This window comes from Netta rufina (genome assembly GCF_964035555.1).
Source record: "Netta rufina genome assembly, chromosome: 4".
Taxonomy (NCBI): Eukaryota; Metazoa; Chordata; class Aves; order Anseriformes; family Anatidae; genus Netta; species Netta rufina.
This window is the reverse complement of record NC_140127.1, coordinates 28,017,885-28,162,063: the sequence shown is the minus strand read 5'-3', so window position 1 is coordinate 28,162,063 and position 144,179 is coordinate 28,017,885. Positions and strand designations below refer to the sequence as shown.

Below are 144,179 nucleotides of genomic sequence, written 5' to 3'. Positions count from 1 at the left end.
TTTCAGAACCTCTCAACAGTTTCCCCAAATCACCAGAATCCATATACTTGATCTTCTCCTAGTACATGGAATGGAGGATTGAAATAGGGCCAAACAACTCTTGTTTTTTTCATACCAGGCATTCCTTTCCCTGGCCTCCTCCTAAGATATTTAGCAATTATGCAAGTCTGTATGCAAGTCAGTATGCAACATTCTCCCTACCTATGGCAGAGAGCTTCAAATCTCACTGCATGCTGAGCTCCCTACCTTCTCCAGTGACACTGCCACACTTCATCCCTAGCTACTTTCCTGCTGTCTCCTGCCTCCCCTACTTGTCCTCTCCACCAACAGGGATCATGAAACAGTGGGAGTGACAGAAAGGTAAAATCTCAAGAATTACAATTTACTTAATCTTTCAAAATTAAATTCTCCCTCTCCTTCTAGACCAATTGTATAGGTGAAACTGTTACACTTCCCCTCCCTCCCCTCATTTGATATTAACCAGTAATTTAGAAAAAATAATCAGGTTGCATATTAATCCATGACCAAAACAATGCTAGATCCATTTGCTGGAAGGATAATGTAATGTTTTGTCACAACTTCATTTGTCATCCCAAGGTTGGATAAGTATTCAGCTTGTGCTAACACAAAAATGGTTTTCCCCAAACAAATCAATTCACTATGAAAACCACTGCCTAAATTATAACTGCTTTTTGGTAACGGTAGTCAATTCCAGGAATACATTTCTAGTGGCCTTGGTCAGAAATACACAAAGGCAAGATACCTTGAAGGCAGTGTCTCATGGCAAGCTGCATCCCAGTTCCCTCTTCTCACTGTGTTAGAAAGTGATCAGTTATGTCTGGGGAAGAAAAAGGCATCTCAGCCACTGGTACCCCTTTCACTCTGAACGTAAAGAAAAACATAATTCAGAAGTTAGAGTCCAGTTTGATCTTGCACAGGGAAATGTCTGTGGTATGTGCAGGACCTCACTGGGAGTCACTGCCTCTCATGGGAAGTGGCTCATAGATCTTTCTTCTTACTCAGGTTGTACTCACATATTCCACTTTTTTATTAGTAGTACTTCACACTCTTTACTGATACCCAGGCTTGCTCAAGCTGAATTACAAGAAATTGCTATTACTGTCACCAGTTACCTTCTTACAGTGAAATCACTTCCAGGAAAAAAAAAAAAAAAAAAAAAAAAAAAAAAAAGGAATGTTGCTGTCTTCTGTTCTCCTAGTATGGGCATGTGGATAAATTAAATGATACTTATGTCTTTCTGTAAGGAGATTCAAGATTTTTCTCTAAAAAAAAGATGATCGGAAGGAAAGAGAAGGAAAAAGCATGGTAAAATCCCTGATATGAAGTTATTTGACTGAAGATGAATGGTAGAGGAATGTTATAAAATCTCTCCGTATCTTAATCAACAGTTTAAATAATAAAACACTTCATTTTATTCTAGGAAGTCTTTTCAATGCAAAAAAAAAAAAAATGTTGCATGGTATTTTAAATGGCCTGGGGACTATAAACTGTCTCCTCCAATACACACATTATTGCTACAACAAGTTTATCTTTTTTTTTTTTTTCCCACTTCATTAATGTCCCAAGGGCTCAGTAAATGTTACTGGTATTGAAAACACCGTCAAACAGGTGAAATAAAATAAAAGGAGAAATTAATTTTTAAAATATCAAAATATAGAGTGTTTGCTGAAAAGATATCCTGCCTTGTTTTTACACATTGAACTATTTTTTAAGTATGTGTTCAGAGAAGTTGTATAACATATAATATAGTAAATAAAGCACTCACAAAACAGGTGAGTGACATTATAAAGGTCTACTATTTTAATAACTTACTACAATAAAGAAAGAACGTATATGAAATAATCGCTTTATTCTTTGTGTGTCTTTTTAAGAGAAAACAGACATTTGTGATTAGACATTTGTGATTTCATGAGTTGTGTACAAGTCATTCTGGAATGAATGAACCTGATGCGGATCCAGATTTTGGCACTTTTTATTTGAAAGTAACAGCAAATGGAGTTTCCTTGGTTTTTAATTAATTTAATTGTTTATTCAAAACATTGCTTTGAAGCTATTTAACTTGCAAAGCACTTATTTTGATTAAAAAAGAAACTGCTGTTCCTCACCCAGTTTTCTCATTCAAAATAACTCATGTGTTTATTGATATATATCTGGGGAAAAAACATTCAGCATTGACACAAACATAAAAGAGCACTTAAGAACTCAGAATTGTGTCTTAGAAGATCCAAGTCAAACACACACTTTCAGTTCTTGTCATGAATTACAGTCCAGGTTTCTACATACATTCTAAACTACAGTGAGTTTTCCAGTCCTTTGACTAATACAAGATATATGGGACCAACCTCCCAGCACAAAAAGTGTATTAAAAATGTCATACTTAGTAATTAAATTATGGAATAAAAAAATAAAAATAATAATAATTAAAAAAGTACATTCACAGCAAGTGAGAAATTCCTGTTTTCATTTTCAATTCCTGTGTTGTACCTTATATGCTCAGTGAGGAACAGCTTTATAAAGATTTATAAAGGGGAGAGTGCACCAGGATTGGATATTATCTAAGCATGGTACAGAGAGTAAAATGTTGCCCTGAAATCCCTCCTCCCCCCTAAAAAGAAGTGTGATAAAGTACTCTGTTCTTCATACTCCTGAAGTTGCTACAGCAAGCAGAAGCTGCTATTACGTAAAGATTAATTTCGATTTTGCCTTGTGGGCTCTTTCAACACAAAAACCAACTACAAATAACAGCAAAGAAATTTCCACACAAAGAGATCCTCTGAACTGATCATCATATACTTCAGATCTTTCTTAATTAAGAATTTGACTGCAAACATGTTTAAACTGAACTGTGGAGAAACTACTATGAAGTAAGAATATCTGCATGGGAGTTGTATTACTTTGAAAATGTTTAATAGCATATCAGTTTAACCTTTCTGTATGGGCAAAGACTGTCTTTCAGAGAAATGTTGGCAACTACTAAGGTACAGAGGTAAAATTGCTTCTTACATTATTGCCCAATTACAACAAAACGAATTTTAATGGTCTGCAGTTGTAAAAACCACTGGAGCATTGAAGGTATCATACAATCATCACCTAATTACTCACCTAACCAGTAAGAGACAGGAAGCAACCATGCACACACAGTAACGAGGAAGGCCTTTTACTAATGACATGTAGTTATACCAGATTAAAATTCTGTGCACTGTTCTAGTATTATCCACAATTCAGAGTTATTGTTCTACTCACATTTTAGGATGTTCTGTAAGAAGACAACACAGCATCTTTCACCCTGAATAGCTGTAAATCTCCTGCATGTAATTTCTGTTCTTCTTGAGTATTCTGCTTCCCTGCCAGTCCTGGTACTATTGCTTCTATGGTAAAGTTTTCCAGCTGTAGAGAGCACAAGTAAAGATCCTTGGATTAGATGAATCTTTCCTATAATGTAAATGTGGTTCTATCAAACTACGGAAAAAAAAAAATACTGTTAGTTAGAGGACAACTTAAACTTAATAGCCCATTCCTGCTCACAGCACAAGTTAGGGAAGAGGAACTGTAATTTCAGGAGTAACTTGCTGAGTCTGTCTAATGGCTATATCCTCAGGACTGAAGTTAATTCATTTTTTATTAAAAATTCCCAGAAGGGTAACACCAAAGGGGAAGTAATCCTTTCCAGTAAAGACACTACTGTACAGGTGAAGTAATTATTTTCTTATTTTGAGACTTAGTGGCTATTGCTTCTTAGTTCTACCCAAAGAACATCCTATTTTTGCACTGATTGGTATTTGTAGTTCCTGCTGACTGTTGTTCTCCTTGCAAAGCTTTAGCAGGTTATTCAGAGTAAGCAAAGCACCATTAGTTGAGAAAGTTAATTTTAAAAAGTAATGGAAAGCACCTTACCAAAATTTTGAATCTGTGCTATAAACTTGAGTGAAATAATAAAAAATAGGAAGAAGAAGAAGAATGTGTAAACAATTATTTTACATAAAACTGCATAAAGGACTAATCATGCCGGATTACCATTGCAGCAGTACAGGATTTGTATATAGTAAACTAGAGGTTCAAATCCATGTGAGATTATTATTTATTTATTTTTTTATTCTTAAAGTGAAGTGAATAGACTTCTATAGACTTCTGCTTCCTTTGGAATGGAAATATTTATATTTATCTTGCAACATATTCAGGTTTTGATTCTTAGTAGTGAGTTATTCTGTAATATTTCTGATTCTCAATAACATTATGCAAATTTTTACTAGCTGGTGATCCAGCCATCAGCTTCTAGACAAATTGAATACCTCTAACTTATTGTTCTTCTAAATATTATATCACACACACACATACATACATATATTTCAAATTATTTTACTGGAGGAGAGCAGCTCTTATCCATCATAATAAGAGAAGCTGTAGCATGACTGCTTCACAGTACAGATATTATTTGTTTTCTAATACTCCTGTAGACCTTTACAACAATGAAATATCCAACCTCATTCAAAGCTTACAAAATGTAAAATACTAACATTGGCAGTAAAATAAGATCTTTATTTAAAGATTTAAAGGTAATATCTTTTGCAGAGTATTGTCTTGCACCCGCCAGTTCTTAGTCAGCCATCTCTACCCATTTCCAAAACAGACTACTAGTCTTCTCTTTCATTTGAAAGTGGTTCAGAAGCCTAGCCTGCAAGCAGACATGTTATATGAATCAATGTGTGACCAAGTCTTAAGATTCATCTTTGTATTTTATGATCAATTAGCAAACAAGAAAAACAAACAGGAAGATCCTGTTTAGAAAAGCCTCACTTTGAAGGATTGACAAAAGCTACCTTGCTACAACCACTGCAACCAAATGACGCTTTCTAGGACTGGCAGAACAGAGCAGCACACAGTATTCATAGGGGATTCCTTTGATCCCAAGAGTATCATTTACCTGTGTTACGGGTCATTTAATTATTTGTCTTCTCAGTCAATATCCTTTGATGTAACAAATTCAGGATGTCAGTGCTCTGGTATATGGAGAAGCGATTAATTCCACCAACAGTATCTTCAAGGATGACACTGCAATACAACATAGAAGAAAGAAAAAGTCACAAAACAGAAAAAGGTTGGACATAAATAGTGTATTTTTCTAATTCAGCTAAGAAACAAACTCAGACACTAGTCTGAGTGTGTTATTGGGTATGGGAGGGTTAGCTATACAGTGTTCTTTGGCTTATGGCTTACATCTAAACCTTGTATTTACTGTGTAAGTACAAATGTAATTTGCAGATGAAAGTTCATGGAAGTACATATTTATATATTCTAAAGAAAGGTAATATTAAAAACATAAAAATTCACCTACATTTAAAAGGAAAGAATTAAGGATGTATTCTCGTTCATTTGCTAATAATCCTCATGAAGTACAGTGATATTGAAGTCATTCAACACCAAGTCCACACACACACTCACACACACCTATATTGACACTGTCATTGTCTCTAACCTTACACACTGCACTTTTTGACGTTGTAAAAGCAGACCAATTATAAAGTAAATATTATAAAGTAAATATTCTGTATAAATACATCATCTAAGATGCAAAATTAGCAATGGAAAATCAGTAAGTTTTAAACTGGTGATAAAACATATCTTTTTTTAAAATGAAATACTTAATTAAGAGAAGAAGTTTCCAAGGAACACCATGTATTCCTCATTTTTGAAGGATCAAAATCAGGAGTGAAAGTTCACTAAAACGTATGTTGTAGTTACTTAAAAGGGTCCACATTACAAGTCTCACCTACTTTTTATGGCACTATTGTGGAGAACATTTAAGGTATGTAATGTCTTTCATAAGGGCAAAATTAGTTATTAACAAAGTTCTTAAAACATGTCAGTATCAGATTTCGTTAGCTGTTTCAAATAATCCCTTAATAGACTATTTTTTGAAACCTCAAGCAATATTAGGATTTGATAGAAATATTAACTTCTGTACCATGACCTTTCCGGTTCTGCTTCCAAACCTGTGCTTTAGATTCTGTTACAACATGCCTTCCCATTCCAGGATAACACACACACTACCATGCAACTATGTTAATGAAGAAGAAAAATTCACTCCTGTTGGGTTTTGCTTATCGCTTTCTATAATGTACCTTGACTCTTTGCTACTTTCCAAATTTCTCTGAGGGTCATTCTTGACATGCCCTGAACTAGAAAGGAAAATGTCCTCCTGAAATACAGAGAACCAGGCTGAGAGTAAGACTTAAGACTAAGTTCTAACTCAAAAGACAAACTCAAGATGTACCTACAGTAGCAAGTACTGCAGTCCAACAGAATTCTTGTAGGGCAAAACAGTTGGTGTTGAGAACACAGCATCCACACAACTGGAGTGTTTCAGGAGTGTTTACAAAGGCTGGCTCTTACCAGTTCCTGTGTGTTGAATGCCCATTGACTTCATCATCTGTATTCAGTTCATAATCAGTCCAAAAAGAATCCACTTTACAATTTCTGATGCTGCCTCATGACATGAAGTAAACCACAAGAAATGGGAATGATTGGAATGTTTGCTTCAGAAGTGCACTCCTGATATAAAACTCAAGTTCAACAGCTGGACACTGTGATTTCATGAACGTATACTTAGGGTAGCTATGCAAATGGTTGAAGTTTAATACGCTTGTATGCTTTATTAAATTTAAGCCAAAATACTTGGCCCAAAAATTTGATGTTCTACTCTGTCTTGCATACTCTGACACTACAGAATCAAACTCAGATTAGGCCTGGAAGAAGTCACACTGAAAGACTAAAACTTTACTTGCATATTCCTTTTGGGCAAATATTGTGGATTTAGATTTTAAGACTACTCTCTGATGCAAATTTCCTAATTTTTTCAACTATCCATTGTCTTCTTCATGAGTTCTCTAATACAAAGTCATTTATTGGATTAAAAGGTATGATCACTTACTTCAACTGGGTGAAATATTTTTTTGTTTGTTTGTTTGTTTGTTTTGTTTTTGTTTTTTTTTTGTATAAAAGCATGCAAAACTGACATTTTTTTCTGGGTGAAAAGGTTTGTTGGTAAGAAATTGTCTTTATTTCTATCTGTGTTTGTTCATTTTTATAATAGGATGATGACTTTAGTAAAGGTCATACTGTTATAATATTGCACAAAAAAAAAAAAAAAAAAAAAAAAAAGTACAGAAAGTTTTTAGCTTTGTGTCAAAGAAATGTCCTTACCATCTTAATAATTTATCTTTCTTTTATGAGATGTACCATTTAACTATCCATTACAATGGAAAATATGGAAATAGCATAGACTGTTAACAATTTACACTTGCATAAAATAATAGCTGAAATTATAATTGATAAAAATGTAGTGCTTCAACCATTGGGCCTATGCCTCTGTGCTTTTTCTCAAGAAAAGGATTATTTGGAGTGAAATACTATGACTTGAGAACACTACAGAAGAGTAACTCAACTGCATACTGGCTGGTGATAGGGGTCTGAATAACTGCTCATGCAGACAGGACTACGCTGTGGAAGATTTTCATCTTGCCTGTCTCTAGATACCCTGGGAAGATGAGAAAATTAAGGACCTGTAGCACACAGTTCACCTGTGATCTCTGTTCATATCAGCACCAGTCAAGGCTTGATCTACAAGTTGATTTACCATATAGTCACTTAGAATGGTTGCTTTCATATGCACCTCCCTTATCTACCTGCTCTGGTCTGATAGATGGAGGAGGTCATGGCCCAGGGAGGAGATATTTGCACACTTTCCCTCACTCTTTTTCAATTTGTTCTTTTTTTTTTTTTTTTTCTTTTTCAATTTTAAAGAGAAACAGAATGGTGTTATTTATAGACCTGTTAAGACAGATTAGCAGAATTGAATGGCAATAATACAGATACAAATTTTATGATGTTATTTCCTCAGCTCTAAAAATAAAAAAGTGCAATGCTAACAACACAGCATTCTGGTGTCTGATTCCAAGGACTGTGAAGGTAAGGAAAATATATTTACAAAATTATTTTTGTATTTACAAAAAGGCTGTGATATGAATAGATGTTTTTGGGTACCCAATAATTCTTTTTTCTTTTTTTTTTTTTTAACTACTATTATTATTTTACTTTGTCAATTTATTAAGCCATGTAAGAACTCATAATAAACCACAAAGCAGGCAGGCTACCTCCCTCCTGTCTGCACCCTACAAAGTTTAACCACCACAGCTATAGTACATAGAAAGTATGGATGCAAGCTTTTTAAAGTTTTGAGAATGACTGTGAATGGTTTGACATGCAATAAACCTATTTTGTGACAGAATCTAAGAGAAAACATTATGTCTAATGTAGTATTATCTTTTTATGACATTATATATGAACCTAAGTTTGATTTTCTCCTCTGCATTTATTCAGCTGGGCCTTTTGTTGGGTTCCTGGGACTTGTAGAGAAGGCTACAGTGTGAATAGTAAATACCTAAGGTTTGCGTGCATGTGTTACAAGCAGCATAAAGGCTTTTATCACAAGTTTTGAACTCTCTTTTTTTCAGACACTATTTACACCCTATTAATCAACAAGAATGGAACTAGCAGTTCAAATACCACATATAAAAAGCAGAATAGCAAAAAAAAAAAAAAAAAAAAAAAAAAAAAAAACAGAAAGCTTTGTAATGCTCAGATGACAACAGAATCTCAGGCTTCAGTTTGAAACACCACTGGTGTATTCAGCATCAACTGACAGTTTAATTAAGCTTTTAGAAAACAGCCTAAAAGGTAGCACAAAAATGTAGTTCCACAGGGGATAGGATGGTGACTTTAGCAATTAACTTGTTCTGCAGTAGCTGGAAAGAGAAGAAAACATGAGAGTAGATATTATGAAGTAGGACAAAGCAACCATTTCTGTCATATTTTCTGCCTTATTATTGAAGACTAGGAGCAAAGTAAAAAGGCAATTTTCAAACCCAACATTCTGTGCTTGGTATTAAGACTACTACTGAAGAAAGATCTCAGATTGAATGATCGTGTTAATGTCAATGATAACACAAAAATCCGCAGAAACACCTTCTCAACTATGCCTGATTAATGTTTAAAACCTGAGCTAATAAATGTTCTGAATTGAAAGTCCATCTTCTGCAATGTGCAATCACTGCACACATGGTGGTGAACACTCCTATGAATTTATTGCACTTCTGAGGCTTCAGCAGGCATTTTATATTATTAGTCATAGTTCCTATGTCATTAGTTTTCCATTGTCTAAATGTAGATAATAAAAATACTATTCTTTTGGAGGAAAACATACTGACTCCCTACTCTGCATAGAGGAAGCAATCAACAAGGATGCATTGCATTTAACATTTAGTAATATTTCTAATATTTCTGGAGCTGATAGAGTGGGTTTTGCTGTTTTATGTATTTAGTAAAAATATTTATCTTACATTAGAATAACCCTAATGAATTTTTGGATAATTTTCTCAGCCTTTCATTACTACTCCATTTTTGTCATTGTATTTTATTAGAACACTGTAGTAAAAAGTATGGATTTTTTTTCCGTTCTTTTAAGTACTGTAAGCAAGCTTTATCAGTTTAGTTTAAGTATATATCAGTTTATTATTAAGTATAGCTTGAATGATAGCATAGGTTAATACTATGTCTTCTTTCTAAAAATCCAGATTGATAGTGCAAGACAATGTAAAATAATGTATTTTTATATATGAAAAAGTCATGAGCCATACAGTTGTTATATCCTTCAATATTGTGTTTATTAAGATGTCTCAAACTGTTATAAATTACATCTGTTTTATTTATGGTTTTCAACAAAATTTGCTAATATTTAAGTAGCTACCATTCAGTCAGCAGTTGTTTCATTTAAGCTTATTTTTGAGTTTGAGTACTTTTTGGTGAAGATTTAAAGGCAAAAAGTCAGGGACTGACCTAACTTCAGAACAAAACCATCAAAAGTTAGCTCCTCCTCAGCATTCTTCAAACTTCCCTCCACAATAATTATAACACTGCTCATCGTTGAATGATAGCACATGACCTTGAAGAATGAACACTGAAATAAATTGAAATATCTGCATAGCTAAATGCCAACACTGGCACAAACTCTGATATTTGTTTCTAATTCTCTTTTCAAGACCCTGAAGCTGAGCTACTGGAGATAGTATAAGAGTAGTATATAGTAGATCATATAAGCTACCATCAGCGTAGCCAATGGGGCCTCGGCATTTGCAAACTGAGTTATGGCAAACAGTAAGAAAACAAGTGTGTGATTAGAGAAATAGACTCTGGAAGGAGGATGAGAGCTGGAGACACAACATGAGGCAAAAAAAAAAAAAGAAGTATAAAACAGAAATATAAAAATAATTTGATCTTGAGGTCTCTTCCAACCTAGAAATTCTGTGATTCTGTGAATTATGGGTAGAGGGATTAGGAAAGGAAGAAAAGGATACAAAGTTTAGAAGATAATAAAGAGAAAGGAAATACAGCAAGGACACAGAAGGATTTTTACTTGTCTATCCTTTTTATCAGTCACTAATCACTAACTTGTACTAAGGAACCTATTACAATGGATTTCTTTTAATTGGTTAGGACAAGAAGTACCCCTCTTCATTACATCACTTAAATGACACTTACATGCTTAAGCCTTCTTTTCCTTTCCAATTTGGCTCTTATGCTGTCTCCCCAGGTTCTTAGATTTTTTCTAAACTAAGTCTTCAATGAGAGCTTTTGTACTGCCACTTTTAGCTAAACAGTTGTTCATAAACACATGCAATAGGAAAATGTTATGCCTCTTTGGTTTGCTTTTCACTAGTCTCAGCCAGGCATAACAGTTTCTTGACAGTGGTGCCGTTATTACCAGCACCATCAGCACTGAAGAAAGCACAAGTAGCAAACAAAATAGCTTCCCTTTTTGTCATATGAACAAAATCCAAGCTCGGCAAGTTCAAGAACACAAGTTCAGCAACACTAAAAACATGGAAATTCTAGTGAGAAAAAAAAATACTACCAAAAAAAAAAAAAAAAAAAAAAAAGAGAAACTGAGAAAGATATGACTTTTTTTTTTTTTTTTTATTAAGAAGCTATTGATGAATATATTCTGCATGCTTAGGAAAGTCCCACTGCACTCATTCATAGCACAGCAAGCTTGGTGCTTGAAGGAGGTATGACATCCCTTTGTTCTCTAGTGCTCATCAAATTCTCTGCTCTTTTTTTTTTTTTTTCAGAAGATTAGGCTTCCTCCTGTTTTTGGCACAAATGTATCTGTAGGTGCTTTTAGTTATCTCATTTCATCAAAGGGTTAATTTTTTATGTCTTGCATTCACAGCCTCTCTTATCTTACTACGCTTTTCTTCTTCCTCCAAAATATCTCTCCTACATTTGGTAAGTGGGGGAGGACAGAAGAAGGGCAGTGGAAATTAAATGGCATTTCTCAACTAGTTCTCTGCAGATTCAGACCAAAAGTTCTCACACAGCAAAGCAGTTAAGCATGTGCTTGAACTGATCTCTCTTCAGCAGCCAGTCCTACCATGATGGCAACTGCATTGAAGTCTGAGAGCAATGATAGCTCCACTCGAGCTGGGCAGCTCCCAAGCTGTGATAACAGTGCTGCATCCTCATGACTGAAATCATGGTGATTTCTACCAGTCTTCGATTTTGAGTGGTTAACTTTTGGTGAAACGCTTTTGCCACTTCTTTTTGAAGAGTCCTTGTCTTTCATCTGCGACTGTCCTATTGCCTGAACTGGTGGCCATTAAAAAAATCCCAAACTTCAGTGAGTTGTGAAACAGAAATAAAATGCAATCACATTAAAAAGCCATAATATAACAGCAGTTTCCAGAAACTGGTATCATGTGGATTGCCTACAGTGAAAAAAAGGTCAGAGCCTGAGCAATTCAGCACTCCTGGCATGCTGAGGTATTTCTGAAGATGTATTCATTTTACTTTCAGGCAAGTTCTGACCTTCTCCTGGCTAAGGACAAAAGGTTGTTCTGAACTACCTCCAGTTCCAGCCATTCAGCTCAAACAGGCATTGATTTGTGATGTAATGAGATTTTAAGGTTTGCTTTTAAGACATCAAACCAACTTCTGAGTATGTTGAACTGTAACTCTTAATTTTGACAGACCAAGAATTTCAGGGCAAAATATTGTCTCCATATATATTCACAAAGCGCTAAACACACTCCTAGCTTCTGTGAATTATTAACAATATGATATGAAGGAATCTAAGAGGTCTCAAAATTGCAGTACTCCATAAAAAAATAAAAGAAAAAAAAAAAGTATGTAATGTTTTGCCTCAACCGTCTTTGTCGGCCTCAGTGATGAGAATGTAATAGCTTCCAACCAAGCAGTAACCGAAAAACAGGACAAAGAACAATGCTGCCCTTGATCCTGTAAGCTTATCCTGATGTGCATGGCCTTGAAGTTGAGCAGTTTCACAGATTAATGTGACTATGTTTATTTATAAATAACACTCCTCCACTGCTCACATTTGTTTTTAGTTGGCCAGGGACCTTGAAGCAACCGCCTGTGGTAAGCCAACCTTTACAACACCTTCTGTGGCCCGCTGTGCTCCTACTCCCCTCACCTGCCCTTCCCCAGAGCCAGTCGGTGGTTACCAGTTACCTCCAGCATAACCGGCTGCTGTGACAGCCTGCCGCTACAGCTAAGCCCTACCAAATTCCTTCGCCTTCCCAAAGGATCCTAAAGGATCCTAAACAGAACATAACAAAGCAGAACTGAGCAAAAACCACCAGGCCCGGCTCAAAATTAGACTAAAAATATTTCTTAATTAATTCTTGTCAGAGCTTTTCACCTTAGATTTTCCTCTTTTCAGAGGCTCTTGCTAGGCAGCAGAGACTTCCACCTCCCAAAGACAAGGCACCCAACGAATTCCAGTAGCAAGCCGACTTCAACCCTTTTGATTTATTTGATGGAGTATTCTTGAAGTCACCCTTTCTTAATAAAGCAGCTCTATCTTTTAGCTCCTGGAACTGAGGCGCTTCAGTGAATTCCAGCGTTCATCCAGCTCAGGTTTGACTTCCCTGCCCTGCAGCTCCTGAGGGAGCATGCTGGTGGCCTGCCAGCACCACTGAATGAAGCAAAGGGGTCTGCCCTGCTGCCACTGCGTCAGCAACATATGCTGCCTGACACTCTGGTTAGTATTATAACATGTAGTAGTGAGGGAGCAAAAAAAAAAAAAACAACCCACGGAAAGCTCCAGAGCAAAGATCCTCCTTAATATGCATTATTACAGGGTTCTGTGGTCCTCTCTGGCAAAAGAACTCAGCAGTGTAATGTGGGTGGTAAGACACACCTGGAAACTGAGCTTCATTTAAACTTGCAGAAAGTTGCATTTTTCCACAAACTAAATAAATAAATAAAATAAAAAATAAAACATAAAATAGAAAATAGAAAAAAGAACAAATAGCATTTAACTTCAGTGGGAACAGTTTTTACAGCACTAAATAAGCTGATAATAAAGATGATTAATACATAATGCAAGGAGATAGGAGTGTTGAAGACAGAGAAAAAATGTTATTTTCAGCAGAAATTGGACAGCTGGGGAAGGGCAAGAATGACAATAGGCTGAAGAGGAATGTTGGGCTTATTTATTATTTCACAACATTACTCAGGTCAGGACAGATTGAGTAGGTTGTACTGAAGCTTAGAGAGAAACTACACAGAGCTAGGAAAAGTTTAACAGGAACAAGAGAAGAGAGAGGGCACGTAGGAGAGCAAAGGTCTGAAGCAGTCCTGAATAGCATACTATCACACGGGCATACTTACACCTCACAGTGCTTATATATCAGAAACAGATAAGTTGTACCAATACTGATATTCACACATCAGTTTATTACCAAAACTTCTCACTTACTTGTTTAAAGCAAGTTCATGTCTGACTGCCCTTCTTGCTAAGGACTCAGTCGAATATTAACTCAGTAATTCTGACAGCTCCAAAACCAGGAAAATATTCTGGTCTTCACTGGTTACTGAAACACCTTCTGATTTAGATTCAAAATTACAGTATCGATATCTACAGTGTTTAACATGGATTTCCATTTTTGACAGTGCATTTGACGGAACAATACTTGTACCAGTTCTGTTTTGGGAGCTGTGCCAGGCAATGGTTGCCACTGTTTCAGACAACATATACAGGTAGAAAGTAGATCTTTATAGGACTAATGGAACAGCTGGAAGAATTAGTTGAGTTTTTGGTAACTCAAGCTTTTCTACAGAAATAGAAGATTTCAAAGCTAAAGGCAAGTTGAGAAGAATCACTCAAGAGTCTAGATGTGTATCAGTGCATATCTGAATGGAAATAGAGCTAGTATCTTTAACAGGAAGAAGTAGTAGAGGGGAGGGAAAAGAAGGGAAGAGAAGGAGAGGGAGGGAAAGTTGATAAGAAAGGTATTTCCTAAAGAAGGGACTCAGAAACAGGTAATTTATATGAATATGGGGAGTAAAGAGAGATTAGAATATTTCACTAAGCCAGGATCCTCACTGGGGCTTTTTGATGATGAGGGTACAGGCTACACAGACAGACTTGCAGGTTGTGGAGTCTTTCACCTTAGGGATGTTCAAAAGCCATCATGTGTCCACGTAGTGAAATGACTCAACAAAAATATAAAAGATAGACACACACCGGCCCTGCCCCTCATTCCTTCATGTTTTTTCACAAAACATCCCTGAGCAAACAGGTAGGATGAGACCTGCAGATTACTGCAGACAAGTTCTCCATCTGGCCCAGGAAGTGAGGTTAGACGTAACTTTTAGAATGTAAAGTGTTGTTGTACGGGTATGAAACTACAGAGCTTATTCCTCTACATCTGCATGTTAGCATGGAACAGTGCCACACTGCCATTTACCTACATATTTCATCCAGCCTGGGCTGTTCATAGGAAAAGATGCTAAAAAGGTGCTAAAAGATGCTAAAAAGCATCTAAAAAGCATCTTTTCCCTTATTGAGGAAAAAAGCAAATGCACAGAAGCAAATGCAAATGAATTGCACTGTATTTGTACATCTATCTGTTGTTGTTGTTCTGTCTATTATCACCCTCTCCAGATTCACCTCTTTCTACTGGCAGTAACTTTAGGATCCTGATATAATAAAACTTTCATACAATACTAACATAATTTAATGGAAAGCTGTTTTGTTGTTGTTGTTGTTGTTGTTGTTTTGTTGTTTTTTTTTTCTTTGTTGTTGTTTGTTTGTTTGTTTTGATTAAGGTTTTGGCAAAAAGCCTTGATGGTTATATAAATAGTTAAAACTTTTTTTTGCCTTTTCTGAACCTCACTAACAAATAAAAAGAGTTGACAATACCGAGCACTCTTCAGCAACACGACTTTCTGTTTATGCTTTGTATTTTTTATTACTGAATTGAAGAAACACCTAATAAGCTCCTGCTCAGTAATACCAGCCTACATAATGGGATTGTTCAAGTCCACCAACAATTTCTTAGGTTTGTGTCCTTTGCATTAGCAGACTAATGGACTTCGTTGTCAACCTGTGTCCTATGAATATTTGTCTTCTGTATACTAGAAATCCAATGAAGTTGGATTTATTCATCATTGAAATCAAATGAAGTTGGATTTTATTCAGCAATTTCTTCCAATGCACTAATAAATTTTCTGCTTTACAGGACAGCTGTGTGGGGCATATGAAAAGCTGAAATTAAAAACAAACAAACAAAAACTTATATTTCATTACAAAATAGAATATTAATAAATATTAAAATATAGTAATAATAATAATGATAAAGAATTTTGAGATTACAGTGATTTATTTATTTCTCTTTCAGCCCCTGAATGGTGACCACAGGAGTGTGGAATTCATTCTGGGGATATGGCCAAATTGTCCTGTTAATATGATGTACGTAGGTATAAATTCTGCACTACATATTGTGTATGTTCATCTAATGTTTCTGTCCCTCATTTTTCAGCATTCCCAACATCTTTTCATTTGCTTGCATGCTGCAAGGTGAAAAAAATGAGCTTCCTGTGTTACAGAAGACCACTACTAGACTCCAACTTCTTTTTATGTCCATGTATTCCAGAACCCGTGAACATGGCTTATACTAAAATGCCAGTTCTACTTACATTCTTCCCTTCAGGTAAATTACACACCATACGCTTAAACGAAGATGTTAAGAGGCATCTGAGCCACCATTTCAAGATGCCAATACACTCAAGAAGACATAACAGTATCATTCAACTCACAGCTCACTGAAGCTCTAGGGTGGCCCAAATTCCTTTTTTCTTTTCTGAGTTTGTCAAAAGCCACATTGCAGTTCACAGAGACTATCACTCCTCACTCAGAGCTACCAGAAATTGCCTTAGAACAAAAACAAAACAAACAAAAAAAAAAATGAACATCTCAGAGAATATTATATTACATGCAGGCCAGACACATAGACTGAGAGGTCTACAAGACAAGCCAGCATATGCTGGTGACAACAGACCTCAAAACTTTAACTTTTAATGTTAAATGTTCATGATTGATAGGAGTTTTCTGGTGTGTTGTTGTCTATGGGCTTGGGGTTTTTTGTTGTTGTTGTTGTTGCTGCACTTCATTTGTTGCATTCAAAACATTAAAACCTAGGAACACTAGTGGTTGTTTTTGTTTTTTAATATTAATTATTAATATTAATAATCTATGGTCACAAAGTTCCCTAACAGGGGAACATGGAAGCTATTTAACAACAACAAGTGGGCTACATCATAGAATCACAGAATATCCTCAGCTGGAAGGGACCCCCAGGCATCATGAAGTCCGTCTCCTGGCTCCCCACAGGACCACCCAAATACCAGGCCACATGTCTGAGAGCACTGTCCAAACAAGGATAGTAGTAAATTGAACAGAAACTGCCCTATATCATTATCCTGTTAGCATGGACTCTGTCACACTTCTGGCCTGTGCTATTATTCCCCAACAATATCCAGGCGTTTTATGGAAAGTGGCATGAGTCTGAGACTGCAGCCTCGGTGCAGCCATTCTGGTTTGGATGGTGAATTTGGCAGTGTGAGTGCAGGTTGTTCAGTGCCAAGTTGTTTCCGTGCCAGACAAACTATCCATATATAACTATACAGTTTAATACACGTCTAGCTATGGCAGACAATTTCTACTAACCTTATCACTCAGTTTGCACAGCAGGAGATGGAGTTAGGCACTATTCACTAAAAAGCATTCTCAAAGGAGAAGTTTTATCTAATCACATGTTGTGATGAGGTTATCCTCATCCAGTATGAAACCTGTGAGGTCTGGAAAACAATCTCTTTTATCATGCAGATAGCAGCAGCTATTGCATTGCATGGCTGAAAGGTTCTGCATATCGAGGTCTTTGCTTAGGGAGGGTCAGTGGAGATTGGAATTTATCAATATGAATTAAACAGACAAGCTGACCACTCATGACCTTCTCATGAAATAAACTTTTAGGAGCTGGCAGGTGTGAAGGTGACTTGACAAAGGCTTAACTTATGTGAGAGAAAAGTTCAAGAGGTATCTATCAGAAGACTCTTCAGCTTCCAAGGTGAAATATAAGCCTTTCTAAGACAAAAGTACTTCATTTCCCTTTTATATCTTTTATAAAAATACTGCTGTAGGGTAATACGGATCAGCTTTAGATTTTTCTGTTGTCATCTTACTCATTTCATATGAGCAAAACAACTGCTTCCCAGTCAAGATGAAAATTCTTCACGAACTGTCAAACAGACAATTGGTTTTTCACAAGAGCAGTAAGGCTCGTCCAACAACTTGCCAGCACAATTTGTTGCTCCAACCTGTAACCATAGCATAACCGGCTGAATTTAATCCTGTTTCCATACATAAATAAAATACTTGAGAATTTTCAAGCAAATAAAGCATGTTCTTTAAAGTCCCTTGGTCAAATAACAAAAGTATTAGCAACCACAGAAAAAATCCCAGCATTAGTGATATGTTATTTGCAATAAATTGTTCACTCACTTTTTTGCCACATGGATGCTTAGGATCTAAAGCCTCACTCAGAAGAACCTGTTATACTAATATGAACATTTAAGACTCTCGTTCTGAATCTACACAGCCTTTCAGGCAACACTGAAAGCTTTTACAATGCTTTTGATATCAAACACCTTGTCCATTGTATTTCCTCTCTGCACTGAGTGCCAACTTCATCATTTGTGGAAATTTTCAATTTCACACAACAGTGACTTCTTCTCATGCTCTAAGTTATGGTTAGAAATCAGAGTGTTTTATAAGAATAGAATACAAAAATCAAAATGAATTATAGTATTGGACAGCTTGATACTAAGGATTTTGAAAAACATAAAAACGTAGCTAACTCCCTTTGGTCCCCAGCATTACAAATATAAGAATTTGACAAGTAATTTGAGCTGTGCAGCTGCTTTATTAAAACAAATAATTTACCAGTAATGACCGTTGTGATGACTTTTTTACTCACAGGACCATTCAGGACACTCTTGCTACATGTTTAAAATCTGCCAGCTACAGATACTCTAACATGGCAGCTAAGAGCTACACCTAACCATATTCCGAATAGCGTAATAGAAATGAAGTATGTATGAAATAATTGTTTGTATTTGTTTTCAGGCCTTTTCTACATGAACATTTCTATCTAGGGCAGCCTGTATCTGACAGCTTCCTTTTTAAATATATAATGTATGGTGCATTTAAAATACAATTAGCAGAAAGGAAAAATTAAAAAAAAAATAAAAATAAAAAACAAAACTGTTTCATTTAACTCAGTTTTACTGCTGGTGCAGACCATAATTTTCAATAGTTGTTCCTAAAATCTACTTTTCAGACCACCTTTAAGGCAATGAGATGGAAGTCCTCACTAAATACAATTAGAGAAAATTATGAGGCTACCAACACATCTTTTAACTTAATGGAATTACTCCTATGTCAACACTTCTGGTGAATTTCACCTTTCATATTCACATGTAATAAGAAACAACAAATTATTGTGAAGTTTATATTCACTTGATACTTTGATTTGTTTGCATGCTGATTAATGCACCAAGAAAAAACTGTCACCAGCATTCTAGGCCTTCTAATACACCATTACTAGATGATATTTTACTTTCCTTTGCTCATCTTGCAACAAAGTGAATGACAATTTTTTTGATATTTTTCATCTTCTTAAAGTATTTCAGTCATTTTAGTTCTGTATAATGGACTTCAGACAGACATTAGGGCTGTTCTTCTTTCATTGGGTCACTGATAAGGATTCTTTGGACTCCTCAACCTTATATGAAAAGATTTGAAACTACTTGACTGGAGAAATATGGATTTTATATCTATCCCTATGATGTGAAGCTTCCACTCCTCTTTTGTACTGACCAACAGACTGATGTGAGTTGTATGGACTAGGAACAAAAGCATCCAGAACATTTTAGGCTCCAATCACATGAAATACAGAAGAGATGGAATTGTATGCATTCCGGTCTTAGTAACCTGAAGTCCAGACAATGGTAACGATGCTCTCACAATTTTTGTCCTATCAGACAGCCATGATCAAGTAAGATTCTTATGCTTAAAGGGTATCAAAACCAGCTAAAACTTAAAATATACAACCAAACACACAGAACTGCTCAGGAAACAGACACAAATTTACATCCTACTTGAAAAATAGTTCTGGAGAAAGCATTTTGTTTATTGGCATGGACAATGACTACAAGGCTGCTTTATACAGTCGTTTTTGCCATAATTTTGATTATCTCAGATACTTAGACATAACCTTACAAGAGTTGCTTAGAAAGTTGTTCAGCAGATACTGCTAAAATTTACCAACATCTAGCCCAAACTTTACCACTACATTTCATTTTGATTGATCATGTCTCTTTTTATCAAAATAGCTACCTTACAGTATAGAGAAACAGCAAAGTCAGTAGAAAATATTTCTCTGCTGATAAAGCTGCAGCCACATTAGAAGGGTAACAGTGTTCTTTACGATGACATTCGGGGGGAATGAATCTAAGTGACAGCAGCTGAGAAAAGGCTGAAGGATAGAACATGATCTCTGCAGCTAAAAGTAAGTTTGCCCTGCACTGTGGAGCACCACGCAGAAGTATCCAGCCCAGGTATGATCAAGCAAGCTCTTGAACTAAAAGCAGTGAGGTCATGTCTGCATGGCTGAGTGGTAAGGTTTATTCACTTGAAAGCAGAGCCAGTATAACCCAAGCTATACTGCTTTCAGGATATGAACCACGGAGTGATGCCCTATGCATCACAGGATGATGCAGGGTAAAAAGCTGAGCTGGCATTAGCTGTTCAGAAAGAGCTAGCAAAACAGACAACTCCTGAGGAGAATGAAGGAGGCAGGGGAGAAAGCCTTGTGGGGGGGGGTACCAAAACAAAACAGTAAAATGGAAGACATCAGACAGAGATAGTGATGGTAGATTAGGAAAAGCCCTTATCTATTTAACTGAGGATTCCGTGGTCTGGAAGCCAGGGAAGCTTGAATTCCCCTACCTCTTTTCCTGAGGGCATTTCTAGCTCAAGGTGCTTAAGTAGCTCCTGAAGAAGGACCAGCATGAAGGACAAGATGTCTGGGCAGTCAGTCCTGTGTGCGATGGCTGCAGCCACACATCCTGGTCCTTACAGCTGCCTCTGTGTGATCTCATTTACTTACAGATGAACAGTGCATCTTACGAGTTGCACTAGGAGCTGTACTGCAAGATTCAGCAGTAAAAGCCTATAAATAATATATATTTTTTTAAATATAAATATACTATATTTATATAAAATATATAAATAAAGGGGCTGCTTAATAAAAACAGGAATTGTGACCTTGTCAAGAGCTCTTGATCCAAATTATTTTTATCATAAAATAAAAATCTCTTCATCTGTCTTTGATAGGGCTTACATAATTGCTACACCACAGCAAATGTGCCCTGATAGTCATGAATGCAGGTGCTCTATTTTGTAATGCACCATTTTAAGGCATTGTAGTTACTTAACAGGACTAATGATACAGAAATCACTGTCTATGTTTTTGTTTACATTTGTTTTAGAAAATGCTAAACAAACTGTTGGTGCTTTGAGAGCTATAACTCATGCTATTTAAAACAAACTTTCACTGGCAAAACACAGAATCTAGTTTTGTAGTTTTGTTGCATTTTTCACCCAAAACACATTGAGAAGGTTGAAAATTGACAGGGAAAAAAAAAAAAAAAAAAAAAAAAAAAAACAGACAAGTAGTCACTGTCCTTTAAACCTCCTGATATTGTTTTATCATCTGTCTCCAGTTTCTTACACTTCCCATATAAAAAGATTAGGATTTAGGCAAGAATGATACCTTTTATTAGGCTGATATATATATATGGGAAAAACAGACAGCTTTATGGCATGTTTGAATCAGAAGCCAGACTGGGAATAATTTCCTTTAAACTTATATTAATCATGTCAATTAATTAGACAATCAGAGAATAAAAAAGTTGGAATAAGTATAAAAAAAGGTTATTGGTAACAGGAGATAGTTGAAGATTATTAGTTCTTGTGGGACAGAGACCAAAATCCAAAACCATTAGATGATCATAAAATGTATGGGGAAATTTTAATGTGCTATAAAACCAATATTTCTACTGCATTCCTAATACTGAACATTTTGATTTCTATTGTAGACCTGAAGTAGGGCTGATGTGCCTGAAAACTCATCTATTTTTCTCAAAGAATGGGTTAATATAATAAATAAATAAATAAATAAATAAATAAACACACGTATAATATATATAAAAATAAAGAGAGAAACTCTCCCTCTAAATGTTGTCTTAAGACCACCCCCAGCCACAATAAGGCTGTACTTACACAGTGGGTTTTAGGGTGGCTCCAGCTTTGGTTCCGTACAGTGCCTACAGCAAGAGGCACTGATCCACGGGCATTGTGGTGCCTGTACAGCTAATATAAATTGATTGCTTCTTTCCTGCTTCCTCCTGAGCTAGGATTAACTTCTGATGACTGCGTGACTAGATGGACCACTGCTATGTTAGTAAGCATGGTTGCTGTGACAACTGGTACCTCTCCTAAAGAGACAATTTCTGAGTTTGCATAGCCAAGGGCTAGCAAATGGGACAAAACCAAAGCCTAATGAAAAGCAAAGTACATGAAATTACATCAAGTAGTAGCCAATCAGCCTTAAGCTGCTATGAGAAAACATTAAATCATCTATTATTGTTATATAAAGGAGTAGTGCCAATTTACAGCAGGATGTAGATGAATTGTCAGCACAACTCCTGTGTATAAATGAGGACCACAGCAAATTAACACATTCTCCAGGTGTGAGAGCAATCAAAACTGAAACAGTATTGTAGCAAGCTTATTTTTTAAATGTGACTGAAAAAATGAAAACAAATACCTATTTTTAAATAAATATTCATGAAAGATTTATTGACAGATTGAACTTAAACACTTCCAACACTTCCTTGGCTATTTTTGTTATTGTTGTTGTTGATTTTTGTCTGTTTGTTTGATTCTAATAAAAGCCTTGCTTCTTTTACATGTTTTGTTGTTTGGTTTAATGTTTTTATTTTTTCCTAACCTTCAATTTACACAGTAATAGCAGACACTTTTTTTTTTTTTTTTCCAAATTTTGAGCTGGAGGTTGAGGGGATGTGCCAGGTAGCTCACCTCTGGCAGTTTGTGGATGATTCAACAAAGAATACTAGAAAGGTCTTTTACTATGTGTCTTGATGGTTAGGTGTTCAGAGGTCAATTTCTGCCAAACACTAACATTAAATCTATTTTTTTTTTACAAATAAGGTGACATGTATTGAATAGAAAAGAGTTGTCCTTGATTAACTGGGCTGCTCTCTTCCATATGCAATGCTGGGATCCCCCAGTTTGTCAGACAAAGTTAATTCTAGATGAATAAAGTTTTTTATCTAGAGCTAAAGCAAGTGGATGCCCCAGTTCTTCTAGTTCTTCCCCAAAATAGAGAACAAGTATATTTTGATTTGGATAAACTTTTTCTCCAATGAGGATGACCTAAATTGATCTGGGTAAAATCAAAATTTGAAAACTATATCCAATTTTGGGAAGAAAAAAAAATCAAAGTATTAGAAATTTAGGCTCCCCTTGATACAAAATCAAAAATAAACAAACAGAAATGTTTCCAAAAAGCTCTTAAATGTTTTTAGAAAATGTAACTGTCTATATATATATTTACCTTAAGGATAACTGTCTATAACTCCTCTGACATTTACAAACATAAACACTGCCAAGACCTTTCAAAGTTTACTGTTAAACACAATACAACTTTCTTTATAAGTTATGCTACCGAGCTTTTCCCCCTTATTTCTTTTCTCTGAAACACTGTCTTATTTTTAATTCAAGACAATACAGGTGTCAGCTTGCACTGACTTTGAAAGTGAAGATATTTGGTATGCATGTGATTAATCTATTAAATCTTTTTTACCAAAGGGTAGACAAGAGATTAGAGGAAGACAATATCATTGTTCTTCAGCATTAACAAACCCAATGCAAAAGGAACAGTCTTCATCTAGTTTGTAAGACACATAGTCCCATAAAGCCAAGATTTATAAGGCTGTATAAATTCTGTGTCCACGCCAGGGACACAAAAGCATTCTGTCAGCATTGGGGTGTGCATTTGATCGCTTAACAAAAAAGAAAGGAGCAAGAAATTTTCAAAAGATCTCTTTTCATCGCCTAGAAACATGCACAGGATAAACTGAAAGCAGAAGCAAATTCATTCTGTAACCCACATACATCCACGAGGTTAAGGCTACATAGGGCAAAAATCAAGAAGAAGAAAAAAAAAGAAGTCAAATGAGTAATTTTGCTGTGAGAATTTGTCGTGAACTGGATCTTAGCTGCCCAGTTAATGGGTAAACAGCTATGTCATCTTAGAGAAGTAAGATTCTTTTAAATTTAGAAGCATCAAATAAAACAGGCATTTATTGTTAAAAATCACAATTCTCCAAATGTTTCCAAATCTTCCTTCAAAGATGGGGATAGCTGTACAGCAATCAGTGAATAAAAGTTTATATGATCTATTTCATCATATGCATCATACAAATCAATATGATCATTTGATTTATTTCTGTTTCTGCTGGCCTTTATATATGAATCATAGCTACAAACTAAAAAATATCAAAATACACCTAATAACCCCCCAACCAAATTATTACGAGAATTTAGCCACATCTTGGTCCTTCAAAGCTGCAGTACATCACAGCTGTCAATATGGCATGTTGAACCTGGGAGAAATTAGTTATAAGAAATGGTAGCTGGGTGTTTTCTTTTAACCTATCTTGTTGGTAAGCAGTATTTTTAAGTCAAAGGAGATTTTAATTTTTTCTACTCTCCTGTGTCTTCACTGAAAGATGATTCCTAACAAAATCTATAAAAAAGAACCCTTCACTGAAGACAATTTTTCTTCACAAAAACAAACCAACAAAACACTCAAAAAAAATAAAAACAAACAGCACGTTTCCAAAGTCATTGCAGTTGAAGATGTTTAATTCTTGAACTGAGTTTTGTATGCCTAGTAGTATCACTACCATTCTGATAAAGCTGATAGCATTGCTAAACACTGTTCTGACATAACTGAAGGCAAGGTCCCTTCTGTGCGGGGATTGTATTTTCTGTAAGTGGAATCCTGAGCAAACTGGAAACCAGGCCACTTTTTTATCAGCCCCTGTGAGTTGAGATTAATCTTTTCTGTCTTCACACAAATAAAATATCCAACCATGTTTAAGAGTGCTAAACACAGGCTGGCTCCACCTGCTTCTTTCAGAGCTAATCGCTTTGTGAGATACTACAAGTGGAAGAACCTTAGGTGAGCCAAATGTAAAGAATGGCTGGTTGATAAGACTGCCTTTCAGGGGCAGCAAAGCAAAGTCAGGATTTCCTGTTTGATAACCAATGAGATAGTGAAACTCTGAATAAACCAACAGTATTTCAGCTAAGATTTAAGAAAATACTTTTCCTTTTCCAGGAAAATTAATACCAGTATTAATTAGGGGCATCTATCACTCACAAGGAGAGGGACCTCATAGGAATGTCCAAATAACTCACATTTTCATATTTATTTTTTTTTACAATTTGATCAACATTAAGTATTGGTCATCAATTTTTCAGAGTAAAATGCAAAGACTTTGAGATCTTCTTCCGTACTTACAATGAAATACATCAGAAGATATTTTCCCTATCTCACTGAAGAAAGTAATTATTTTCTTCTACACATTTCTACTTACCGTGCCACTTCAGTTAGTGGCTACTGCAATGCCATCAATCCATTGATCCAAATTATACCCAAACTACTAGAGACAATGCGAGGTGAATATAAACTATCCCCCCTGAATTATCAGGCTGGGGCGGGGGAATAAGTGACTTTTAATTAAACTTGCCATGGTAACAAATATGCCTATTGGCCTAACAGCATCACTTTCCTGGTTCTGTACGCATTACCTCAACCATAAGGATGTGATTGACGTGATGCATGCATTTATCTAGGTAAGGACAAAACACGAGGACATCAAATGTATTTATGAACTTCTCACGAGTGGCAATCAAACAGAATACACTTTTCACAGAGGAAATCAGTTGCTGTTGCTGATCCCTTAAACTAAAGAGCAGCAGCTTAGCATGCTGGATACAGATGTTTTCAACAGTCTTCCAGCTGGTCACACTAAAACTTTCTGAACACCTCCTTAGTTATTCCATGACACTTTGGCCCAGCAAAGTTTTCATTCCTTCACATAATTTTAAGCAAATGGAGTTGATTTTAAGCCTTAGTGGAGCTGATAGATCTGCTTATTGGCTAAAGATAGGCATACATTCAAGTGCACTGCTGCATCAGAGCCTACAAGCTGTGAAGAATGCTTAGTAGCTACAATACTCACTGAGACACACAGGAATTGTAAGCCCTCAAAACCTCTTGGTATGTTACAACCTCATTTTAAGTTCTTAATCAGTTGCCAAACATTTGCTTAGCTGTTAGCACACTGTTAGTTAATGTGTAACAAGTGTAACGAACACTGAAAATAATGTATTTCAACCAGCTAGCAGTAAGCAGCTAAATTCTGCTCACAATCTGTACAACCTGTAGGAAAATTCTACATAAAAGTGTAGTCACTTTTCTGCAAGTTTGACACTCTAAGTCACTGAAGCTTATTTTAGAATCTAATAAGCCTCAACCTTCTATTTGGGTTCCTCTTAGATTTTTTATGACAAGCCGAAGTGAAAGAAGTATTTCTGCAGTATAAACATGACTTTAACAAGTCAGTTATACCTGATGCATACTGAGGAAATTCTACAGTATTACCTTTGTTAATAAAGCCATAAAATGAGTTTCTGGCTGTTGGGATTAAAATAGGAAGTCCTAGTAAATGCACACTATTCTTTAAAAACTGTGACAAAGAATGGCATGTTTGGTTTGTGCCTTTGAAAGATGACTGCAGTTGATTTCTGTTTGCATTGTAAAACAGATTTGATACATCTAGTGTTGTGTTTAAAGTCATGAAAACCTGATGTTAGTCAGATAATTCATATAGAAACTCTATGAATTATCATATATGAATGGACATGGACTAATTATTCTGCTACATGCTGGTGATGGTCAATAGACAATTCAGAAGAATAAAAGCCGTGGCTGGTGATCTTCAAGTAGAATGTACTTACATTAACACGTGTATAAAGCCCTCATATAATTTATTTAACTCCCTAAATACACAGCATTTCATGTTGTTTAATCAGGATGAAGTTAGTGCCAATTCAATGATGGTCTTAAATCAGTTAGCTCAGGAAGGGCTTCTCTGTCACCATGGCAGCACAGCCCTAAGCACAGGTCATAAACGCATCAGAGGACTTGAGCAAATACGCAGGAGCATGGCTATTTCATCCTGACAGCTACAAAGCTGCGGTTACTTGAGCTCACACACCTGAACCTGGTATAGGTAAAGCACTGCAGTGATCACAGTCTTGTGAAGAGCACCACCGAAGCTCATTCTGTAAATCTGTTCTTAACTGTGGTCTCCAGTTGAAATAGAGCCTTCCAGTTGTCCAGGCTACAATCTACAGGCCGTTTTCTGTCTGCCAGAACAACCTGTGGAGCTTGTAACCTGTTCTCAGCTGCTCCCGATCTTCAGGCTACAGTATTCTTCCCACATGGTGTGAAAAGTGCACCTCCATGATGGGAAGTCAGTGGGCTCCTCCAGAAAGACTGCAGAACCAAGATGCTGCTGGCATAAAAACATTTAATCCAGCTGGCATTTCCCATCTTGACTGCTCCTGAGTGTGAAATCAGCTAGAAAAAGGCTGCAAGAAAGGCCTGGCCAGTGGTGGCCCACAACTCTGGCCACCTCCTCTCAAACAGTTGGGACACCAAGAGGCACTTGCCAGTGTCACAGACAGTGAAGCACAAACAAATAAAGCCCAGCGCCTCCAAGGCTCCATCTATGAAGTGCAGACTGGCAGCTCTCAACCTCTGCAGTATCAGAGTGCTGAGAGCTCCCCAGGCTGTCAGCGCTGGAAATCACTGAAATCTTCTGAAGATAAGGAACAAGTCTGTGAATGCAATCTCCATCTAGAATATGAGACAGAAGTGCAAACACTTGGGGTTCTTTCTTTCGTTACAAAAACTATAAAAGGGAAACAAATACTGCAAGTGATTGCAGCCATATTGAACCCAGGGTCAAAATTCTTCAAAAGATGGCTTTGTAAGGATGATGTTGTGTAATAGTACATTCAGTGAATCTTTGCCATGGCAGCCTTGTAGCAGTGCGACAACACAAGAGGGAACAGGGGAGAGGGAAAGTTACTAAGCCACTGTGAGGCAGCTGGAGAGGCACACAGTGCAGAAATGGCCTAACTACTGCTAGCTGCCTCTGCCACTTCCCTGCCCACTCAACTTCCTTGACAGAAACAAGCCTGGATTCCTGCATCCCATTAATCCTGTCTGTTGCAATGGCAGCTCCCTAGAGACTTCTGAAGACAGTTTAACCTAAAACTAAGTAAGGCAAGGGCTAAAGCAGCCCCAGGCAGCTGTGGCAGCCAGAACATTGTGCAGCAACCTTCACGCCCGCTGAACATGGAAGGGCTCTGAGCTAGCCAGAGGAGTCTTACTGCTTTCCCTATTTAATTTGCTCACTGCAGAAAGTAAAACTGTGCTTTACTACCTATCAGTTGTAATACGTGCTTGAGCTATGACGGTCATGTTGGTATTTTTCCTCCCAGCATGTATCATGATGGAAAACTGTTAAGCCAATTTATTATCTTAACTACAAAGGTGCAAATCACATTATATCCTGTAAGCCCACTGCTACCTATCCACTCCTTACCTTAGTGGTTCACTGAAGAAAAAATAAAAAGGCAAGAAGTACCTTAAATATGCATATATATGCAAAATAGCACCCAAATGTGAAGGCCAGCTTTCAAAGGTGCACTAAAAGTTAAACCTCAGTGGGACATACTTCTACAATTACTTTCCACTTTTTCAGTGTACAGCTCTTCTTCAAAGCACTTAAATAATACATAGCTATTTTCATGAGCATTTCCATCAAGTTTATTTTTTGTGAGAAACTGTGTATAAAAAAAAAAAAAAAAAAATACAACTGTCTTACACAACCTCTTACAATTGAGCAACACAACAGTATCAATCGGTCCACTAATCAAAGCTAAGAGAAATTAAAGATTCTTTAGACAAGCTTACATAGTAATGAAATTTGAGGAAATTGTTAATTACTCCTTGGCCCTGTATACATATATATATATTTGTATCAGCTTGAAGGAAAAAAGCTGAAATTGATCAACTAACATCTTTGCTAGGATATATTCATCCTGCTACATACTCTTACGACTCATTATATCCAATCTGAAATGTAATGCCAATGCTACTACCTAAACTATCAATCAAGTACTGAATATGCATATTACCATCACTGGTCCCCAAGTTAGGAAGAACTAGACACACAAGCACACAGAAGCAATTACCTCCTAAATGAAGAATTATTCAAAAAGAAGCAGATTCTGCAGATCTGATGCATTAGTATCTTCACCCCTGTATCCATACTAACATCACCTTTGTGTTTTTAAAGGATTCAAAGGGCACAGCAAGGAACAAGTTAGAAAGGGAAAGGACACCATCTCCTTTTGTAAAATAGGCTTTAGAGAATAACAGATATTATAAGAAAGAGTTTCTCATGGTCTCTGTTAACAGAGATTTTGATGGCTATTTTGTAGAAAATTGCAGGCTGAAAGTATTTACTAGACTCAAACGCAAATAAAAACATTGCCAAATTCAACTGAGTTTACTGAGTGCTGTGATGCAATGCACCTCATGAACTGCACTTCCTGACAGTAGCCTAAGTTATGCATATAACCTAACGTAACCTCTTTTCCACGAAGTACATGTTTTGTCTGAGGTTTGGTTTTGTTTGTGTTGTGTTTCTTTTTTTTTTTTTTTCCCCCTGCCGTTTTGTTTCCTGGATTCGTCTATTTCTGAGTGAACACAGAGTTGATTACAGAATTTTGGTGAGCCTGGAATCTCAAGATCTCCTTTGAGTGCTTAATGCAAGAATCCTTGTAGTGAACACTAAGATCAACTCAATTTACTTGCAGCTTTGTTCTGCACCTTTTATTCACATAAAGTATTATTATTATTTAATACATACCAATATTGCAGAAGTAAAAACTGTACAAATCATCATCACTTTTCAAAACTTGCAAAATAACCTCCAAAAATATTGCCAGACATTGTTGAAACATATCTGCTTCAACTTCTATGGGATATTCTTATATTGTACCCCGAACCTAATGCCAAGCATTACAAACATTTCTACTACATCATCCCTGCTAATTCAGTCTTAGGTCTTTCCATTGGTAGAGATAACACTCACCCATTAAAAAACTGACTGGACCTTATTTGGTAGAGCTATAGGTGTTGTACAGCCAGTAATCACTTTATGGGATTAGAAGGGGGTGACAGGTTACAATGCTCTGTCTTGTAGTAGGCTTTTTCCTTAAAATTTCCCACTTCCGTATCAGTGCAGGGGGAGAAATGGTAGGATTATTAGTGTGCAAGATCCATGGCAAGCACTGATCAAAGAGGTCATCTGGCTAGTGCAACAGTTTAAGTGCAACAGTTTAAGTACTGACAGCTTCTTTGGAGCAGTCTTTTCAGTTGGGCAGACTGTGTTACTACTGTACACTAAATGAATTATACAGTGTATGTAATTAAAAATAAATAAATGCTGGTATAGACAAGTTTCACAAGTAAGCATAAAACTTGTCCCTTGGAAAACCTGTTATTAGAAGTGTACAATACCTATAACAGCTAAAAAAAATACCTGAGGCTAATTACCACATAAGTGCTAGTATCCTAATTAAAACCAAGTACTGCAAAACACTGAAATAAATACAGCTATGTAATATGCAACTGGAAAATATTATCATTTCCTACAGAGCAGTCAAGGGACAAACAACATAGGAATTAAATATTTTCCTAAACAAAAGCTTTTGACTTTTTTGCCTTTGTTCTTTTCCATTTGTTGATGTTTTTTATTTGGATATAAGCTTGGAATTCCTGCTTCTCAGCTTGCACGAAGGTTGGAAAAGCAGAAAATCATACATACCTTCTCTGCCTTTGCACTTCTTAGCAGTTGTGTGAGCAAGAGGAAGGCTAACCTTTCTGACCACAGCAGATAAAGAAACAAATCAGACAGGAAAATTATAAAAAGACCACAGTCTAGCTGGTGCTGAAGGGCAAGACAGAGCTGCAATCTTTTTTCCAGGAGGCAAAGTTCAAAGGATTACACTAGAAAGGTCCAAACCCTCGTGGGAAAACTCATGCATAAAGTGCACATTTCCCCACGGCAGTGACTAGGGTTGCAGAGGGTTAATAGGAGATTAACAAAGACAACTATACAGAATAGTAAAACACCACAGCAGACCCCCTTATGAGAAGATGAGCTTTTTCTTCCTGCAGAGTAGCTTTATGTGACACCATATCCCTAATGATAAATTGCAGGCAACACGGAAAAATTCTACTGAAACTGCAAGGAAATTTACTATCCAAAGTCAGAAGTATAAATGTGCGAAGAGCTGGAGAGTCATTTGAAATTCTCTCTCAAGCAGTTACTCATCTAATCATCATAAAAATTCACGTTAAAGTATCTGGCTACTGGCTGCCCAGATTCAAAACAGAAGATCAATTATGAAGAAAACTATCTCCAGGAAATTAAATCTTTCTCTCTGAAAAACTTACTGAAATCTGTAGAAGTAAATGGATACATTTTGATAAAAATCATTATTTTCCTATCGCATGTGAACCTCTAAAACTTACGAGTTCGGGAAAAGAATATATCTACGTTTCTTTTCTGAAATTTTCATAGCAAATATAATCCCTAACGTGTATTAAATACTGTAATAAGCGCCTCTCCTTCCTAAATGCATATGTTAGAAGCTGTAGCAGAAAGGTAACCTTGTTCTGCTTATTTACATGATCAATTATGAGAGTTTTCATTATAACATGAAAAATAGCTTTTTAAAGACTTCCCCTGCTGAATCCTAGGGCATGAAGGGTCCAAATAAGTAAGGCAGTTACATATTTGAATGTAAAATGGCAAATAAAAATTAATTACAGAAACTTGTGCTGTACAAGCATTGCATTTTTTCTTGAATATCGTTAATTTAAGGCAACATAAATGTCTCCTTAAGTTAAAAAAAAAAAAAAAAAAGATCTGAAATTATGACTCATGCCAGAAAAGAACCTGACTGATCAGTTGCTGCTCAGGGCTGAAACAGAACATGTGGTCACTCTAGGTTGGATCAGAGGCACTGCTTCCTGAAAGTTTGCCTGTTCGCTTTCCTGTTAAATGTATATATATATATTTCTGAGATGAATCTTAGAATCAAATTTGTTTGCTAAGCCTGGAAAGCAACTAAAAAATAAATGTAACTTCAAGCTTATATATATACATGTTTTTTAAAGAAAAAAAAAAAAAAAAAAAAGGAAACCCACCAATACATCTCCATATGTAATTGATAAAAGCATCATTTGTCTGGGAGGGACTTCATGAGTATTCAGGTGCATGGCTGGTATTACTTTCATTGTATTAAATTAAATAGATCCTCGATACACAATAGAAGTGAGGATGACTGAAATCTACCAGAGGATGTTCTTCTTTTTTATTATTATTCTTTTAATTCTATTCTTTTAATTGTACTGAAGGAAAACCCAGAAGGTCATGGACAAAACAAATTTTCTTTCCAGTTTAAAATTAAAGAAAAGGTACATTCTAAATTATGCATCTCTGCAATTTATGTGGAAAACCTCTCTCAAAAAAGAGAAACTGGTTTAACCTAATCTGAGCCATCCCCCATTTCCTTTCCTTGAGCACATCTGTCTCCAGTGTCGGGTTACGGCCCCAACTGGTAAGCATTCCTTCTGCTTGATGAACAGCTCACACACCATCTCCTTCCGGAGCACTGGCATCCTTCAAGCAGGAAATGCAGCTGAGCACAAAAAGTCAGGGAAACTGTTTGTTGTTGTTGTTTCCCCCCCCCAAGAAAAAGCTTAAAATGCAAAAGAGAATGAATGAGTTTTAATTTTTGAGTGGGATTTAGTTTCCAAGCACAGGTTAAAATCATGACAGAAAGTGCATCATATTCCCATGAAATCATAATTCTCAAGCTGATGAGTTTTGTCTAGAAAAAGTAGTCTTCACAATTACAGTCAAGGAAGGAGGCAAACACTATGTGTGGCTTCTGATTCTACACCCTGGTCTGAAAAAAAAAAAAACACATACCAACTATCCTCTATATCAGTGGCTGGCACATAGACCCAATAAAACCATGAGATAATAAACCCAATGACATTACATTCATGGTGGAAAAAAAAAAAAAAAAAAAAAAAAAGCATTAGAAATACTTAAGCAACATTTCAAAATTTATCCCTTTGAGCATTTTTTTTTGCCAACTTTTTTTTTCCCCTCAAACAGCAAATCCTGTTATTTTTTTTCTTTTATTTGTTGCATAGCTCATATACTATCTCACAACATAATATAAAGGAACTAAGAAAACTCTAGAATTTAGCCTAATGACATTTGTCACTAGACTTAATAATTTGGATTACCAAGTAGTTCTGAAGTCGGTGTTCTATCCTGATCTTGTCTGTTAGTGGAATAATTCCTCAGGATCAGCAGGATAGATGAATCTGGGGAATACAAAGGTAGAAAATTTGATTAGAAACTCTGACATTAAATCTTATCTGACAGTTCTAAGTCAAAATAAATAAGTTTTCATTTTTATCATCAATCTGCTGAGCATTCTTCATGTCTTTGCGCAGCACTGCAAGCACAAAAGAGATTTACAATGATTGTTGTATTTTTATTGCATCTTTACGATAGAAAGATATGTTATTCCAAGCAGAAAAACTGAGATAGTGAGACTGAAACCAGCATTACCGTATATAACAATTAATTCCTGATAAGCTTTATTTAACATTTTATCCTGATAATACTCAAAAGCTGTTCTCAAAGATTAGCAAGACACCTTATCTTTCACTGGAGTATGTAGTTATGTGCCAGCCTTAAAAGGAAAGGTAGGATTCAAAAATGGAGTTCAACTACCAGTCCAATAGGGAATGCTCCCTTAGTCCTTACAAGGGAGTACCCAATTATCTTTTTCTCCTGTTATCATACATCTTTGCCTATCAATTTTCCAGCTCCTGCCCACTATTTCATCTTTCAATATAACTTTTGTCATATACACCATCTGTCTTCAAAAGAAGGCATCTTTCTGTAAAAAAGTATCTATGCTCCATCGCTTTCCATTTCCACCACAAAATTTGACTTCAAAACATAACATCACTAGCTCTCGCTTAAGTTATCACCAAATACATTTTTATATTTGACAAGATAACCTGATAATTAGATACTTTAACTTTTCTTTTATTTCTCCCAATCTTATTCTTAGAAATGGTGCATGATATCAAATGATTTTTTCCCCAAAATTAATAAATAGGCTGTAACTGTATGGAAAATGTCATGTAGAACAATGTATATACCCTGTGAAGTGATAAGACACTGAATATGAGTTACTGAAATGTGTCATACAGTCTTAACTAAAAGACAATGCCCGATGTCCTGCTTCTCATTAATATTTGATGTCCAGGAAAGGAAAAAATTTCATGTCCAAAATCTTGTTGTAACTTTTGAAATAATTTCTGTTAAGTACTGCCTGTGTTTTTCACTTTCTGGAAGCAATCTGACAGTTTGACTATTTTGATCCTACCAAAGTGCAGGGAGGGAATACAGTGCCATCTGGAAAAATAGCAGCAATATAGCTTATAAATCCTATATTTAATCCTATCCTGATTAAATCATCATCCTTTTCACGTGTTTCATTCAGATTACAGAAGAGAAGGGCAGCTTTTGGCTCAAAGAACTACCTGTTCCAATTCATGAAGCACTATATACAGACCTCCAGATTTCCTTTGTACTTTACATTGCCTTTCCTCTTAAGTCAATTAAACAAAACAAAACAAACAAAACCCATCAACAACAACACAGATACAGAAAACAACAACAACAAAAACACAGGGCAAAAAAAGGCTGAAATAATACATTACTACATATTGTCTGGTTGTCCTTTGCCTAATTTCAAGTTGTAGTATGCAATATTAAAGTAAGTACCTGAAGGAAACCAAAAGAACAACTAATTCTAAAGTGAGGCTATAATACATTTTAGAAATTGCTTCAGCGGGTAAGCATCCAAAAACCACTTCTAGCTTACATCAGAATTACAAGGAGCCTGTGATGCACATGCTATAGTGACTTGGACTTTATTATTCAAATAAATCTCTGTAAGCCTTTGCACAGAGTAGCTGCAGAATGAATACACCATAGTAAACTAAGGTTAAAAATAAATAAATAAATATTGCACATAAGTATCATATTTTATTCAAATCCTTGTAAATGCTGTCTCCTCAGAATGTCTGTAGACTTCGACAAATACAGGTGTAGAAGAGGCCTAGACAGCCTGAGGGACTGGCAATGGTCTATGCATTCTTTTTACCATTTTAACTATTTACAGAGTCCCTATCACTTTGAAGTCTTTATTACCTTTCACTTTAAGGTTATGAGTCTGAATCTAATATAGCTCAATGGTGATTGGAAGTCATCATCATTTACAGGGCCGTATGAAAGAGGTGGTCAGCATGTCCTAATTTGTGGTGATGTGTCCCTAACAGCAGCCCAGTGGAGTGAGGTTTAGGATATTGAGGATGCAACTCTGACTGTCACAAACTCGCTGGGTGACCCAAACACACTGCTTCTCCACTGTCTCAGTTCCCTCTCCATCGCCTTCGTATTTGAGACACAAACATACTTTAGGACAAATCTGTCACTGGCACCACAGGACTCTGACTTCAGCAAAGAAATCAAAGCATAAATATTAATTAGAAGTTTGGTATAAAAGCCAGAGATTGGACAGACAACATACCAACTTGGATGAACACTGGGCAACACGTGCTGTTTATGACAGACCAATGTGATCAATAAGAAAAGGATCTCCCTTGGTACTCTTTTGTCAGATACACCTTCCTCAGCAATCATTTTAAATACAATTTTAAATGATTACAGAAGTTCAAAATAACATCTAGTAACTATTTGCTCTATGCATTAAAGTTGCAAGTTGTCTTTTAGTCCATACTCACATACTTTACCTAGACACATCAAGCAACCCTGTAATGATGTAAAACTCTGGAAGAGGAGGTAGTAGAATTTGCTATCGAGTTAAACAGGCTTTTAAAGAAAATGGGAAAACCTGTAATGGGGACAAAATACTGGGGTACATGAATTAAAAAGTAGATATTTAATTCTTTAGAACTTTAAACCACTTCAGATGATACTTTTCTACTAACAACAGCAGTTCATATGTGCAGAAGCTTACTCTATCCTGTCTATTTCAGACCACGATCCTGGTCCCCTAAGGCACAAATTCTCATTTGTAACATCACTGGGTGGTGTACGCTCCCAAAAAACCTTCAGGTTGAAAAAAAAGAAACAAACTAAAAAAGAACGGGATCGGTCAATTTGTCCCTGATGCCTGTAATTCACCAGACTTCAAACCCGTCGCTTCTGTAATACTGTTTGTGAGGTTTTGTCCATCTCCTCACGTCCATCCCCTCAGGGTGCGTACCTGCACCGGCATCTTCTCACAGCACCTCTTGTCAGCGCAGGCTGTGAAAGTTGAAGTTAGCTGTCCTATCATCTCCTAAAAACATACCGCAAGGTGCAGGTGGGGTTCTGTACACCGTAAGTCCTACCTAAGCTTCCCCCAACGTCGCTTTGTTGTGCCTGTCACACGGCAGCAATCCCCCCCCCCCCTTTTACCCCACTCTGTGAAAAACAAAAAAAAACCACCGACCCCCCCAAGCTCACAAATTAATTCCAGAATATTCTGAGCCTTTAGAAACGCTTGCTGGCACAAAGGGCCCCCATTAGCCTTAACTGCGAGCAATTCCACCCAGAATAGGCGCCGCTTCGCAGCTACTTGAGGGCGGCGGGGCTCAGCCCGGCCCTGCCCAAGCCGGGGACGCCCGTCAGGGTCGGGGGGCCCCGGGGGCCGCTTCCTGCCCCCGCCGGGGCTTTCTGCATGTGGGGCCAGCATGGGCAATGCGAAGTTTAAACAGTTGCAAATGGGGGAGGGCAGAGCGGGTCTCGTTTTGCATATTTTTTTTTTTTTTTTTTTTTTCCGTGCCTGGGTTGAATTTAAAGGGGAGCGGGCGCATTGTTCGGGAGGCGCCTTGCCCCGAACGCATTGACGGGAGCTGCTGTTTACACGGGCTTTTCATCCCCGCATTGTTTGCTTATGGAAAATAAGGGGGAGTGACAGGGAAAAAAAAAAAAAAAAAAAAAAGGAAAAAAAGAAGAGGAGGGAGGCAAGGCAAGGCAGAGGGAGGCACCGGCCGTCCCGTGTGGCCATTAACCCGGCTGGTGAGCGGGCTGCCCCGCGCTATGTGAGACGGCCGGACCCAGGGCGCTGCTCTCCCTGCCCTCTGCTGCCCGGCACCCTTCGGTACCAGGGGCCGCGGGGATGAGGCTCCAGAAGCTGCTGTGCCTCGTCGTCCTGCTGCTGGCCAGCCTCCTGCCCGCCGCCGGCCAGAGGCCAGGTAAGCAGCCCCTCGGCGCGCCTTCTCGCTCCTCTTCCCCGCGGTCCCCCCACGTCCTTCTGCCGGCCGGCCGGGGAGGCAGGTGCCGCTAACCCGCTCCCGGAGCCCGGCACCCCGAAAGCAGCCGGGGCGATAAGGGGGCTGCGAGGGAGCGGGTCCCGGCCGGGGGGACGGGACGGGACGGGGCGCCCCTTTTGCAACTGGGGACTCCCTGACTCTCTCTGCCTCCTTCTCCCGCAGCCAACCTGGCCCTGCGCAGGAAGCTCCACCGGCACGGCTGCTCCCACCGGCGCTGCATGCCGCTGCACTCCCGGGTGCCCTTCCCCTGAGCCCCCCGGCCGAGCCCGGGCAAGGTAAGGCGTGTGTGGTCGCTAGCACGGCCAGGCGCAGGCACCGGCCCCCGCGCGGCACTTCTGTGGAAAAGCCGTGTGGGTTGCGGCCAGCGCTCGGCAGAGTAAGCGCGTTTGCTAATTGCACCTACGTTTCCAGACGCTTCAGGGCGCGTTTATACTAACCAAACCACAGGCTTGGTTTCGTCTGGTCCCCGGGCTCGAGGGATTTGTGCCGAAAATAGGGCTTTGGCGAGGCGCGGGGTACGTGCGCTTCGCCCAGAGCCGCTGGCGGGAGCCCAACCCTGCCAGGGACGTGGCCTCGCAAGCCCTGCGCCCAGCACCAAGCACAGGTCTGTGAGGTAAACTGAGGCAAAACAGCCCTCAGGGAGGCACAGGGCGAGCCGGAGGGAGGCGCAGGGCGAGCACTGGCGCCTGTGAGGTAAACTGAGGCGTAACGGCCCCCAGGGAGGCGCAGAGCCCTGGCTGGAGCAGGAGGCGGCTGGGCTTTCTAGCCAGTGAGTGCTGTCAGTAACATGAAGGTAGTGGCACTTACCCACTTCAAAGGGGACTGTAATTCTCGTCAGTGAAAGGCTTTGAGATCCTCGGTTGAAAGGCTATACAAGTGCAAAACATTAATGCTTTATAGCTGATGAGGGCATATACATTCAAATAGTAAGTGCCTGTAGAAGCACACAGGTAGCATATGCAAATAGGCAAGGCATCAAAAGGAAACCGAGGCGCTCTTGCAATTTAAGGATGAATAAAACATGCAGTCAATAGTTTTGCATCTTCTAAACTCCTTCTATATCAAAATAATGTAGCCCCAGGCTCGAGAGCATCATAAATGATGGCACAACCTGTGCTCTGTGGAGCCAAGATGTTTCGATTTACTAAGCAGTTAACAGTGAAAAGAAGACCAAAGTCAAACTTTTAACAATGCTAACACCAAGAATCTCTGTCAATGCAGAAACTGCCTTGCTTAAAGAGGCTGTAGCCCTCCCCAAACAACCATTCATAAAGATACCATTGCACTGTATAGTGTTGTCCTATAAACACATGGAAAGTACATATGGGATGTTAAACTGACAAATTTCAGAGACCCAGGAAAGTTTACCTTATCTTAGGTTTAATCTCACTCAGTCTTGCTGCAGACTCAATGGCAGAACTACAAGTAGAGAGGGATGTGCAAGGAGGATGCTTTACTACTGAATGCCCTCTCTCATCACTTGTTAATTTCAACAAGAGGCAGATTAAATGAGATTCCCTCATCAATTTAAATATAAATCTAAAAAGACGGATAATCAGATCAATTCACTTGGCATGCAGAAACTAAATGAGCTGAATGACAGGGACAGTGGAATTTAGGTTCAGGGATTTCTTGAATGACTTCTGAATGGCTTGCTTCAGTTTCTAAAAAGAGTAATTTAACCTCCCTTCTTGCAGTTCAACTGTCAGTAGTTTGGGGATTGTCTGCCTGGAGAACACTTACACTTTTTCTAATGTTCTCTGAAACGTTATATAATGCACTTTGTTTGAGACCGCATTAGTTGCATGATACATATGCATTTACACTGGAATTGTTTTCCCAAGAGAATATCAATCTAAAAGCTATTTTCATAGTTGTCTTCTTTTACGTAGGGAGCTGATTGCTTGTAACAAAAGTCAAAGATGAAGCAGAACAGTGTAGTTATTAATACATAATATACTTTGTAGGCATTTAGTTAAAGAGAATTCTGTTTTATAAAATTGTTTAGAAATCCCTAAAGCTTGACTGGGGAGTAGGGGGTGACAGGCACCTGAACTAACTCTGTTAACTCCAGTCAGCATTGTGGGTGCTCAGCTCCTTTATCTTAAGTAGGATTTACCATCTACGTTTACATTCCCTTCCAGTTTTAGTCCTAATTCAGCAAATATTTACATGCCTGGGTAACTCGACTCACTCAAGTAATCTTATTGATCTCAATGGAGTTGTACATATGGATAAAGCTATTTGCAGATGCAAACAGGATGGACCCTTAATCCTGAATTTCAACAGGTAGTTGGAAACTGGGATGAACGTAGCAGCCTCTCTTTATCACAACATTTGAAGTGATGAAGCCATTGAACTTGATTATTCATCATTTACATACAGAAAAATTAGGACAAACAGATGGAAAAAAATAAAATCTTTTGGCTTAAGTTTCCCAGTTAAGAGGAATTTCCTCAGATTTCAGCTATGTATTTCATAAATAATATATTGTATTTCGAATAAGATATTGGATTACTAAATCTCTCATAAATAGCTATTTCTTTCTCTTTCTTTTTTTTTTTTTCCCCAGTAATTTCATAATGGGCTTTTCAGTGTTTTGAAGGTGGAAGCTGCAACAACTAAACTGATTAGAGAAGTTAGTTGTAAGTACAACTCAACAACAGCTGACCTGATACAGCCACAACAATGCTGTTTTGAGGCAGTCCATCTGAAATGAACATTTTCAACAGTCCTGTAATGCCACATTCTGCAAGACCTGGAACAAAGACCCATGACTCACATCACAGAAGTGGGGGGAGGGAGAAATGGTGATGGGAAGATGTACATGGAATCTACCTGGTTGAAACATTTCATACAAATTCTTTGAATCTCATAATGATCGGTGGAAGTTAAAGACCAAATCAAACATCTGATACCTGAAATGGATTTCCCATGATGTTAAGAAGGCTTTGTCCAAGGGGGGTTCTTCATGGTCTGTGCTGTTAAGACTGAGAGAATTCGGACATGCTGTTGACTGTGCATGCAAGGCAATATTTAGTGTGATGTCAAGACTTAAGCAAAGAACTGTGAAAGTCCATTTTCAGTTAATAATTTCATATATTAATGATAAATATATATATGTTTTAACACCTACATTTTCATCTTTATGGATTTGTCGTAATAGTAATGTAGTATGTGCTACTGTAATAGTATCAAAGTCAGCACCATGCTTCTGGTCCTACCAGCTTCATGTATAGCAAGCGATACCCCAGTGAAGAGTTAGAAAGTGAAGATATAAGAAAGTAAAGGGGGTATTATCCCTCATTCTGTAGGTAGAGAATTGAGGCACACAGAGATAAGAGATTAGCCAGGGGTCATGCAAAACCTACTGCAAAACTGATAACTCAAATCTCCCATGTCAGGCCTTAAGGTCAAGCCCATCCTTCTGTCTAATGAGCTGTTACTGCAAAGCCTATCATTTGTTTTCTTAAACTGGTCCGTCAGACCAGAGAGCTAAAACAGATTTGAAAATTCAGTTAATGTAGATCTATATGCTTTGTAGTAGTTTTCCTAAAATACCCATGACAGTTTTATAAATAGAGCATAAAAATAGACCATTGAAAAGAAACCTTTGTCTGGTCAACCCCAGTGTTCTGTAGTACGTTATTCCTGTAATTAAAATGAATGGAACACTTGGAACATAACACTACAATGAATGAGAACTTAAAGCAGAAAAACAGGCTGTTCTTTTCAGTAAGGAAGGTCAAGAATACACTTAGCTTTTATTTTTCTTTTTGTTTTTAAAGATAAACTCGACAACTTTTAATATAATCAGAAATTGCAAACTACATATAAAGCAAAACAAAGTCATACCCAGATTTTTTTGTCTTTAAATGTCAAAAGTTTTGTAAATAGAGGGAATTGTTATAAAGATGAGTGAAAATGAGCAGTGTAATGATTTAAATTCAGTATTAGAGTTCTGTCTCATAAAACAATTTCTAATAAGTGAAAGTTCCAGCAATCTTGAAAATCAGGTAGCTGAAACTTTACGAGTGTCCACATGTAACTCTTCATCTCTAAGAATTTGAAACCATAATCAGATTCAAACGTGCAAAACATGACAGAGTTTCAAATTTCTCTTATATTTAAAAAAAAAAAGTTTATAATCACCCTCTTCTGGAGTTTTGGAAAATCAAAATTAGCTGTTTAACTTAGCATTCATTTGTATCCACGGCTATCTCTGGTTAGAAATAAAGGCAAAGATTATGGAAAAGCAAGAAATCTCGAAAGTAACTATTTAACAGTTATGTCTTAAAAATGAGTATATGGATATAGTGTGGCACTGGATTTTTTATATAAGCATAATCATTCAATTAACTTTGATGAAGTCATAAAAAAGTATCTATCTGAGGGTTATATATGCATGTACCTTTACAAATATAAAAATAAATAAAACAAGTAACAAAGTATCCTAAGAAGCTCGATGTCAGTCCCTACAAAATTATCTTAAATGCCTGTTCTTTTTAGACATCCTGATAACATTTTCTTTGAAACAGACATTGATGGTGATATTTGATAGATATGTTTATAAACCAGATAATTAATTGTATATTTTGTAAAAAAATATGCACTTCAAATAATGATGTATCATTTTAAATAAACTACAACATTCTTAAGATGTCAAAGGTGATGCTTTTAAAGAAAATTGAAAGTTTGTCTAGTTTCACTGTAAATTCATATGGGATCAGTGTGTAAAAACCTTTTCTTACTCAATTTCTGATAAACAGTACTTATTCGTGTAAGCATTTTTCTCACATTTTCTATCTTTCTAGAAGTACTGAATTCTGATAAAAGCCATATAAAAACAACTTAATTTAAAATAACTATTGTTTAATGTAATGACGTGACACAATACCATGAGATTACAGTAGAATCCAGACTGCATTGTCTCTATGTCTAAAATAAGCAAGATTTTTAATTAGTTCAAAGTGCTGGGTCTTGAAACCTCACTAATTAAAGTAAAGGACCTTATTTCAGGACAAAAAGAGAGTCCAGAATTAGTCTAAAGCGTAGCAGTGATTTCTTCCTTTACAGGTCAGAAACTACAAATAAATTTCCAAGTGCTACATGTCTTGCACAGTAGAATTAAGTGGCAAGTGGTGCTGCCACATTATTGTGTTGCACATTATTGTGTTGTCATTAACCTCGGTGGGAGCAGGGCTTCACAGGACCTCGTTTTCAGCTGAGTTGGATTTGCCCTTGACTTTGTTGAAATTTTTGCATTTGATTTGTGCAACATAAGCTTAATCTGGTAAAAACAGCTTTGCATAACAGGGTGATTAGATGTATAAACATGCAGTATGTAGACACGGTGCTACAACAGCTGAACTGATTGGATTCTCTGCGTGCATGTGTGGGTGTATGTTTAAAGGAAATTTGAGTGCAAACCACTGTTGAAAGTCAGAACTGAGGTTCACATGGATGTAATCTAACGATCAAAAGACCTGATCAGAAGTTATGTTTTGCCCTCAAACTCACAAAGCCAAATGCGAGTTTCTGAAACTTGGAACTAATTCCTTGTCTTGCAGTTACATGGGAAAAATTAGAATTTTATTTGAAACTCAATTTCATTAAATCTTTACATTATATTGGCTATTTTACCATGAAAAGTAAAATGATGTAACAGCAGGTCAACAGGAAATGGAGGTAAATGTAAGCCTGTTGTGAGAAACAGCAGATTAGTGTGTTCCCAAAGGATAATAAACAATTCACCTCTTCCCTTTCCAGAATGGAAAAAAGGAAATTATAGAAGAATAAAGACTGGAAATATTTCCCTTACGCCACATACATATGCTATAAATACCTCCATATCTGGACACACAAAGCCATATTTTGTTAAGGGTCACGCAAGATTTGTATCGATGTCAATCGGGAGAAGCATTAGCATGGTAAGTAAGTTCCAAGTGTCTGAATACCATCAGACAAGTGCAATTAGCATACTGATCTCTTACTGCTGTAGATGGCCTTTATCTTTCTTGCTAGCCATCAGCTAGCAAAATATTTATGCAAAGTGGGAAACAACTCCAGCAGCACAAAGATCGCAGCCTGTCTTTAGTTAGTAATGATGCCTAAAAGCCTAACAAATTCCAGTGCTGATGATGCTTTTTTATGTCTCAAGCCATCTCAAGGTCAGATCGTTGTCTACCCACATGCCTTTGTGCCTTGACACCACTTTCCTTTTTTTGATAAACAGTGACTTTCCATAGGGTAAGCCTGCTTGCTGTATATTTGAACAGAGCCTTAAAAGATGAAAATTCCGAAGTTTTTTGGAGTCAGTGATTTCCTTTGTGAGGTGAGATACAGGGAGGTGTTTGCCCAGAGTAATTTCCACAATGAGCTACTGAGAAAACACAAACGCTGAGAGCCTTTACCTTGCATACGACGCATTCACAAGAGATCCTCGCCACGTCTCTTTGACGTATACAAGGTACTTAGCCCACACCAGCATCCCATTCAGAGATTTTTAAAATTCCCATGATGTGACCATTTTGGGGCAGCCCTGAACCTTATGCTGGGCAGTAGGAAATACTTCTCAAGCCTCCCAAACCTACAGGTGGCTTTCCTGCAAAGCCATGGGGATAACCACCTGTGCCCCAGTGCAGCAGTGAGCTGGCATTTGCCACCTCAGTATCCAGCAGGCCCCTGGCCACCCGCAGGCGCTGCAGCCTAGCAGTGCCTATAACACCTGGTGTGCCCCGTGGCAGCCCTGGCACCAGGGCAGGAGGTGCCCCTCAGTCTCTGGCTGCAGACAGGGGCTTAGCTGCCATGGGGTGGCGAAGGGTCCTCAGGGTCACCCAGCACCACCCTGACCTGCCAGGTCCCATCAATAAACCACGTCCGCCAGTGCCACCTCCACACCCCTCCTGAGATGGTGACTCCACCACATCCCTGCTGTCCTACTGACAAGTGACTGATGTCCTCCTCGCTGCAGCCCCCATCCCCTCAGCTGCTGCACTAGAGCCAAGTACAGAGGAACAATCACTTCCCTCATCCTGCTGACCATAATACTTTTGATACAGGCCAGGTTACCACTGGGCCTTGGCCACACTGTGGGTTCACATTCATCTGGCTGTTGACCAGCCCCTTTCTGCTGGTCCCTTTTTGCTGGCAGCTTTCCAGCCACCCATCCCGAAGCCCACAGCAAGTTGTTGTACCCCAAGGGCAGGACCTGGCACCTACCTTACTGAACGTCAAACAAGTGGATGCAGCCCATCAGCCCAGCCTACCCCAGTCCCTCCCCAAGAGCCTTCCTACCCTCAGGCCAACCACCAATCCCACCAACTTGAGTGCATCCTCAGGCTGCTTGCAGAGGACACCAATCCCCTCATCCAGATCAATGATAAAGAAAAATGCTAAACAGAACTGGGCCCAATACTGAGCCCTGAGGAACACTACGGGTGACCAGCCACTAACTGGATTGAACTCCACTCACTAGGACTCTCACAGCCCACCCAACCATACCCTTGTCTAGCAGCCAGCTTCTCCAGGAGAATGCCATGGGAGATGGTGTCAAGAGACTGTGTGTCAAACACTTAACCAAAATCCAAGTAGACAACATCTACAGTTTCTCCCTTATCCACTAAGTAGGTCATCTTGTCACAGCAGACGAAGCTAGTTGGGCAGGACCTGTCCTTCATGAGCCCATGGAGGTTTTTGATCACTTCATTGTCCTATATTCCTGTGTGTGCTGTGCGATGGCTCTCAAGATGATCTGCTCCACAGCATCTTAAAAAAATAAAGACAAACTATCAGGATCTCAAAGTCACTGCACAATTTAAAACAGTTGCTCACTTGTCATCCTAAATGTGTAGGAAAATTTAGAGAGCTGTCTGTATTTTCATCCATCATTTTATTAGTCACTAGTTTATTTCACTCTTTTCCTTCAAACATTATTCTTGTCCTTACCTTCCCCCCAGTGTTTCTTTTAGAAATCCAAGCATATTATCACTGCCACTCCCTGAGCTTAATTTACCTTATAGAAGGTAATGGCTTTTTGTAAAGCAGGATTTCCCTTTTCTGTAAGGTATGCTGACCTGTGTCCCCTAATTCTTTCTCAAGTTCTCATTCACTTCAGTGGCATGCAGACATCAGGCTTACTGGTTTCTCAGCTTTTCTTAGAACTCTTTATATCCTATTGATAGCCTCCCTGCCCTCAAGAAAGAGGGGAAGTAATATACAAATCAGGTTCAGACATCTCAGCCTTGATTCATTTAGAGCTCCACATTAAAGTGCTTTTGTCTCTGCAACTTACAATTGTTCAGAATAGTATTCCAGGGTCTTGAAAATAGGATTTTAATAATGACAGATTTCACACTTTTCCTTAGTTGCATTTATTGTGCATGAACTTCACATTTCACTGCTTTTCATAGAAGTTACATAAATCATTACACACAAACACATCAAAACCTGAGTTCTAAAACCAAAGACATTTGTATCCCTCACGTTTATTATAAAATCCTGGTTTTATTTTCAAAAACAAAAACCAACAACAATTAAGGGGAACAGTTTAGTGTTGGATAGCAGCAAAATCCCCAATTTTTCATCAACCTCCATATTTGTCACACACTGAACAATTATTTCTGAAGTTGTGCCCCAGTACCAAAATAGAAAGATTGTCTTCCCTCCCACTCCCATTCAACCACAAGACCACTTCCCATGAAAACATTCTTCTGAGTTTTCACCAGTGATTACCCTGTCTTCCCATAGATATTGGCTTCTAAAATAATGCTTAGTCTACATTGGTAGACAAAGTAGTACCTGGCAGAGAATGTTTTTTTTACCACCCTTCCCAATAAATCCATGCTAGTAGATCTGCAGATTCTTGTTTCTCCAACTTCCAGAAGACTTTTTTTTTGAACCACCCACATACACACTGCAGCATTTTCATTAAGATGCTGTCATTTTTGAAGAATCACAATGTAGAGCAAGTCTAAGTGCTATTCTGATAGCATCTTGTACAGGACCTAACTTAAGACTCCACTCACCACAAATTGCTTACCAGGTCACTGAGAGCTTGCTTCAAGTATTTGTGTTAGATCGGTAGGCAGAGAAGACGGAACAAGAATCTGTTTAGTCTTTGCTGACACAGAATCTCAGTAAAAAGAATGTCAGCAGCCCTTAAGACACCTCTTGGGGGATTTAAAGCCAACATTCTGAACATCTGCTCAGATTGCTTATCATAACCTTGTTTTGTACCACATGTGAAATATACCATTTTAGGGCACTCAGTGCCTTTGTTTTTCTTAACAGGATGCCAAGTTTCACTGCTGGCATGAGCAACAATTCATGCCTTTTCTTGGCAGAGGAGAAAAGGGGGCAGATCTAGAAAGCAAATACCTATTTTGTACAGAATGAAGTATACCACTTCTAACACTGGAAGTAATGGAATTCAGCAAAAGAACATGTCTTGTCCCCAACTTCAGTACTCCAAACCATGTAGACATCCTCTGCAAAGTTACCTTTTCCTTGAGAACAAGTTTGTATTCTAGAAATAGAGTACTTCAAGATTACAGCAGGGCAAAATAGCAACAACTGAAAGAAGTTAAACCATTACATCAAGTGCAACTGTAACCTATTAGGATTTAAAAATCCTTTAAGCTCCAGATCTTTTTCAGAACTGATGTGAAAGCCAGAATATCCCACTGTAACAGGCTTACAGCATACGCAGAGCTCATGCTTCCAGTTTAACTTCAAAATAGAAGTGTGAAAGATGACTGAAGACTCATCTGTATCAAACAGTTTGGATATTGCATTGCCTCATATTCCCTCTTGTGCTCCAACAGCAGTTTTCCAAATGTTTAACTTTTTATTTGCTGAGATGTTAGCGCCAGTAGTCTCTTGCTGAGTAGTGCGTTGTGTCGCTGAAGATACTCTATTACATCTCCTTGCTTCTCAACTATCTCTTCTAAACTTGAATTTTCCCTTGAAAGAACAAAATAGTAAATACAGGTTTCAGTAAGAGATAGTAGCTTTCTGATAGGTGAAAGGTCACTGCCAGTTAACCAATACTGTAACAAGCTGCTCTCTTCAATCTTATTCCTGTTAATCTTGACTGCTTCTCAGGGAAGAAGCAATCCATCTAACCTTGTTTTTGGATAAGTGAGAAAAAGATTTGGCTAAGTTTAATAACATGTTTGCATAAGTAATATTAACATATTTCCTGCAAGGCAGTTAGAGGAAAAATAAGGCTGCTTACTCATTTTAACCAACTTAGGTTAGTACAATTATAGCATGTAGTCTAGCTCACTAAGAAAGCCATGACACCTCTTCTGTTTATGAAGTATAGAATTGTCAAACCTGACATTAGAAACTTAGAACAGAAAGAACAAGTGCTGAAGTTTTGGCAAATACTCCTGCCTTCCCTCACTCACCATTTGCTGCTGACTGACTTGGAAGTCTGCTCTTAGCACACAGGTGAGCATCTCAGAACTTAGGAAGTTGCTCCCCAGCCTTGCAGCACTTTATGGAGTAACATTGCCCTTAATCATAGTTCTTATGAAGTACTCAATAACAACTTAAGTGGAAAAAGACTTAAGTTGAATTAAAAACCTACTGTGGTCAAGCTGGGAAAAAAAATCTTTTTGACAAAACTTGCAATCCTAACTAGTAACCTGCATTACCAACTTAAAGCACCAGAACAGCTCCTGGTCAGTAGCTTAGGTGATGGAGGTCATAGTATTAAAAAAGCATTCAAGGTCAACCGAAGGGCTGACAGGATTCACTTTTCAATAGACCTTAACTCTCCAGGGGAAGAGAGCCAGAGTTGTATAGACCTGAATTAAAATAACTATTTTGCAATCAGTTCTCACAGGAAGTTTGCACTCTTTAATCAGGAGATCAGAGTCTTTTCCTCAGCTGGTCATTGTTGCAAAGTTGTTTTCTGGGCACTTGAGGATTTCTCAGGGGAAAAGCTGAATGAAAAAGGAATGAGGTCCCCCATGCATTCACCATGATGTTGATATCAATATGCAAGTCAGACATTGTATCAAAATACCAAGACAACTCAAAATCCTTCCTGTATCCTGGATGTTTAATTCCAAGTTCCTTAAGAGCATGTACAGCCTGTTTGCAACACCTGGGGAAGTGTTGAAATATCAGCATCCCTAGAATTCTGCACTTCTATTTTTCACTGAGGCATACAAAAGTCATGTTTTATTAGGAAGCTTCAAAATAAATACAAATATAGAAATCCAAGTTTACTTTGCTGACTTTGTTGTCATTATCTGTCTCATTTGGGCAACTGAAAGACATTCAAGCCGCGAGGAAGTACACAAAGGACGGTCTCAGTACTTGTGAGTGTGGCTAATGCATTCACCATCTTTCTCCCAAGTGACTCAACCACAATAATAATTACTTTGCAAACTAGAAATATATTCCAAATCCCTTGCTAGAATTTCATGTTTAACTGCTGACACAGGACAGAACTGCGAAGTTTCCTTCTTCATCTATCAACTGCCCACAATTTATTTTCTTGCCTCAAAGAAGTTTCTGAAGAAGCTTCACTTATCTGTTTTGGTTGACAAATTGAAAGCTATACAAGTATTTCTACATGCAGTAATAAAATTACACTAGTCAGTGTTGACTACATACCATAGTTGAATGCATTGCAAAATTAATACAGTGAAGTCTTACCTGAATCCAACTTCGGAAGTAATGTGACTAGGGTAAGCATACATCTTTTCTTCTTCAATTATGTCAGGTCTTGGCTTTGCACGATTGAAGTTGCTTATTTTCACTGCAAAAAAAAAAAAGTTTCATAAAGTATTAGAAAACTACCACCACCAAAAAGTTTTATCACCAGGCTTCAAGTTAAAAACAAATCCGTAACAGATGAACATATGCTCACCTTAGAATAGGAGATGGAAAGCCAATCAGACAGTCATGGGATTAGGGAGAAGTAGAAGTAAAAGCAGAACCTAATCTCTACTCGTTCTCTGGTATAGCTGGGATTACAAATCAGTGTTTTTTTTTTTTTTTTTTACTTCCACCCCCGCACACACCTTTTTTTCAGTCCTGCCACTCAAAAGACTGAGTGAAGACCTGAATAGGTAAACCTGAACATGCCGCTTAGCTTGTAAAGTACTGTGTACATCACCTAAGGGAAGGAAAAAAAAAACCTACCTTCCTCTGAGAGGGAACTTCAGATTTGATCTCCAAATTCAGGCCACAAATCAAGCAATGTGCAATAAAAATAGTAGAAAGTTTTTATACCATATCTGGGTCAGAACTTCTATTTTGAGCTCTCATAAATATTATTTTAACTAGACTACCTGCAATGAAGCCGCAGCTTGTCTGCATGCTCTAAAACTAGGGCAGACTTGGTACAGAAATCTATTAAGTATTTGAAACAGAGTGGCTCTTTGATCAGCTTCATATTGTGAGCCTCACAATGTTGAGGTTATCAAAACCAAGTCACTCCTCAGCATCTGTGAATAAAATTTAAGACTAAATTTAACAGATGCACAAAGGGGACAGGAGAAGCTGCAGGAACCCTCTGCATTATTTGTGGAAGGAAGCTGGAAATATTTGAAGTTATTCAGTATCAGCTCCTGATTAAGGAAGGGAATGTACCACAGAGATCCAGATTACATATTTTCAACTACATAGTTAGATGTATAGCTTCACAAGTGCCCCTAATAGCACTAAAAAAAAAAAAAAAAAACAAAAAACAGTCTGTCTCCATGAGAAATCCACGCTACAGCAGAAAAAGGCTGTCCTTACACATCAATAATATTACAGGCTTTACTATAGGCCACCCTCCTAAAACAATGCTAAGACCCTCCAGAGGTTAGCTACAAGTTGGGCTCAAAGGTTAGTTATTTCTTTGACTGTATTCCTCGACAAATAAAACCACAAAGGAATAGATGAGGAATTTCCAACATACTTTATTTGTGGGAATGTTAGTCTTTTATTAAAGTGATATTAGAAATATGCAGGGAAGTCATTAAATACATATTTAGTAAACCTTTGAACATTCAACTCTGCCCTATCAGGAACTTAAGATATTACATTAATATTTAGAGCTATCTATATCATACTTCATTCCAGGCACATTTACCTCACTTGAAGGACTTATGTATGTCAAGTCTGTTATAGGATAATCCTAGCAATTCCCTCACCTCTGGATCCTGCATTTATGTGGGCACACACTGCTGACTGAGGATGTTTTAAGAATGGCAGTTATATTTCACAGGCCATTGTAATTCTAGAGACTTCTCGCTTGTTGGAGCTCTTTTGTGATTTATACAATTCACAGTCAGGTATTCCATGCAACTTTCATTTGTTAGACATTGAATATAGTAATACTTTAACAAAATGAAGTCATTATAAGTTTCTACAGGTAACTGTTTACACCTCACTAGTAAAGAAAAAATGAATCCACAGAAGAGAAAAAACTCAGCAATATACCAACACAAAAAAGGGTTGATTATTATGAGTTCATAGTGGAGTCACCTTAATATCCCTAGGGTTGCTCCTTGAGCTGCAGAGTTACATTAGTGATACCATCTTAACAGTAAGTGGTATCTGCTAAGTGCTTGCCTTAGAGAGGCACTCCAACACAGCAGGGGACTGTCCTTAAATATCCTACAAAGGAGGCTTCACTTTTCCTGTCACAGGCTGCTCTGAGAGGTAGAAGTGCATCAGTTACAACAGTCTTCGAAAAACTGAATACTTTTGTGTACATTAGGAGAGTTTTAGCTTGATGCCTAAAAGGTTAAAGCCAAAACACTAATAACAACCATTGCAGCCTGCAAGAGACATGCAGGCAGTCCATTAGCTTACCTCAACATGTGTTGGGATGGAAAACAAGTCATACCACCCACTAAAACAGGCGATCTAGTTTGATTAGAGAAGTTTTCCCCATTTTGAGGCAAGTTACATAAATTTGTTTATATAACTTAACCTCTAGTTATATAAGATAATCTTTGCTTTGTACAGCAATCAAGCTTTAGAGAATGATGCATAGACTATTCTTCTGGGGCTGCTAAGGAAGGAAGGTAGCTGTTGCCAGAAGGGACAGTTCGCTCCCTGCTTGTGCTGCAGCTCTGTCCCTCCTTTGCCCTGGTTCAAGCCTCCTTCAGCTCATCGCTCTGGAAAACAACATCACACCCTGCATCTTCCTGGTATAAGTTGGTAATGGATTTTACAAGCACTGGTAGTACAAGCTAGGGGAGATAACCCACCTCGTGACAGGTCATTTGAGAGCTCTTAGAAACTCTGGTCTCAGACCTACTTACAAGGAATTTGACCTTGACTTACTCTATTTTAATAACATAAGAGACACATAATATACCTCTGAACTACAACAGGCCTTGGTAAGAAATACTGTTTCTCACTGGAGTTCCTGAAGTTCCATTGAAGTTTTGTAGCTTATCTCTACTTGGAGTTTCCCAGCAAAGTAAGTATGCTTATGCTAAGGCAGGACGATTTCCAGCATTCTTGGAATAGCTCTCTAGGATAGCTGTGCTCATGTTTCCTCACTGCTCTCTTCATTCTTCTTTTGCCCATCTAAATGGGCAAAGCCTCACAAGACTACATGCCTTCAGGCCTCTGCACTCTTATGGAAGAGATGTAGTCTAGAGCTGCAACCATACTTCTTGCTGAGTTTTGACTTCAATATTGTGCCAGGAAGAGTCAAGACTAGTTTTATGTCCCAGATGACCAAGCCATTTGGCAGTATTTGCATCAACCGCATCAGTAAGAACACATCAAAACTTCTCTACAAAAAAAAACCTATTCTAAATCTGTATATAACAGAACCACAAAGAAGTCAGAAAGAAGTCAGATTATGACAAACACTGACTGTAGAAATATTTTTCCTTTAAGCTGCATGCAGTCCTGAAGGTGGTGTTTCCAGGTATTTCTACCTTCCTACTATTTGATTAAAAGTCAGGAGCAAAGTTTTGCTCATCTTTTTTCCTTCCACTGGAGAAACCAGTGCTACTGAGGCTATTTAAACTAAACTGTCATCCCCTTGGTTTGTAGCTGTAAGTAAAAAGCAGCACCTCAGAAGCAGGAAAACAAACCACTCAACTCAAGACCCAGAATGTCCTGTCAGACACATTGCAGTACACACTTTGTTTTTTGAAGAAAAAAAGGGATAACTCCATTTTCACTGTTATGTACCTTCTCCAGTGTTTTCAATGCAGCTATTTCTATTTAAGCTCCCATGACCCATAAACCCATGTAGCTTTTAAAATGAGATTAGAAGACCATTTGTTTAAAACACTTATCAACTAGCATTTTACGTAGTACTACTACTGTAGTTTGATACAAGGAAGCTTATCAAGTCTTGCTAAGCTTTACACCAAACCTAAAACCAGACAGCCTTAGAAGACAGGGACAGCACAAAGCAGTGCATCAGTTTTATGCAGTGTTGTATTTTAGCATTAGCAAATATTTTAAGAGCCACTATATTTTAAAAACAGAGGGAATTCTTCACTCTTAATGACAGAGAAACTGCAGCTTCTGAGGTAAGACCATATCAAGAGGAAAAGGTAATATAGAATTAGAAGTCTGTAGTTGAAGGCACACCATACTATCAATCCTGTGAGTTCCACCTGTAAATCCTAGATCTGATAAAGCCATCTCTCACTGCTTCACAGCTCACAACAAATGCATTTGAGGACACACTCCCAAACTAACAATCCTGCTCACAGATCTCTCTTGCAACAATTGTTTTTATTGCCACTTAACTGGATCAACAGCTTTAAACTAACAGAGCTTTTGTTAACAACACCACAAAACCACACCAAGCCTGACAACCTACACATTTGTTTTGAATTTGCCTTGGTTCCTCTACAGGTACAAAATCATGTTGTATTTATAGTTGCAGTTAAACATCCTGTAGTACCCCCAGCTGCACTACTCTGAGGGCAAACAAAAGAGCTCAGTAGCCATTATAGCACTCCTCACTCAATAAGGCAAAACTCATCTCACCTGTGTAAATTACCAAGCAGGTCAGTGAACTAATCAGCTCCACACCAAGGACTCCCAAGATAAGATACAGGTACACTTTACTGTGATCAGGAAAGGAATGCTGGGTTGACAGAATCAAAAGCAGGGCTGCATTACCTAGAAAACAAGTGTTATATTTGATACAAGATCACAATTGCTGGCAACAAAATGAAGTTTTCTTTCAGCATTTGACTGTAATGGTATAGAATGAGTTCTTACTGATTTTTCCAAGTTAAAAGAATGGTGAAGAAATGGACTAGGCACACCTAATAGACAATATGTGTTCACTTAAACAGTTTCTAATCTTGTAGCTACTATCCATCCTCAAAATTGCTTCAAGATTATATTTTTTCCCTCAATTCCTAGAAGGTAACACCAGTCATAATTCAAAAAGAGTAGTGTTTTCCTTCAGTGTATTTAAATATGAAGCTGAAAAAAAGAAACTACAACTGCTAACCCCTTCCTTATACAAGGAGATATCTGCACAGGCTTCCAGTTGTCTGGCTATTACTTTAACACTGGCAGGTTAAAGAAATTTAAACTGCATACAATTAGTCAAGGATGATAAGCATTTAGCTATAGACTTAACAATTGTTCTGAATTCTTTAAAGCCCCTCTTCTCATACAGTGCAGCATACATACAATGCAGAATATAAAAAGGTTCCCCCTCCCTCCCCCATAGAAATGCTATAACCAGTCTGGATAAAGCATTACATTTATTAAGAGCATTGAAGTGTTTAGGGAACTCAAGTTCTTTTGTACTACATTAGGTAACTGAACTGTCAGGATGGAAGTGATAGCAGCAGCAGTTAGCACAGCAGGAAGTTCACAGTAATAATGCTCAACAGCTTCTGATCTAAAAGTGATTTACATAAGAAGTTCAAAACATAGATCTGATCACACCTGAACTTTTACACTTGCCCACAGCTAGTACAGAAGAGACACAAACTCAACCTAGGATAGGAAGCAGGGCATTTGAGTTTAACAATCCAGATTTCAGCAGGTAGAACAGTCCTTTTACTGTTTTGAAACATCCTTAAGCCTGCTGTAGCCTGATCTTTTCAGTGCTCCAAAAACATCTTATCTTCAGAGCTCTACCTAGTGGCCATAGCCTGAAGTTTTGCACTCAAGGTGACTAGATGATCTTTTAGTGACTGGGTGGAAAGAAAACTAGAGCAGTAGTACCGCAGTTTATCAAGGCAGGTGAAAAGTTTACTCTAGTTATTCAGATTTACAGATAAGAGACAAACATACTGTGAAAGACCATTCTTTCCTTTTCCCCTACCACTTACATGTGAAAAAGCCCCTCAAATTAGGCAGACACTTCAATTTATTGCAGGTTTTTTTTTTTTGGAGACGCAAAAACAGCTAATTGCTGAAATATCTTTCAACTTCACTGGCCAGCAGTATAGCATGGAATATATGGAGATAAAACACTACCATACATCACACACCATTCAAACAGAAAAAAAGTAGTAGGAAGTACAGTGAAATGTTAGAGCCCTGTTGAAGATTAGGAAATTGTTTGACTAGTTTGAGACAGATGTTGAGCAACATGTGATCCACCCATTTCTACTTAAAACACAGCTTGAAAAGCAAAGTACACTCCTCAGAAGGATTAACAGATTAGCAGTCTTGCCACTTACCCAACTAGATAAATCAGTATGCGAACTGCCACCACTAGCAGCCAGAGACCTTGCTGGCTGAGTATTTTGTGGCTGAAAACTACAAATCACTAGATGGCTTACTCAGCCTCACACTTTTGGGCACTTATGTTCTTTACAACACGCATCTGGCAGGACAGAACAGTCCTCGTTCTGTCCTTCAGAAAGCCCATCTGAAGGAAATAGCATTTACAAATGCTCATAGACAGGTTTTTAACAAGTTCTTAAGATATATTAAATAACTGTTCCGTTTTCCTCATATCAAAACTTAAGGCTTTGCAAAAGAACATTAAAACAAGTTGACTTTACCTGTAGAGTGTATCACAAGTGGAAGCCTTTTTAGATTTCTTGTTGATCGATATATTGAGAAGTAACCTCTGCTTCTGACTTTACTGTGGTGGTGGTGGATGTATCGCTCAAAAAACACATGCAGAATCCACAGAATTACTTTTGCAATGATTATGACAGTCTGCACTTTAAGTGGGTGAGTATAGTTTCCAGGGCACTTATCCTGGTTTGGATTGGGGTAAGAACAAAACATAGCTGCTAAAAACGCTAGAACAACAAAAGCAACCTGGAAGAGAAAGGAAGAAAAAACTCTAGTCAACATCTGACTATAAAAAGAGACATGTAATTGTGCATGACTTTCTGAATTGATTTTATTAAAGTTAGAAACATTAGATGCTCTTACCACAATGACTACATATCACTCTAGTAACACTCATGATTGAGTGTGAGCAGAGTTGAACAAAGTTGAAAACTGTTCTCAGCATTTCCTCCAAATTGATTATACTGCTATATAAGTAACCCTTTCAAAGTAAGTTAATTCGATTTCTGGACACTTTTTAATGGGTCTTTTCCTTTAAGGGGAAATTGATGTACTCAAAAGTTTTTCACCTTGCTCATTTGTAGTTGTTACTGCTCTCTAGGACTGTCTCATATCTTACTGGACATCTACACTTCTTTCTCCAAAAACAGAGGGAGTTAAACATTTTGTTAAGTCAAGATTAAGTTGCATAAATCCATTTGAGAATCTCTAGGTTAACATTAAAGTGAAACAAACATTCTACCTTACAGCACAAGTAATCAACACCAGGTAGATACCTCTGCGAGCTAGTAAATACACTGAAGAATCACTACTACCAGATTTTACCATTTTGCTCAATTTATATCAGAATGACCAGGCTAGTGACATTACAACTTTTCTTGTCTTCTAGACTTTTTAGCAAGCTTCCAGCTTCAGCACTTAAGAGCAGCATATGCAATCCTTTGGCCAACTAGAAGGCAATATTTAGTGCAGATTAGCTGCAGGTATCTGTAAGCACACAGGGACAGTTTTATTGATTTTTTTAGATCCTTGCAGAATGTTTCGTCATAGAAAATGACATCCATCGTTTTCTTTCACTGAACAATATGGCACTTTCCCATACTGTTTCATTGTCAATAAGGAGTACATTAAAACTGAAAAAAAAATCAACACAAGAAAATTGAAAGCTTCTATATACAGCAAAGACCACTTTACTTACACCTACAAAGCTTTAATACCCCTAATACTCTTAGCTTAAAATGAGCTTCCAAGGTTCTGTACACTATACCTCATCAAGAACAGGACTGAAGATGAAGGAATATCTTATTTTCAAAGCTTCTTTGTTTCATGAGTTTATCTGTATTCAACTCCATGGATATCCAAGAACCCACACTCCTTTCCTACTCCCTTGAACTCATTTTGCTATTTTGTCATTTCCCAAGCACCTTTAGAAGTTCACAGAAAGTGATCTTTTAGAACCATTACATCACTACTGATGTGAATTGCCCTTAGCTTGCTTGAGTGGTGAATGCAGTAAGTGATGGAGAGGCTAAGGAGGCAAGAAAGGGGAGGGAACAGTTTGCACACAATCATTAGTTCATAAAAGCAACACCATATCATAGAGGATGGGTAGGGTAAAGGTGAAAGAAAAGGAAAGTAAAGAGCCTATATTATCCATAAGGATATTACTTCAAACACATTAAATTCAGAAAGTTTCCTTGGAAATGGGATAAGTAACGCAACTGGGAAATGAAATAGGAGGATGGTTACCAATGTAAAATTTAAGGTATGATTTAACCATTCCCTTTTCTTACAAAGCTAAGGATAACTCAGCTAACTCACTTAAATCATACCATTTACTGTTAGATTTGCCATTTTACAACAGCAACACATCTAGTTCAACTCCCTCCCAGCATCAGGGATGTATGTCAGTACAGCAAATGGCTATATTAAGTTTAGTGATACAGTTAGCAGCTTTATTAATCTACTATGGCAATGCACATATGAGGAAGTTGACAACTTGCTTTACAAGTGGCATTTATTGATGACAACCTGCTTACATTCCAGGGTAGTCCAACAACAGGTTTTTCACCACAGGTCAGAGAAATTTTATATACAGAAAAATATTCTTAGAAAGTAGTATTCAAGAAGCTCAGCTTTATGTATGTACATAAGCAGAAGAAAAACAGGGTGTTAATACAAAGGAATTATTTCTAGCCTGTGTGTGTTACACTGTTCTGCAGAGTCTCTTGACAGGAACCAGAAGTCAAGAAAAGCAAGGCTTGGCAAAAGCCACTCAAACACCCAGCCCATCCACACACCAGCATAATGATACTCCAGAATTTAATGTAACTAAGCAACTGCACTGAAGGAGCCATTTGCTGCATAAGTCAATTTCTTGGCACAGAAGGGAGAAGGAAAAAATGAATTAGAGATGCATTACAACTCTTCCTCATACATACTCATATCCTGGAGTTACCTTCTCCAGGATACCTGCTGCTTGAGTTGGCCATCTGTTGGAAGCTAACCTAACATTCTTCATATTCCACAGTTTATACACTTACACAGAAGCACAGGGGAAGGAAAAAAAATCCCATAAGCTTGTTTTCTCCATCCATCAACATGCTTCTTTTCAGCAAGAAACAGCACCATTTCAAGGGTGTAATTTCATACAGCAATTTCATATTCCTGTATTGCACCAACAGAAAAAGTTATTTTCATTTTGCTCCAAGGACCAGCTTGCTACTTTGTCAGGTTCAGAAATAGCAGCAAGACTTCATCTAGAAGATGACATGTTGACAGGACTCTTCACCCTGCCTTTACTTCTCTTTACTTGCAGAGAGAGAAAGTAGTGATGGGTACAGAAGAGGCAGCATTTTTCTAGGGTCAGAGTGACTGATGTTTGGCTACATCAGTTATGTCAGTATACATCAGCAGTCCCAAGGTTCAGTGGAAAGTTACTGCTCTACCACTAGTAGCAGTGTCTACCTTCATAATGAGAAGTGAAGAGGGATGGATACCAGAGTGATGCCCTGGTAGGCAAAGTAAATATGGCTGGATACTCAGTTTCCATTGGAAGGTTTTGCAGTCTGTTCAGCAGAACTGCAGTAGTGGCCTTTCCTAAGACTGCTTGGCAGACAGGAGATTTTTACATCTTAAGTTAAGAGGCCAGGGCATATTGTTTGAATGGCTTTACACAGCTGCCTAAAGAAACCTCAGAGGCTGAGATGAACTTGAAGTTATAGCAGAGAACATTTTGCAGAGTACTGAGCATAGCATACTTTCAATTATGAAAAAAAATAAAAATCACATCTTGAGTACCCTGGCTTTATGTATGGACCATCTTTGTCTACATTAGTGGCATTATGCTATGCAAGTACCATTTCAGTTAGCTCTTATGGCTTGAGCTCTCTACCTGCTCTTCTTCACATTTAGTTTCTATATGCTCATAAGCAGTAATACACATCTCCAGCTTTTGAAGGATAAACTCACCACTGTGCAGGAGTCTCTATTTGTCTACCAGCCTCAGCATCACCTTCATGCTGTTAGGTATAAGATTTTGCTTTGTGCTCTTCCACTTTAGCCTCCAAAGGTCAGTCAGGGCAGGAAATAACATGGATTCCTTTATCCCTCTATTCATTACCACATAAAAACCCTGGAGCAACTCCAGCTTGACTTGCTTGGTTACCATGTAAAGAAATACCTTAAGTCTTCCCTGTGAAATTAAGTTCATCCTCCAAAAGGCAGTGGCATAAACCTGATCTTAGCTGTCTATATCTAGTCTTAAGCACTTATGAATCAATAGTATTTTAAAAGTACATTTCCAACAGCATAGAACAGCCATTATTTAAAAGGCTTTTCTTTCTAAAAAGATATGCTGCAGTATGTTAGCGCTGACAAACAAATTGGAATTAAAATTCATCAAGTATCATGTAGCATACACATTATCAAAATTCACTGGAAGGTTTTGCTTGGTTGGGAAGAAAAGCATATTAAAGTCTTGGAAGAATTCTGTCCACATGAAGAGTAACAATTCAGAATAAAGAGTACGTCTTCATAAGAAAGCCATGGCTATTTAACTTACATGTATTAGCAACAAAAAATTGGCAAGGAAAACTGCTGGGATAGCATGAAATCTTGGCCTCAGTTGTGAATGCAGTGTATGAGACAAAGTAAGAGGTGCGTCCAGAAGAGGATCATCTTCTAAACTCTGTGTTATTTCCAAGGACCCCTGGAACAGAGAGAGGGAAGAAGTAAAAACAGGTAAGTTCTAAAATAATTATAAATTTACAGAAATTTCTTGTTAGCAAGTCCATCTTTGAAAAGCAAACAAGATCTGTATTTCAAGAGATATGCTCTTATGTTCTAAGCAAACTCTTCACATCTTTCTGTGGTAGGTATTCAATCCCTGAGGAATCTGACACCAACATACCTCCCAGCATTGCCCTCAGTCTTGAGGGGGTTTAGTCTTTAAAACATTAAAAATATTTCAGCATCATTCTCAAGTGAGGCCACAAATATAGTATATTCACATGAGAAGGTCCAAGAAATGACAGTTAAAGCCCATTTCATTTATCTTATACAGGTACTTCACAAGTCTGTTATTCTTGTCTTTGTCCAGACAAGTTTGAGGGAACAACAAGGACAAATGCAGTGTACCAGCAACAAATGTAATCTCAATTTGAAGGCAGCCAGCCACTGACACTCAGTACATCTCACTGCGTACATCTCAGCAATAGTTCAAGTTGAATCCAGGAAAGAAAAAGCCATTTAGATGGAAGATGCCACTAGGGACTGGACAAGATGCTGCTTTCAGTATAGCACATGCGGCCTTTACTTGTCACATTGGTGCTGCGTATTTGTGGCTTTCTTTTCCTCCACATTCAGCTTACATGTCTCAGCTATGTAATTTTCCTGTAGTACCTTTTTTTTAAAGCTATAGTTAAGCTTGAGCAGAGAGAAGGTCGTCTCTCATGGACAAGAAACTTGCCCTAGTGCGATCTCTGTCCATTCCAGGCTAGAACTCAGTCACTCAGTACATCTGAAGCTGACTGTGCACAGGCATGCTGAACAAATGACAAGCTTGCCAGCAACTCAAACTGCTCAGGTTTCCCCTCTTAGCATTGTCATCTCCCATGCTATAACTTGTTTGATTTAACAGATAAACCACTCAAGATTCCGGATCAAGTTTTGACTACTCTTCTCTGAAGTGATAGTAACTACAGCCCAGAATGAAGTACACAGAACAGAGTAACACCTGCTTGTGATGGCATTATAGCACAGACAGAGATGATCAACAGCCAGAATCCAGTCATTGAGGACACTACAGAACCTTGCTTTCTGCTGCAAGCCCCTCTACCCACCCCACTCCAGAGATCCCAGTATTCAGAAAGACATGTCAGAGTACATTGGGATATCAGTTAAATTGAGGAGTCCTCATTGCCATGATAGACAGTAGTTTATCAAGAAAAATGAGCATATTCTCCTTGATACTAGAATGCGAAGAGAGATGAGTTGTTAAAATAGAAAAAACAGAAAACAGAATAACTCAGGTTGGAAGACACTCACAAAGATCAGAGTCCAACTTGATGGACTCAAATTCCCCAAAGAACCAATCAAAAAAATCAGATCATATGTCTGAGAACATTGTCCAAGCACTTCCTCAACTGGGCTGGGCAGGCTTGGTACCATGACCACATCCTGACAAGCCTGTCCCCATACCTGACCACCCTCTCAGTGAAGAGTCTTTCCCGAACACCCAGCCTGACCCAGCTCCATGTCATTCCCTTGGGTCCTGTCACTGTCCCCAGAGAGCAGAGCTCAGCGCCTGCCCCTCCGCTCCCCTCCTGAGGAAGCTGCAGGCCACCATAAGGCTTCCCCTCAGCCTGCTCTGAAGACACCAAAGGACCTCAGCTGTTCCTCATATATCTTCCCCTCCAGACCTTTCACTATCCTCACAGCCCTCTTTTGAACATTCTCCAGTACATTTATGTCCTTCTTATACTGTGGTGCCCAAACCTGCACACAGTACTCAAGGTGAGGCCACAGTAGCACAGACTGGGACAATCCCTTCCCTCAAACCCTTTCTGTGGGGCTGCTCTCCAGCCTCTTGTCCCCCAGTCTGTACATGTAGCCACAATTACCCCATACCAGGTGGGGAATCTGCCACTTGCTCTTGTTGAATTTCACAGTGCTAGTGATTTCTCAGTACTCTAATTTGTAGAGACTTCTCTGCAATGCCTCTCTACCATTGAGGGATTTAAGAGCTCCTCCCAGTTTAGTGTCATCTGCAAACTCAGTGTGCCTTTGGCTCCTGTGTCAGATCACTTACAAAAACATTGCCAAGAACTGGCCCTAAAATAGAGCCTTGGGGAACCCCACTAGCAACAAGCCTGATGTAACCCCATTTACTTTAACTCTGAGCCCAACCTACCAGTCAATTCCTGACTCACTGCATTATGTAGGTTCACACTTCACATTAACCACAACAGCCCAGACCAGCTCCCTCGTGTTGTTTCACCTATGGACAGCTGCCTGCAACAAAGGAGATAGCCACCCAGCATTATCTCAGCCAGCAGTCAGTTTTATTTTAGTACAGCGCGTGCCACACTCCCACAACTGAAGGTGAGCAACCATGCTTCTCCTCACCCATCTCAGCCTCCTGATTACCCAGCCTTCGACCATGAGCAACCCTTGCTGGAACACCCACCTGGTAAGATGGCCTTACACTGCAGACCTAAGGATTTATAAATGCTATTGCTCTTTTCTTGTTACTAACATAAAACCGAGAAGTAGGAGTACAAGAAAGCTCTGTGCTGCATCTCCACGTGTAATTTTAAAGCCTGAAAGCAAGCCACAGGACAGGCACTCCAGTGGCCAGGCCATGCAGCCTCATTCCTCCTGAGCACCCAGGGGAGCTAACAGCACACTCCCCCAGCAGGCAGGGAGCCTCCTTCGGTGGGACAACATCCTCCGCCTGCCGGGGGAAGGTGAGCTCCTCGTTTCCAAAACACAGTGGCTGAGCTTTAGGAGCTCCATCAGAGCTCGTGTGAGCCGGTCCCAGCTCCCACCCACCGAAACGGGGCCACCATCAGGAAGCACTCGGCAGCATGACCTCCGGGCAGCGCGGGGAGGACGGGAGCAGCGTGCGAGCATTTCCTCCCCTTCAAAAAACCCAGGAAGCGCCCTAATTAGAGCGAGCACCAGCCTCACCCGGCATACCCAGGCAGCGGGGACAGGCTGCAGGCGGCTGCCCGGGGCTGGGAGGAGCCGCCCCGCTCCCGCCGCGGCTCCGTGCCCCCGCTGCTCGGCGGGGGGCTCCTGCTTCCCAGCCGGCAACTGCCGCCCCCCGACCAAAGCGGGGAGGAAGAGGAGGCCCGAAGCGCTGGCTGAAGGCAAAAATAAACAAAGAGGAGGAGGGATAAGAAGGGGGAACCCGCGCAGCGCTCGCCCCCAGCGACAGCCGCCGCTGCGCATTAGCGGTGCCCCCCAGCCGCCCCGCACTCACGTTGTCCAGCTCCGTCTGCCGCCTGGCCGCCATCTCGGCGCCCCGCCCCGCCTCGCCCCGCCGCCTTTAAGCGGCGCCCCGCGCCTGGGCGCAGGGCCCGGCCCCCGGCACGCCCCGGGGAGGAGCCGCAGTGTCCCGGGCCCGGCCCCCGTCGTCCCATGCCGGGCTAAAAGCCGGTGAAGGGGTGGGGGCACAAGTCATATGGGGAGCGGCTGAAGGAAGTGGGGTTGTTTAGACTGGGGAAGAGGAGGCTCAGGGCAGACCTTATTGCTCTCTGCAGCTACCTGAAAGAAAGGTGTGGGGAGCTGGGGATCGGTCTCTTCTCACATAGGACTAGAGGGAGTGACCTCAAGTTGTGCCAGGGGAGTTGTGCTAGGGGCACGGTTGGACCAGATGATCTTGCAGGGCTTTTCCAGCCTTAATGGTTCTGTGATTAATGAGAGCAGGCCCAGAGGTGGTGCCCCCCGTGCGCTGGTGGCACTGCAGGAAGGGAAAGGCTGGTGGCACTGCAAGTGCAGGACATGCTTTTCCCCTGTCGGAGCAGTTCCTCTTCCCTCAGGGTAGATGTGGCTGATGAGAAGGGAATTTGCAGAGAACAGAATCTGGGATGTTAGTGAGAGTGGTCCCACAGAGGCAGAGTCCAGCCCTGCAGTTTGTTCCTGTACCCTTCTTGTCCATAAGAGCGAAAAACAGCAGGTGTCCAGAAGAAGGCATGGGAATAAATGCAGCACGGCTTGCTGTGCAGAATGCTTGTGTTACAGGGACTTCCCGAGGAGGGGATCCTCTTAATTTTTTCTAGTGGATTTCTCTTCAGTGGATTTGCCCAGTTGCCCCTACAGACTGTGCTTTAGCGTAAGGACTTCGTGAATGATGTTTCTAGCATGGTTGTGAATCTTGTGAAGAAAAATATTTTCTTTAAAACCTGCCCAATGCTAATTTCATTTTATAATTCTTTGTTCTTCCACACGGAAAGGCAATGGCCACTCATGGTATCTGTACTAATCTTATGGATCTCTGTCTTACTACTCTGTGCCAGCCTTTTGTATGCTGAGTACTCCTGGACTGTTTAGTTATTATTCATACAGAGGTTATCCCAGCTTTTGATAACCTTTGTTAGCTTCTCTGACCTTTTTCAGTTATATCCTTTCTGAAACGAAGGATCAGAACTGGCTGCAGTATTCATGTGTGTGAGTGATAGGAGTTTACAAAGTGGCGCGTTTATTATCTCTTGTGCTCTGTTCATCTGCTCGTGTTTCTTAACCTTCTCTTTGCTTTATTTGACCATCCCTGAGCCTTGAGCTTATTGGAGGCCATTGGACAAAGACAGGCTGAGGGAGCTGGGGTTGTTCAGCCTGGAGAAGAAAAGGCCCTGGGGAGACTTTCCAGTGCATAAAGGGGGCCTACAGGAAAGCTGGGGAGAGACTCTTGGTCAGGCAGGGTAGTGATAGGACAAGGGGGAATAGCTTTGAACTAAAAGAGGGTTGATTTAGATTACACATAAGGAAGAAATTCTTTACTCTGAGAGTGGTGAGGCACTAGAACAGGTTGCCCAGAGAAGGTGTGAATGCCCCATGTCCGGGGAGGTGCTCAAGGCCTGGCTGGCTGGGGCTTTTGGCAACCTGGTCTGGTGGAAGGTGTCCCTGCCCATAGCAGGGTGTTGGAATTGGATGAGCTGTAAGGTCCCTTCCAACCCAAGCCATTCTGTGATTCTGTGAAAGCTGTAACCTGGTTTCAGTAAGAAACCAGGTCCTGTGATATGTCTGCTCAGTGCCACCTGCTCTACCCGAATGTTCTTTATTTGTGTTCCTTATTGTGCTTCCTCTTTTTTCCTTCCTCTCAAGAAAACAAATCCTACTGATCAGCAGTCACAGGACCTTTTCTGTGAAACTGAAGTGAAGCCACAATTCGCTGGTTGCTGTTCAAGTAACTGATGTTACTTTTATAAAGGTGTTCTGCCTTGAGAAGAAGTTAGCTTGTCCAGTGTGGTCTACATCTAAACAGATCTAATGACCACCTACTTTAAGTATATTTCAGTAGATCAGTCTGAAACTTGATGGTGCAATTTTTACAAGGGTTTGTGTGACTGCCAGAGCCTCCCTATTCTTTGCATATATCTTCCTTGGATAATGCTGCTAAGCTTGTGCTCAGCTTGAAAAGCATGAAGTGTTTACCTTTTGGTTGATGTGCAAGGAACAACATTGTCAGTGCTCTGGTTAACATATCTGTTCTGGAATAAACAGAAATGCTGGCGGGCATACTGTACCGAGTCACATAGCCAAGAAGGTAGCGAGTGCCGGTTAATGACAACAGCTAGAATATTTTCTGACTATAAATGCATCTATATTAAAAAATACTTCAGAGTAGAGTTTTTTTTAATTAAAATATCATTAAACTTTTTTGAAGAAATCAAAAAAGTTTCATTTTAAATAAAAAGTAGTGACACATCATCTTGTGTTGCTTAGCTACCATTGCTTTCATTTACAACCAAATAAAGTATTCAACGGCACATTTATCTCCCCACATTTTGCTTGCTTGCTTACGTGCACATATGTTTTTTTCTTTTTTTTTTTTTTTTTTTTTGGGGGGGGGAGGAGGGGTTGGATTCTGAATTTGGCAAGGATGATATATGAGGTGAAAAAGTATGGGGGAAAGATATTAATCAAAAGCATGAAGTGATTTAGAACAGTTTTTCGAAGGCTAGAATCAGGGACTTGATTAATCATTCGGAAACACCATCTCAAGAAACTACATTTTTTATCTGTGCAGCAGACATGGTCATTTTCGTGCACCTGACTTGGAAGTCCCCTCCTGAGGGCAGATCCATTGTTGGGGAGTCTAAACAGATTGAGATATGCCACATTCTTATATTACAGGTAAGGAAAAAGATGTGGTATGGCCCAATAATGCCATACTATGATAACCTTATTTGCAGACAGCTTTTAAGGAAAGCTAGCATAGACTAGACACCTAGGATTAAATCCTATACTTAGGCATAACCTTTTTCATATCAGTAATAATTACAATATTTGGGGATTAGCTTTTTCAATTGTATCCTCACAAAGAGGTCTAACATCTACTTTTCTTTCAGTTTTAGTTGAAATTTGGCATGAATGGAAACAGGAGTAAGCTCACAACCTTTTCACATGAAGCTATGAGGTGTAATTATTATTACTGTTTCTTATTCATATTGCAGGTGCAATTAGTACTTAAACTGCATTCAGCTCAGTGTAAAAAAGTCTCTGCTCTGAGAATATGGGCTTGTGAAACGTTCTAGATTGAATAAAAATAGAAATGGGAAGTGAAATTGTAAAAATAACAGTACGGACAATTGTATTTGCATGAATTGGTTGTGACAGTCCTGACAGTCATACTCAGTAAGTGAGGTCTATATTCTAACCTCAAATTACAGACACTTCACAGGTACTTGTTTTATTTCTAGTGTCTGTAAATTTTTAAAATCCCACGGAGATTAAAAAAACAATGGACCACTGAATACACATAAAAGGAACCCTTCTCCCCAGTGTGTAGTTTCTGTTTTTCATACAATGCAAACTGTATTTCATTGAAGCTTTTTGTGGACTGTATACATGGTATAATCATCTAATCAAAAATTGACACTTGCTACGAAGCTTTGACTTCATAAATAAAAAAACTATTAAAATTTCTGTGACTTTTCAATACAAGCTATTGAACACTAGTTTTAATAAAAACTCTCTTAATCTTTCATAAATTAGTATACAAATTTGAATGCTGGAGGCTTACTGGGGCCACTGCATAATTCTGCTATTTTATTAGTACAAATTATTTAGCAAATTGTCCCGTGTGTCAGTGAAGGAGTTCAGAGATAGGACTGATGAAAACAGGTAGAGAAAAGTTATTAAATCTGTAGAAAGAGAATTTGGACTGCTTGATGCAGATGAGACAGAGGATATAGCGTAGCAGTAAATAAAAGAATTGCGAAGAACAGAATGCACATACTTGCTTACCTTTTTTTTAAATTCTACTGAATTTCCAGCTGCATTCAAAAGGAAATAACTTGAGGTTAATGAAGGTATACAACTTTTGATTTCACATTTTTTTTTAGAAATATATGCAAGAAGTATAAATGAAACTTCGAAACTGAGTACAACAATGTATCTTATTAAATTAAGGTGAGTTGTTTTAAATGATTTAGGACTTAAGCAAACACCTAATTTGCAGGGTGCAACAAGCGTTTACCTGAACTATATAGGGAAAGTGAAATGCAGAGCTATTTGTGAAAATATTTGGGTTTAGGTTATATGGAGTCTAGGATTTTCCTGGAAACAAGGAATATCTGAGATAATTTGACTCAAGAAAACTGCTGATAAAATTAAAATAAAGATAGAGATGAAATTTCAAGGAAAAACAGATTTTGTTTTCCACATTTTTTTCCACCTTTCCAAATATTTTATCTGAAAATCATCAAATGAACTTGTCAGGAACTAGCTTGTATAAACTAAAGTTTTAGGCTGTATGGCTAAATATTAGCATTCTGATAAAGGTAGTCTTTTGAATATTTTAGATTCTGAGGATACCCATTTTTCCCTCCAGTACATTAGCCTGGATCACAATGTTCTTCTTTTGCACAGAAAAATTGGCAAGAGACTTTTCCTGATGCCGCTGAAAATTGTACTCCAGGAACACTACTCATTGGCTGAGCATATGCTTGTACCAGAATTATTTAACTAAACCTTTTCATACTTTGACTTAAATTTCCCCTTCATTTTTTATTTAATGTAATACAAGTCCAATTTTACTAGACATGTTGCATAGTTAAGTGTACTGATCCTGAGCTCTTTCCTTAAATCTTTGCAATGAATTTTCAGTCACTCTTTGTCTTTCTTACACCAAAAGTAAGATTATTCGAAGCAATGGTTTACTCAATTTCCTGCACAGCAGCATGATACGGTTTTCACTTTCTATGAACAACCTGTCTGTGCAAAATCCCTGAGCTCATCTTTTAACATTTCAATGCCTTTGATTTCATTGTTTCTTTGTACAACAAAAGAATTTGTACAATGTGTGAACTATATCCCACATGCTCCTTCCCCATCTACACTGTTTTTCATTTGCTGAATGCCCCTCCACAGGTACCGTTCCTCCAGTCTTATTCATATGCATATGAAACAGTATATATTCAAATTTATTCTTTCAGTGTACTCTGTCACTTTTCACAGTTCAAATTGCTCCCAATTACTGTTCTCAGGTAAGCTCACTATATGCATGACTACATTCAAATCGGTGAGTTTAACTCTTCTTTTGCTATAGGCCAATCGTAGGTACCATGAACTATTGAAATTGAGGGGTGGTCGGGCACTGGAGCAGGCTCCCCAGGGCAGCGGTCACAGCACCGAGCCTGCAGGAGTTCAAGAAGCTCTCAGGAGGATAGCTCTCTCAGATTTAAGGTGTAATATGTAGGTAATCCTGTGTGGAGTCAGTTTGACTCAATGACCCTTGTGAGTCTCTTCCAACTTGGGATATTCTGTGCTTCTATGAAATCAATAGCATTTCTCTGTATAGGCGAACATTCAGTATGCACTAGATGGCAGTATAACAATTGATTTAATGTAATTTTAATTTATTTCATTCGCTGTTCCTGTTTTCTTCTCAGAAATTCTCTCTGTCTAACAGTTGGTTGAATTGGTTAGGACTACCTTATAACACTGCTGTTACAGTGGGGAATAATTATGATGGAAAAGAAGTATGCTGACTTTGATGGACTTGCATCTGGTAAGTGAAGTACAATACCTTACGGCTATTATCTATGTAGAAGAATACTTTTGCTTCATTCTGCAATAAAATAATGTTTTGACATGTTAAACAAGTGCGAACAAACATAGCAATACTCTACACTTTTCTTTCTTTTCGTTTTTTTTTTTTTTTTTTTTCAATAAAGCGATCATAAAAAAACAACACCTAACTGGGATGAATTCTCAGAACAAAAAGGCAGGCTACTGTGACCGTTCTGCTTATCCACGTGATATACAATTTTCTGAGAACTGGATCTTGTAAATCCCTTTTGTGTGTGTGTGCTGTGTATGTGTGTGTAGTCTGTTCACAAAAACTGTATAGGATTTATTTCAGTAAGGTGTAACTCTGTGTTGAAGGGTGGAGCATCAGCTCTGCCTGATTCACGTATGGGCTGATGAAGATGGGAATGGTTCAGCTTTCCCTGTGAAATCCCTGCTGTAGTTTTCCACTGCTACCTTTGCATCATGTCCAAGGGATCACAAGCTGAAATCTAGTAATTTTAGGTGTGTTTCAGTGTACTGAGCACACTGAATATAGATACAATTGCCTTATCCAATGCAGATGAAGCAACTCAAGTCTACAAGCATGAGAGTAAGAGCTGGATCACCTCTTTCATAGGCATCTCAGGGACACATTGCAAGTGAAACACAAACCTTTGCAGCACTGGGCCCCAGACCTGCTCATCAAGATTTGGGCCTGAGTAATCTGCAGTACTAATACAATCCAAAGCAATGACCTACACTTAATTTCTTTTGTAATGCTTGCTTGAACTAGGACTTCCTTTTTCCCATGGCACTGAAATGGACATGTAATTTACCAAGAACACTGTACTGTTCAGCACTGACCACAAGTGCCTAACTTCTCCATTGTGTAGAACTCAGAAGCTTCTTACTGTTTGCTCTTTTCCAAAACTAGGGCTGGAGTACTTAAAGAGTGTTTACTAGAACATGTGTTATATCAAGTCTTCTGGGGAATTACACCATGGCTGGTTTTAAAAACTGAAAAGCCAGTTTGTAGTTACTAATTTTCATCATAGTTATAAGATCCATGAACTTTACAGAATAAATATTATTCTTCACCTGTTTTCATTCAGTATGCATCATTTTTGGTGCTCCTGCAATTGCTTACATGAAAGAATAATGTGAGAAAAGACTAAATATTTTTATCCACATTTAATCATATTTAACTGACTGGTCACAGTACAGTTTATTTTTGATAGCAGCTGCTTTGCTATTCCTTATTTCACATTTCCAGCTGACACATTTTACTTTTTCTCTCTCTGCCTACTCTCCGATACATATTCTTCTGCAATCTGGTGCCTTGCTCTGTCTGCTGCATGCACTTTCTTGCTTTTCATTTTCACATTACTTTCCAGCGTAAAACTTCTCAAGTGCATTCATGTCTTTATTTCAGTGTTCCTCTGAAATGTTAAATATTGCATTCTTCTGGAAAATCATCTCTTATACTAGAGTAAGAGTAAGATTATTTAATGGCGATGTTAGTGCTAGGATCTTAGACAAAAGAATGCGGTAATGGGTGATGTCTGTGTTGACCTCAAGTCCTGTCACGAATTGCACATAAATCCTGGTGGATCTATATAGATTCAGGGCTCTTGCTTATAGAGAATTCTGCTGCAGGATGGTAATCTTACTGCAGGTGAAAAGCACAGGGGAAAAAAGAAAAAAAAGAAAAAAAAAGAAAAAAGATATGTACCCTGAAAGATTTTTGGATTAAAAACAATTTATTTTAATTTTTATATAGAAATTACCTACAACTAAATTCAGTAAGATACAAATGTAGTGAACAACCCAGCAGATAAGGAAGCGAGGATGGGCCTGTGGTGGTTTTTTTGTGTTTTTTTTTTTTTTTTTTTTTCCCCTGTTTGCAACAGAAGCAATTCAGACAGGTATTTAAGCCAGTTCTAGCCCTTTTCTTTTCTCTTCCTTTTTCACTAAATAAATCCCAGCCTTAGTAGCATTTTCCATCGTGTATCTTCTCACAAGTATTCTGCCAAAACTGTTAGGAGTTGTGACTTCTAATATCTTAAAAATGTTCTTACATACATATACAGTCCCTTTTTGGAAAAGGTCTTCTTAACCTGGGTTTGTCAATTAAAAATACTACTAAGGGCTTATTTCAGTGTTCTCTGTGACTAAACCTAACAGAGATTTCTTCTAGCATGACCATGCCAGCATGGCATGTGATCCCTTAAAAATGCTGATAGGATGGCATATGTATGTGCAGATATTTCGACTTTTACCAAGACTGCTTGTCATTTGTAGGTGTCTGTAACTTGTGGAACTATCTTGCTAGAAAGCAGAGCTTTGTAAGCATAGCTTCATTTTCAGTGGATGTACTTTGCTGATGTGTAGCATCTGTATTTCTTTATCAGTAAAGCACTTCCAGTGTCAATGTATTTGAAGAAGTGTGCAGTTATTACTAAGCATTGGCAGCATTCCTTAGCATTGTACTGTAAAACAAGTGGGAAGGGCGCAACTGTTGTTACAGGGGCAGACATAGCCACAGCAGGGAATTTTCTCAGTAAATGCAGTGATTTGAATTGCTGCTGCATAAACAAAAATGGCAGCTGTTTTTATGATAGTCAAGAAACTTAGATTATTTCCTTTCTAAACTACACATACACTCCTGCTTATATTTAGATATATTTTTTTATTAATATATTTTTTTTTCTCTAAAAGTTCTTTTCAGAGCAGAAGGGGGATTGGATCAGGTGTAATCCCATAAAAATCCAAATATTGTATTCAAATGTCTTTTCTCATGGTTAGGTATCTCAGTTGTTTTGCCATAACCACATAATGTATTTTGGATACTATCATTTCTGTTACAGCTGTGTATGATTCCTTTCAAGATTACTGAAGTACAAAGACAAAGTTTAGGAAAAAATAAATCCCTGTCCTATTTTTGTTTCTTTTTGATGTTCTGCATCAAAGGTAACTTCAGCTCACACAAAACATTTGGCTCAAAAGCCAAAGAACTCTGCAAGAAGATGACAAAAATCAGTTTGGAAATGCTTTACGTTCGCTTAAGAATGAATACTACTGAATAGTTCTGCTGTGTTAACAAGTGGCAGAATCTGTAGTTGCCTATGTGCTTGTGCAAGTAATGTACAGAAATGTTTCCTTGTTAGGTTCCAGAGAAGTTCACAATGACTTCATAGTCTAATGGGGATCCTTCACCACAGTGCAGTCTATTACTGGTAAGATAGGTCACAGGACACTTGACTCGTGAAATAACAGTGCACAAGTTTACCCTGCGATGAAGAATCCTGAAGAGATGACGCGACAGTGATCAGCACTACCCAACCCACCACGGCCAGACCTGCTGATGCACTCAGACCTCAACCATCTATACCATGCACCGTGGAGCAGTCTGAGAGGAATACTTTTAAAGCTTCATTTGAGAATGCTTTTTTGCAGGCCAGTCCCTGTGGGGCAGACTGCCACGCAAGCAGGTTTTGGTGTTTCTTTGAAATCTTTAACCAGTAGCTCGTCTTCTCCAGTACAACCCAGAGTGAAACCTGATTGTTTATTGAGAACAGACTAATTCAGCGGATGCGAAGCACAGACTTCATAAAAAAAAAACAGGCGCTGTGATAATTTCATTTAGAAAAGTCTCCAGTGGAACCCCATTCAAAATTTTCTGAAGTGTTCCCAAATTGAACATCAACTGAGAGAACTTGAGGAGGAAACTAAAGCTGCCTTTTCCTAGAGGGGAATATTACTGGAGATTTGCAAACATTAAGCAAAAAAATTAAAATGCGTTTAGTTTTAGTAGCGTGATTTCATTAGACACGTTGGCGAAGACTTCAGGTATTCACATGCAACACCCTTCACCCAGAAAGCACCTGCCATTTTCTGCTTTGCTTGAAACGCACTGCCCTCAAGCTCCTCTCGCTGCCAGAAATGGAGCACTGGGGCAGCACGCAGCTTTCCCCTGAGGGCTGAGAAGCACCTCACACAAGCTGAAGCGCAGCGACCTCCTCCACAGGACTGAGGGCAAGTGGCCGGCACCACCAGCCCCTCCTCCTGCCCTTCCTCCTCCTCCTCCTCCTCCTCCCCCCGCAGCACGCAGGCGCCGTGTGGCGGCCCCGGAAGCGGCAGCGCCGGCGGCTCCCGGCGGGCCGCAGGCAGCGGGGCTGCACCGGCCGCACCCGGTGCCGGGACAGGGGCAGGGGCAGGGGCAGGAACGGGGACAGGGGCCGGGCCGGGCAGCGGCTGGCATGGTGCTGGCGGCTGCCCGCCGCAGCCGCAGCCAGCCCGGGACGAGCCGCCATGGAGATGCTGCTGCCGCCCGTGTGAGTGCGGGACGGGGCGGGGGGCGCGGGGAGGGGGCTGGAGGCTGCGGGCATCGCGGCGCCCCGGGAGCTTCACGGCGTGCAGCGGCCGGATTTTATTTTTTCCCTTTTCCCCTCTTTTTCCCCCCTTTCCTCACCCCTCCCCTACCCCCCCTTTTCCCTTTTTATTTTTTTTCCTTTTTTCCTCCCCCCCCTTTTTCTTTTTTCTTTCATTTATTTCTCTCTCTCTCTCTCTCTTTTTTTTTTCTCTTTTTTATTTTTGTTTTCCTTTTTTCCCCCTTTTTTCCCCTTTTTTCCCCTTCGGAGGCAGCGGCGCACCGCATCCCGCCCCTGCCCGCTCCCCGCCGCATTGCCCCGGGCCAGCCGCCGGCCCCGGGTGCCGGTGTGGAGGCGCTGCCCCCGGCCCCGCCGCCCCTAAAGCCCCGTCCCCGGCTGGGCGCAGGGCTCCGGGGCTGTCGCAGGGCTCTGCGGGGACGGCCCCGGCCCTCCCGGCTCGCTCGGCGGCGCCGCGGGGGGCTTGGTGTCTGGCTGCGTTAATTAAAGCAGGTCGCGGGCAGCCGGCGGGGTGTGGATGCCTCCTGATGTCACCCGTCCTCCCTGTCGGTTTTGGGGTGAATTCCGTCAATGCTCTGCCTGAAGAAGTGCGTTAGATGGGATGGATGCTCCGCACAGCAACATGTGTGTGCGTGCTGTAGCGTCTCCCCTGATTTCTTTTTCCCGAGCGATGCAGAGCTGCTCCCTGCTGCTGGGCTCCTCGCAGTCCCGAGTCCTGTCGCGTCCATGAGCTTCAGACTTAATTCTTACCGGCCTCGTGGTGCAGTGCAGCCACTGCCAGCTGGAGCCCCGCAGATGGGCCTCACTTGGTAGCTGTCTGTTACTGCCTGATGCGCTTTCGTGCTCTTTTGCTCCAAAATTAGTAGCTAGGTTTGGGATGATGAGAAGTAGAGCCCGCGACTTTGCTTTACAAGCTGTTGCAGAGCACCGCATACAGGGGTACAAGTGAAAATCTTAAATCAATTATCCGTGAAGTTTTCTGTAAAGCTTCCTTAGACGTGCCCAAGTAAAAAGTTTCAGGTATGGTGGAAGGGAGGTTGGGTTTCTGGGAGCCTATCTGTATGCTCAGTTTGACTATTCTTACTCCAAGCAAGCGAACAAGGGTTTTTATTTCACATCAGATCTCTGATGTTCCAGGGTCAGTTGCCCTACCAAGGGACTTCAGCGCCCAGTATATTTTGCTTATTTCTAGTTCGGAGGTTCAGGAATGGAGTTCTGTCAGTATAGGTGAACGCATCACTGATGCTAAGGATTTTCCAAGTAGAACAATGATCGAATTTATCTGGTAAAGGGGGCGTTGTGGTTGTAAATGCAGAACTCATTGGCTTGGCTTGTAGAATTCACTTGCCACTTAGACAGTGGTAGTGACTGAGAGGTATATGTAACCATTTTGCTACAGAACGAACTGCCTGTAGAACTGAGGCGTTTCTCATATAAAGAGTTCATTGTGGATGGAACTAATGATTCTTCACACTGCTCAGTTTTTCTCTCGCTATTTTGTGTGGGTTTTTGAGAGTGAGAAAATCTAAGATTGGTCACTTTTGCTTTTCAGTAGATTGAGTGGATAAGCAAAACCAACCAATTTTTGTCACTTTCATTTATGTTTTATGCTGCTGCTAGGGAAAGCCCAAAGAATTAAAGGAGTCATCACGTGGCCTTCCTGTCAGAGGAGATGACCTGGAAGCTGCATGAACCTGTAAGCGAGGTCCTGGTGGAAGGGCAGAGCTGTGCTCTGTTTTGGCAGGCGGTGAAGGTGTTGAGAGACTGAGGTGATGGGTGATGTGTTCTGCCATCCGTCTATACTGGCACTAGGCTAGTAGTTGCAGAGCTGCTACTGCTTCTCCCCTCGTTTCAGAGTATATTTTATTCTAGGGCATTGTTTGTGTTTTCTGTAAAGCAGCTTATTGTTAGCTCTGACTGCCTCTGTCAAACTCGCTAGTGTTGGTCACCAACTCGTTGCTCCTAGGGAATTCTACCTACTTCTCCTCCCACCATATGCTGCTGGTAAAAGGGAAACTAAAATTACCTGGAGTAAAGAATAAGCTGAGCTGCAAGTCCCATTCACTCCCTTCCAAAAATAAAGGTGGCAAAACCAGAGTGATGATATGGGGGTGTAGAAAGAAGTATTAACCTTTTTATTTTTTATTTTTTTCTTTCAGATGCACCAAACTTTGCCATCAGAAGCCCTTGGATCTGAAAGATGATAACACTGAAATTCACTGTCCTGTTACAGTGAATCCGTGGCACATGAAGAAAGCTTTTAAAGTTATGAATGAATTAAGAAGGTATTACTTCACTGTATACACCTGCCTGGAGTCTGTAATACAGCTTTAGTTTCAATTACATTTATTAAGTTCTAAAAATGGAATGAGCAATTTCAGAAGAGTAGCTGATGGGGAAGATTAGATATACAATGAAGTGACAGATGAATGATAGTCACATGATAATAGCTGTAATGGGTACAGTATGTTTCTGCTTTTCGTAGGTTAATCGAACTGGGTTTCTGAGGCTTGAAAAATGCATAGAGGATGTATTTAAGGAGTTACACCTGCTGATCCTGTCTTTTAAGTAGTTGATCCCAGGTAGATTTGAAGTGACTTTATGAATTGAGGCCAAGGCTCTTCATGTCTGTTGTTGACTTTTGTAAAGGTCTACGAGCTAGAAAAATGTTAAAATTTTCTAATCCAGAGACGTAGGTCACAGTCTAACCAATGTAAAGCTAACTGACAGTAGGCTTTCTTTGCTTAAGTATCTTTCTTTTGCATGCTTCCATAGGAACAATTTATGAACTCCCAAGTCAAATGTTGGAAGTCACTTGATAAGTTTTATAAGACCATGAGTGATACCACCATCAATTTCAGCAAAACCGGAGGACTGGTGCTAACGCTGTTCTTAGCACCCATATTGATTTATTTTCTACATATGAGTAGGTGAGATGGTGTTGAAAACTGTGACAGCTGGTAATTAGAGCTCACAACTGAGCTCTGGTAATTAGGACTCGCAACTATCACTGACAGTTCAGCTTTATAGCTAACAGCAACAATAGAGAAATTAAATAAATAAAATGTTTCTGCAGCATAGACAATAGCAGAGGGTGTTAAAATCCTGTAGCCGATTGTTATTTCCCATATGACATTAACAGTTGGAGAGGCTTCACCTTAGACAACGGCAGTAACTGATACCGTATTAAAGTGTGCCACTGCCTTTGATCTTCAGATCTTTGATCTGTATGGGTAAGTCTTTAATACTGTGGTAGATACTGGGATCCGATCAATGTATTTATCTATCTGTGACAGTACTAGAAGATTGGAGAAAATCACACATTGGCTATAAATGATTTGAAGCCACCTCCAAGACTTCCATAGTTGAGGATAATGGGATAAAAGCAGAGGCTGTTTTTCTAGTATGTTACAGCCTAATTATGCTGGAAACACCGTTGTTTGTTGCTTCACCTTACTTAGGCATTCTTGGCTTTTCCAAGGATCCCAGAAACCACATTCACTGTCCTGAGGAGCGCAATAGAGCCTAGCTAGAGTCACTGGCCCCCTGACTTCCTAACGATGAGTAAGAGTTTAAACGAAGACCAATTTCTGAGAATGAATCTTAGCATACGGCAATATGAGCAGGGAGAAATGTTACCTGCATTTTGTCGCCTTGCAAGTAAAATATGCATGGTCTTCCAGCAGAGTGCATTGTTGAAGGGCATGGATTATTTTCAGAATATACTTTCATTTCCATGGTTACTTCAATTGGGATTGCAGTAGAAGCAATTTGAGCAATTTTCCTACATATATAAATAGTTGAAGTTTGAACAGGAGCAGTGCCATGCAAACCTTAACTGTAGTTCTTATTAAATAAGGTAGTTGATGCAGCGATGTTTACTGTTTAAGCTTAGCATGGCTTTTAAAATGGTAAGTGCTAATTAGATGAGATTATAAACATTAATTTTTGCATGTATTTCAATTTGAAATAATCAGCTGAAATATTTTAGGTATGTTTTAGACTTCGTTGCTCTAAATGAAGACCTTGCATTAATCAAGTAAATGATATTTTTGATTTTGTTGACTACTTATAGTGGATTCTATCTCAGTTCTTTTCATTAGTGTAGCACAAGAAGGTATTTGCTGGAGGTGTACTCTCCAGAAAGTAGATAACTAGTGAACAAATCATCTGCTCAAGTGTCTGAAATGTGTTGTGTTTGGAATGTTCAAGTCAATGAGTTCCTATTATTTTTTTTTGGCTGCTGCCAAGTTACCCAGTTCTATTTGCCCCTAAGAGGATTTTTCTGTGCCTTCAAATTTTGACAAACTTGAATAATTTTGTCCTTGGTAATTTTTGTCATTTCATTACTCACCATCACCTCAGCACTGAGTCAGAGGGATCATTAGGATAGCTAATTAGTTCTTGACACACGAAGAAATTAACCTCTAATGTCTATCTTCACTCTTCATTATAACTTGCTTTTATGACAATAGTATCTGACCTTGCCTATGTTTATTTAAATTCTCATTCTTACAAACAAGACTTGAACAAAATCTTTTGAAGATGTTTGTAACGACCTTCCTCCATATAAACCAGAATAACCAGCAAGTTAGTAAACAGTAGTTATTTTAAAATCTATTCTTATTTTTTTCCATTTCTCATTTTCTCTTTTGATCTATGGTGTAGCACCATAGCTATGATTGTTTGGTTAGTCTATACAAGAAACTTGTTACAATATTGCTTCAAAAGGAAAGCTTTTCTAAAATAAGTTAGTGTGTCCTGGTGAAATGGATGTGCTGAGTTGGTGTTGGAGCCACAGGATGCTTGCACTGGAGCACGTGAACTAAGTTCATAGCTTGTTTCTTTGTTTAGTGGTTTATGTTGCTTGCCAGCTTGTAATAGCATTCACGCAATGTTCATGTTCACCTAATTGCATGTTCATCTAATGCAGTTCCAAGCTAGGGATGAATCTGGACTACCCCTAAGTTGCTTTGTCTATATTGTACAATGTTGTTAACTGGCTGCAGTTTTGCACTGATGTAATTCTGTTGCTTCTGGCTTCACAGATAGCTTTGGTATTTCTGTGCAGCTAAGGATAAAACCTTTTCTTGTTGTTGTCAGGATAAGTGCAAGAATCTCAAAAAATTGGTTATTTGGCTTTGGTAACTAATGACCTCTTATTTGTAGCTTTCAGTGTCAATTTTTGTATAATAAATGTAATGATTTCTCTCAAGCTCCTCTGGTTCATCTGGATATGGCCATTACCTTACATTATATGACTTTTTTTTTTTTTATAATAACCATACTGCACACTAAACTTAGGAGGCTTAGATGATTGCTGTAGGCATTGTGAGCTGAAAGAGGAAAAATATATATATATATTTAGCTGGTGCTTGGTTTACTGTATGACCCCAAAGGCTAGTTGTGGCTGCCAGAATTTTTGGTGTGTAACCTGCACTAGGCCTTCTTTCTTGAGGCTGTGCTTAAAGAAATTGGATGGTTGCAGTGGCTGGGTAGCTATGGTGTTTTCTTGGGACCAAGGTCAATATCTGAGCAGTTTGGCTGACAGCTCTAATTCTCTGTAAGAGGAAAAATGCAACTCCTCACCCCATCTGTGCTGCTACTCTGTGTGGTAATTGCAGACCACGAGAAAGTCTGCCTTCTGGTTGCGATTTATGTTCAGGAAAGGTAAAAAGTTTTGTTTTCAAAAGTACTGAGAATAAGGACTGCTGGACTGACACACAGCTCTAACCCTGTCCCTAATAATATGAGCTGTTAAAATGTACTTGTCTCCCCCATGCTTGATTACTTGTTGCTCTAGCTCTGAGTTTTGTCAGTTATATGCTACTTGTAGTGAGAGACTGCTGGAATAGGAAGGGAAGAAAAGGTGTCTTTGACTTAGACTGTTTAGATGCTGGGGAGTTTCAGGCTTTTGGTGTTTTTTGTCATTCCATCAAGAAAATCAGATAAAGAAGAGTACACTTGGTGGTGGATTTAACTGGAAGAGGTATATCCGATAGTTGTAAACTGTGTTGGAAATATCTGTGCTGGGAATGGCTCTCAATGAGATACTACTTTATTGCAACAGAAGAGAGAGGAGATGCAGATTGTGATTGTAAAGGACAAGAAAGCAAATGGATGTAATGGAGGTAGAGTCAGGCAAGACAAGAAATTAAACACAATACATTCTAAACTAGGTTGAGTAAAAAAATAATTGCTATTGTATACAAGAACTATGTCTGAAAAATGCATGGAAAGCGGTAAATATAGAGATGATTGGGTACTGATTTTGAACAATTAAGTAGGCATGAGCTTCCAGTATAATGTGACATAGGCATCAAAACTAAAGTTTGGATTATGTGTTATCTGTAAAGTCTTATTTTTTACCTCAATTTTTTAGTTTTTGTATGTCAAATTGTTTACAGGTATCCAAAGAAGCCCAGATTTCAAGGGAGAAGGCTTATAAATCGGGCTGATATGAATTTCTGTTATTCAGTGCAGAAAACATAATATCTTTGGAAGAAATCACAATTCAGTTGTTTGCTTTTGTAAAGTTCTGTGTACCCAAGCACCATCTGTAATCCTATTGAGTAATCGCCATGAGGTTTTATAGCACATCTAAAAACAATGCTTCATCAACATTGTCTGCCTGCCTCTTTTTGAGGGCATGGAGGGAGAAATCGTGTTATTTTGTGCTTTCCTACTATGGTTCGCATATGTGAAATTACTTTCTCTGATATTTCTAAATAGTCAAAACTTGCTGTGTGATGTGACGATAGTAGCTGAAGACATGGAAATTGCAGCGCATAGAGTTGTGCTAGCCGCCTGCAGTCCCTACTTCCATGCCATGTTTACAGGTACCAAATGTTTCAATATTTACTATGTTTTAATCCAATCCAATTGTATAATGCACAAAATTAAATAACTTTTGCCTTTTAGGATCTCATTTTATTTTTAGTTAAGATAATAGGAACTTTCTATGAATTTATTTGCAATCTGAGGACATAGTGGCAATTAAACCTCTGGTAGCATGGCAAATAATTTTTAAAGCGTCCTTTATTTAAACTAATTTGAGTAACTTAAGTAAGCTGGAAATAGTAGAGTTGTTATACTCTTGAAGACTAATCATTTTACCTGTACAAAAGAAGATTAAAACAACTTTCATGTGAATTCTGAAGTAAATTATGTCCTTTAACAACTACCATTGCTGCGTTCTTCAGTTTATGAGTATTCTAGGCTGTTAGTAGATAAGAAAGCTTTCTGTGGCTTTGGCTGCCTGTAGCTGGAGTGCATGTTTCAGTCCACTTAGGATAATTCTCTGTGACAGATGTACTCTGCATCATTGCCACAACTTTTCCGTGCAGGCTTGATTCTGCCTCTGCTTGCTCCGTGCTGATTGAGTTGTTGCTACAATAGGAATGCCAGAAGGCTTGCTAAGCTAAAATAGAGTTGGATTCATAGTACCCTACAGCTGAATTCCTGTACTGTGGGTTTAATTCCGTGACGGTTATAAATCACATTGAGATCATGTAAAACTTGAAGTCAAAGACAGAATGCTACTAAATGCTTGTTAAAATTAATTTTGAAAGTTTTCTATATTCCTTCTCAAATCTTGTGCTGGTTTGGTCCTTAATGTTGCCTGTTTGAAATTAAAAGAGTTCTCTGCAATGTATTACTTCAGAGCACCAGGTCAAATGGAGTAAAAAAACGTGACTCTTGGCATGCTAGTATGCAAGCAAAATGGAGTTTTAATAACCCTAATTGTATGTAACTGGAAGACTGATATAATTTGAAATACTGTTGTGTCCTGGGGAAACAGCTGATTATTAGCAAGCACTTTACTGAAACTGAATAAGTATAGAGTTCAGGATAGTTTTGATTCTGTACACAAATGTTATGAAACAACCAAAGCTGGGAGAGGAGTCACTACGAGCAGAAAGAAACGCTTTCAAGTTGTGTATAAAACATCACAAAGCTTCCACTTAAGTAGCTGTTCTTCTAATAGTTCTTCAAGTTTTTGTATATAGTTGAGACAGATATTCCAGGTGACTAACACATTCCTTCTTAACTTCACTGATTTCTTTAAATTTAAAATGAAAACAGATTTACAGTTCATCACCCAAGTAATGGAGAAACACAAGCCTCTTAAATTAGTTCTGCATTAAAGATTAATTATTGTCGACTGTCACATTGAAAATATTCTTTACTCATAGTACAGGTTTGTTTCCTGCTTTCCATGGCATACAGCGGCCTGGTTAAGACATTTCTGCTTGTTTCTGAGTGCATTTCTGCTGCCAGCACAGCAGTGTCCATGGCCTCTCTCCAAGCGGAATCACTGAAATCATGGTTTCTTCCCTTACTTCACTCCCTCTTGAAGTTTTGCTTGTTTTATGTTTTCAGACGTAGGTCTTCATTGACCCCCTGTGGAGTGGGAGGTGGGAATGCTCACTTGAGGAAAGGGTAGGGACGTTCTAACCCACGCATCTGGGGCAGTGTTTGTATAGTTGGTGAACCACATCAGTGGGAGTTTAAATAGAGTTCATGTGTGGCTTCAGAACTTATCCACAGATTTTATACTATCGTTACATGCTGTTCTCAGCAAGGACCAAGTGTCTTGTCAGTATATTTCAGCTGTTCTTCATAAAAATAATCCTGATAATTATCTCTGTGAATTCTGTGATTCACGCTTCTCAGGTATTCTGATCCAGTAACCTGGAAGTTCAAATAAGTACATTTGATCCCTTAACCAGCTACAGGGTTACTTGTTCTTGACTAGGAATTAGAAGTTTATATTTAGGCACATATTTGCAGGTTACTTCCATCTTTCTCTGAGTCATTAGGTACTCATGGCTGTTCAGCGTAGGGTTTAGCATTAACTGTGCTCAAAACCTCTGACTTATTTTTTCCCTGTTTGCACTTCTAATAGAACTAACCCAATTAAATATCCAGAAGAAAAAGTTACTGCCTTTTAAAGTTACAAAATTTAGTAAGTTAGTAACACTCATCTTGTAAGTAAGGGCAAATGGGGAAGAAAAATTAACCATCCAGGTGTATGTTATCAGGAATAGTTATTTGTGAATTCTTCAGTGAAATTCTTCAGAAATATTTATCGTGATCCTGAATCAAATATGCCTAAATGATTAGAGGAAAGAATTATGAAACATCAGTGAAGGGGCACTTCAGTGGGTGACCTGAGTTTATTTTCCGTTTTTGCCACAGCCTATGTGTAGAGAGAATTATCTATTCTTAGGCGCTTACCTGCTCTTTTTGTTTGTGTTCTCCAAATGTACAATTGTTGTTTTTTTAACTAAAACAAACAAACAAAACCAAAACAAAACCCCACACCTTCCTTACATTACTGTTGTGAGCTAACCATATTAGATTTTAGTTAGCCTTTAGTAACTTGAGCTCCCCAATTGCTCTGCTGCTCCTGTTTGGGAGGTTGGAGCAGCCCAGCACTGTCCTTTCCATGTCACTAACAACTCTGTGAGGGTATTATGGAGCAGCTGTCTGTGACACGAGTGCTTCAGAAGGCTGAATTCTAGACTGAGAATGCCTAGGAAGTGAGTTGATGGTTTTCTGCATATGGTCTGTCAAACCAAGTCTGGATCATGAGGACTCATTCTCAGCATCGTAGTAAGACTGCATCTCCTTTTAGCATGCAAAGTAGAAGCCTCCTTTTTTCTTGTAGGTACTGGGTAGTATTGTTAAACTGAGAAGATGCCTATCCATCGTTTCAGAAACCTTTACACAAAATCTGAAAACAAAACCAATGTGCTTGCAGAATATCCAACTCTGCTCTCCCACACACATGATTTTCCCAAGGGACCACCTCCACAGCAGCTTGCATAACAAATAACTTGCTGCATGCATGCTCTGAAGATCAATAGACTTAATCTTTGTCAAAGAAGTTTAAACTTGGAACCCAGGGTCCTGCAAAGAACACGCTACTATCGTCTTTCACAGGTGTAGGGAAATGTTTCAGAAGAGGGGGGTGGAAGAAGTCTATAGGAGCTGGATTTTGCTCTTTTTCTTGTGGTTCATTATCAGGGCTTTGCAGAATGCTAGAAACTGGTGCTGACATTAAATAGTAGTACATTGCTGTAGGTGGTCTTCTGCACTGCCTACCAACTTTAGTTGGTTTAAAATAAATTCCTTAGCCTTGAGCTCAAAAAACATCATGAATAACAGTAACAGATTTCTTAGTGATACTCTGGGTAAAGTGCACTGCCTGTCATCCATCCTAGAGGACATAGGGTAAGAAACAGTGAAAACGTGTGTACTTCCTCAAGAAGTATCAGCAGTGATAAGCATCTTATGGTTCTTTTCCCCACTGTCTGCTCTGTGGTTGTGTAGGTTAAATCACTCATCAATTCCCTTTTATCTAGATGTTATGGGGAAAAAAATAAAAACTTATCCAATGTAGAAGAACAAATGGATATATCCAGAGTTAGGGATATACTTTTCCAAAGTGAGAGTTTATGTATATCTATCAACGTCACCAGCGTAGTTCATATTTCACTTCTCAGTGCAATTTGGTGCAATAAAGGGTTAAAGGTCTGAGATGCCCAGATGTGTGGTTGGTACCCACAGAGAAGGTATAGTCCTTTCTTCAAAATGTATCCTTAGGCAATTACTTTGGATGCAAACAAAATGTTGCATTTTGAGAAACATCATATTTTAGAAGGTGGAAGCTATTCGCAGGACTTTCTATGAAGATCAGCAATGGCATACAGCCAGCATGTCAGCCTCCACAAAACAAGATCTAACAAGTTTTCCCTTGCTTTCCATTTTATCTTAGTTTGAGTTTTAATTCTTAAATCAGATCTATAGCAGAAGGAATAAGTAGGCAACCCAAGTACGTATGTTAATTTTTCTGTGGGGATAGAATTTTTCTTTTTTAAGTAAAATGACCCCAGACTGCATTTGGTATGCTCCTTCAATTAAGAAGTTAATAAAGCAAGTGTATATAATAGATTGCTTTGCCAGCAAAATTTTTTTGTATGTGTTTGAATCGAAGGGTCTCACTTAGGTTTGAAAACAACATTTTACTGATATTGTATACTGGTAAAAATAGGTTAGCAGTAGTAAAAGCCTTAACCCAGGTAGCATTCACGTGATGGTAACAGCAGACTTCGTTTCTCTTTGGAGAGAGGAAGGGAGGGAAAATTGAATTCTTAAAGTTGCTTTATTGTTACAACTGATGATACACAAGCATTTCTGTTGTAGGCAGGAGTAATTACTATTAAGCTATTAAATTTGACCTGTGTTTCTACCTAATTTGTTTGACTACCAAACTGTATTTGTAGGTGAGATGAGTGAAAGCCGAGCAAAGAGAGTTCGAATAAAGGAAGTTGATGGTTGGACCCTCAGGATGCTTATTGATTATATTTACACTGCTGAAATCCAAGTTACAGAAGAAAACGTGCAGGTAAGAGTGAGTATATTTTCTACAACCACAGAGGTGTAATCCACAGAATCATTTAGTTTGCCAGTGTGGTTCAACTCTGAGGGAAATCTCTTCTGCAAACCAGAAGTTTTTCAGACCCTGTGCCTATAAAGTCGTACTGTTTAAATTCTGGTTCACGTTGAAAGACCGTTGAAATAAATGAAGTCTGTTGACTTTAATGGGCTTAACAACCAAACCTCATGTAATACAATAATATAGATGGTCTACTCAGCCTAAAAATTAATGCTGTCAGCCACCTCTGTACCAGCCTCTCTCTGATACTTTAGTGTGATTTACATAAACAGAGGTAGATTTGTTCTTAAATGTAAAACATGTAGTCCAATTAGTGTTCCGTTTGTCAGATTTTTTTTTTTGGCTAGCCTTCAGAATAAATTATTCTTTCCTGCTCAATCCTATACCTTGCCAATGGCCTGTCATGCAGGAATTTTTAGCTTGTTCTGATTATTTTTTTAAATCAACCAATATCTAGCATGAAGGCTTTTGCCCATCCCACACAAGTAGAGCTAATCAGTTTTTCTATTCAGCTGTGCCAAAAGCTAAAACTTCAATTAGAATTGAACAAACATAAGCTTAGAAAAACAGAGCTTATGTTTTCTAACCACAGATCCTGAAGACAAGGTAGATTTTACTTCCACTACCTTCTGAGATTCAGCTTAGATTTTTTGGTAAGTTTAAAAGTAGTTACATAACAGGTGACATACTTAATTTTTGTGTTTTTCTTGTTGCTTCTATGCCCGTGTTTCTGCTTCTGTTCAATGCTAGCAGTCATTTTGTTGCTCTTGCAGGGCATGAATAATGTTGCTATATTTGGCATTGAAAACTTCTGTTGTGATTGTGCATTCTGAAATTACTGTTTTTTAGTGGGCATTAGGCTGAAATAAATAGCTTCTTGGCTGCCGAAGCAGATGGAGTCACTGCTAGTTATACCTGTGCTTGACTGAAGACATAGAAATGGGATTTCATACTACTAACTCAAAATATCCTACTACTAAGCCTTCTAAGTATTCGATCATACCATAAGGTTAACTTGTTACCTTCTTAAAGAACTGTTTACTTTTGATCTGATGATGGCTATATGTAGTGAAAAATCTTTCTGAAATTATGCTGTGTCTTGCCCATCCAGTGTTTGTACAAACCTATTTTACCCTGAGCGAGATCCAAAGGTGTCAGAGGTTGCTGAGTAGATCTTCTGGGCTTGATCTTGCTGGCTTTTTATCCTTAAAGCAGAATATTCTGTCTTGCTGGCACATCTTAATGGCCGTAATCTGGTACTTCTGGTGTGTAACATCACACTGCATTTCAGAGGCAGCCTACTGTGTTCTGGCTGTAGGTATTGCTTAGGAGGAGGCAGTTTAACCTGATACTGTCAATGATAGCTCTTCTTTGTTCATGGGGAATAAAAGCCAGCATTCTCTTTCTTTCTCATACAAGACCCATTCAAGACCAGAAACCTCCTGGTTTAAAACTCGTAAGTCTGATATGGCTTTTATTTTCATAGCTCCAGATTATCTGCTCCTTGAAGATAAATAATGATTTTGAGGTTGGTAAAATAAATAATATGGTGCGGTGAGGGATATAACAAGTTTGTGGTTACTTAAGTACTGGGAAGACAGTCAAGCTTTTAAGTGAATTTGGATTTATGGCAATATAGTTGCGTTTTAATGTTGGTATCAAATATACTTGTAATATTGTAATGAATGTAAAACTTTCCTTCCTGTGTCACCTTCATCATCTTTGTTTTATTAGTGCTAGCATGTACTGTTTATTTGCATTATGGCAGGAACAAACACAATGGCAAAACACCAATACACTGAAGCAAGTCTTTTTCCTCAAGTTTGAAAGTCAAGGTGGGAAAACTGTGAATTTCTGAAAACTTTGAATCCTAGCACAGACTCGCAGGCTTCACTTGAAGTTGTATTCTCTCCATAAACATGTTACATGCTTTAGTGCTCAATTTTGTTTCTAAATGTATTGCTTGAAGGTATTGGTTCAGAATTTATTTTGTTGAAAATATAGTTCCATGATGCCATGCCTCACTTTGTATTTTTGCTAATGTGCTTGACTGGGGCTTCAGCTTAGAGGTAGAAGCTTATGATTCTCATTCTGATATCCTTCATGGGATTTCAAATGTGTTACTCTGCCTTTTCGGGTTACACGTAGTAAGAATTAGTGTTGAATTCATTTCTAATAGGTGATGTTTGAAAAGGGTGTGAACACTTCACATTTAAGTGATGCAGAATTGCTAAGCAGAATTTGGCACTAAAACAGTTACACTGTGTATTTATGAATATTTAGTGGTAGCCAATCTCACTGGTCTTTGTCAACAGCCGAGTAATGAGAAGCTTCTTTCATTAATACCTTACTTGATTTAGACATGAACAGGAGAGTTGTCCCTTAACGCTTCTTTCGAAGTTCGAAGTAAGAACCCTTCTTTTTGTTCCCCACTGTTTTGTTCTCACTTGTATGTTTTTGAGCAAGAAGGACCTAGAAAAGTCAGGTGTAATCATTGACTGAGGAGAAAAATGTATTCACTTACTGCATCAAACTGGAGGAGGCCCTCAGCACTGGTTATTATTTCCGACATAAGTTAAATGTAGAAGAAAACAGTTGTTCTTTTCTGCAGTTCTTAGTTCAGTGTCAATCAGTTTTCCCCACACCCCCAATAGTTAGACAGCTGGTATATGAAAAAGATGTATGTTCTCCATTTTATTCCAGGATTTGTCCTTCATTTAAAGTTACTTATTTTATCGTTCCTCAGTAATGGCACTCACTTAGCATAATGCTATACCAGTGTTTCTGTCATTTTTACTTATTATGTCACATTTTCTTACATACTCAACTCTGTTCTCCTTTTTTTCCCAGAAATGGCATTAACTGTCAGACCTGATGCTGTAGCACATACTCATGTTTTAAGAAGGGATCATAAAACTTAATGTTTTCAGAAGGCAAATCTACTTTCTTGCACATGAAATTTTTTCAATTCCCATATAGGTACTAACTACATGCAGTGCACAACGTGGGGGAGTTAGTTACTATAAGAAGCTCATGCATGAGTAACTCTCCCACACTATGCATTTCAGCATGTCTTTAGTCAGCCTTACACCTAGGGTAAGCCGAGCACAAATATATCAGGGCAGGAACATAAGAAGAAATTCCTGCATATTACATCTTCCTGAATAATATATATTGCCAATACATGAACACACAGTATAGATGTATGTTTCCTTTATAACTCTCAACTGCTTGTGCACAGATTGCCATCTGAAGCATAAGGCATGCGTCCCTTCATATTGTGTCCTAGGGCATGGTGATGAGAATTTCCAGCATACTTCACTTGAGGTGCTCTAAGGACAGTACTACTTTTACCGTGCCTAATCTTTACTGGGTACTGACTGAAAGGCAAAAATAAAATTTTGTGCAGTGTGTTACATTCCTTGTTTGTTCGTCTGAACATTAGGATAACTCAGGGTCAAAATACTGAGAATAAATTTTTATATTTAGAAGTGATCTGTTTGTGATGCATCACCTACAGTTTTATGTGGGTTGGACATGCAAAAATGATCTCTGTTTCAGGACTAACCATTTCTTCTAAAACTACTGTATTACCAGAATATCCAAATGGCCCACAAAATTGTGTTTTTCCTTAAGCCTGTTTTTTTTTGATGGTTTTGGATTCCCTCCTTCAGTACCCTTTCCACTAAGGGACAGATACACCAGTTTTTTGGATTTTAATTCAAAAGGGGGCTCAGGATTGTAGAATGGCTTGGGTTGGAAGGGACCTTGAAGCCCATCCAGTTCCAATCCCCAGCTATGGGCAGGGACCCCTCCCACCAGACCAGGCTGCACAAAGCCCCATCCAGCCTAGCCTTGAGCACCTCCAGGGATGGCGCATCCACAGCTTCTCTGGGCAATGTAATCACAATGGGATTACCAGTTCAACAAATTATGGCACATCAGTTACACAACAGCAGCTGTTTGTGGTTCTACCTTCAACAAAATATAAAATGATTTAATATAAGAGAGTTTGTAAGACTCGTGTTACTCTACTTTGTATTTGCTTGTCTTTGAGCGCTTACTGATCAAATTAGTATAGTTGAAATTCCAGTGGGCTTCAGAGCAGGACTGTCTCTGTATTTGAGCTCAGAGTCAAAATACTTCTGGGTATATTCTGATGCTTACCAAGCTTTATCCTCAAACGAGATACTGTGTATACAAACTGGTGATTAAACTAGCAGTCTTTTTGTAAGTTAGCAGCATTGTGATGTTAGAGCATAAAACACATGCTGCATGTTTATTGAAATTAGAGTTGTTTTAGATACCCAACTTTGAATGTTTTTGAAGAGTTTCTAAAGCCTGCCATTAAATTATACCCTTTGAATACTGAGGAGCATCTCATTTCCCATATTAGATGAATGGATGCCCATTACCTTCCAAAGGGTTATATTCAGTTTTCTTTTGAACATAGCAGATTTTCCAGTTTAGGTGAGGTAAACTTTTCCTTTCTAGAACTGAAGGCTGCCTGTCCTTTACAAACTCATGACTGGGCATCGTAAGAGGAGAGAGTTCATTTAGGTGCTTGAACAGAGACATGCATTCTGTGTCCTGGAAGTGTGCCTGCTGCTGTGTAAGTGGGTGGGAGAGATAAAAGAAATATTCATTCTACCGAACTGAATGCTGTGAAGCTTTCATTCAATCTTATCATAAGGTAGGTTCTGTTTTAAATATATTGCCATACATATAGTTATATATATATAAATGCGTGTGATGGTAACTGCTTTGAGCCAAGGGAATGCTGAAACTGCTTCCACAGGAACTTGGCTGTTCTCCTTTAGAGAGCCTATGAAAGAGTTGCCTGGAAAAAAATGCTGCAGTTGGTTTAGGAGCCTAAGAAAGGCAAGGAGGGGAATTATTGTGATCTTGATGATCATGCTGTAAGTGAATCCCTACAGGTCATGATTAACACTCTGAATGTCACCAAGACCAACAATTTATATAGGTCCAACACCTCCCCAGTCAGGCACACCACTGAACTGTGGTACTCCTGAAGATAAGCTTATCCTGAATTAACAGCAATCTCTGAATGGTTTTCAAATAGAGTGCGGCTTGGTGATGACAGTGTGGGTAATGATAGCAAATTTCCTGGCTCGAAACAGTCAGTCTTCTAACAGATGCGTGTAACTTAATAAAACTGTTGTACCACAGGTTATATTTGGTATCGCCTAAGTTTGCAGGCTGGCTGTTGATAAAGGCTTTCTGTTTACCTCAATTTGCCTCTGTTTGGTGACCACAATTACTTGGTGACAGCATTTCGAAATTAATCTTCAGGCAATACTTGGACTTCCCCTCGAAGTCTTGGCTATATTATTTATCAATTGAATACAAGTAGATGTATCTTTTAAGACAGTGCCATCACGTCTCTCTCCACAGTACCTTTTTGATCAACTTTTTGATCTTGGTTTAGCTTCCAAAGCATTTCTAGAAATGCCACTTGAATGTTTTGTGATGAGAACAGAGCACAGCCAAACCTGTGGCTGTGTATTCTTCTTGTTTAGCTGCTGCTGTTGGAAGCAGCATCCTGGGCCACACGAGCATCTTTCTGAGCCAGCAGGGCTTTTCTGAAGAGGCTTGTTGCTAAGTTTGGCGTGCTTGTAAATGAGAATGAAGTTATTGGTCAGAAAATACTATTGCTATTGAATAAAACAGTGATTTTTTTTCCTTGTAAAGAACACATTTTGTGTAGTGAGTGCATTTACAGTAATCTGTTTCTCATGCCCTCCTGAAATAGCAACAGAAAAGGTGAAGCAGTATCACGCTGATTTCTTTGTCAGTAGTTACATTAGATTTTTTTTTTTTTTAATAGAAATATCTCTGACTGTAATGTAAAGTATCATTGGCAACATCTTCTGAGCTGAAATCTGTCAATTGGTGTTTCCTATGCTGGGGATTTGACTTGACAGTAACTCTCAGCACACAGTTTTTTAGACAGACTGTTAGGCCAAATGTTCATTAAGACTATACAGCCATTTTTCAAGCTGTTCATATAGGTTTATTTTTCTGAAGTGATATTGAATGTGCTGTAAACATAACATTTTGGACAGATTTGGCTGATGACAATTGATAGAGTTGCTCTAAAATGTTTTTTTACGTCCATGTATGGTTAAATAACATGAAATGTGGAATTGTCACACTGTGTGGCTTGTCATCACCACCCAAACAAAAGTGGTCTTTTGTACTGTGCTCTGGTGCCCCAAATTGGCACAAATGAAATATTGTTCTAATATTTTAACCTGTTAAAGATGTGATAATCATCCTGAATGTTGCAACCCACCCCTGCAGCAAGTACATGTGGAAAATTTTAGCTAACGTGAAGGGCCAAGTGTTAAATCATATACCTGGGCCCTTCTTCTGTTAGTTCCTGTAGGTAGGAGATATTTTTTTCCAAGATACAGCTTTTATAAATGAGGTGCAGGCACACCACGTCTCATCAAGCATAAGCGTTAATGCTCTGACTAAATTGTGAGTTGCGTTATTTTTGTTTTTAGATGAAATATCTCTGTCAGATATGTGCGATTAACACCGTTGTCTGTAACTACTGCTTCAGCTACTGGGCCATCAACTTAGAATCAGGGCTAAACTTCAGAAATGCCAATACCAAACATTTCTCTTAATAGCACCCAGGTATTTGAAGACTGTTGTGTCCTAGAGTGCAGAGTCACCCAGCTTTACTGCTTGCTCCTTTCATCAAGTTCTTGGGCTTTGCCCTTGGGAGAACATTTTGGGAAGAAAGAAAAAGGGAAGGCTGAAGGACAGCAGCACATATTGAGATCTTAAGGACAGAGGGAGAAGGTATCTAGACTGGTTCTTTCAACTTCTTGAATGATGAGACATCTTTAGTGTTCCTTTAACAATCTTTTAGGTGATAATTTGTGTAAAATGTTTGAAACCAGCTCTCCTCACCCTGTATCCCACCAACGCAATATGAATGGCTAGGTGCTAACTACTGAACCTTGATGTGATGGGTTGCAATCCTGCTTGGTTCTGAGTGGATTGCAAAGCTAGTTGTGATCCTCAGCTCCCTCAGGTTCCGTAGCTTGCACCAGTGGGTGTTTGCTGGACTTGACTTGATCTTGAAACCTTTTTTATGCTGTTCCTCATGATATTTCAGTTTACCATCATTTTTACACTCCCTCAATGGTGACTTAGAGCTTTCTGTCCATAAATAAGCTCCCCCCTTTTTTTTTTTCTTGCGGTTGCAGGCAACTCCACTGATTCTTGAAAGTATTTTTCTTTTAAATGGAGTTTTATGTAATAGAGCTATTGAGTATCAAAAGGTATTATTTGTTGGTGAACTTGACACAAGTAGTATTGAAGCTTTAGGAAGAGATAGAATTCTTTATAGGATCATTTTACAGAGCTTTAAAAATAAACAGGCTTTTGGTCTTTCTGACTATCATGGCTGTGATGGTATTGCTACTAAATTCTGGAAATTCTTGCAATTTAGAAAATGTTGTAACCAAAGTGGTTCAAGTTAAAATATTTTATAAAATTAATGACTTCATGATTAAAACTGAATTATAAAATCACTTAATCTTGAAGTGGATTGAAACCTCTCTTTATGTAACAATCTAGACTTTCATTTTTATTATTTTATGCCTGCGGAGTTCTAATGACATTAGGGGATAGCTTACACTGCACAGAGGCATTTAGATCCAACCACGTGATGAGTTTCATTACAAAATCTATTAATAGAAACCTTAAATTTTAGTGGGCAAGAATTTAATGTTGGACTTGACAGTATGCCTCTTTAAATGTCTTGGCCGTCTCGGAAGTGTACCAGCACCATTGTATTTTGCTTTTATACATACTTTAGATGTTATGCCTCAAGCAGTTGTCTGGTTACCTCTTTTGACCCATTTTGTTTGTATTTGTGACAGAAGCTTTGAGGATTTTAATAATATGGGGGCAAAACTAATATGTGGCTTAGCTGGAGGAGGGACAGGCACATTTCTGGAGTTTGTACGTATTGTAACACAAGTTAGGCAGCAGTAAAAGAGCTAATTTTTGCAGTGAAAAAATCCTACCATGCATTCTTCGCTTGCTCATATGTGGCTATGTTTCAAGAAAGTGCGTGTAGGAGGGAAGGGAAAGGAGAATGGTGATCTTTCTACAGGTGTATCTTATTACCAATAAAAGCTTCATTAATTTGTGCTCTAAGTGAGTAAGCTCTGCATAAAAGAGCTGTGGTCTTGTGCTGAGTAAAATACTGAGCAAACAGCTTTGTGGGGAACCTTAATATTTTGTTCTATGTCAGTTTTTAAATGTGTACTGAATAGTATGTTTTGACTACATTTTTTTTTCCCATAGCATATCTTTTGTGGTTTTAGCTATTATGTATGTGTAGAGTAGAAGCTGCCTGGTTTCTCGTGCACAGTATTCATTTATTATATAAACCCTATCTATTCTGCAGTATACATATTGTCACTCTCCTTCCTATGTTTTTTTTTTTTTTTATTTTTATTTTCTAAGAGTGCAAAACTGGTGTGTTTGGTTTGGCTGAAGGTATGCCCCAGAGCCACACACCATGCTGATAAATGTTTGATTTCCCGCTAAAACATTTCCTTTTTTTTCCCCTTGGTGACGTGATGGGAGGATGGATAGCACACTGTGTACTTCGCAATAGGAAGGTATTGGGGCCTGCTGAATCTGGTAGTAAGGCTGCTGCACCTCCATGTCCCCAGGGTCAAGCCTCCCTCAGCAGGGAGGCTGAGCATGTCTTTTTGATACAGACATACTTCTATACTGCGTGGCCAACTGCAGAAATGAATGCAGGCAGAAATATTTTGCATTCACACGAGCACGGGCAGCACCAAAAGCTTCACTCACGGAGATCTTTGGCTGACGAAGGGTGAAGGTCTGTTAGTGGCACATATATACGTGTACACAAACGCACCCTTACCCCTCAGCTGGCTTACACACTCAGTGTAGCTGTCCCTGGTGGATCCCGGCTCTTTCCAAGTGCTGGCAACTGGGCACATGAGCCTCAAGGCCTGCAGCCCTAGCCTTGGACACAACTTCACAGGTGTGTGCATCCCTCCAGTAACTGTGCTAAGGTACTTGGTCTATCTAGTACCTGGCCCAGGATCCTTGCTTTCCCTACGTGCCCCATATGAGTGGGGGTCTCATTTGTTCTTTCCAAAACCACCTTGATCCCTTTCTTTTCCTCACTTCTGTCGTCAGTTGGACTGTATTCCCTCAAAGTCTCCTGTACACGACTGTGCAACAAACACTTCCTGCACTGTGGTGCTGGACCTAGAGAAGACCTTCCCACATTCCAGTTTGTGCAACAAGTGCTCCCCCCCCCCCCCCAGCTCATAATTCCTGCTTCTTCGTTTATTGATAACATTCTTTGCTGTTCCCTCTCCTTGTTTCATTAGTTATGGATGACAGGCTGAAGTTCCAGGAGGGAAGGAGCAAAGGGAATTTGTAGAGAAGGCAACTGCTGTTTCTGTACAGATTTAACTTTGGTTAAGACAGAAATAAATGATGACAGGAGCATGAGAACCAGGAAAAGCAGGTGTTATACTGGTATGACATCTGCTGTTCCCTCAGATATTCATGTTTTTACATCTCTGACCTTTATTTCCTCTAGATACCTCTGCTATTTCTCTGTTCTCTAAGTAATGCTTTATTCACATCTTGCTGGCATTCTCCAGCCAATGAATCTTTTTATAACATTTTCTTTTTCCTATTATCTGGCTGAATGGGAGATCCCAGAACTTTGTTCATAAAGAAGATTGGGTGGGTAGAAGGGAATGAGCCTTAGAAGAATGAAGAGAAACCTGGATGGAAATCAGAGCTGTCTTATCACAGTTTGTAGCTGTGAAAAAGAAACGCATAAGGGACAAACAGAACTGAGATGTAGCACAAGAGATAAAGGTGAATCTTAAATCTTAATCTTATTTCAATTTTACTGGCTGAATCACAGAGTTTCCCTATCTTGAAATCTTTGTTCTCTTCAGAAGGTGTTTTGAGGGTCAGGGAAAAAAAACCACCTGTTTCTGCTTATTTGGAAAAGAGATTTTTGGGTAGAGAAGATGAGGAGGCTTGTAGCTTGGCTTTGTCAGAAAGGTCTAAGTAGGATTCAAGGAATGAATCAGAAACTCATGGAGGAGGTGATGAGGTGAGACAGAAGTGGGATTGAGACAGGGAGTACATGATAGAGCAGATACTGATCTGTAATCCTGTTTTTGAGAAGCATGTGATTCTGATTCCTGTGGGAGGTGAAGGGGAAGTTACTGAGGGATTTAAACAGGAATGTTTTATTTAAATTATAAAAATAATAAAACACTTTTACTCAGCACTGCAGCTCTAAATAGAACAGCTGTTCATTTCCTGCATATTGTTTCTTTAATGAGTGATTTAGAAAGTGTGTAGGCTGCCAGGGCCATGCATGAGCAAGGTGCCAAGAACTAATTAAGGTAGAAAGTCCCGGTTATGCCAGTGGACTGTGCAAGGTGCATGCTCTTACAGATCAAGGATAGGTTGAGAGAATGGGTCAGAAGGTGAGGAATGAAGCAAATGAGTAAGAACATCAGGTCACTAGGACAAAAATAATTTTACAGACACCTAAAAAAATTCTTGCCATACCCATAAGGAAAAATCTCTAAAGTGAGGTGGCTGAGATTGCATAGAAATGTTTTATTTTCTAGCTGGCTATTCATTACAGTTTCAGTTCATGTCTTAGTAAATCAGTACAATGCCACTAGTGATCCCGAGTATTAGAGAGACTACAAGGTGTTTTTTTGCTTAATGTCAGGTAACATGAAGGAATTTCAAACTATGTGTGTTTTCAAATTCCGAGTTGTGCATAGCTCCTATAAACCTCCTGTGAGGTTTGAGTTCTTTGACTGGTCCTGAAATAACTGCTTCAAAGGCATCTGAAAGTCAGGTTAGTTGTAGTCCCTCCTAAATTGTCATGTGATGAGCAATAAATAGATCAAAAATCCCTAGGGAGCACAGGAGGAGATAGGAATAAATACTAGGTTTTCACTGTATCAAAATGGTTGTATTGTGTCCACAGAAGGATAGATTTTTAATTGTTTTTTAAGAGAGGCAAAAGATGCAGATGATAAACTGGTTTAAAGATATTCTAAGACCAGACAAAAACAGATTTCACTTCTTTCTAGCTCAGCTAGATGTTGGGCTAGCATGATGGCAGACCAAATTAAATGTTGGAAGGTGTAAGGTAATGCATGGAAAGAGAAGTTTGAATTACTTCTACATGTTGCTGTGTTCTACATTGACAACTTTTCCCAGAATAGACCAGCATACTCTAGCCACTTCAGAAAAGCTTCTGCTCATTGTGAAATAGTGGCTTTAAAAAGAAGCTTACAAAGTGGTGTAGCAGCTTCTGTGCATTGTATAAATCAGTGTTCTCACCTGTAATGTTTTGCTGGATGGTCTGACATATGACAGAAATAACACATTACGCTTAAAAAGCTGTTAAAGGCACGGAAAAGCTATCATATAGGAGAGGAAGAGAATTTGGGCCTTTTTTAGTGTGACTGTGAGATGACTAAAGGACGACTCAGTATTTTTCCTCCAAAATCTGTTTCAAAGATTCCACTTCATCCTTTTTAATGGTAAAAGGATGAGTTACTTACGTATGCTGAAAGGCAACAAGTTTTTCTTTAGCATACCTAGCAAGGAATGCACAAAAGCATTTGTGTGTATACGTGTTGTTGTTATTTAACGTGCTTAACGTGTTATTACTTGGCATGCTTAAACAACGGGTGGTTAATGGATGGAGCCTGTTGCTGCAAAATGCATACGAGAGGAGCTGCTTAAGATGCAGAATGTGAGCGGTGTGGTTTTCTGGCTCTACTGGTCAGTTTGGAAATAATGTACCTTACCTGTGGACCTTGGGTTACCATTTGATAGTGTTTCAAAGCTGGTGTTTTCATCAGTGAAGTTTCCCTCTGTAATTAGGTGAGAGCATAGCAGGTCTGCTTCTGCATTGGGTTCACCTGCTCTACGCTCCTTCCTCCTAGGTTTCCTCTTCCATTTTTCCTCAGAAGGAAAAAGAGGAGAGGGAGGAAGGGATGGGAAGTGATGATGGAAAGCAGCATGGTGCTGCTTTCCAGCCCCGTTAATATTGGGTTTAGCCACGTATCAGGGAAGGCAGGGAGTACATAACAGGTTCTGTCTTGAGGCAGCTGCCAAACTCGCTTCCTGTGCAGCTGAGACTGGGTGAGATCCCTGACTGCTTTGGCAGGGGTAGACAAAAATTGTTACAAGGACAAATTTTTGCGATTTGTTCCTCTTTATCTTCTCTTCCTCCCCTCATCTTAAAAGAAGCCTGTGTGCCTGACACACCACCAAGAACTGTAGTCACCACCACAATCTCTTACTGTGTTCTTACAAATTTGGAAAACCAGGCTCTTGTCCCATTGAAGCACTTATGTTTATTTTCCTGGAAGCACTGAATGCTGCCATTTTTTCTCAAGTGAAGTTTGGCTTTAACAAGAAATACTGGCTCTAAAATGTTCTAAAAGATGAGATGTATCCTTGTGCTTCAAGAACAAGCTATTCCTTATGTTTCAAGGAAATGTTCTTTGTTGTTGCTGATTTACTTCAGCCTGTGGGGTTTCATGCACCTTGCTCTGATGGTGGATGATGGTGGATGAAGATGGATGTTCGTAGTTTACCTGGGATGAATGGACTATTGTTTGGTCTAATATATAGTTATCCCTGTATTTTCTGTGTTAACATGATGTAAGATTGGGCTTGGAACTGAATGAAAGTGCTCAGCTTCTGCACCAGAAAGATGTTAGTGTTCTAAAAATGTCTTAAGAAGTAGGGTGGGAAGAACATGCAAATGGAAGAGCATGCAGAAGGAAACTTAGAGAGTTTATATATATATAATGTTTTCAAGCAGTAGACTTGGGAGGGATACCTTGCTTTTTCTTTTTAAGACAGGAATTTTATCCATCATTTGAACATCCATTTAGCTGCAAAATTGTGAAGTTTTAGGTTAGCCTGAAAAACATTTTAGCTTTGTTTTATGGGCAGCTAGAATCGGGATTCTGTTATAACAAGTATTATAGCAACAATCTGTAAGTTTGCTGTAGCCCAAAAGAAGAAAGGTGAGGGGTGTTGCAGAGTGGAAGGGAAACAGATGTGATAACCAGGTAGGTCAGAAGTAGTCAGGACCGAGATCACAAGTTTTCTGATTCTTGAACTTGGTGCCTTCATTCTGCCTCTCTAATGTGGTTGCCCTTTAACTAGGTATTAATGAATAAGAACTTCTGTATGTAAACTGTTTTCTTAGAACAGCTTGTGCAACTTCTCTGTGTCTATGATCTTCAAAATCATCATGTTCCTAGGCTGTGTTAGGTTCTTCTATGCTGCATTGAATGAAAGCAGCTTCTTTCATCTCAGCTCTGACCTTTGCTATAGGCACCCGTGTATCTATTTCCAACGATGACAATAAAGCTACCTGCTGCAAAACTTGAAAGACAGCCCTGGACAACTTGAAGAGTAGAGGGCAATTGCTCATTCTTTAATGCGTTCTATGCAAATGAAAGCATGTGTTCCCATTTACCTCCATGCAAAATGCAAGGTGCTTATTATGAGTAAATGAAACCAGTTACAGAAGAGAGTGCATGTTTGACCTCTCTCACTTGCACGTGTGTTCAACAGTGCCTTACTATATGTAAGATGAAATCTGTGGAGGCAGGAATAAAGACTTTCTTGAAAATGTTTGGGCTTTTGGAAATTAATTATGCTTTAAATCATGAAAATCATGCATTAAAACTTCATATAAAAAAAAAAAGTTTGCATGGGAGGCTAGAGATGTCATTTGCTTGGAGAATTCTGTCCCCTAAATACATGAATCTTAGAAGCACAACATCCAGATTAGTGATTATGAATTTTGTCACTGAAACACTCCTTTTTGAGAAGGTATTCCCCTGTGACATTTCTAGAAGATTATAAATAGTCTGCTGTAAGAAACTAAATGATGAGTAAAAGATGTTCTCAAAATATAAAAATATAACTAATGCTTAAAGTTCAGTGCAATCAAATATCTTTTGAATCTACTGAAAGGGCCATTTATTGCACATTAGATGTTATTCTTGTCTCAGTTTTTGTACTAAAGATAAGCACCATGCATGCACAGTATTTTTACTTGGTGCTATTTCTGTTGGTCTTAGTTTCCTAGTTTTCTATTAATACAAAAATCAGTGGTATGGATACATCTTCTGTACCAGAAAATGAGAAGATAGAGAAAGCAAAGGCTCATAATCTACTATCCCAGTTACATTGCTGTTTATTTCCAGGCTTTTTAGCATTTGGAAATGGTGTTTTGATTCCTCTTTCAAGGTTGCTGGCAAATATTCAGTTATGATAGGAGAACAAGCCTTGTGTGTTACAAATCAGTCTGCCTGTAATGTAAAAAGAAAATGTATGTAATTAGGGATTTTTTTTTAGTGTTTGTCATAGTGATCTTTTCTTTATAACCAAGCGCAGTGTATCTGTCAGTGGGGTCTGAGGCTGAGGGAAAGAAAAATCTGAAATTCTAACTAAAAATATTTTAGGTTCAAGAATTTTTCCCTTGAAGTGGAACAATATTGCTACCCTATTTTGAGAAACTTTTAACAGAAGATGATATGAAAGACTGAGCTCATCACTGTTAACAAAAATAACCATCATAACTATCTCTTGCATTGAGACTTAAGCCAAAATATGTTTTTATGTGGTGGTTTGGGCACAGTTCTGATAAAGGTGATGCAGGAAAATCCTCAGGGCAAACATGACAGCATGATTCTCCCTTGTAGATCAGATAGGCACCACTAATTATAGTACATTACTTGATCAAAGTGACCCTTCCGTCACCTTGTTTGCTTTGTGAATCGTGTCTGCACTTTGCAACCCAGAACATCCTCCCAGATCCATCCCCAAACTTCCATACCCCTCAAAACAAAACAAAACAAAACAAAATGCCTCCCCCCACAAATGTTTTAAATAATAATTAGTATTTCATTCAGACTAATCTTCTGAAGTGGTTTCTCTTCTAAAGTCAGTTTTGGAGCAAATCAGATACTTCCTGTAAACTGCATGTGGTTGTAACTGTCTTGGATGCTTAAGTACAGACAGTGATGCTAGTTAAATAGCAGGCATGTAAAGCAGTTACTTTTATTTTACATTCCATTTTAATCTCTAACACTACTTTCCAAGTCAGGAGCTGCTTAGTATTTTTAGAGATCATTTCGTTCATTCAAAATACGCCATTATCTTGATTGTTTGCTTGTTTTCAACTGAAAGTGCTCTGCCAATAATGTAGCTAGTACTAAGGGAATGTGAAGGAACAGGACTGTATCTCAATTAAGAGTCTGATTCCTTCCTCTGATGCTATAAAACTGCCACCCACACCTGTATTTTTAATTGGATTGGGCTCATTAGGATAAAGGATAAATTTGCACATCCAAGTCTTCACTACACAATAGCCTATAAACTCAAAGACTCTAAAGATATATTTTATAAGATGCATGGCATTATGTTCTAAACTTGCAGCTCATGGACATTTTAAAATCCAGTATAGCATCTGATTTGTGTGTATTTTAACACTGGAACAGTACATTTAACTTGCACATCTTGTCCTTGTAAAAATGCTAGCAGAGCTGAATTTCCTAAAATTGGAACTTCTACATTTTATCCCACGGATGCAAGTGTTAAAATATTTGTATCTTTTAGTGGTTTTATATACATACTCATAAGCAGCATAATTTCAATGCAGCACAGAGTTATTTCACTAGAAATTTAACTAATTTGTTACAAACCACAGTTTAAATTATATTACAGATGCATTGAGATAGGAATAATAATAATAAACAGCTAATTTTGATGATCTCTGACCAATCTCTTAATTTCATTCTTCCTTGTGCCATGGCACAAACAGGAAGTTCAGGAATTTAGTTAGCTGAAATAGGTATTTAACCCCTAGAAATACATGTTACATTTTACTGTATCTCCTCAAGATTTGTTTTATGACTTGTATTAACATAACTGCTGCCCTTTGATTTCATTTTAATGTCAGAACTGGAAATACGGAATATCTATAATTAACAAGGATATAACTCTCTGTCTTGAGTGTTTGTATGTTGCATTGTGTTGTGATTGGATTCTCAGGCATTTCACACACAGAATCACACAGAACTGTAGGGGTTGGAAGGGACCTTGAAAGATCATCGGGTCCAACCCCCCACAAAATTTGCTTTCCTAGGTTATTCTCTTTCCTAATGTTACTGATGTGTTTTTTCCTCTGCATGTTATAAAAATATTTTCTTTCTTTTTTAAACAGCACACTGTTCATTTCTCTAGTCATAAGCTGGTTTGATTTTTTTTTTGGCTTATTTGTGTGCAAAACAGTGTTCTGAGAAATTTTTTGTTTATGCCGTGAAAAGAATACGATCTTGTTCCCAAAACCTGCATTATATTCTTTAAATGCATCATTGTCACGTATCAGTTTTAATTTAGGCAAGGATTCATGAAATACATCTCCAGGAAATTCCAGGAAATCTCAAAATAGTAAGATAAAAATCTTGTCTTAAGCATCTTTCTATTGCAGGTAGCACAGCACGCCAGGATAATCTGTTATTGGAAAGATGAATGCAAAGATAAGAGCATGGGTTGGGTAAAAAAAAAAAAAAAGCCCAATTACTCAATTATTGTATCAAATTGATTTAAACCAGCAGAGAGAGGAAAACCAACAACAACAAAAACTTTATTCAATTTAAATTTCACTTTGCATTGAACTTTGTTATTTATAAAGGAGGTCCAGCTGAAGCAGATTGCAGAGGGACCTTTCCACTGTATTTTGAGTATCTCTAAGGATGGAAATTCTGCAGCTTGTTGGGGTGACCTGTCCTGGAGCTTAATCACCCTTGTGGCTTAACAAACAAAAAGTCTAACTCCTTTTCTCTAATCAGACTTTCATAACTTCTCACTTGGGTATTGCTTCTTGTGCAATTGCTGTGCAACTTCAAGAACAGCCTGGCTCTGTTTTCTCTGCCCTTCCATTAAACAGCTCTGGACAGTAATAAGCTCTCCCCCTCCACCTTCTCCTTTATGGCTAAACAAATTCAGAACCTCTCTTTGTAATACCACATGCTCCAGTCCCCTGGTCGTCTTGGTGGCCCCTTCCTCTGGACTTGTTCCTGTAAGCTAGTGTTCCTCCATTGTCACCTAGCGGGACAGATACTAAAGGCACCTGTTGCGTAAAGCAGTGCCAACTTGTGCTTGTTACTTTGGGAGCTAGGGGCTGCATGAAGTGGAGCGTAGCACTGAATGTCGTGAAGTGGAAATGCTGTGAAGAGATGCCTGTAATAAGTCATCCAGCAGCTTTCAGGCAGGACAAACCCCCTTGTCTGGTGTGGAGGCACGCCAAAGCTGTGTGGAAGGCTGTCACAGCTCAGTACTCTGACCAGGTTCTTTAAGGTAGTCCATGTGAGAGGGGTTAATCGTGCTACTGATTTAGCAGACAGACAGCAGCATACTGAAATCAGAACAAAAGTACAATATAGCAACTGCAGTATACAGTTAGATCCCTGTACAAATGTGACTCCCATTACTGGTCTCCCTAATGCGCATGCACAGCATGACGGGTTGCCCCAGTCACTAGGAAGGAATACGGGGGTTAAAGCCAGCTCGAGCCTATTGCTTTCTTCAGAGGTCTTTTATTTTTTTGGTTATGCAGTTTTTATAATTACAGTTGGAATGAGTTACATGTATACTTCCTCTGCTTTGCCGGGCTGTCTAGCTGGGAAAGGGATTGCTCTCTACTAATTATCTCAAGGAAGGCTGTTTACATGACTTGATGACCTACTGGTACAGCTGTACTCTGAAAACAGAGGTTACCCCCACCTTGTGCTGAGATAAGTTCAGTTTGCTTAACAGCACTGGGCGGTCATTCCTTGCATTCTTTGCTGAACTCATTGCTCTTATCCATCTCCTCTGAGCCTTCTTCCATGGTAGAGGTTTGTTGGCTAGTCACACAAGCCCTGCTGTATCTCCCAGACTGTTGTAGATATGTTCCTTTTGAATCTATAGGTCACAAATAACTAGATGGATGCCTGCCTGTAAGAGCTGCTCCTCATCTCAGAACTCAATAGATTTGTATTTTGGTCACATGAGGTAAGTACATCCAGCCACATGAGAGTGAACTGGAAAAAGATGAGGGAGAATTGCTGCAGGCAACATCAGTGTACTCCAGCCCTCATCAGAATCCTGGCAGGTATCTGAAGGGCCACAAGAGAGGGCAGCAGCCTCAAAAACAGGTTGATAACATAGATGAGTTACTTTGAAGTACTTGAATACTCCAGTGAAAATAGGGACCAAAGTTTTGGGCCTTACGTGGATCTCTCTTGAATACACAGGATACCACACACTACCTGGTCAAAGTCCTTGTTATCTCAGTGGAATTGGAAAAGTGGTTGTAGTGCCATGTACACATAGCCTTGGGAACAGGAGTGTTTCTGCAGAAAGGAGAATCAGGAGATGATCAGGAAAGTCATCAGAGGCTTATAAGGGTTAAATGATATGCTCTAGAAAATCTAGCAGTCATTCCAAGATTCATCACTACTACTTTGATGCAAAGAAGAGAATACATGATTTCTTATTTGCCATCTGTAATAATAATCTATTCAGTTATTCTGATTATAAAAACAACCACTGTGACAAGATTTTTTTTTTGCATAGAACAAGCCATTGGAAAGGATTTTTTTCCCCTTGTGTTTCTTGCAGTACGAAGCAGTATGCATATTGAAGTATTTTTGACTTTTACAGGAAAGTTAGGGTACCCCCTACTGGCTATTTTTGGAAATAAAGCTGAGCTATAACCTACTACTTCAGAGTGAGCAACAGCTGAGTTTAATCCATACTGCAATTTTAATATATTTTTAGTATGTTTTAGAGGAGTAGAGGAGTGTTCCCCCCCCCGCCCCCCGGTAGCTTGGTAGCCTTCAGCAGAGTGAATCTACCTGCAGTGCAGCTGTTTTAAATGCAGGTGGTTGTACAGGCTGAGGGGTTCAGTAGTACCAAAGGAAATAGCTGGATGTTATCACAGCTCTTGTTGCCTAGTAACTAAAGCTCAATGTATAATTTCAATGGGGCTGAATTTGATGCACCTTGTCTGTCTTTCCCTTCTTACTAGTGGAATGTACATACATGTATTTATAGACTAAAATATGTCATCATCTGATAGCTAAAATGTATTTAAATCTATAACTTTACAAACTCAATTACCATGATTTAAGGGCTGACTTAAGTTTCACATAATTAAGACAGACTTTCTTGTAGCATTTGTTTCCTGTTTTTATTAGTAAGCAAGCTTTTCAGTGTGACTATGCATAGAGATACTAAATTATTTTCTGCATAACATTCTCAAATTTCATCTTTCTATTTCTTTTACTGATTTGATTATTCTATATATTTTTCTACTAAATCCACTTACACAGCCAGGAATTGATGTCAGAGTTATTTGCTCAACTATACTGATAACCCACTTAAAATTACCTAAGACTGTTTGGATTAGTGAATTTTTTGTAAGCAGGTGTGAAATGTTTGATTCATTGAGACAGCTTGTGGACGTAAACACTTGCGTTGGATTTTCAGCCCTGACTTTTGATACATAATGTAATGATCGTATTTTATGCGATCAAATTATCTACACACTGTTTTAACTAATCATACTGTAGTTCCAGTAATGTAATTTCTATTGCCAGAATTATCTTCACATTTTCATAAACATATATGCTAATATAAAATGAGTTTTCTGGACTATTTTAATCTTGTCATTAATAGACTTCAAGCTTAACTGAATTTGTTTTTGAATTGCATGACTTTTGCTGACACTTGTTCCTATTCCTTCATGCATATCTTTCCCATTTAGTTTGTTAGACTTACTCGATATTTTCAAGTACTGTCTACGACTTAAACTAGTCTTCAGTTCTTTTGCTTGGTAGCATAGAATATCCTGAGTTGGAAGGGACCCACAAGAATCACTGAGCCCAACTCCTGGTTCCAACAACAGGACCAGCCAAAAATCAGACCATATGTCTGAGAACATTATCCAAATGCTTCTTGAACACCCAACCACCCTCTCAGTGAAGAACCTTTTCCTAACCCCCAGCCTGACCCTCCCCTGTCCCAGCTCCATGCCATTCCCTCGGGTCTTGTCACTGTTCCCAGAGAGCAGAGCTCAGCGCCTGCCCCTCCATTCCCCTCGTGAGGGAGCTGCAGGCTGCCATGAGGCCTCCCCTCAGCCTGCTCTGCTCTGGACTGAAAAAACAAAGGGACCTCAGCTGCTCCTCATACATCTTCCCCTCCAAGACCTTTCACTATCTTTGTAGCCCTCCTTTTGGCACTCTCTAACAGTTTTATATGTGATGTTGTGGCACTCAAAACCGCACACAGTACATGAGGCCACACCAGCACGGAGCAGAGTGGGACAATTCCTTCCCTTGACCCACTAGCATTGCCATGCCTGATGTACCCCAGGGTACAGCTGGCCCTCCTGCCTGTCAGGGCACACTGCTGGCTCGTACTCAACTTGCTATCAACCAAAATCCCCAGATCCCTCTCTTCAGGGCTGCTTTCCATCCTATCATCCCCCAGTCTGTACTTATAGCCAGGGCTGTCCCTTCCTGGGTACAGAATCCAGCACTTGCTCTTTTTAAACTTCATACTGTCGGTATTGTCCGAGCTCTCTTGATTTGTCCAGATCTCTCTGCAAGGCCTCACCACCCTCTGGTGGTGTATCAGTGCAGTCTCATTTTTTTGCCTTAATTTCTTTTGTTAATAGTTGATACCTGAAGCAAACTTCATTAAAGATATTCTTCCTTTTTGCAGTCTACGTTGATCCTCCCCTGTTTTACACATTTGGCTATAGCAGGTTATTGCTTCAAGTTAGGGATTAATACTTTGTGGAACAGAAAGATGGTTTTCAAGCAAGCTTCATGTATGGCAGGCTGAAGGGAGAGGAACGGCAAAAAATATTAAAACAGATTTCAGTTTTGCAAGATTATCATATAGTCCTTGATGATGGCAAATAGTTGATTCTGCAGACAGTTACTAAAATTAAAACTTGTTCCCAAGAGCAATAATTTATATGTATATTCTGCCACTTGCATTTAGTATGAGTTACACAGGTCTTTTTTACTTTACCCTGCTCTTCCAGCTCTCTTCCTGATCATCCAGTTTTGTTCTTCCCTGACTCTTTTTAATTCTATCCAGGTAATTGTTTAAAAAAAGTAATACTTAACAAGAGTAGTGCAGCCATTGTCTTTGGTGTATATTTTGCTGGCTTATTATTGATGCAACCCTATAGTATATGTTTTCTCTGTGTGTAAGCAAAAATTGCAAGACTTGGGTTCAAATCTCTCCTGTTGTCATCCACTGAAGATGCAAACTAACATTAATTTCATATTTGAATGTTCTAACATAGAAATAACGTTAAAGTAACTGTCAAAGACACCAAAAATAAAAGCATTATGAAGAAGAAGATGTAGTTAGCACTGGGAAATTTTACTTATATTTCATCTAAACCTGATGTTTAAATTTTACTGGTCAAATAGAATGCATGCTGTACTGTTCTTGAAATTCTTCCTTCCTTTTTCACTTTCTTTCTGAAAGTTGAAAGGACAAATATACCATTTACACTAGTTATTTGCTGGTATGGACTTTCAGTGAGCTGTGAAATGTTTTATATATTCAGACTTTTAAATCCCAGAATTGTCATTCTTTGGACTTCCTTGAAAACTGAATTAAGTCCCTGTTAGAATCAGTTGCATAAATATGCTTATTATTGATGCTAAATAAATAAATAATGTGGACAATGTCCCGTGCTTGCATGCAAACAAGTATACTATCATGGTCTAGAAAACTTTGGTTTTAAGAAAGTGAACCCTCCCAATGTTGAAGGGTTGAAGGTGAGGTGCAAATGAGAAGTGTTGGGAAGAGTAACTAGGGAACTTGTGAGTAAATACTGTGGAGGGTTTACATGATGTGTGAGAATTGTAATCTATAGAATGATTTTCCAGTGAACATGGTGACAGAGATGTTTATGATTTTAAATCTTAAATGGCATTTGCAGAGACGTGAATAATTTTGGTGTTGGATTTTAAGTTCTTGAGTCTTGTGATTCTGAAATTTTCCTCTCTTTGTTTTATTTATTTATTTTATTTTTATTAATGTTGACCAATACTCTTGTATCAAGTCAGAACTGAACTGAGATATTAAACACCTGTCGCTTCTTTCAGGTACTGCTCCCAGCAGCTGGTCTCTTGCAACTGCAAGATGTGAAAAGGACTTGCTGTGAATTTTTGGAATCCCAGCTTCATCCTGTCAACTGCTTGGGAATTCGTGCTTTTGCTGACATGCATGCGTGCACAGATCTCTTGAACAAGGCCAACACGTATGCAGGCAAGTTATCATTGTCATAGAAGTTAGATCGATATCTGTGTGGGGGGTTACACACACATGCGGATTCCATACCAATCCACCCACACTTGCCCAAAGGAAATTGAATTTCATCCAGGTATGCATCTTCTGAAGAGTGCATTTGATATGAATGTCTGTCAGAGAAGGAAAGTCTGCTGGCTGAAACATGGTTATAGTAACTGCACATAGGGGCAGTATTTTCATGGCCTATTAGGACCATGCAATTTGTAACCCAGAAATAATCCAGCCTGCTTAAAATTTTGCACCATAGTTTAGGGGAGAAAGCAGGAAAGAAGAACTAAAATTCTGGCACTAGAGAAACAATTGCCAAGAACCAAAGTTCCATCTATGATTTTCAGGACTGTTGGAAGAACATGGGGGAAGAAAGAAGATGAGGGCATGGGGGAAAGCTATCTGTAGCCCCTGTACTCTACTGGCTAAGTAGACGCTGTCAAGAAACATATCATATCAATATTATGTCTTGAGTAATTTGTCTTTTGAGAATCCTACTTACTTAGCCCAAAACTTCAAATTTCCTACTGTAAAGGGTACCTGTAATCTTATTCTTCTGTCTTGACACAAAGTGGATAGAGGTATGTCTTTGAAGTAATAATATAGCTCAACCAACAAAATGTTTTATTAGTCTAATTTCTACTTGCTTTTGAAGAACACTTGTCATTGATTCTCATTCTTTGCTGAAAAATGTTCTTAGATTCTTAATTTTATTACTAAAAGTACATTGCTATTGTCATCTTAAAGGCTGTTTGTCATATCTGTGAGAGGACTAGCTCGTGTCAAGTCTTCACATTTTCAAAATTAAGTTCTCATTTTGCTTGCTGTTGTTAATAAAAAAGCAATTCTGATTCTTTGGTGAACTAACAGAAGTGTTGTTGCAGGGACAAGGGAGAATAATTATTCCCTTTTTCTTGATGCTGGTGAGGCCTCAGGTGGAAAAATGCTGAACCAACCTTTAAGACAGATGCAAACAAGCTGAAGTGAATCCAAAGAAGTCTAACAAGAACATATTAAGAAAACAGACTGACCTATGACAAAGACTGTGAGAGAAAAGGGTCCATTCAGTCAAGAAACTAAAAGGCTAGGAGTATGAGAAGGAACACAAATCTTCCAGTACGTAAAGAGATGAGAATGAGTAAGCTTCATTTGTGAGGTATTCTTAAAGTAGTTTCATACATTAAGAAAAATCTTATTGTAAAAGTAACATTGATCAGGCAAGCTGTCTATGGAAGTTATGAACTCTCTGCTGTTGGAAAGCTATAAAGAACTGGTTAGACCAACATCAGATTTAGTTTGATCTAGATCACACCTGTGTGCAAATCTAGATGATTTGAAGTGCTTTGTAGCTTGCATTTCTATGACTCTGTGAAGACTAAAATCATTTTTTTTCCTTTACTTTCCAAATACATCTTCTGCTGTTGGAAAGTGATAATACAGAGAAAGTATTACCAAATCAGTAATTGTTAACATAATCTAATCCACCTGGATTCCCTTGTTTAACTGCTTTTGACACCAGTAAAGGTTGCATAATGTAGATTACTAAAAAAAAAACACAAACAAATCCTTAAAGCCATTGTATAAGCTTTGCACAAAGCAGTGAATTTTTAGCATAACAGTTTTAACATTTTTTTAACAGTTTTTTTTTTTTTACATTTAAGTAGCACTGTAGAATGCCTTGGGGTCTTGGTGTTTAAGTAAAGACTGAAGACATTACACAGAAGAATTAATTTTTAATGGAAGCTTTTTATGGTGAAAAAAGCCACACCCTTTTATAGGGATAAAATTTAGTAGCTAGCAAAGCAGTATATTTTCATTAGAGCAACAGGAGTGAATATTCGAAGAATAGGACAAATTTGTTTTAGAATATGCTGCTAACTCAGAAATCATGGATTGTCAGAGGTTGAGAGTTGTTCTCAGGTATGCCTCTATCTGTCCAGTCACAGATCTTTTCCTGTCTTTTCAGTGTCTCTTGGATATTTCATTCCTACTTCAGGTTCAGCAAAATTGAATTGCTTTTCATCTAAATATCTTTCCCTTCCCCCTGTCTTCCACTCACTGATGACTTCAGTGTTCTCCTAGTCATTCAGGTTTGTGAACTTAACAACTTTAACTCTCCCCTGCCATTTTCTCTCAACTACTCTGTTACTTACTCCCTTATTTTGTTTCTTCCCTCCTCACCAAATTTGTACTATGTCAAATTTCTCATTTGTTGCAATGCAAATCTACCTCTGCCTCAACTTCCTCTCTGTCTGCTAAGATAATTGTATTACTTTTGCAGTATTCCTTCCCCCCACCCCTCCGGATAAAATTCCAACCTCTCGCCCTTGCCTTTTCCAATTCAGTAGCACTACCTCCACTTGTATCTCTTGTATTTCTCTCCTACTTCTTTTGTGGTTGGAACTAACCTTTCTTTCTCTTTCCTCTGTAATAAAACCATCTTCTATTTCTGTCGGATTCCTCCAGAAAGTACTTTCCTCATATATGTTTCCTTTTTTATAGTCATATTCCTGGAGTCCTGCTGGCCCATACCATGAGCTGCCAGCTCCACTCCTACTGTGTTTTTGCAGTATCCGTGTGGTGAATTTTAAAGCAATGCACTTTCTGTTCTTACTCTTAAGATAATATACTGTGCATGGTTAGGGTGTGAGATACCTCATTGCCTGGCACTTTCTGCCCTGCCTTCGTTAATCCCTAGCAGTCTGTCAGACTTAGTATGAGAGCAGTACAGAAAGGAGAAGGAAAAAAAAAAAAAAACAACAAATCATCCTGGTAATGCTGCAGAGAAGAAAAAAAAAAAAGACTATATTGCTTTTCATAGCTTTTCTGAAATATACAATGACAAATTAACAAAATTAACAACTTAGTACAGAGTTTAAAATGACAATTTTCCTTGAATAGACCACTAAGTGCTTAATTCAGATGTCCAGATCCAAATAATAGCCTTTTTATTGTCATGAGTAATTTTAGACCTCATAAAAAGAATGATTTTGAATGTTTACAATTGCCTTAATTTCAAGAAAATCTGTTTTCCAGTATAGATTTTTTTGCCCTCACTTTCAGAAGATTATAGTTTCTCCATCAAGAATTGATATTTAAGGAAAAAATAAATGCAGTATGATTAGGTGTCCATTGAGAGAATTCTTGGTTGCTGTCTTAAATGTGAAACTGAGGAATGCAAATCAGCCATGCTCAGTAATATTTCATTATTTTAACTCAGTGAAATTGTATTCAAATTATTTATATATCAATTAAAAATACAAAAGAACCTTAAAACTCAATTCAAGAGCTATTCAGGTTGCTTTTGAAAGGACTAAATTTTGCGATGCATGTCTTAGGAGAGAAGTTCTAGTGTAGATGCAACTCAGTACTTTCTGTGATAACTGTGTTTTAGACTATTATGCAAAAGGTTTTAATTAAATCTTTTCTGCCTTTGAGTAACACCGTATCAACTGCAAAAGGCTGTCATATTTTTGATCTTTTATGCAATAGGAATCCAGGCTTACATTTATTAGCTAAAGTTTAGATAGTTAATGTTTTAGGGAATGCAGTTTCATATAACAGTGGCTTAATTTTAATTTTTTTTTTTGTTCCAACTTCTACTCCGACTATGCCTTAACAACTGCTTCTCTTTTAAATTACCTTTGTTCAATTTAGTAGTTGAAGTTAATATTTACGTAGATCACGGTATAAAAATATAAAACCTAAAACATTGGCGAGACCATGAATGCAATACTTGTTATACATGTTTGAGAGTACGGGAATTACGTACAACTTGTAACCCTCAATTATCAACAAACAGTTGTATCCCTTTTTAGGTTAATGTTTTCCCTCTTGAATTCTCAAGCATCTAAATGCCATCATAGCCATCATACATGTAGCATCTTTTTTTTCCCTCTGTTCTTGAGCAACTCTGTGTACTTTGTCAAGGCTCTTTCTCACAACTTAAAGACTTTTCTTCTTGGAAGTCTAAGCCAAAGATAAGTGGCTGTGCCATTTCAGAATCAGACCTTGTGTCATAGACAGCTGAACTCCTGTGAGCCTACACTGTAGGATTACAGGTTACAGAAGCTAGAATAAATACAGAAGAGGGGACTGATCGATTGAAAGAAGAGTGAAAATAGAAAACGAAAAGCACCTGGCTCTTTGACTTCTTCCACTCTTTGTTTTACTTGCTATTTTATATTTAGGAAAAAGAGGCAGTTAGACACTGCTAATAGACAATGATGGCATAAAAACAAATTGATGCAAACGTAGATAAGTTATAGATGCTCTGGAGCTTCCTTCCAGTGGGAGTGAAACCCAAATTCCATTAAAATTGGAGCTTCATAGTCCTGTGGTGGGGTTGGTCCTCCTGTAGCAGACTACTGGATTTCCATAATTTAGGGGAGCCGTTTATATGTATCTGATGCCTCTTGAGAGAGCTGAAAATAGTATGAACTTCATGCCAATTTCTTCGAGTTGACTTCTGTTACAATTAAACTTTCTGAGATGCCAGCTCTTCTGGTGACGTTCCCTAGTGCAGTCCTACTCTAGGTCTTGCACCTTTTCCACAGGTGGGCAATAGATCAAGCTGAGATCTTTCTTTTGCGAAGATTTCTACTAAGAGAATGTGGCACGAATGCTGTTAGTAAGCATCTGTTCTCAGTTTTAGCCTGTGATATATCTTAGGTAGTCTTAGGGCATGCTCACAAATTAAGAATTGTCTGTGGTGTGTTTTACAGTTGTCAAAATGTTAATTATAACCTCAAGATAGATTGGTAAAGCTTTTTAATCAGGGAAAGTGGTTTGATTCCAGGAATTTCGTAAGTAACATAAGCAGTAGAAATGCTAAATAGAAAATCTTAAGGGAAGAACATGATTAATCCACAGTTAAAATGGAAGAGAGCTACAAGAGAATAGAGTTAAAAGGGCTATGCCATCTTGGACTGGAGTCAATCTCAATGTCTTTTCAAATGATTTTTAACAAGAAAGAGAGGAAATGTAGCTCCACACCTCTCTAGGTCATGCCAGACTTAGGGATAAAACTGGAAAGGCTAATGGGACAGCCCCACAAGCCAGCTGGTACTCTGAAGCAGAAGAAATGCTTATTGTCATCGTATATGCTAAAAATATTTCTGTTCTATTAAATTTTTTGTAATGTTTCATTATGCTTTTAGCTAGAAGAGGTCTTCTGTAATCTTGTGAAAAGATAAAGTGGATTTCCAGTAATCCTATGAATATATTTCACTTAACTCTGTGAAGTTCTACAAATGTGGTCTGTAGCACCACAGCACTAGAGCTCTCACACAGAACTTAGCTCTTGAAATGCATTTTCGTTGCAGGCGAAGTTGATAAATGTAATTTCATTAATTGCATAGACGCACTGGGTTTGGAAAGGTTGGATTCTCTGTGGAAGAAGTGTCTCTTGGTGACCAGCGCTGCTTGGCTTTTAGCATCATGCTGAGAGGTCACAGAAACCTTTGGTAGGGAACCTTAGCACCAGCATGGATTGCTATATTGTACTTAACTGTGGGATGCTGCATTTGGTGTTCTGGTGCTCTGGCTAAAACTTTGAGCCCTGACTGGATTTGGGAAGTACGTGCGCCTTCTGCAGACTATTCTAGTGTACATTTGTACTCATGAGATTTAAAGGACATATTTAGCAGAATCTTTCTTACAATTCTATTCTGAGTAGCAACGTCTGTTGCTATGCTTCTGTTACCTTGGCTGCTATGAATTTCATGGCCTTCTAAAAGGCAGTTATTTAAGCATAAAATTGACAAGGAAATCAGATTTTTTAAAATTGGCTTCTGCAGCATTTAGCTTCTGCAAGTTAAGTTGGCAGAGCTTGTGTCTACCCCTCTGCTATAAGGCTGGTTATAAGGCACTCTTGACCACTGCCTTATGTTATGCCGTTAGCAAAGACCTTTTGTCCCAAGCCAAAAATACGACATTTTAGTTATTGTTTCAATTCCCCCCCCCAAAAAAAAACAAGTTTAAAACCTATTTGTTTCATTTCCTTGAGAAATTATCATTGTCCTTGTAAGTGAGCATAGGGCTCAGTTCCGAGTTCCACACTTTGCATCTCTGTTTTTTAAAAAAAAAGCTTCTTTTTGAACTGATAATTTTTTCTCTATGTTTCTGGGACATTCCAGGTGTTTTTGTAGTGCTAACACATCTTCTTTGGGAAGATCTTTGGGAGAAGATTTCTGGAAGTGAACAAAATATTAAAAAGTTTTCTGGAGTGTCATCAACTGCTGGAACACATCAAAAAGATATTAGTAAATGGCTGAAGCCCATTGCTGATGGAAAATAAATGGAGCAGTTTTCAACACAGAGAGACAAACATTGAGAAAGGCCATTGTCATAAAACAAAGTAGAAGATAGGTTACGGGCTTTTATTTTTTACCACCAAGATTCTCTGAAAGGTTTTTCATCTGAGGGAACCTAATAGAGACTTGTGCATCTCTGTTTATTCCATTTAGTAAAGGCAGTTAAGCCAGGTAAGGTTTGAGTATAGGTATACAAATGAGAGAAGTAGTGTTTGTGATTTAATCCACAAACGTTTGTAGTATGAAATGTCCCGTGCAAACTTCAGATACAGCATTCTTTCCTATGGGATTGAGAAATACAAAGACAGACAATATCTGTAGTACTACCAAGACCAGACCATGTATGTTTTGGACAGAAGAGGTAGGTCAAGCACTTACTGCTGATGTGTGTATGTAGAATACACATCTCCAGACTCCTGATGGAAAATAACAAAAAGTGGTATTTTTATAGCTCCTTTTATCTTCCTTTGCTCTGCAAGATACCTTCATTTATTGCATTTCCAAACATTTTGTTACTAGCTCCTTTCGTGTTTTTAAGAACTTCCTTTTTGTCCTTTTAGTATGTCCCTGAAGCAGAAGTCCCATCCTACTGGTACAGGTCAGACGAGGACAGATCGTCAGCTATCCAGATACAAACTGTTTCTACCAGTTGCGAAAATGTGAAAATCTGGTTTTCATATGTTATTGGAACAGATATTTTAGAAGCTTCCTAAAATGGAAGGGATATTTTTTTTTAAGGCAGATTTAAGTTTTGAGGATAAAAAATTAGAATTGTACTTGCTCAGAAAGTGGGAATTTGGAAGCCAAGACCCTGCAGCTCCTAAGACAGCTTGTTACCAGGCTGCCTGATTTGCAAGCCAGCTGGCTTCAATATCTGGGTAAAGTGGCAAGAAGTCAGGCAGGATTCCAGCATGAATTTGTCAAAGTTGCACGCTATGTGGAAAATTCTTTGGGGGGGGAAGATATTTTTCTCTTATGAAAAGTTCCAGCCAGATAGTTCTGTCTGCTTATTTAAGGGATGTTCATGAAGTAGTACATTGTGACAAATAAAAAACATACATAGTTTGAGATTTTGCAGGGGTTAGATGTATGAAATGTTCAGTCATGTCATAAGTTTCATTATGTTTGATGTTATTATCTCAGGTTATCTAATCTTTCAGAATTTTAGCAATAAGATGAGATAAGACAAATCCTAATCCAGAAGGCAAAAACATACCCCTAATACTGTTTTTCTCTCAGAATTTATAGGAAAAAAATATAAATAAAGTTTTTTTTATGACTCCTAGTACCAAATCATATTATGTCAAAATAAGATGCTGATATCCTTCTTGTTAAAGGGAAGTAGAAAGGTTTGAATTTCATAAGCATTATTTTTATGTATGTATAAATAAATAAAAAAATGCCTCTTCAGTGCTTGAACGGTGTTAGATAAATTGCTGTTGGCAGATTTAATTGGTGTTTCTGAGTTTCCTTGTTCATGTTTCATTTCTTATTATTTTGAATAATCCATTTAGCTGTAATTTCAGTTGGCTTCTGCCAAAAGGTTATCTATCAGTCAGTTAAGATGGTCTCCTTGGCAACAAGAAATCTGGTTCTTAAGAGGCAAATGATTTCAATTTGCACTCCCACTTCTTTTTTTTTTTTTTTTTTGGATGCCTAAAATTTATATTGCAGTCTGCTCTCCTGTTCACCCCCCCCGCCTTTTTTTTTTTTTTTTAAATTTCATTCAGCTGAGAATTTGTTTCCAGGTATTGCTTGAAAACCTGAGCTTATAGCTATTGACTGAGTAGTTTGTTTTAGCTTCTCCTTTTTTCACTCCTCTCATCTCTTAGCTCTTGGCCATATGCCTTATTTCATGCTTTAAGCACAGAGGCTGGCATCCATTAAAACAGTCCCTTAGTTTTTGTTCAAGTACTTATTTATTTATTTATTTATTTATTTTCTCCTACAGTTCTCTTCCTAGCATGAAGACAGAAATCAGCTTTACAAAGTAATACCACAAATGTAGATTCTCAACTTTCCCTCTTTTTGTTAGGGAGTGGATCTCTTCCTGTTTGTTAGAGCATGTCATAAATCTAAATCCTCTTTTAAAATAGAAGGCTTTTGTATATATGAAGTTATCCACGCATTTCTAGTTTATGAACCATATCTTGTTGGATATGATGCAATGTTCCCTTTCTCAAGGGAAGATGAATAAAGCTTCTGAGATTTGGATGTGTTTTGCTTCCCTTTTTTGCTTGCCTCTTAACTCAGCTTCCGAGTTCAGTCAGATATGCTGTTTTGTGGGACCATCACGTAAAATTTGGAGTTTATGATAAAGCTTAATTTATGCAAATTAGTTTTCAATTTCTATTTGCAATGTGCAAATAGTAAAATTCAGCAGATATTTCTTTCAGTAAGTGTATCTCAGAAAATTCTACTTCAGCTCAATGAACTGCAAATTTGTCATCTGAAAAACAGAGAGTTGGACATAAAGATTGGTAAAGGGTAGAAAAGTAATGGTAGTGTTACAAAACTCGATAGTATTTCTCCTTATCCTTTCTCTCCCATTGCTTGAAATGCTGCAGAAAGTACTACCTGTCTCATGATAAGAGAATGTTGCAGAACTGGAGGGACTTGTGGGGATTATGTCTTCATGAATGGAAAAGCTGATGGAAAAGAGAAAAGGCGAGGACTAATTAAAATAGAGGTGAAGGATAAAAGGAATAATGAATGATTTTGAGTAGACAGGTTGTGGCTTTTCCTGTCATTGTGTTCAGCAGTAGAACACGGTGATATTCACTGAAGACTGATTAATGAATGGTAAACTGTCCATTAAGTTTACATGTGGGTTTTTGTTGAAGGAAACTGAGATTATTGCTGCAGAAAGGTATTAAAGTCAAGCATTCAACAAGGTTCAGGGGGGCTGGATTGCATCTCACTGAAACTCATTGTTTAGTGAAGTGCAGGTGAGGTAAAATACCATCATTCTGACTACCAGTCTCGAATTTGTCATGATTATAGGGAGACTATTATGAGAGGAGGTCTTACCATATTTACTTCTCATATGTGTTCTTGGACTTCTGTCTGAAGCAATTTATGTTGCTTGTTTGAAGGAACAGGATGCGGAACTAGATAGAGGACAGGAGTTGCCATGCTGCATTAGATTTATCTTTTTATGCTCATAAACTTTACTAAAGTTCAAAAAAGCTGTTGTACCCTGAAAAATTCGACTTCTTGATCTGGAAGCATCCTGCATTCTTAAAGTACCTTCACAGAATCCAAGAATGGCTGAGGTTGGCAGGGACTTCTGAGTTTATATTTAAATATAAATGCTGTGTTCAAGACCAAGCTTTAACCTATATAAAATGTATTAAGGTATTGCATCTTAATGTGACAAGACAGCATGCATATTGAGTTGTTTTCCTCTTTTTCCTCTACTGCTGTAATGTTCATTCTTGTATACACATAGTGCTGTATGTTAAGAGTACTTTTCTTTTTCCTCCAAACAGAACAGCACTTTTCTGATGTTGTACTCAGTGAAGAATACCTCAATCTCGGTGTGGAGCAGGTGTGCAGTTTGATATCTAGCGACAAGCTTACAATTGCCTCAGAAGAGAAGGTAAGAGCACCTGTTCCACAGTATTCTTTTTATCCTTTTGTATAAGAGTGAGCTTGTTCCTACTGGTTCTGTAGACTGGATGCATTCTTTGTTTCCTTGGTGAAATTAAGCATGTATTGTGCTTACTTAAAGGATTTATTTCCCCAAAGTGTTGTCAGTTTGATGCTGAAAACTAATCTCCACTCTTAAAAATCCTAAAACTGTATTATATCACATAAACCTCTGTTCTGTGAAAAAAAAATGATGCTCAGTTGAATGGAAGTTCTCTCTCAGCTTCAGCAGAACAGAGAACACATGATATAAGTCACAGGTTTAACCAACTTATCCCTTGGTAAACCAAGGGATAAATAACTTAGAAATAGTAGTATGAAGAACAAGTATATGCACTCTACTAACTTCCATGTAAGCAGTCCCACAAAGGAATTAAAAATGGGCACTTGTATATATGGGGCTGTTTAGATTAACAGAACAATATGTGTTGCGAAGGAGATGGCTAGGTAGCTTGGTATAGCCAAACTTAAGTTTGAATATGGCTTGGCTCGCCTTTAGCTAGATCTCATCATTTCATTTGTGAAACTCATCTTCAGTGAGGCCAGCAGATATCCTTGAACCTCTAATGATTTTTCTGTGTAGATGCATTTGTTCTGAGCTTTTGAATCCAGATATTAAAATTAAAAATACACTGTCTTCCTTTGTCCAAGGAGTATGTAGCTGTACCGACTCTGCTCAAATGAGCCTAAACTGTATTCAAAAGCACGTTTGAATACTGATTTGATGGCTAGATGGTGTTTCATGCTGAACTCTTTTCTTTATACATTGGAGAAACTCTGAATCTAAGAATGATCTGCTTAACCTGTAATTAGTGAAGTCACACTGCTGTCCCCATAATACTCTGAAGGGCCTGACTGATACAAGCAATGCTACTTCTGTGGAGTATAATTAAAGTTTTAATGCTCAAGCATATGATAAGCTGTTGTGCAATATAGGAGAAACTAGGCTTGGTACCTCTTCTTCTGGTAAGATTTGATGATCAGTCATCTGGGTGATGATGTGGCATGTCAATTCTCCAAGACAGGAAGAAAAATAAGAGAGTTACAATATCTCTGCTGCTTTATCGTTTATTTACATAGTTTTTATTGGATTTACAGTATTAATGTATTACTTGTTTTGTGCATTTTGTCAAGTACCCTTGAAACACTACTAGAGATGTGGTGTAGAAAAAGACTGCCTAATGCATCTTAAGAACTTTTTATTGGATAAGTATGCAAATAACGGGAGTTGTAACTGCTGTTTTTATTACATCAGGAATTGTAGTAAAGTAAAAGCTATTTTTGGAGACATGGTGATATTTTCATAGTCATGAATCTGTAAGTCAAGGGACTCGCATTTGTTTGTTTTCTGGAAGGTATTTGAAGCGGTGATAGCATGGGTAAACCATGACAAAGATGTAAGGCAGGAGCTAATGGCACGCCTGATGGAGCACGTTCGGCTGCCTTTGCTTTCCCGGGAATATTTAGTTCAGGTAAGCAAAAAGGAATAGTGATTCTTGAGCATGTGAACATTTCTGTTTATTTTTTTTAATGCCAGGTGAAAATTCTTAAATTTAAACAGTGTAATGTATTGTGTTACTGATGGTAAAAATAAACAAGAAACCACCACTACATGTGCGTGCACATGCACTCTTACAGTCAAACGGGGGATTGCCAAACAGGGGAGGCCATATGTATGTAATTTGTTCGGGTGACTCCTTGTCATGGCACACTAGTAATTTGGATGATCTAATTTGCTGAGGTCACGTTACATTTCATTTGTAATATGATCATTGGATTGAATCATTAAGGTTGGAAAAGACGTTCAGGATCATCTGGTCCAACCATGATGTTTGATCCAACACTTAAATTTCAGAATTGTATCTATTAAGTTGGTTAGGACTTATATGACAGCGTAAACATTTCTTTACCTGGTTCAGATATAATGGTTGTTATTTATTTTTATTTTTAAAGTTCTGTGACATCATTTTGACTATTTTGGTGTTAGATCAAATATTTAAGATAAAAAAATCAGCTCACCATTAACATCAAATGGTTGGTAGGTGTTTACTTTTAGAAATCTATCTTTGTGATATGAATTTCTTCCACTTTTTTGTTGTGGAGTGGTTTGTTAAAATCTCTCCTCCACTCCTACCTGCAAGTGTTCCGTACAGTCTTGTATTTGAAAAGTCATGAAACATGTCGGATTGTGAGCAGTCTCGTTGTTGTCTAACACTGTTTCTTCCACATACTAATTAAGAGAGTCTACATCTCCTGATTTCTTGACTGCATATTGTCATCACATAAAATCATGTTTAAACGTGGTTAAACTACATTCTAAAAATTCAGTGATATGTATTTGTTCCTGTGATAAAGGCTTTATTACACTTCAGATTGTGATTTGTGTTTTACTTCTTAACATGCTCAGACCTTGTTAAACTTCTATTAACAAACAGAGAGTTGAAGAGGAAATACTGGTTAAGAACAGCAGCGCTTGTAAAGATTACCTCATTGAAGCTATGAAGTATCACTTGCTGCCAACTGAGCAACGAGCATTGATGAAAAGCACTCGAACAAAATTGAGAACGCCTGCTAGCCTTCCAAAAGTAAGACACTTACTTTTTCCAATGTACTTATTTCTTTAAACTCTACTTCAACAGATTTGATGACAGCATTACCATCACTTATTCCAGTAAAAATTCCCATATCAGAATTATTTGTCACAAAAACATTAAAAAAAAAAATCATGGATGCTTCTGAGTTGTGGCATTTTATTTTATTTTATTTTATTTTATTTTTTTATTTTATTTTATTTCATTTCATTTCATTAGCCAAGTATGATCTTTTCTTCGTTTTAGAAGAAAACAAATGTCTTCTTTCTAGTGATCAAGAAGTTTTGTTGTAGTATTATGGCAACTATAATAATGGACTAAGAGACTTCATTCAGCAGATTTAACACATTTACCTCAACGGAACCAAAGAAGGCTGTTCTGTGATGGATTTTCACATTCATACAATGGATTCACAAATCCATTGTGATGGATTTTCACATATTGTGATGCATATTCACATTGAATATCATAGATAGTGAATTCTCATATCTGCAGTCATACTAGGATGCGAAGATATAGCATAATCTGTGTCATTCATGGGAGGTCTGTCTAGCCTCTACTTGCTTTCTGCTTTCCTACCTCAAATATTTCCTCTAGACACAATAATTTCAAATTGCTTGTATAAAAATAAAAAATAAAAAATGAGTTGCCTACTTTGCAAGACTCAACTTGCTTATTTAGAAGAACCATCCTTTCCTTTTTAAAACTTCTGATCTTTCAGGTGCTCTCATACATATGGAAATAATTAACAAATATCATCTCCCTTTCAGTTGATGATGGTAGTTGGAGGACAGGCACCAAAGGCGATTCGCAGTGTCGAATGCTATGATTTTAAAGAAGAACGCTGGCATCAGGTGGCCGAGTTGCCTTCCAGAAGATGTAGAGCAGGTACATAATGCTTCAGAATTAAGGCGTCAATATAAAGCATCCCATGTTCTTTAGAACATTAATTAAGATATTTATTTGACAAGGGCTAAGTTTTGACTTCAGTGATCATCCTGCAAATTAAAATTACAGATTTGCTAGTCTGGATCTATACAGGTTTGTTAACTTGATCTTAATTTGTGTTTCAGTCTGTAATCTATAGTAAACTGCTTCTTTACCTGCCATAGATACAGGGGATAAAAGTACTAAAATATCAATGTGTTATAATAATGAGCAATTTTATTATTAAAATACCTTATTATTAAATTAGATGAAGAATGTGAAGAAGTGACCACCTGATATTAAAAATGTGAAAATCTTAAAATAGCTGAGATACCTAATCAAGAAGAAATTCTGCAAGCATTGTTTTCAGGAGTATGAGACATTAGTAACAAAAAAACCACCTGAACTTGTAGTACTTAATCTGAAGGGAGTGTGGCTTTATGACACTGTCAAAAGCCTGTGTAGTGAGTACTGTAAATCGTGTCAGGTACCTGCAAGATAGTACGGAATAAAATAATTGACAAAAAGAAAAAAATGCTCAACTGTCCTCACCATTTTCCTTCTCTAGGAATGGTGTACATGGGAGGCATGGTTTATGCTGTTGGTGGTTTCAATGGTTCTTTGAGAGTTCGCACAGTAGATTCCTATGATCCGGTGAAGGACCAGTGGACAAGTGTTGCTAATATGCAAGACAGGAGAAGCACACTGGGAGCAGCTGTATTAAATGGACTTCTTTATGCTGTGGGAGGATTTGATGGGAGTACAGGTATTTCGGCCTTCATACGCTGCCTATTACTTTTCATTACTGTTAAAATAATTGTATCAAATTTGAATGACTCTTAGCAGTGAGAAAACCAAGCATGAGGGTAGCCTAGCACCTTGTGGTGTGGAACATGCCTTAGTTGTCATATCCTTCCACCCAGTACTGAACAGTGGGCTGTTTTCTCCAATCTAAGACTTCAGGCATCAGGCATCATGACTGGTGAATCTTCGGCAAGTTCCCTTTCAGTAGTCCAAGTTCCTACCTCAAGCAACATGTGAGCAGAAAAATTTTCTGGTCTTTTTTGTCCTGTTTGCATATGAAGTATGATTCTCTGTTTTCACATGGTGTAAATAGGATTATGAACAGTGTTCTTTAAACTGTGGGAAGATGTACATACACAGATGCACTAAACCTTTGTGCAGAGATGACCCTTTTCCTTAATAACTATTATTGATGAGCATATGCATGTATGAGAGAGCGTTGTGACTTAGTTAAAAAATAAAAAAAGAGAAAAAAAAAAAGGAAAAAAAAAAGGAGAATATTTTCAGAGTACCATAAAAGCTTTTACTAATTTGCCCATTTTCAGACACCAGGACTATGATGACTGTATGATTGTATTTGACTATCTAAAGGATAGATGTTATGCCTTCTGCATAGTAATTAACAGTTCTTAAAACTAAAAAATTTGAATTTACAGATATGATGAATTTTTTGGAAGGTAGACAGTACATTGCATCTAGATTTGTGGAGCAAGTAATGTTATATTGTTTTCATAGGTTTATCGTCAGTCGAAGTTTACAACTTAAAGACTAATGAGTGGTTTCATGTAGCTCCAATGAACACAAGAAGAAGTAGTGTTGGAGTAGGTGTTGTTGGAGGTAAGTTGACAAATTACATTAAAAAGGAGGAAGAGAAATGCAATCCTTTACCTTATTGTCTTTCCCCATTTTAGAAAATGTACTTCAGATTTAGGTTTCTACTCAACCTCGACATTCAAATGGTAGGAGAAATACATATCATTCTATTTTGTTTTGTCAAGCTTTTAGCACAGGTGCTTTATCTTTTTCCAGAGCTTGAACTGTGCGTCAGGTGTGTCAGAGGCCAACTGACAAAAAGTGTGCTAACCATGTATGCATGTCAGCAAAGCTAGAAAGCCTGATAGTGATGTAGCACTGCGCTGTTGTCAGTTATGTTATCTGTGGCTGACTTTGCTGGTTACATGCTAGAACAACGTCAAGGACAGTGCCACGAAAACTGCTGACTTTCAAGGGCAACTTAGTTGTGAATAGCTTGGATATCACTTGCACAATGCAGGCATGGGCTGGCTAATAGGTCCTGAAATATTTTTAGGTCTGTTGTGTTTTTTAACTGCATAGGAACCACTGCTGTTTCTCATCTGAAAATGCAAACTGTACAGATAATTTTCATGGGAAATTTTTTGACGTTTCTAGGAAGCCTATCAGTGAACTTCCAATGTTGGACATACTTGAATTAGTTTGACTTTGGACAACAACTAAATTATAAACAGAAAGAAGTACCTTTGCATTTCAGCTAGGCAATTCAAAATCTTTTGACTCACTTGGCTTTTGCAAGGTACAGGCTGCCTCTTGCCTCCTAAAAATGACAAGAACCATAGAGTGCTATCCTAAACAACTAACAAAAATACAATCTCACTATAACTGATTGATGACAAATACCGAGTAGTAGCTAATTCAGAGAACAATGATTTCCCCTCTGCATGTGTGACAGTAGTCTGTGTGCGTTAGAAATTTGCAGATTTCTGTTGGTTCCCCTTCTAGGTAAACTGTATGCTGTTGGGGGCTATGATGGGGCATCACGTCAGTGCCTTAGTTCAGTCGAATGCTATGATGCCAATACAAATGAGTGGAGCTATGTTGCAGAAATGAGCACCAGACGGAGTGGAGCAGGTGGGTGAACAAGACTCGGTGATCATAGTAAAAGTGAAACAGATTTGTGGTTTTAAAATTTATCTAAAAATGTAAAAGGTAAGCTAAAGTCTGATGCTTAATGGAATGTGCTAGCCTTAAATGGCTGATATACTGTAGGTTATAAATACAAAACTTCCTACAGAGTAAGATTCAGTTTGCTGATAGTAGATATCTTTTCTTGCTTTCCCATACTTTCAATATTCCTTTTCTTCCCATACCTTCTGATGTTGTTAACTTATAAATGAACATGCATGGATTGTAACAATGTAGTATCTGCTAAATACTGAACTATCAAAATCTGGATGTTCAGGATGAGAAAATATCATGTCTTCAAAGATGTCTCTTTGCCAGTATAGGTCTGATTTTTCTAGTAGTGGACTTTACATGTGAATTGTGACTAGATTTCCATCTCCTTGGAGGACTTGTTTTGCATTCTGATTCACTGCAGGAAATTTTGTCCTTGTTCATTCTTAAGTTTGTATTACTGGTTTCATCGTATTACTTCCACTTATGTACCCTTTGTTTCATCTTCAGTAATTCTTCTCATCACCTGATGTTCACATCCTTTGGATATGTATAGGCTACTACATGTTATCCTTCCTTATCGTTTAGCCAAGGTATATCCATTTATTTCTTTATAATCTTAAAAATCCCTTCTTTATTTTTATATATTTTTCCCTCTTGGGATTATGAGTATGCATATTTCTCTTCAGAGACATCAAAAGTGCCTGTGATGTTCTGCTCTTGTTTAATGAAATGTTGTTTCCAGAGCTCCAAATCAACGTTAGCATTTTCATTATCTATTAGGGATTCAAGTCGCATTTACTGTTCACTGTCCTCTATTTGTCTTTTCGTATTTCAGGTTTTTTCAGCTTGCTGAATTTATTTCTCTAGATGCATTCACCTGAACTTTTTCAAGTCATGTTGCATTGTAATATTTTTCTACACTTATTTTTTTCAATTGTTTAGATCGCTTTTTTTGCCAAGTACTCAGTGGTGCTTTTTAGCAACACCTTTCAAATATCACCAGATTGTGTTAATGTGCTTCAAAATTGAAAGAGATGTTGCTACAAATAAAACTGGAGGAACTTCCAGTACACTCTGTACATGATTGATAGCTGTCCCAGCTTTACATTATAATAATGCCTCCCATTATTCTTTATTTATCAACTCTGAATAGTTTTTAATCTGTGCAATAATGTTTAAAGTCAGTCCAAATTATTTCAGTAGGTTTTACGTGACAGTATTAACATCATTACTAAAATGAAAATACTTAGGTGGTGATATTTCAGTTAACATCCTTGCAAAATCAGCAAGCTGATAGGTCTCATTGCTAAAAATTAACATTTTGATTGTTTTTAAATGCAAAACATCCCATTAATAAAGGAAGCACAATATAGTGCATCTTAATAAAACATGGTTGTCTTTTGAAACTTCTAGTTCAGTTTGTTTATCTTGTTAATAAATGCTGGATTAAAAAACAGCCAGGGTTTCAGTAAGGCAGTTGTCTAATATTGGCAAGTTTTGAGGAAAATGTTTACATAAAATGGGCAAATTACTTGAATCATTGTAAAGACAAATAGTGTTGGTTGGTTCTGACAAAGGTTCATTTTGCAATTTGCCAGCAACCCTGTTTTCTCTCTCTTTAAAAAAAAAAAAAGAAAAAAAAAGGTCTAGATATTTGACTTTGTTTTTTGATGTTGAGTTAATTCTACAAGCCTAAAATGTAGTGCCTTAGATGCAATAACTACAGGGATCTTTCTGCTGCTCTCCCCCATTTACTTGCCCTACAGTTCAGGACCTTGGTTGTTTACTCAGCTCTGTTGCTGTTTAAAAAAGAGACAGAGAGGAAAAAGGTAAATCTAGTCAGTTATTTCAGATTCATATAACTGAGGAAAAGAATCAATGTTCAGAGTGCCACTCTGTTAAATACATGGAACATTTTATTTGTACTTGGGGGAGGAGGGGGTGGTAATGTGAAAATCATGACTGTTGATTGAGCTTGGCTGTAGCAACCAGATATCTCAAAACACTAGGACTGTTTCACCTGGCAGCAGTCCTGCTGTTGGACCAGCTAAAGATAATTTTGTTTCCTGCATTAAATCTATGGATCTCTGGTCATCTCCAGGAACTTACACCCATCTCTTCTGTTCCTCCTGCTTCATCTTCTTTCAAAAGCAACTTCAAAGGTTAACCCCAAGTTACTCTTTAGTACCAATTGCATCTCAGTTGATCAGTGTGGGGACAGATCTGTTTATAGGAACACACTGGGATGAGGAATCTCAGATCCAGATATAGGCCATTTGGGAGGGATTAGACAGCTAAGGCTAAAAAATGGACAGGAAAGAAAAGGAACAGAGCAGAACTCAGACAGCAACAAGAAGGTACGGACGGAAGGAGCAATAAATAAGGTAGGACTTGGAACCCAGGTGTAGGATTAAGAGAGAATGAAGAAACCAAGAAATGAAGAATGTTACTAAAAATAAGGAACTGCTAAATAAAAAATGGCAATGTAGCAGAAGGAAAACTATATACACTAAATAGGAAGGCCAGTAATTATACAGGGAAAAAAGAAAAAAAAACAACAAACACACACACACATACAAAAACCCAAAAAACAAATGGGGAGGAAAAATAACAATGAAGCACATTCTTTTACTTAGCTACTTGATCTATATCGCATCACACATTTAAACTAAAAATCGAAGCTATCTTTCTATCTCTGTAATGTTTAATGCTACAAAAGATGAATGTTGTATTATCCTGTCGAATAAAGTGAGATCAGAGTGGGAGAAAGAAAAGCTGTCAAACTGTTCTGTGACATGATAGCTAGAAATAATAGCAATCACAGAGGAATTAAATTAACTGGGATGGATACAGGGAAATATCACTAGTGAATGTCACTGATGAAGCTTTAGATAGCGTGATTTATAAATCAGTGTCATATTAAGAAGCTATTTTTCAGATTTGTAGTACCAATTAATTCTTCCGTGTTCACTTCCCCTTTTCTTCTAATTATTGAAACCATTCCTTTTAGTAAGAAAATATAATTTTCTTACTTCATCAGGAATCATTTCTCTTTCCATATAGGAATGGCCTGTAAACACAGTCTAAGTGTTATATTTTCGGAGATGTTTCACTTGGCCTTTAAGGTCTCAAAACATTTTTTTTAAACCCAGTATTTTTTTTTTTTCTCAGAAAGTCTTAACTGATCTTTTTTTATTCATATTTGCTGTTTCCTTTCCTTTTTAATAGACATCGTAACTTGTGCCCTTTCCATGGAGCCCTCTAAGAACTAATTAACAAATCTGTGTCTCATGCTTTGAGTTTCATAATCTTAAATATGGACATGTACTTTTCAGTATGCTTTCATAATAGCAATATTTAATTCTCTTTGTGGTCCATTCCTCACAAGTTCTAATGCCAAAATACTGACATATGTTTCATATGTGTTTATAAGGTATTCCAGCAGTTCAGTGGAAACAATCCTATTGTTTAATGTCTATGCATTCAGTTTTTATCCTCCATAGTGTATAGCTCTTATTTTCTAAAAATTCACTTATGCTTTATCATATTGTCAAATTGCCATATGCTGCCCGAGCATACTGTGTCATTTACTGTCACTTCTAATTAGTCCTAAATTTCAACAGTCCTAATTTTCCTGAACATTTGTTTATTTATTTATTTGTCCAAAGTTTTCTAAATGTTGTGTTGCAGAACAGCTCTGGTCATTGTATGCTACAACTGTATTGGGCATGCAGGACATTTTTATCAGTGTCTTGCTTTAGTTGCTGTCCTTTGCTTTAATGTTTCCTCTCTCAAATGTCTTCTGAAATAGTTCCTGACGTTGGATGAGAGATTTATGTTAGAGGATGTATTTGTTGTTTCTTTTTTGTATCAGTCAAACCATACTCCAGTTAATTTTGAGTCCTTCTGTTTATTTACAGGTGTTGGTGTGTTAAACAACTTATTGTATGCAGTAGGTGGTCATGATGGTCCTTTGGTAAGAAAAAGTGTGGAAGTGTTTGATCCTGTCACCAGTACATGGAAGCAGGTTGCAGATATGAACATGTGCAGAAGGAATGCAGGTATACACAACAACTACTTCAAATACCAGTGGTATAATTTGGTGTGAATGGCACGTTCCTTTTCCTTTAAATGGATTTCTGCTGCTTTGATGTCATCACAGCATAGAAATATGATTCAATGAAGGGAACAAACCAAATATTAACTTTCACAATTGGTTTCCTGTCTTCTTTAGGTGTTTGTGCTGTAAATGGTCTCTTGTATGTAGTTGGAGGAGATGATGGTTCCTGTAATTTATCAACAGTGGAATATTATAATCCAACAACTGATAAATGGACAGTTGTATCATCTTGTATGAGCACGGGAAGGAGCTATGCAGGTAATGTACAATTTTTGTTCTTTAAATGGGCTTTTTACAATATGTTGAAGAGTAGCTGTGATATTTGGCAAAATCCTCAAACCAACTACTGTCTAAAATAAAATCTAAGATACTAGAATGGGTATGAAGAATCTGCTGGTTCATTTTGAATTTTGAATTCAAACAACTATTCACTAAAATGAAAAAGGTACTAAACTGTATTCAAGAGGGATTTAGCACGTAAGTGATGAGTCAGAAAGAAGAATGTAGTGTGACCAGTTTTTTTCTTAAAACAAGAGCTTTGCAACTGTGTCTTACTCTGTGGGAGTCCAATTCTGAAGTTCTGTGTGGGGATTTGCTATTTAGAAAATGAGGGTTGTTTCAGGAATCTTTAATAACTGCAGTCTCTCACATGAGTTATTCATGTAAAAGATGTATTAACTGTAAGTGTAAGTAGAGTTGAGCAATGGCTGATTTTTTTTTTTTTTTTTTCAAATCATAGAAACTTTCAAAAATGCTGCACTGATTCAGACAACTTGCTGTCAGATAAATTATGGAAAATATGAAAACTTGATGCCAATGTGCTGTTTTTCAATGCTATGCTAGTTGCAGCATATAATTGACTTTTTTTTTTTCCAATGAAAATACTACCTAAAGATTTATGTCTTATTTTTTCTTCGCTCTAGGTGTTACAGTTATTGACAAACCATTATGATCAGTAAAGGGATTTTCAACTTGATTATGCACTAGAAGCAGTCTTCAACAAGTGTATTTGAAGTGACTGAGTATCTAAGCACTTCTCTACTTGTAGCTGCACCTTGAGTCACAGTGGAAGACGTGACTGTCTACAATTACAGATGACGGATTATGAAGATTACTCTAGGTAGAAGCAATGCGTAGGATTATTCTGCGGTTGAACAGGAGCTGATTGAATTTTCTGAAGTCTAGTGGACCATTTTTTTTTTTTTTTTTATTGCAAGGTATTCAAACACAAAAGCCACTTTCATAAGGACTGACTTGTGTCAGTCATGACTGAGAAACAGATCGTCGGTGAAGAATGGTGTGTATTCTGGTGAAAGTAAATTTTTGTCTTATTTTTTCCAGAGACTAATAAATGTATTTAAAGAAATGAACCGTCAGTCTTCATACTAGGTATCAAATCCCACCTCAGTAATTCAAGCTGGCATGGGGTAAACTTGTTTCCTTTTATAAACCTTTTGTTACATAATTATAATACGTGCATATGTATGTGTGAGCATAAGTTGCTTTCTATTGAAGTTCTTCAAAAACTGATTTTATTATTTAAAATTTGGCAGAGTACTTTGAATATGCCGGTACTATGTTGTAAAACAGAGTTGTATTTTTTGATATTTAACAATGCTTAACACTACTAATTCCCACTGAAGGAGATCAGAGATGGCTTATCGATTCTTGAACAGGTGTAATTTCAAGATCTTTTTAATACAAATGTTGTCGTACTTACGATTTTTTTTTTCTGTTCAATTTTGGTCACATTTAAATGTAACTTTTCTTAACTTTTTATGCAAAAGGCAATTTGGCATGAAAATAACTGAAAATTTATAATGAATGTATGAAATTAAGTTGAAACTTGCATGGTACTAAGGTCTATTTATGCGTGTAACCTTAGCTTCTGTTACCTACTATCTGCATATACTGTTATGTGGCCACGCTCTTCAGAGCAGCTGACTTTGATTCGTTCCTGGATGGCCTCCTTTTACCATGACCAAAGTTATTGTCACATCCGAGATATTTTCTTCGAATAAAAATTTGTATTTTGTTTCCTACTGCCAACACTTTGCTTCAAGCTTTCTTTGTCCCCACGAGCCTCACAACCACTCGGCTCTCCCCCACGAGAGGTCTGGGGAGACCACTGTGACCGGAGCGGATCGCGGGGCATTAGCGTGTGGTGCTGCTTGGTGCTGCACGCTGTGTTTTTGCCACGTTTTGCCCCTTTCGGGCCCGTGTCAGCTCCTGTGGAGGAGGCGCTACGTGCGCAGTGACACCCGGCTGATGGCTGAGCCAGCTGAGGCACGAGCCCAGCGGCTGCTCGCCTACGCCCGGGGGCTGTGGCGCAGCCTCCGCCCCTGCATTGCTCTGCGGGGCGCGGGGCCGGCTCCCAGCCCCGCCCGTGCCCGCAGCCTCCCCTCAGCCTCCCCCGGCGCTGCCTCCCCAGGCGCCATTACACAGGGGGCGTGGCCTCTCCCGCCCCGCCCCTCCCGCCTCTGCGCAGCAGCGGGCCCCGTCTCCTCCCCATCACGTCGTTGACGTCACCCGTCGTCCCCCCCGCCTCATTGGCCGCGCGCCGCGGTCTCACTATCCTCACTCCACGCCTCCAGCCAATCGCTGCCCGCGCTCGGCGGCCGCGTCCCGGCCCTCCTCACGCCTGACTCTCCGCCGCTGCCGCCGGCCAGCCAATGGGCGCCGCGCCGGCTGTTACGCCGCGGCCAATGGGCGGGCGCGCTTGAGGAGCCGGCGGGCGCGGCGCTTGTTATTGCTGCCGGCGGCGCCCAGGTGAGGGGCCGGGGGGCTGTGGGGCCGAGGGACGCGGGTTCGAGTCCTGCTGCGGGTGAGCGGGGCCGCGGGCGGGCGGCGGAGGGGGCCAGGCGCCGGGCATCGCATGAGGGGACCCGGCCGGGGCGGGTGGGTGGCAGGGAGCCCCCTGCCTGCGGCCTAGGGTGCCGGGGTGACCCGGGATAGCGGCATTTGTGAGCCCGGTCTGGAGCTCTCCTCGCCGCTGTGGTACAGCGCTTGGTTAGTCGTGGGCGACGACAACGCCGATCGTCCCTTATCCTTGCTCAGATCCCGAAATCTGAGGGACAGTCGCCTCCCAAACCTGCCCTCCCCTCCCCGCGCTCACCCCCGGTTGATTAACAGCTGAGGTAATGCTTTGCCCTGGGGTTCACCGCTCTCTGCGCCTCTCCCCTCCAAATTGGCAGGTTGCTCGCCGAGAGCTGCGGGGGCAGGGCGACTGTGATGGTCTGTGCCTGAGCAATGGCAGCGAACGACAGCGTGAACATCCTCAACTCTGCCTACCTGGCGGTGGAGTACATCGACTCCTTCCTGCCCGACAACCCCCTGCAGCAGCCCTTCAAGAATGCGTGGAACTACATGCTGGACAACTACACCAAGTTCCAGATCGCCACCTGGGGGTCGCTCATAGTTCACGAGGCTTCGTACTTCTTGCTCTGCGTGCCCGGATTTGTCTTTCAGTTTATACCGTACATGCAGAAGTATAAAATCCAACAGGTGAGGCAGGGCCGTGGTTTTCGCGTTGCCTGATTTCTCGTGGAGTGTGTGAAGTAGGGCATAGGCTGCAGTTAGCTTCCAGTTCGTGTGAACACGTTTGTCTCTATCACTATGGGCAACCTGGAAGTGAGAGACAAAAAATTACACTGTTTGTGAGGAGATGAACATAAGGAGATTCGGAGAATTTCACAGAATTTCACAGAATTTTCTAGGTTGGAAGAGACCTCAAGGTCATCGAGTCCAACCTCCAACCTAACGCTAACAGCCCTCCACTAAACCATAAGTTTTTTTTTAATTTTTTTATTTTTTAGGGAGGGTGACCTGTCCATTGTGGTGGTGTAGAGAGAACAGGGTATGTCAGTCTGTGTGGTAACCCAGTCAAATTTTCCCCAAGCAAATTCAACAGGGGAAGGTACAGTGGGATTGTAATATCTGTTGGTAGAGATGAGACTTAGAATTTTAAAGGAGTTGTGTGTTGTGCTTATTTGCTCACAAGTGTGCCTTTTGAAATATGTCAGCGCGCATGTTTGTGACTTGGAAATGTTTTAATGATGGAGAAAGTCTAGAACAGACTGCACGCTCTTAATTGGGTTTTGCTTATTAATGAGAAGCAAAGGCGCATCTGGCATCTAAAGGTGATTGTCTTCCCCAGGTTCTTTTTAATATTAATTGGAAAGGAAATAATATCCGTTCCTGAAATTACTGTGATACTTGGTAAAAGGTCTCCCTGCAAAAACTCTTTTTTCATGTCAGGGTATTTCTTCACAAGCTTTTGTCTTCAACTCATCTTTGTATTCTTTAAGCTATGGAAATAAGTTCTGTGGCGTGAAGAAGAAAAGTTAACGTATATTTGTGTTAAATTTTTGAATCTGAAATGTTCTAGCTAATTACAAATATTGAACTAACAAAAATAATTTGAGGTGACTGGCAAAGACAGCTTCTGGTAATAGACACTTTTTACAAAAAGTTTGCTTAGAAAAATGAGAGCCTTTGAATCTGAATGTAATCCCATGTAATTTGTATTATCTGTGTTATGAATGACCTGCTACTCACCTGTTAAGGTGAAATGAAACTGCCTCTGAAGTAATTTTTGCAGCAGTTCAGCTATACACATTAAAGGTGCCTAACACAAATGATTGTTTTCTGTTTTAGGATAAACCAGAAACATGGGAAAAACAGTGGAAGTGTTTCAAAACGCTCCTCTTCAATCACTTTTTCATTCAACTTCCTCTAATTTGTGGCACCTATTACTTCACAGAGTATTTTAACATTCCATATGAATGGGAACAAATGCCTAGATGGTAGGTGGATATTTCACTTATATTCATGCTGAGTGGGGAGTACAGTTATATATTTAACAAATACTGTGTGATAAAGTTCATGATGATAACACAACTTTTTTGGCTAACAAACTGTGTTTGCTAATCACTCCACAGGCTTATCTGCTGTACAGCTTAGTAGATTTTTTTTTTTTTTTTTTTCTTAAGTGGCCCCAAATTGTTCTGGTGTTTGGAGAGGAAAGGAAATTAGGGGGGAGTTTATGGAAGCAAAGAAAGGTTTATAATGGCTTGGTGTAAATGTTCGACTTCTTAATCTAGCCTTTTTTTTTTTTTTTTTTTTTTTTTTGATTCTCAGTGATTCCTCCTCAGTGTTTCTTTCCCCCCCATGCTGTTTTATTTCATAGCAGCAGTGTAATCTTCCAGGGCGAGGAACCTGTTCCACATTCCTCTTTTTTTGCCCTATACTGTTTCGATACTTAAGAAAAGAAAAAAAAAAGTTATACCCTCCTTCCCCCCTGTAGTAGTTCTTTATAATCATTTTAGAGTTATCAGCTGTCTACACCAGACAGAAAATATGGTTTCTATATCTAGGTCTTACCTACACACCATGGAGTTTTGTTACCGACCATGTGTATAATAGTGAAATGGCAGCTTGCTATGCTGCATGTTAGCTCCAGCATGCCAACAGATGAGCTGATAGGTGAGAGGACTAACGTGTATTTTTATATAAAAAGGTAGCATCAATGCACTGTTAGTCAGTAACATGCATAAAAGTTTCTTACCCCTATTAGTGTTTAAACTGCTTCATGTTTCAAGACTGTGCATCTGCTAGTATGTATCAGCTAATACCTCTCTATTTTTTGAAGGTACGTTCTGCTTGCCCAGTGTTTCGGATGTGCAGTGATTGAGGATGCCTGGCACTACTTCCTGCACAGATTGTTGCATCACAAGAGAATATACAAGTACATCCATAAGGTTCATCATGAGTTTGTAGTACGTATTCCTTGATTTTTTTTAAATTGTTTTTAGTATATGCAGATTTATACAGTTTGTTTAAAGGGTTTATGTTGCAGACTTAAGGGTTTTACATCCTTCTGATGGGGAGATTGATGTCTTTTCCTGAGCTCTTTGTCAAAACAGTCATCCATTTTGTTTCTGAAATCACCTCCTGTGATTTTATTTCATTTATGAGAACGATAGGGTGCACTCAGTTCTTACTGAAGTTGAATCCTATCTGTTGAGCTGGGGGAAAGCAAGCTTTTAAAAACCTATTATAAGCCTGTTTGTTAGGGGAGGAGGAGATGGTAGGTTTCTGGCTTTGTTTGTCAGTTCTCCACCCCTTGGGCATCATCCAGGGTGCAGCAACCCTCAGAATGCTGTCCACACACGCTGCTCCTGCACTGCCTGGGTGCCCGCATCACCTGGGCAGCGCACTTGATCTGGGTGAGGATCGTAGCTCTGGAAGCAGTATGGGTAGTCGTGTGATGATGCATTGAGAACACAGTGCTCCCAGCACAGAGGTATTTGGGTGGTTCTGCATTTACCGGCATTGAAGCTGACAGTGAGCACAAGGTAATGAGCCGTGCTTGACTGGAGGTGGCACTGTGCTGAGCTTACACGGTGTAGTTAATACCTCTCTGTTTCAGTGGCACTGTTTCTGGACCACTGGGCTCAGTGCTGCTGTTTGCCCAGAGCTGTGTTTCAGCATATCAGCTATACCGTGCCTGAGGTAAATTGCAGGCTGCTGTGTCTGGGACGCTTTGTATGGGTTGCTCATAATAAAGAAGCTCGGTATGGATTTGTGCAAGCAGACACATCCGTGTATGTATGTCTGCAGCAGCAGCTACTGTTCTCCTCTCTCTCTTGGCAGCCCCTCAGGTTTCTAGCAGGAGCAGTTTCTGGCTGGTGTTCTTGTGTGTCCAGCAGTTCCCACAGAAGTGATCTGTAGGCTAATGGCTGTTTCACTAAAAAACTTTCCCTGATAAATAAAAGCTGATTACTTCTAAACCATCCTTAAGCCACATTGTGGACTTGATTATTTTTTTCTTCCAATAACCTAATGTTGAAGGTGTAAGTTTGACTTTTTTTTTGTTTTTTAATTATTATATTTCTATATCTGTTCCGCTGCTGAAAACTCTCTGTGGAATTTCTTTCCTGGTAAACCAAATATAGGAATGACTGGTGTATATATAAGAAAAGTTTTTTAGATTTCATAACATTTTCTATGATAGGAATTTATTTAAAAGAGATTTTTTTTTTAATATATATATAATATAATTTTTATATTTTAAATACCTTTCCAAGCGAATCCTGATGCTGAGAGTATTTTGGCTTCCTTCTGCTTTGTTCTGCTTCCAAGACTGGATGCATAGCATAGCTGATGGGAGCTTGCCAAACACTTCAATATTCCTGAAATAACTCTTTCTTCGGCCTGGAGTCATGATAAGCCTAAACAAAAGCTTTTGACTGTAATAGTGAAGTGGTTGGAATTGCTACCATTGGAATCACAGTCATTACATTGGAATACTGCTCTCCTGGTTTGCCAACAAGGAGCTGAACACTTGGGTTAAGGCCCATGCTCAATCAGACCATTTCCTTTTCCCACAGTATAATTCTGCTGTTCCTTCTGGAGTCCTGTGGGATGGGTAATGGGGAGGGGAGAGTACCACAGAGTGGTGATCCTGATTTGGGGGTGTAGAAAATGGAAGATGATGACAGTTTTCCTGTCTGTTATTGTTTTGTAGTCTCCTTTTGGAATGCAAGCAGAATATGCACATCCTCTGGAAACGCTTATCCTCGGAACTGGCTTCTTCATTGGAATTGTTGTTTTCTGCAACCATGTGATTCTTCTCTGGGCATGGGTAATATGCCGCTTGATGGAAACCATTGATGTACACAGGTGAAATCCTCATTGCTTTTTTAATAGTTTTACTTTTCCCCATGTCTCTTTTAAGCTTTACTGTTTGTTTTGTACTGAAATGCTTTTATGCATTGTACACAGAATAACAGTCTGAACAGTTATATGGTCTTCTATTTTTGAGGTAGCATTGTCTGCAAATCTCGTTGATTAAAAGAGTACTATAGACCATTAGTTAGATCATCCTGAGGAGGGTTTCAGGAGCTAGGTGTCTCAGGCTGTCTAGTTCTAGATGTTTGGTGTATGGTTGATCTTAGGCATATTAGAATGTCAGAAATCAATTACAGAACATGATGCTCCAGCCAAGAGATTTTTAGTGCTTTGTCTCTGGATGAGAGAAACTTTAGGCTATACAACTGACCATCTTACAAGTAAAAAAAAAAAAATAAATAAAAAATAAAAAAATAAAAATAAAAATAAAACCACAAAACAAACAAACAAACAAACAAAACCAACAAAACAAAGCAAAACAAAAAAACTCCTTTTATTTATTTCTTTATGGTAGATGTGAAGGGTAAGACTGCTTATTTCTGTAGTAAAACTGACTTATTTCAAATTTGGCTCCAAAATGGTAATGCAAACACAAGAAGGCTTAGTTGGGTTAATCCGCAAATGAATGACCTTTTCTTTTTTGTGTCCAGAGGAAAGAGTTCACTTTTGAAATGTTAGCATCACACTTGACCTTGTAAATACATTATGAAGCTTATAGTGTCGTATTGTAAGCTGTGTCAAGTGTTTTTGTGGAACATGAGCTAATAACTGGCTCACTGTACAAATCATTGCCATTTTAGGGTTTTCTCACTGATAGAGTGAGAAGTGTATGTTGTGACATACTGAAGTAATTTGTGCAAAGTATGAGTCTTTGACAATTAGGTTTGTTGTCCGTATGAGGTGTTTATAACAGATTGCCTCGTGCTCTCCCCACTAGGTGGTAGTAAGATGCTTTCCATTACTCCTAAGCAAGACCTGAAATCCCTGTAAATTAAACTCTTCTGGTTTTAATAATCTTTTAATTCTGTATTTTGAGTTTTTAAACACTTGAACAACTTGCTGTAAGCAGAAAATGATTAAGAGCAGGAATACTACAACTGTACATGATTTGAGCTGCTGTTGAGCAGATGAGCTGATTGGTGTTTATAGCTTGCTGTCGCTAAGATTTTGATTCTTGTTCTGCCTTCCTAACATCACTCTTGAGCCAGTTATATTCACTAAGCCAGCAGGAATTCAGTCACTCTGATCTCCTAGGTGTCTTGGTTAAATTTTTTGTGTTGCTTAGAAAGATGAGCTAAAAAGGTCACTGAGTGCCAAAGCTGTTGTGGGATAGTTAACAGAAACATTTGCCTAAGAGAAGAGGGGATTTTGTTTTCCTGTTTTGTTTTCCTGTTCACGTGATTGCTTTAGGACTTTATAAAATGAAAGTTCTTTGATATTAGAGAAAGGACAAGCTGGTGTCTATATTATGTAGTTTAGATCTGGAAAAAATCCTTACTATAATTGCTTTTTTTTTTTTTTTTCCTTCTCCCCTCCATAGTGGCTATGATGTTCCACTGAACCCTCTTCATTTGGTGCCTTTCTATGCTGGGGCCCGTTTTCATGATTTCCATCACATGAACTTTATTGGCAATTATGCTTCAACCTTCACGTGGTGGGACAGACTCTTTGGCACAGACTCTCAATACATTGCCTATAAAGAAAAAGAGAAGAAGCAGCAGCTCATGACGAAGAAGGCCAACTAAAAATCCAGTGTAAAAATCCTGATGCTAATACTGGTAGTCAACTTTTGCTTTTCTTTAAAGCAAAATAGTGATCGGGTATTAAGCAGAAATCATGTTCCTTGGCTACTAAGTGGTAGGGAAAAAAAGCTAATGAAACTGCAGTATCTTCCTAATGGGAATGCTTTCTATTTTATATGTAAGTACTGCATATATTTTAACTACAGATTTAAAGAAGATGCAAAAAAACTGAAATGACTCATGTCTGTCCATTTTTTTTCTGCAAAAATTGTTCAGTTTTATCTTTAACGTTGGCCACTTTGGTTCCAGGTAGAACTGTACATGTACTCTAAAATTGAACTTAATTTTTTAAAATATAGATACTTAAATTTGTAATATCAAATAGAACATTTACTGGTATCAGCACTGTATTATTTAAATATTGGATCCAATTTGCTTTAAACCAAAACATCTGTTAATAAGAAGCTTGGACAGGCCGTTTGCACACTGGATAATGCGAACTGTATATACGAGAATACCTATAAAAACGTGAGTTAGCGGACATTCCTGATGTAGACTTACTGTTTTTTTCAGATTACAAATAAAGAGAATAGAAGTTTTTATTTGAACAAACTGTTTTTGCTGCTCTCGGAAGTTGCTCTGTCAGTGTACTTAGCATTTACATTACATTCTTTTCTGTGTTGTAATTTGCTGAACTGACTTGTTGCTATATTTGCACTTGTGACTGATGAAATAAATGTGGTTTGGTTTGATACGTGTATTATACTTTTCATGTCAAAACTGTGGCAAAGAACATGTAGGATATAGTGTTTTACTTTGTTGATCTCTCTAATAAGGAAGCATTATTTCTATCGTAGTCTACAGGTAGTTTACAGGTGGAACTTGCACAGAGACAGCAATAAGAAATGGAAACAGAACATCTTGTAAGTTCTGCTGGTTTGTGTTTTGAGGGACTTGAATACTTGGACCTATTCAGTGTAGCCACAACTTCTGGGACAAGTGCATTTTCAACTTAAGCTATAGCTTTCACAAACCAATATCTTAACATCTACTACTCAAGTTGTAATAGAAACAGTATTCTAATATTGTTGAATCTAATCTCTAAACATGTCTGTTGCACAGGAAACAACCATGGAAGCATTTAAGAAGAGTTTAAAGCCTTATAAACATCTTGCACTTTGTATTTTAATGTCAGATGCATTTCAGACTTCAAATGTCATTTAATTTACTCTATAATTTCTTCAGAGATGCTTGCAGGCTTTTTTCCATGCTCGAGACCACCTGAATCTTGATGCTGCTTCACATACAGTCCTCTGTAATCCTGTGAAGTTTGTTAAAACTATAGAAGTGCAGATCAGATCAGGCTTCTAACAAAAAAATAGAAAAGTTAATGACATTCAAACAGTGATTGAAATAATACTTGAGGTGTAGGATTAGTTCAGATTATTCTTCTGGGTGTTGTTCTGTGGAACCTTTTACTAAAAAACATGCAACCTTTTACTTCTGTCTTTGTCCCTGCTGAGATACGGTGTTCTCCCTTTCTCCCCTTTCTTCTGAAAGGAAGCAAAAATACTTGGCCATGGCAGGTGAGTGAAAGTTGAAAACCCAGTATTGTTCAGTTTTTAGCACAGACCTAAGACTTCCTGAATCCATATGCACTACCAGCCTGAACTCTCCTTGGTGGAAGCAACCTCTTTAATCTGGTTTCAAAGACTGCCTTTATCCCCCTTGTCGACTCCCACTCTCATCCTGCAGCTGCAGCTATGCTTAGCCTTACTGTATTGAACTCTTACCCTAAAAATACAAGGAGCTCTCAGTGCTTCAGATTTTCCTTGTGTACGTGAGTCTATTCATTGATTCTTAGCCCATTGGTCTGTGCCTGTACGTACGCTGTCACACCATGTATGACTATTAGCCAGTTGCTTAAATACTCTGGTAAAGTTGCTTGTAAAAGCTTGTCTCATCAGCTGTTGGACAGCTCAATCACAGCAGTAAAAATTTTGTGATAACTGAAGTTGTAAATTACATTCCTCAAAAAGTTCCAAGTGTAATGAAAGCATCAGTAACAGTACTTACACAGTCTCTTTAGGTTTGGCCAGTGTATGTCTTGGTTTTGTTTGTTTTGTTTTTTTGTGAGTGGGATTCCTATTTTTCTCTGATACCCGTTGATAGGTTATGTTTTGGATTATTTTAAGCATATGATTACTTGGGTTCTCTTTAACAAATTCCTAGAGAACTATGCAACTTGTGTTTAAAAAAAAAAAAAAAACAACTTGGAAAAAATGTGCTTACTGGACCTCTCTCAACACAGGAATTTGCACTCAAAAACCACGGGTGTGTTTTGCTGCAGGACTCAAATAGGCTTGCATTCTCCCTTTAGCACCACACCTTTTCATATGCAGAACCTTTCTTGTATTTAGTACTGAACATGATGCTCACCAGTAAATGAACTTATTTATCTTCTGTGCATTATCAAGAATGGTGTTAGGTAATTAAATATTTGAGGGTGTAGGCCTTTATTTAATAAGAATTTGCTGATTTTTTTTTTCCCCCTGCATATGTAGTGTGGGAGACTAGTATGTGCAGTTCTGAAAACTAACAGTTTGTGCAGTAGGAAAAAAATAAAAATGAAGCAACATACAGGGAACAGTTTTTGGCTCTTCACAAGGCTTGACAAAGCCTTACACAATCTGTTGTCTCCTTTATCCTCTTTAGCAAGGAGACAGATTTAACTCTTAAAAGTGATAGCAAAGGAGAATAAGCAGGGTAGCAACATTTTTCAAAACCTGATCTTTTCCTGGAAGTCCAGCTTGGTTTAAGTAAGGCTTATCCGTGAGAAGTAACAGCTCATACCGTCCTCCGAGCTGTGATAAATAATTGAATTCTGTGAGAGTGATGAGAAGTAAATGCTTGGTTTTTGGATACTTGGAGAGAAGGATCTGTTAAGATTAGGACTGCACAACAATGAAGTAACTCTGTTTGCTGCTGATGGGAGTAAGGTAGCTTGCATTATGCTACAGCACAGCTTGCCATAAGGTACGATATTTGTAAATGTTAGACTTTATTTTCCTCACCTGGTTTATAATTAATGACCACTGACTTTTAAATAAAGATGATTTAAAAGAAAATAGTGATATATTTATAGATTTTCAACACTAATTTATATTGAAAAATGGTATCAGTGAAATCTCCAGGTTGGCTACAGCTATTTATTGCTAACTATAGTTATTAGTTATTATTATAGTTATTAGTTACTATTATAGTTATTAGATATTAGATTATAGTTATTAGATATAATATAGTTATTAGTTACTATTATAACTGTCTCCAAATATGTGTCCCATTTGTGCTGCCTCTCTCCCTGTCAGTTTTAGCCTACTGGTAAACCTTAGCCACTGAAGCCTGTAACTGGCAGGCCCAGGAAAGAGACAAGTTCTTGCCATTGGCTCTTGATTTTCTGTCCTCGAGGGTGATGAACACAATTATCAAATTGCTTTTCAATTGTATTCTCATTAACTAACCAAGTTACATCATGTCCTCAGCAAGACATTTCCTTTATTGTTCACATCTCTTCTGTGGCTTTGTCTCTGAGTTTTCAACACCTTGTTTCCAATTTGACTCTCAGTTCTGGTGGTGGTTCAATTCTCACTAATACCACCGTGATGGTATAATTGCATCCTTCCTCTCAACCACTGGGCTTCTGTCGAAACATTCAGAGATAAAATTAGCTATTCCACAGTGCTGTGCTGGAAAGTGCAGGTGAGTTACCCATCTGTTGTGATCTCTGTGTGCTCCTACCAATACTATTTGCCAGGGTGCTCTAACTGTGTTTTGTATCTCTTGTTCTGAAGTGTAATTTGCTAATTGCTGTGCTGAAATATTGCTCAGTTAAATAGGCTTGACTTACCAGGTAATTTAAATCACTTTCCAGCACTGCTGTATCCTTAGTCACTGTTCTGCTGACCTTGGCCATCTGTAAATTTCACCATTTCTGATTCATATTTATGTAACCACTGAATAAATTAGACCCCAGACTTGAAATTCTGGTCCCTGTGGAAGAACACTCCATTAGATAATGACTCACCACTTTTTTTTTTTTTTTTTTTTTTTTAATCAAAGCTGTCAGCCAGTTCTGAGTACCCTTGAAACGATGCTGCATGGCAGGTTCTCTGTATGAGCGTTTGGCAGCACAGCTCTGATCTATCAGAGACAGCTCAGGACTTCAGTGGTCAAAACCTAGCATTATCCCAGAAGCAGGCTGTTGCTGTGATTCAAAATGGGGCAGTAATGGGACAGTGGTGTAGGTATCCCTACGTATGTGTCAGATCTGTTTTGTATGAAATTCAAGTCGTGGCTTATAAAAAGGCTCAGCCCAGAATTGTTACACGTATAGCACGTTCAACTCCATGCCCCAGCAAGCATGGTAAGCTCTTAAATAACTGATAGGGCTGAGTTTCAGTAGAATGGGTGAGTCACCTAACAGGTGGAGACAGTTAATGAGTCAGTCATCAGTCTTGGAATACATAACTTGGAGGTGATTTTATTCCTTCTCTGTAGCTCCTACATTTGGATTTTTAAAAATTCTTTTTATGTGTGTTTACATCTGTGTTGACCTGCCTTGTATTAAGCCTGTTCTTAAAGTACTGCAGAAGCCATGACGTCCCATTTCTCAGCCCTGTTTTGCAGATAGAAGAGCTGAGTTGTAGAAGACATTTGGAGGTTGGTAATAAAAGCTGCTGCCTTGAAGGCATACCTTCAAGTGACCAGCGCTGTCAGCTATATGTATGTACAGCCAGCTGCCAAACAGGTTTTATAAAAGCTTCTACATCTTCAGTTATCTCTACCTATTTGCCTGGTAATCAAGACTGAAACCTTTTTTAAATTGATTGGAACTGTTCTATTCCTATCATTATTGTCTTGATCCATTGAAACTCTTGGCAGCTTTTCGTTATTTGTCTTGATCTTTTAGGACATACATGTCCTATAGCTGTTCTTTCTGAATAGCTGTTCAGTGTTAATACTCTAATGAGTCTTTCCAAGAATCCAGAATGTGATATAACTGAGTATTAGGCAACTCGTCTAAGAAAGAACTCATCAAAGACCAGCTAGTGATTCGGTCTCACTCCAAACATGCTTCTCCCTTACATGTTATGTGCATCCTACTCACTTTGTTGTATGCTAGAAAAGAGTCTTCCTCACGCACCTTCTTACTTCTGTCCAAATATAAACTAGATACTGAGTATTTCCACAAAATCATTATTAACAGCATTGTTATTAAGAATGTAAGCATCTGATCTCCATCTTAGGGTGTTTTTAGGATTTCTGCTATTCCTAGTGTATTTTAAAATCTGTACACAGCTTTCGGGTTCTATTTTGGGTTTAGAAAATAAAATCATTGCCTCAGACTTCACACGTTGCCACAGAAATAAAGCACAGTTGCTGAAGTCTTGTAAGTAGAACTCTGTGAGCATGAGGAGATTTTTAACACCATTTATTTATATACTTGCTGGTGAGTCATGATTTGCTGAAGAGAACTTATTCAGGCAAGTCAAAAATACCTGAAAATCTGAATCACATTCACCAATTTGTTTTAGCCAAAAGAAAGGATGGATATGTCTATATACAGATATATGTATATATGGCAATGAAGTTTTTTCACCATTACCAAATTATTTAGGCTGCATCTGTTAATGAAATATAATCTACTATTCAGTGTCATATACAGACATAAAGGAGAAGTAAAACTGATTTGAAATCTGCTGATTTTCTGGACAGGCAGCCCTTGAGATCTGTTCCCTGCTCTAATGAGTATTAGTAACTTACCAAGGCCAGCCCCAGGAGCCTGGTTATGAGTACAGCCTGGGAATGCCTTTGTGGTTAGAGTATTCCTCTAAGACTAAAGCAAGCGCAAAACCTTTTTCCACGCTACAAATAAATTTGGCTATTGGCTGTGAAGATGCTTATTGTCTCTGAACTGGAAAATATGTGTGTGGGGGGGGACACGTTGGATAGAGTGGAAGACATCAATTTATTCCTCCTACTCAATTCTGCATGTGAACTCAAAATGACATTTCATAAAATATGATGCCCTGTTCTACAAAAGAAGTATATGTGCACGTGTTTTTATAAGTACTCATTCTCTGATTTGTTTGTTTTTTGAAGGGGAAATGTTACCAAACGTGGAAATTAATGTAAACCCATTCAGGTCTAGTCATGATACTAATTTGATGTAGTAGAATTCACTGCTTGAATAGATTAGAAGAAAAAGCTGATTTCTGAGCCCACTCCTGTCTTTTACTGACATTGCATTTTGGGGGAACAAATCCAAAGGGAAGCCAGTGAGAGTTGCTACGCTGCACTAAGTTCTGTTTGACTGATCAGAAAGTTCTCCAGGAAATGACACTGTAAGTCTAAAAGCACAGCATCAGCAGATTTGTTTATGTATAAGGCATAAAGGAAAGTGGCAGAGAAAAGAATATTTAGCCTGCAGTGTACATAGCCCACAAAACAGATAAAGAATATAAATCTTTTGAAGGCTCTGTCAGCTACCTGTATTTGCAATTCATCTTGAAGCTCTGAGGGTGTTGCACATTTGCATGTAATTTTAAAGTGGCCTGAAGTCAAAAACAAATTTGTAAGGCAATTCGTGCTGCTTGGGAGGAGAAAGTCAGAGGGATGGCTTTCAGTGATTCTAGATCTAGACAGAGATTGTGGAGTGAGGAAACAACATACTGGGTTGTCTCTACATCCAAATCCCGCAAAACACTTAAAGCGAGCTTGAATTTGTGTTGTCACAAACCCAGTGCTAACACGATATGGTATGATGGGCATCTTGCACAGTTTTCCAGCAGTAAGAAAGGAGAGCTGAAAGCTCCAAGGACTGCTCAGAAGGTGTTTTTGTGCACAGTTGTGCTCCTGGAATTAAACAGGGCAGGGAAGTTAAACATGGTGGCTTTGAAAGATGGTAAGGACTGGGTGAGGTGATTTTTGGTTCTCGCTAGGAAGATATGCATCGAAAAACCCAGGGCTGACAGTCAGGGCAATGAAACATACTGAGTGCATATGAATATACACATTTAGATATACAAGTATTTATATATTGTAATTGCATTTTTAGGTGTGAGTTTCAGATGTGGGATGAGTTTCCAAGCTGGTATCACCAAGTGGCCATGCAGATGTTCTCCTAGAAATATTATTTCCATTATCATCTTGGTTGGAACTAGACAACCCATAATTCAGGATAATATCCATAGAGTCAAAAAGGATTATTACCAAAACTGCCTGAGAATGGATTCAGTGGAAAAGGATGTTACACAGGCTCGCCTTTTTAAGTTAGAAGTTGGGGACAAAAGAGGTGTCAAACTGGGGACGAAGTTCTCTTTTTAGAGACAGGCTGGATGTGTGATTTTCAAACTCTTCAGTATTTTGAACCTCTGAAAAATTTTCAAGTGAGGCTTTGTGTCCTTTAAAAACAAATCTTCTATGGAAATTGCTCTTTAGCATTTTTCTTTTATGGGTTGTTGTTTTGGGGCAGTTTTGATGTAGTCTAAACACCTACACTTGTATAAGCAGGTTGAAAAAATGGATGGTTTCTGCTGTCCTGCAGCATTGGGGCTCTGTGGCATGTGGTGGTGGTG

General features: G+C 38.6%; 4 protein-coding genes across 8 annotated transcripts; 3 read left to right on the top strand and 1 right to left on the bottom strand.

The window, feature by feature from the left end:
• Positions 1 to 37,033: 37,033 nt before the first annotated feature.
• Positions 37,034 to 37,438, top strand: APELA (apelin receptor early endogenous ligand; the record flags this gene model as incomplete). Its single annotated transcript, XM_084285797.1, has 2 exons — positions 37,034 to 37,109; positions 37,350 to 37,438. 2 exons carry the CDS (start codon positions 37,034 to 37,036, stop codon positions 37,436 to 37,438), a joined length of 165 nt encoding a protein of 54 aa, XP_084141923.1.
• A 7,453-nt stretch (positions 37,439 to 44,891) lies between these two features.
• Positions 44,892 to 62,711, bottom strand: TMEM192 (transmembrane protein 192). 3 transcript variants are annotated; one of them, XR_014618405.1, is made up of 7 exons: positions 62,665 to 62,711; positions 59,242 to 59,388; positions 55,160 to 55,424; positions 53,169 to 53,303; positions 48,861 to 48,963; positions 46,886 to 47,150; positions 44,892 to 44,954 (listed from the first exon to the last, which is right to left on the bottom strand). XR_014618405.1 is itself a non-coding variant. In XM_084286656.1 (6 exons), the coding sequence occupies exons 1-6, from the start codon at positions 62,695 to 62,697 to the stop codon at positions 47,027 to 47,029; spliced, it is 807 nt and encodes a 268-aa protein (XP_084142782.1). In that variant the 5' UTR covers positions 62,698 to 62,711; the 3' UTR covers positions 45,945 to 47,026. The 3 variants fall into 3 exon arrangements, 2 of the variants coding, with proteins under 2 accessions (XP_084142782.1, XP_084142783.1); XM_084286656.1 differs by lacking the exon at positions 44,892 to 44,954 and having other exon boundaries at positions 45,945 to 47,150; XM_084286657.1 differs by lacking the exons at positions 44,892 to 44,954; positions 59,242 to 59,388; positions 62,665 to 62,711 and adding an exon at positions 57,722 to 57,801 and having other exon boundaries at positions 45,945 to 47,150.
• Positions 62,712 to 72,669: 9,958 nt separating this feature from the next.
• On the top strand, positions 72,670 to 128,999 carry KLHL2 (kelch like family member 2). 2 transcript variants are annotated; one of them, XM_084286772.1, is made up of 15 exons: positions 72,670 to 72,751; positions 74,965 to 75,090; positions 79,538 to 79,644; positions 84,097 to 84,218; positions 106,574 to 106,736; positions 116,572 to 116,681; positions 118,087 to 118,203; positions 119,167 to 119,316; positions 120,093 to 120,210; positions 120,818 to 121,015; positions 121,789 to 121,890; positions 122,812 to 122,940; positions 126,909 to 127,049; positions 127,223 to 127,366; positions 128,032 to 128,999. In XM_084286772.1, the coding sequence occupies exons 1-15, from the start codon at positions 72,729 to 72,731 to the stop codon at positions 128,058 to 128,060; spliced, it is 1,779 nt and encodes a 592-aa protein (XP_084142898.1). In that variant the 5' UTR covers positions 72,670 to 72,728; the 3' UTR covers positions 128,061 to 128,999. The 2 variants fall into 2 exon arrangements, with proteins under 2 accessions (XP_084142898.1, XP_084142897.1); XM_084286771.1 differs by having other exon boundaries at positions 74,965 to 75,103; positions 79,452 to 79,644.
• Positions 129,000 to 129,747: 748 nt separating this feature from the next.
• On the top strand, positions 129,748 to 137,294 carry MSMO1 (methylsterol monooxygenase 1). 2 transcript variants are annotated; one of them, XM_084286750.1, is made up of 6 exons: positions 129,748 to 129,877; positions 130,303 to 130,612; positions 131,765 to 131,913; positions 132,759 to 132,885; positions 134,637 to 134,791; positions 136,341 to 137,294. In XM_084286750.1, the coding sequence occupies exons 2-6, from the start codon at positions 130,358 to 130,360 to the stop codon at positions 136,543 to 136,545; spliced, it is 891 nt and encodes a 296-aa protein (XP_084142876.1). In that variant the 5' UTR covers positions 129,748 to 129,877; positions 130,303 to 130,357; the 3' UTR covers positions 136,546 to 137,294. The 2 variants fall into 2 exon arrangements, with proteins under 2 accessions (XP_084142876.1, XP_084142877.1); XM_084286751.1 differs by lacking the exon at positions 129,748 to 129,877 and adding an exon at positions 129,900 to 129,932.
• Positions 137,295 to 144,179: the final 6,885 nt, after the last annotated feature.

Excerpts from the sequence above, each read along its gene's own strand:
- TMEM192 (XM_084286656.1), bottom strand. The coding sequence starts at position 62,697 with ATGGCGGCCAGGCGGCAGACGGAGCTGGACAAC. Across the intron at positions 55,425-59,241 it reads ATTTTTTGTTGCTAATACAT|GTTGCTTTTGTTGTTCTAGC; the intron begins GTAAGTTAAATA and ends TTTCTCTTCCAG. Across the intron at positions 48,964-53,168 it reads CTGCTTGGTAATTTACACAG|TGAAAATAAGCAACTTCAAT; the intron begins GTGAGATGAGTT and ends TTTTTTTTGCAG.
- KLHL2 (XM_084286771.1), top strand. The coding sequence starts at position 72,729 with ATGGAGATGCTGCTGCCGCCCGT. Across the intron at positions 84,219-106,573 it reads TTACAGAAGAAAACGTGCAG|GTACTGCTCCCAGCAGCTGG; the intron begins GTAAGAGTGAGT and ends CGCTTCTTTCAG. Across the intron at positions 119,317-120,092 it reads CGCCTGCTAGCCTTCCAAAA|TTGATGATGGTAGTTGGAGG; the intron begins GTAAGACACTTA and ends TCTCCCTTTCAG.
- MSMO1 (XM_084286750.1), top strand. The coding sequence starts at position 130,358 with ATGGCAGCGAACGACAGCGTGAACATCCTCAACTCTGCCTACCTGGCG. Across the intron at positions 131,914-132,758 it reads TGGGAACAAATGCCTAGATG|GTACGTTCTGCTTGCCCAGT; the intron begins GTAGGTGGATAT and ends TATTTTTTGAAG. Across the intron at positions 132,886-134,636 it reads AGGTTCATCATGAGTTTGTA|TCTCCTTTTGGAATGCAAGC; the intron begins GTACGTATTCCT and ends ATTGTTTTGTAG.